Source organism: Pituophis catenifer, unplaced genomic scaffold (assembly GCF_029215685.1).
Source record: "Pituophis catenifer annectens isolate HBS135680 unplaced genomic scaffold, rPitCat1.0.hap2 SCAF_12, whole genome shotgun sequence".
Lineage (NCBI taxonomy): Eukaryota > Metazoa > Chordata > Lepidosauria > Squamata > Colubridae > Pituophis > Pituophis catenifer.
In genome coordinates, this window is record NW_027256892.1 from 1,558,639 (window position 1) to 1,687,500 (window position 128,862).

Genomic DNA, 128,862 nt, shown 5'->3' on the forward strand with positions numbered 1-128,862 from the left:
AAATTGCCAAGGTTGGAGACCCCTTGCCTTAAATGGCTTAATAGTTTTTAAAAGTGTGTGTATGTGTATGTGTGAAGCTTTGTGTGAAAGGGGTTGCCTGGGTGGGACATATCCTAAATCTGCTTTTGCAGCCAGCGAGTCTGTGTCCAGTTTTCTGAGCGGTTGCGATTCTGCAAGTAGAGATGGGAGACGCGATTCACAGCCGCGTGAAAACCCGCTAAACATCCGTGTTCTATTTTTTTTTTAACCCGCGAAGAAACCATCTTCAGTTCTGCCTAGGTTTTTTTCCAATGCTGTTTGGCAACGAAAGGCTGTGTGTTGAGAGAAAAAGTATGTAGCATCAAAAATGCATTTATTAAAAACTACACGGTGGTAGGTTGTTTATTAAAAGTATACAGTATCAAGAAGTTTGTTTAAAAAAGCATACGGCACAAAAAGTACATTTATTTATTGTTAGACTATATCGAATTGCCTTTTGCACAGAAGTTGGTCTAGTGGTTAAAGCACTGGGCTACAAAGCAGGAGGTTGTGAGTTCGAATCCCGCTTTACCCTGGCTAGATGACCTTGGGCTGGTCACTCTCTCTCTCCCAGCCCAGCCCAACTCAACTCAGAGCAGGAGTGAAATCCTACCGGTTCGGACCGGTTTGGGAGAACCGCTAGGGATTATGGGCATCAGTTCGCCGAACTGGTAGTAATTACCCCTCCTTGGCCCCACACATGCCTGGCCGGTCGCCGCTCACCTCTTCCGGCCGCTCGATATTCCACAGAATTCAATGTTAAATGCAGCAGAGAGAATGCTAACTTTTCTCCCTCCATTAACAACGGAGCTGCTGCAGGCTGTCCCTTTAAGGTAGTCCCCAGGAGGGAGGGGGCCGGGAGGGAACCATAAAGGGAGCAGAAGCTCCGTTCTGCATGGAAGGAGAAAAGTTAGCATTCTCTCTGCCACAGGATTCAATGTTAAATGCAGCCGAGAGAATGCTAACTTTTCTCCCTCCATTCACAACAGAGCTGCTGCAGGCTGTCCCTTTAAGGTAGTCCCCAGGAGGGAGGGGGCCAGGAGGGAACCATAAAGGGAGCAGCAGCTCCGTTCTGCATGGAAGGAGAAAAGTTAGCATTCTCTCTGCCACAGAATTCAATGTTAAATGCAGCCGAGAGAATGCTAACTTTTCTCCCTCCATTCACAACGGAGCTGTCCCTTTTAGTCTCTCTCTCTCTCTTTCTATCTCTCTGTCATTTAATAAGGTTATTTGAAGATCTCGTCACTGACCTCTGCCCAAGATATACATGGTTACCTGTAACCATACTATAAATGTTATGAATCTATCAACAAGCCTTGGTAGTACAATAACAGAGCCTTGGTAGTACAGTGGTTTAAAGCACCCTGTTATTAAGACCAGCTGCCTGCAATTACTGCAGGTTCAAATCTCGCCAAGGCTCAAGGTTGACTCAGCCTTCCATCCTTTCTAAGGTAGGTGAAATGAGGACCCAGTTTGTGAGGGCAATAAGCTGACTTTGTATAAATATACAAAAGGATGAAGGCTATTGCTTAGCACATTGTAAGCCGCCCTGAGTCTCCGGAGAAGGACGGCATATAAATCAAATTAAAAAAAAAACAAAAACCAAATATGAGGAATTCAAGAAATGCCGTTTATGTACCAAATATGTCCACCACACCCGCCTGAAAATAAACAAAACAGGTAGCCAATTTCCTACAAGCATATCCTACATTTCTCCATCTAGGTCCCTCTTGTTTGCCAAAATTTGACAACTTAATTGCCACGTCTGATAAGATCTATACCATAGAAACAACTATAAAGATACAACAAACAACCATAGACTCCATTGAAACAAGTTTAGAAGGACGTTTTACATATCTTGGGGGGAAAAAAAAATTACAGCACCTTGGTTAATTTTTTCGTCACTCAATGCATTAAGGCAAACCAGGGTGAAATCCAGCAGGTTCTGACATGTTCTGGAAAACCAGTAGTGGAAATTTTGAGTAGTTCGGAGAACCGGCAAATACCACCTCTGGCTGGCCGCAGAGTGGGGTGGGAATGGGGATTTTGCAATATCCTTTCCCCTAGAGTGGGGTAGGAATGGGGATTTTGTAGTATCCTTCCCCTGGAGTGGGGAGGGAATGGGGATTTTGCAGTATCCTTCCCCTGCCCTGCCCACCAAACCATGCCCACAGAACCGGTAGTAAAAAAATTTGGATTTCACCACTGAGACAAACCCATTCTCAGGAAATAAAGTAATTCAGTCACTTCTAAACTATGCTTCCTCAAAATATCCAGTGCTTCCAGAGGTGGGTTTCAGCAGGTTCTGATCAGTTCTGGAGAACCGGTAGCGGAAATTTTGAGTAGTTTGGAGAAAAGGTAATAAAAATTCTGACTGGCCCCACCCCCTTCTATTCTCTGCCTCCCGAGTCCCAGGTGATTGGGAGGGAATGAGGATTTTGCAGTAACCTTCCCCTGGAGTGGGGTGGGAATGGAGATTTTACAATATCCTTCCCCTGCCACGCCCACCAAGCCACGCCCACCAAGCCACACCACGCCCACCAAGCCACACCCACAGAACCGGTCGTAAAAATATTTGAAACCCACGACTGAGTGTTTCCCATAGTAATTTTTCCACTACTGATTTACTATGAATCTTTTAAGATCAAAAGGAACCAGACGTCCACGTGCTTCTCTTGAAAGTTGAGAGAGCTGATTTGTTGCAGGGGGGAGGGCAAGGGGGGGGGGAAATGAGTTCCTGCCACTTGGCAGACTTCCTTGTTATTCAAAAGATCCAGGAAGCACTTCCTGGAGAGAGAGAGAGAGAGAATACAATGGAATCCTGGGATGCTTCTCAGATTCTCACGTGATTGGGCTGCTCCCCTGCAGGAGATCTGAAGGAAGAATGATTTGAAATGCCTCCACCGAGTTTTCAGTTATCGGCTTTGCTGCTTAGCACGCTGCTTGTATTTTAGGCATTAAGAAGGTTTGTGAGAGTTCAGAAAATAAAGGAGGACATTTGTAACTCAGGGTTGAAATGAGGGCTCCTTGGTGCTCTCTGAGCTTGTTTGTTTTCTCGCAGAGGTTTCCTTATCCAAACTAGGTAACCCAGCTAGCACTGATGATGTTACCTAGTTTGGTAACATCCGGAAATCTAAATTTAGAAATCTAAACATTTAGAAATATCTGCATGAAAACAGGCAAGGAGGGAGAGCACCAAGGACCCCTCATTTCAACCCGGAGCTACAAATATTAGAATAGAATAGAATAGAATAGAATAGAATAGAATAGAATAGAATAGAAGAGAAGAGAAGAGAAGAGAAGAGAAGAGAAGACAAGACAAGACAAGACAAGACAAGACAAGACAAGACAAGACAAGACAAGACAAGACAAGACAAGACAAGACAAGACAAGACAAGACAAGACAAGACAAGACAAGACAAGACAAGACAAGACGGGAAAAAATAGAATAGAATAGAATAGAATAGAATAGAATAGAATAGAATAGAATAGAATAGAATAGAATAGAATAGAAGACAAGACAAGACAAGACAAGACAAGACAAGACAAGACAAGACAAGACAAGACAAGACAAGACAAGACGGGAAAAAATAGAATAGAATAGAATAGAATAGAATAGAATAGAATAGAATAGAATAGAATAGAATAGAATAGAATAGAATAGAAGACAAGACAAGACAAGACAAGACAAGACAAGACAAGACAAGACAAGACAAGACAAGACAAGACAAGACGGGGGGAAAATAGAAGAGAAGAGAAGAGAAGAGAAGAGAAGGCAAGGCAAGGCAAGGCAAGGCAAGAGTAGAGTAGAGTAGAGTAGAGTAGAGTAGAGTAGAGTAGAGTAGAGTAGAGTAGAGTAGAGTAGAATAGAATAGAATAGAAGACAAGACAAGACAAGACAAGACAAGACAAGACAAGACAAGACAAGACAAGACAAGACGGGGGGGAAATAGAAGAGAAGAGAAGAGAAGAGAAGAGAAGAGAAGAGAAGAGAAGAGAAGAGAAGAGAAGAGAAGAGAAGAGAAGAGAAGAGAAGAGAAGGCAAGGCAAGGCAAGGCAAGGCAAGGCAAGAGTAGAGTAGAGTAGAGTAGAGTAGAGTAGAGTAGAGTAGAGTAGAGTAGAGTAGAGTAGAGTAGAGTAGAATAGAATAGAATAGAATAGAATAGAATAGAATTCTTTATTGGCCAAGTGTGATTGGACACACAAGGAATTTGTCTTTGGTGCATAGGCTCTCAGTGTACATAAAAGGAAAGATACATTCCTCAAGAATCCTAAGGTACAACACTTAACGACAGTCATAGGGAAACAATCAATACGATCCTCCCCAGTGCCCAAGCGCACCTTCCAACAGCAAGCATCCAACCTCTCCTTTACCGTCTCCAAAAGGCCACCAAGAATCCCACCCCCCCCACCCCACAATTCTTGCAAAAAACCAGGGCGAAGAAGTTGACCAACTCCGCTTGCCAACTTCCTCTCCCGGGCCCCGGGCTGCCTGCTCCTTGTAGCTGAGCGCGGAGGCTGAACTTCGCCCTCCCGCGCTCGCCTGGCCCTCCCTTCCCGGAGCTGGGCGCGTCAAATCCTCCGAGTAACAGCAGGAGGGGAACCGATCCCGCCCCAGCCAAGCCCCGTCCTTGGGCTGCGCTGGTCCCTGGGGAGTGGGAGATCATGGGGGGTCTCCAAAGCCGGGCCGAGCCGCGCGCCCCTCCTGCGCTTCTTCCTTCTGGGGTTCAGGCTGAGCAGACCCCCCTCGGCAGGTTGGAGGGGGTCCCCCGGTAAGTGAGGGAGGGGCAGCGGGCTTGGTGGTGGTGGGGAAGGGGAGGGTGGCCCATCTCTCCCTCCATCCCTCCGCTCTTGCGGGAAGGAAGTTTGGCAAGGGGGAATGGTCCCCCAGGATGGCACAAACGAAGGCTTGGAGAGGCACAGCTGGCAAGCCCCTATCAAATCTAACCCAAAAGTGCCAAGCGCAATGGGGGTAGTCATTCACCCTGGCATCTGTTTAGGAAGGGGGTGCTTTCTTTTATCCTCCCAAGGGCATCTTATGGGGTGGGGTTTGGGGGCTTGGGTGGTTTTCATGGCTAAGGACTTTTCCCAGGACTGGGGTGGTAGTGGTTGTTGTTGTTGTTATATTATTATTATTATTATTATTATTATTATTATTATTATTATTATTATTATTATTATTATTATTTAATCTTTAGTGAGATTCACAGCCTTTGAGGCTGGTTAATAGCTCAGTAGCTCGAGTCCTAACCAAGGACCTAGGAACTGTTAAGATATTATTATTATTATTATTATTATTATTATTATTATTATTATTATTATTATTATTATTATTATTATTATTATTTAATCTTTAGTGAGATTCACAGCCTTTAAGGCTGGATAATAGCTCAGCAGCTCGAGTCCTAACCAAGGACCTAGGAACTGTTAAGGTATCGTCGGAGGATGTAAGCTGTTCCGAGTAAGGTGGTTTTTTGTAGAGTCAAAATGTTCAAGTCCGGCAAATTTAGGATTTCTAAATAGCGGGGTAGCCCTTTGGGTATTGCTCCGAGGGCTCCAATTACAATCAGGACAACACACTACTATTACTATTACTATTACTACTACTACTACTACTACTACTATTATTATTATTATTATTATTATTATTATTATTATTATTATTATTGTTGTTGTTGTTGTTGTTGGAACTTGTATGCCGCCCTATCTCCAATGGACTCGGGGTGGCTGACAACCATTAAAAGAAAACAAAGAAACCATTAAAACAAAAATCCAGGTTAAAATTAACAAAAATTCAATAAAAACCCAGTTAAAATTCTATTAAAACCCCCATCGGTCCAGGGCGGCCAGGTGAAATAGGGTTTGCCAAGCCTCCTGCACCACTCCCAAAGAAACCATGGTTTGCTTAGCTGTGGTTTATTGGTTGCTTGGGTTTAACTAAGCCAGCTTCTGAAATGGTGAATTCAGTTTGTTACAGCATGCCAAGCAAAAGCTGATATCTTTGTGCTTGGGTGTTGTGTGAAGTTTGGGGTTCAAAACAGTGGTGAAATCCAATTTTTTTTTTTTTACTACCGGTCCTGTGGGCATGGCTTGTTGGGCGTGGCAGGGGAAGGATACTGCAAAATCCCCATTCCCTCCCCACTCCTGGGGGAAGGATACTGCAAAATCTCCATTCCCAGCCCACTCCAGGGGAAGGATATTGCAAAATCCCCATTCCCACCCCACTCCAGGGGAAGGATATTGCAAAATCTCCATTCCCATCCCACTCTGGGGCCAGCCAGAGGTGGCATTTGCCGGTTCTCCGAACTGCTCAAAATTTCCGCTAACCGGTTCTCCAGAACCTGTCACACAATCTGTTGGATTTCACCTGTGGTTCAAAACTTGCAACATCTTGTACATCTGGACTGATTGTAGTTTGCCCTGTTCAGCCTGGCTTTGGATCCTTGCTCCAGACAGGAGCTCAGCTGCAAATTTAACTGTTTGCTACAAATTTAACTGTTGGGTACCTGGGGGGAAAAACCCTACAGAGATCTCTGGGGCTTAAAATCATGTTAGTTAAACTTAAATTGCCAGGGCAGCTTTCTCAATCTACACATGTTTTTTAGCACCCTTTGCAACCCAGTGATTGTAAAATTGTTCCGCTCTTATTAGCTTTTGTGACACTTTTTTGCACTTATTTTGCGTATTCTGGGGCATTAGGACTTGTGTCCCCACAAACAGAGAACACAGAATCTGGTGGGGGCTTTTTGGAAGAAATTGCAGATCTATTCAGGTCTGCTTGGGATGGGGGTTGGACTAGATGACCTCTACAAGGTCCCTTCCAACTCTGTTAATCTGTAAATATGAATTCCAGTGCTATTTATTTTCTGGAAAGAGTCCTGTGGACTTTAACCTTTGAAATTTGACTTGTGATCCTGCAAGCGTCTGATAAATTTGGTGAGGCGTAAACCGACATAAAAGCGCTAAGCTTCCGCATTCTCCAGCTTATGACTTCTATGGCATTTTAATTATGGATGGCCTATACGCTTGAAACTTTATTTTTGTATTTGAACCAAATGCAAATGTGTGTTGATATAGATGCCTGTTGTGTTGCATCTCGTGATGTGAATGCAAATTATGTTGATGTACATTCATGGACGCATAGAAATAAACTACATTTACATGCCATTCCAAAGAGACAGTAAACAAACAAAGAGGGAAACAAAAACACCAGAACAAATCTTTTTTCAAAAACCAACACCCATATAAGCAGAGATTAGCACCAGCCAAACATTCAAGCAGAACCCACATCAAGGAATTACCAAGGGAAAAAAACCACACTCCCACCAACACTGGTAGGACAATCCCTTATACAGTATAAAAATAGAGAGTAAACCCCACATTCACTCACACTGATGATCTTACCTAGTTGGGTAATGAAATGCCTGCAAGCAATCAACTCAAAGAGCACCAAGATTATATAGAACTCTTTTTTCACTTCAATGGGTTTCTTAGAACAGTAGAAATTATTGCATTTTAACCCTAGTTAATGTTTACGTTGATGTCATGGTTGAACCTGGCAAGGGAATTCATATGATCCTGCAGCTCACCTCAAATTTCGTCTTGCTTTTAAGATCATGGCTAAAGCATGTGTGGGTGTGCTTAGCACTTGGATGGGAAACCAGCAAGGAGAAAACAAAAGCAATATTTCCATATTGTAATAATTCACAATTATTCTTCCCTATTATTGCACTGGGGATGCGGTGGCTCAATGGCTAAGACGCTAAGCTTGTCGATCGAAAGGTCGGCAGTTCAGCGGTTCGAATCCCTAGTGCCGCGTAACGGGGTGAGCTCCCGTTATTTGTCCCAGCTTCTGCCAACCTAGCAGTTTGAAAGCACGTAAAAAATGCAAGTAGAAAAATAGGAACCACCTTTGGTGGGAAGGGAACAGCGTTCCGTGCGCCTTTGGCGTTGAGTCATGCCGGCCACATGACCACAGAGACGTCTTCGGACAGCGCTGGCTCTTCGGCTTTGAAACGGAGATGAGCACCGCCCCCTAGAGTCGGGAACGACTAGCACATATGTGCGAGGGGGAACTTTTACCTTTACCTTATTATTGTACTGGACATGACAATAAAATCTCCCGGAGTCTTCATTTAAGATAATCCTGGTTTTGCTCTTTATAAAAAATCTTTAGATGTTGCTAAGATAAAACAAGGCATGAATATTGTAGATTCTAGCCTTCCATTTTCCTGCAGAGGGCAATTATACACAAAATAGCCCACATTGTGAAAAACAGAAGTCCTCTATGCGCGAACAATGACACGTCACCTTAATGTCCTCTGACACATGTTGACAGCTGTCTTTTTGAGTCATCTTGATTGAGTCACCTTAACCCAACTGTTTGTTTCCACCTTGGAGATGGAGCTGAGGCCGCTGTTAATTTTATTACAGGGCAACTAAAATCCTGTCCTGACATCTTCAGCTATAAAACAAAAATACACAACTTGGTTCCCGAAAGCCTTAAGTGTAGTCCGTAGAGTTATTGTCAAATTAAAAGTGATGAAAAGGGGAGTGTGTTAAACACATGACTGCAGGGTAAATGTACATGGTAGTCGTTGTTATCCTGTGAGTTAGTCTTGACTCCTGATGAACAAACCCTTGCAACATTTTTTCTCGGCAACATTTTTCAGAAGTGGTTTCCGTTGGCTTCTTTTTAGACCTGAGAAACTTGTGGTCTCTTGAGTTCTAGACCAGGGCCTATAACCAGTGGTGAAATCTGAACCGGTTTACTATCGGTTCGCTGGCTGCACATACGCAGTGCGCACCACGCACCAAATGTGAAGTGCGCACACGCAGTGCACACCAAAAGGAGGCATGTGGTAAGTAGAACAGCGCGTGATGGGGGTTCAGCCGAAGAGGTTGTAAACAAAATGCTTTTAAAAGGCTCTGACGATCCCAGCTGAGCCGCGCGATCATCAGAGGCTTTTTAATTTACTTTTAAAAGCATTTTTTCTACAACGAGGTTGTAGAAAAAATGCTTTTAAAAGTAAAAAAAAAAGCCTCTGATGATCGCGCGGCTCAGCTGGGCATGGGTGGGGGGGGCAAGGATTTTTGCTACTGGTTCTCCGAACCACCGGCCTCCATCGCTACCAAATCAAGCGATCCGATCCGAACTGGGAGCATTTCACCCCTACCTATAACAGTCAGAGGTGGGATTCAGCCAGTTTGTACCATTTCGGGTGAACCAGATGTTAATTTTATGTCCGGTTCAGCGGACCAGTAGTTCCGATGACTGACTGGCCTATTTCCTGCCTCTAGGGAGCTTCTGGAACCCGGGGAGGTGGAAAACGGGCCTCCCAGAGGCCCGTGGAGTGTGAAAATGGGCCTATTTCCAGGCTCCAGAGAGCCTCCGGAGCCTGGGGAGGTTGAAAATGAGCCCTCCACAGCCTGTTTTTTGCTCCCAGGAGGCTGCAGTGGGGGCCTACTAAGCCCAAAACAGGGTGCGGGGATGTGTGTGGCACCCCCGCTCCCCCGTGGCCCGTTTTTGCTCCCAGGGGGGTGCAGGAGGCCGACTACTGCCTGTCACAGTCCCTAGCCATGCCTACCATGGCCATGCCCACCAAGCTGGTCATTAGAGACTCTTCCCATCCTGCTTACAATCTTTTTGGACTGTTAGAACTTGGACCACACGTTTTCTGAATAGTTTTTATCCCAGAGCTATAATTGCACTCAACAATGAACTAAAGGGCCACCATCAGTGAGCTGTTGGACAGCATTACTTGGTCTGTTGTGTGGATGTTTGGGTGGTTGAGGGGTGGGGAATTTGTGGTGGGTGGGAGTGTGTTGGGGGATTGTTATGTGTGTTGGGCCTGGTCTTTGGGTGTTAAGTGAATTTCGTTGTATGGGTATATTGTGTATATATGTACAATGACAATAAAATTATACTTATACTTACTTATTAGGGCAGAGAACCGGTTGTTTATTTGAATCCTACCACTGCTAGCAGTGTTCCTCAACCTTGGCAGTTTGAAGATGTGTCTTCAAGCTGCCAAAATTGAGAAAACACTGCATTATATTAAGCTAGCGCTTACATTAAGTTTAGTTGACATAACACTTAAATGCGAATGATGCTGGTTTTGTTCCAGCATGACATTCTGGAGCGGGGTAGTAAAACGTGAAGCAGCAGTTGCTAGAAACATTGAAAGGTATCATAGCTTTGGATGTCCTCATGCTAGCTTTAGAAGGATTAAGGGTGACTCTGATGGAGGTCCTTATTTTCCTTGTGGTTTCCTTTTCTGAACTTTCATATGGTAGACCTGGGGAAAATGTCTGCTTAAAACCTTGGAGCTATTATAAAAGTGAAGGTAAAGGTTCCCCCTCGGACATATGTGCTAGTCGTTCCCAACTCTAGGGGGCGGTGCTCATCTCCGTTTCAAAGCCAAAGAGCCAGCGCTGTCCGAAGACGTCTCCGTGGTCATGTGGCAGCAAGACTCAATGCCAAAGGCGCACAGAATGCTGTTCCCTTCCCACCAAAGGTGGTCCCTATTTTTCTACTTGCATTTTTTATGTGCTTTCAAATTGCTAGGTTGGCAGAAGCTGGGATAAGTAACGGGAGCTCACCCTGTTACGCGGCACTAGGGATTCGAACCGTTGAACTGCCGACCTTTTTTTTTTTTTTTTAATTTGATTTATATGCCGCCCTTTTCCGGAGACTCAGGGCGGCTTACAATGCGTTAAGCAATAGCCTTCATACTTTTGTATATTTTATACAAAGTCAGCTTATTGCCCCCACAAACTGGGTCCTCATTTCACCTACCTTAGAAAGGATGGAAGGCTGAGTCAACCTTGAGCCTTGGAGAGATTCGAACCAGCAGAAATTGCAGGCAGCTGGTCTTAATAACAGGGTGCTTTAGACCACTGTACTACCAAGGCTCTTTCGATCGACAAGCTCAGCGTCTTAAGCCACTGAGCCACCTTTTTATTATAAAAAGCTACTATAGATAAGCCCATATGTTTCTTTCATGGAAGGCAAGCAGATCCTTGAGGAAGGAAATGTATAGCTGTGAAATTCCAATCCTGACCTTCACAGTCATTTATAGTCTGAGATTTGAAGCCCACGTAATTGCAGAACTCATAGACATTACGCCAATGTAGCAGTTGAGTTCACACATCACATTAAATCCTATTTTGGTTTGGGCACCCATCCCAAAAAGCCATCCAGGTTGTAAGTCAAACCCTGATTTACAACCATTGGTTTAGGACTTAGCAACAGCAATAGCACTTAGACTTATATACCACTTCACAGTGTTTTATAGCCCTATCTAAAGCAATTTACAGAGTCAGCCTATTGCCCGCAACAGTCTGGGTCCTCATTTTACCCACCTCGGAAGGATGGAAGGCTGAGTCAACCTTGAGCTGGTCAGGATCGAACTGCTGGCAGTCGGCAGAGTTTAGCCTGCGATACTCCATTCTAACCACTGTGCCACAACGACTTACAACTGTTCCTTGCGCTTACAACCATCACAGCATTCCTACGATCGTGTGATTTGGGTGCTTGGTTACCAGCATGAATTTATGACATTTGAAGCTTCCCTGGGATCACCATTTGCAACCTTCTCAGTTGGCTTCCAACAAGCAAAGTCAACGAGGGAAGCCAAATTTACTTAACAACCACAGTTCACTTCACGGCAGGGATTCGTTTTAACAACCATGGCAAAAAAAAAAAATGGTCATAACGTTGGGTGTGAGTCACTTAACAACCAGCTTGCTTAGCCAGCAAAATTCTGGTCTCAATTCTAGTCGTAACCTGAGGACTTCCTGTAGTTTGCTTCACCATGGCTTATTGTCTAAAAGACTATTTATGAGCTGTGGTGGCGCAGTGGTTAGAATGCAGTACTGCAGGCTATTTCTGCTGACTGCCAGCTGCCAGGAATTTGGCAGTTCGAATCTCACCGGCTCAAGGTTGACTCAGCCTTCCATCCTTCCAAGATCGGTAAAACAAGGATCCAGATTGTTGGGGACAATATGCTGACTCTGTAAACTACTTTAGAGAGGGCTGTAAAGCACTGTGAAGTGGTATATAAGTTTAAATGTTATTGCTGTTGGTATTCACTGGATTTGAATATGCCAAATCACATATAATGGCTTATTAAGGACAATGGTTGAGATTGTACATCACTTTAGCTGCATTATGACTTGGGAAAACCTGTGGATCCAGTTATTGGGTGAGTGAGTCTCTGTGGCTTGAAAAGTATGGCTTATGACAGCATAATGTGAGAATGTGGATGATGGCAATTAGTTCAACAAATTATGATTTAAACAAAACGTGATGTTCTGATGTGTGAGCCTAGATATTCTCATTTTAACTCGCACGTAGGCTTAAATGAAAAGGCTTAGTTTCTGTGCTGGGGGACCATGTCCTATAGCCGTGATGGAGAACCTATGGCATGCGTATGTTGTGGCCCGCCAGCGGCCTGTGCGGATCGTGGCTGATCCCAATGAAGAGGAGGCTGGTGTGGGGTCGTGCCAGCAGCCTGCACAGCCAGCGCTCACGTCGGACAGCGAGGAGGCTGAAGAGGATGTGGTGCCAGAGGCAGAGACTCAGCCAGGGCCTCCAGAACCTCCAGAGGTTCCTTCCAGTGGAGAGAGCAAAGTGGAGGAGCCTCTCCTCAATGCTCGAGCACGCAAGGCTGCCAAAAGGCAGGAGTGGCTACTCAGGAGGAAGAGGTCTCTTCGAGAGTAGGGCTTGAGGATAATTGGCCACTCCCTTAGCCTATTTAAGTTGCACGCAGTTAGTAATTTCTTGCTGGAAACAACGTGTAATTATTACAGAGCATTTTGGAGAGTGAGTGTCTTATCGTATCTTGTTTTCTGGGCTGGTTGCCAACCTTTGCCGGACTTTGTTTATTCTTGGTACGTTATAACTTTGATAAGGACTGTTGGTGTGTGTCAATATCCTCGGAAATCCGCAGCTGGGGCAGAACAGCGTGCCAGAGGTGGCACACAGCGCTCTCTCTGATGGCACATGAGCCATCACCCCAGTTCAGCTCCACTGCACATGCGTGCCCGCCTCCCGCCGGCCAGCTGGTCTTCAGGTCTCTGCCGCACATGTGTGGGGGGAAGGCATGTGCGGGGGGGGAATTGCATGCATGGAGGAGGGGCACATATGGGGGGCTACATGTGCATGCGCATGGGGTGGGGGGTGTGCGGAGGGGAGCGTGCACATGCACGGGGGTGCATTGCTTTGGGGGGCATTCAGGCAGGGGCAAATGCAAACATGCATGCATGCTTTGGGCACTCGGTCCGGGAAAGGTTAGCTATCACTGTCCTATAGGTTTCGGAACTACAACTCCCATCATAACTGACCATTGCCGCTACAGGGTTTAGAAGAAGTAATATTTCATGGGTGATAAATTACCAGTACTTAGTATAAATAATATTATGCAAAGTAATCTGCTGTTGAAAGGCCATTTCTCACGCGCTTTCGTCACCTTCTTTAAAAAGTAAGAATGCCCTCCAGTCTAGCTTTATCCATGCAGATTTCTTGGCAGCGTTGCAGATTTTCCATTCCCTTCTTCTTTTTGACTTTCCAAAGACTATTTCAGGGGGGTCTCCCAACATGGCGACTTTAAGACTTGTGGATTTCAACTATGTAATGCCAGTAAATCAGTCTTAAAAATTCTTCTTTTCTAAACTGGGTGCCCTCTCACCTACAGCTGTGATGGGCAATAGGTTGGGAATTATGGAAGTTGTAATCTGCTAATTTGGAATGTTCCTGGTAAGGAAGGGTAACAATATCACCTCCAGCTTTCCTCTGCAAGGAGAATATTGGATGGCATTGGGCTCTTAGAAGAATATAGGTAGTCCTTGATGCAGTGGAGGCCAAAATTTCAGTTGTTAAGTAAAACAGTTGTTAGATGAGTTTTGCCCCATTTGGCAACTTTTTTGGCCCAGCTGTTATGATCCAATTTTTTTTTATTACTGGTTCTGTGGGCATGGCTTGGTGGGTGTGGTGTGGCTTGGTGGGCATGGCAGGGGAAGGATACTGCAAAATCTCCATTCCCACCCCACTCCAGGGGAAGGATACTGCAAAATCCCCATTCCCTCCCGACTTCTGGGAGAAGGATATTGCAAAATCTCCATTCCCACCCCACTCCAGGGGAAGGATACTGCAAAATCCCCATTCCCTCCCGACTTCTGGGAGAAGGATATTGCAAAATCTCCATTCCCACCCTACTCTGGGGCCAGCCAGAGGTGGTATTTGTTGACTCTCTGAACTACTCAACATTTCCGCTACCGATTGTCCGAACTGCTCAAAATTTCCGCTACTGGTTCTACAGAACCTGTCAGAACCTGCTGGATTTCACCCCCCCCCCCCGTCCTTAAGTCTCATTCCTCAGGTGTACCTGGTGAAGATGGGCTGGGCACTCTCCTCCCGAGTAGCCTGCTCAGTCTGTGCTGATCACACCTTCTCTGTGCTCTCCGATCCCTTGGATCAAGAGGGGGGGGATTTCTTGCTCCTCGTCTGAGCTCAGTCTCTCAAGTTAATCCTGCCTCTCTTCCTCCTTGCCTGCAGGCATTACTAATTCCGAAAAGCCTTGCCTGGACCGACTCTGCCCTTCCCCAGTTTCCTCCAAGGCCAACGGAGCTGCCCTCTCAGTCGCCCTCAGTTCTTGTTCCAGCTCATCTTCTCCCCACAGATTCAGACTCCGATGGGGGCATTGACAAAAAGATTGGGCAGGATCTGGCTTTCAAAACAAAGTGACAGGAAGCAAAACCCTGTTTCTACTCTTCCCGCAGTGTTGCCTTGAAAAGAAAAAACAAACAAACACTGAAATGCAACAATTCCTCATCGACATAAAGTAGCAACCGAGGAATCTACACTATTTGTAATTTGCTCCAGGATCTCTTTCCATAGAAGCAGGATGCCTCCCCTCCCGCCCCCGTACACACAATTTCACCGAAACTTTGCATAACCAGCACTTCCCACAGCTGCTAAAATGAAGTGGTTTTTAACAGATGAACAGAGTTGGAAGGGACCTTATAGGTCATCTAGTCTGACCCCCTGCTTAAGCAGGAAACTCTACACAATTTCTGACAAATGGCAGTCCAATCTTTTCTTAAAAGTCTCCAGGGATGAAGCTTCCACAACTTCCGAAGGCAACTTCTGTTCCATGGGTTGATTGTTCTCCCTGTCAGAAAATTTTATTTCCAGACTGAATCTCTCCTGGTTCAGTTTCCATCCATTATTCCTTGTCTGGTCTTCAGGTGCCTTGGAAAATAGCTTGACCCCCTCCTCTCCGTGGCAGCCCCTCAAATATTGGAAGACTGCTATCATGTCTCTCCTGGTCCTTCTCTTCCCTAGACTAGCCATGCCCAGTTCCTGCAACCGTTTTTCATATGTTTTAGCCTCCAGTTCCCTAATCATCTTGGTTGCTCTTCTCTGCACTCTTTCTAGAGTCTCAACATCTTTTTTACAGTGTGGTGACCAAAACTGGATGCAGTACTCTAGGTGTGGCCTTACTAAGGCTGTATAGAACGGTATTAGTACCTCCCTTGATCTTGATTGTATCCCTCTGTTAATGCAATTTAGGATTGCATTGGCTTTTTTGACTGCTGCCACACACTGCTGGCTCATATTTAGCTGGTTGTCCACTAAGACTCCAAGATCCCTTTCACAGTTACTGCTATTAAGCCTGGTTTCACCCAGTCTATATGTGTACTTTTGGTTTTTCTTACCTAAGCGTAGGACTTTATTTCTCTCTACATTGAATTGGTAGTATTGAATTGAATAGAAGAATTGAGAGCCTTGATAGTACAGTAGTTTAATGCACCCTGTTATTAACACAGCTGCCTGCAATTTCTGCTGGTTCGAATCTCTCCAAGGCTCAAGATTGACTCAGCCTTCCATCCTTTCTAAGGTAGGTGAAATGAGGATCCAGTTTGTGGGGGCAATAAGCTGACTTTGTATAAATATACAAAAGTATGAAGGCTATTGCTTAATGCATTGTAAGCCGCCCTGAGTCTCCGGAGAAGGGCGGCATATAAATCAAATTTTAAAAAAAAATTAAAAAAAATTGAAGAATAGGTAGAACTGAAGTGGTAACTGAGGCATCTTTGGACCTTACAGAAAGATGGTTGCCAAGATTACAAGCTTGAATCGGGATGGATCCACTTTAACAAGTCCTTTCTGTTCTTTCCATGCAAATCCTTGTTAGAATTCCTATTTGCACTCTTTTGCTAAACGTCAGCAAAGCGAAAACCATTTCTGTAGATAGGAGGTAGCTGGGTGCATTCCTTCCTACTCTTTTTTTTTTTTAAATTATTAAATATTTTTTTAAAAATAAACAAAAGGAAAGCTTTAACACTTTTTCTGTTTCAACAATTTCGCATCCGACAAAAATGTCATAGTTATACATTTTTCCCCTCCCTTATTTCTACTATATCAAGTATATATATACTTCTAAACTTTGTTTATTTACATATATACATAACAATACCCATGGACCCACTTTCATTTCTACAATTTTTGTTTCCTCATGTTAACCATTATACTTCAACTCCTATTTCTACCGTTATTTAATTTTTCCCTCCCTTTTATCTCTCTCCCCCAACCATTCATACCATTTCTCCCACACTAAGTGTCAGCGTCCCAGCACTGACATATATAAGGAGAGGAGAAGCCTGAACTTTTGCCTACTTAATTCCTTTGAAGATTCTGTCTCCTCGGAGATGGGAGTGGGGAGACATTCCTGTGATCTGACGAAGAAGGGATGAGGAAAGTGGCTTGGAAGATAGCCAATGAGAAACAGAGAATTGGGGATTGGAAAGGGAGGGATTGGGGGGTAAAGGTCAGTACTGACCGCGAAAGAGCCAGGATCAGATCGCTATGCTCAATAAAGAAGAAAATTTCCTCAAAGATCGGCAGTTTGGAAATTCATTTATTTTGAGATAGCATTGAAACCTGACACTAAGTAATATTCTGTTTCCTCTTTTTCCTGTTTCTCCTTCCTACTCTTTTTATGCCTTTGATTGGATCACATCCTGCCTTTCACAAAACAGATGCCTCCGCTTGGTCCTTTGTTTCTAGCCTTCCTCCTTGGCTGTCTCCTGGCAACCAGACCATGATTTCAGAGCAAAAGAAAGTTCCATTTCCTTTAAATCAGTGTCTTTACAATCTACAATCTAGTCTTGGAATGTGCTGGAATTTCTAGCATGTATACACTATTGAAAAAGCGACGTCTACGCTGGTTGGGGCATGTCGTGAGAATGGCCGATGCTCGGATTCCGAAAGATCTCCTGTATGGAGAATTAGTGCCGGGAAAGCGCCTCAGAGGGAGACCACAGCTGCGATATAAGGATATCTGCAAGAGGGACCTTAAGGGAATGGACATTAACATTAAAGGTGATCACCTTTAAAGCGCTCCATGGCTTAGGGCCAGGGTACTTACGGGACCGCCTTGTGCCACCAATAGCCTCCCACCGGCCAGTTCGCTCCCACAGAGAGGGCCTCCTCAGGGTGCCGTCAGCCAGACAATGCCGGCTGGCGACCCCCAGGAGGAGAGCCTTCTCTGTGGTGGCACCTACCCTCTGGAACAATCTACCCCCAGAGATACGAGTGATCCCCGACCTCCGGACTTTTCGTCGGGCCCTAAAAACTTATTTTTTTTCAGTTAGCCGGTCTGTCTTGATTTTATGGTTGGTTTTAAAATTCGATACGGATTTTAAATTGACAAGTTTTAAATTACGGGCCAAGTTTATTTAATTATTTTAAATCTATTTTTATCTGTAACGTTATGTATAAATGTTTTTATTTTGGCTGTTCACCGCCCTGAGTCCGAAAGGAGAAGGGCGGTATAGAAGTTTGATAGCACAGTGGTCTACGCACCCTGTTATTAACACAGCTGCCTGAAATTTCTGCTGGTTCGAATCTCTCCAAGGCTCAAGGTTGACTCAGCCTTCCATCCTTTCTAAGGTAGGTGAAATGAGGACCCAGTTTGTGGGGGAAATAAGCTGACTTTGTATAAAATATACAAAAGTATGAAGGCTATTGCTTAACGCATTGTAAGCCGCCCTGAGTCTCCGGAGAAGGGCGGCATATAAATCAAATTAAAAAAAAAAAAATTAATTAACAACTGGGAAACCTTGACCTCTGATCGTTCAGCTTGGAGGCTAAAGACGCAGCATGTCCTTCTCCAATTCGAAGAGACACTTGTTCGGCAGGCTGAGGCAAAATTCAGTCCAGGAACCGGTGAAATCTGGGGGGTGGGCAGGGGACAGGATATATCTGCCCTCCGTGTGGAAGGGATGGCCACTCTCCAATTGGCCTTTTTAGTCACACCAGATGCTGTTTTAGGACCTCTTTCCAGAGCACGATCCCATCGTCTCTCGAGACTGAAGGATGCCAATGTAAACAATCTAGAGATCTTTAAGTAGGATGTGGCTATCTAAGCAATAGACTTTGAAAACCAGGCAGCTAAAACATCAGAAGGGCCATTTTTGAACCGATCTGTGATTTAGAGTTTAATTGTTTCTGGTGTGATTAAGGGGAAAAAAAACCTTTGGGACACATAAGCTGTTCATCCTTGATATCAGAAGGCAAATTCACTAAGAAAACCCCTTGTTTGTTTTCGTACTTTGGTCCATCGAGGACCAAGTACTCAGGTGCCATTTATCCTCTGGACTAACCTGTGTCCTCCTAACAGAGCTGATGACATCTTTGCCAATTCTGGCATGAAAGTTAGCAGCCAGAAGGTTTTCTGATTTTTGGTAGTTATTTGTGCGGCTCTTTGCAAAAGAACTTGCAGGAAGGACACAGGTAATACCTCAAGCTGGCACAGGGGTATCAAACTCGAGACCCGGCTTGTGGGGTGCTTAGATGTGGCATGTGGGATCACCCTAGAAACATCAAAGGACCAGCCTGCGATGCCTCTGCCACCAAAAATGGAGCTTCGGCTGCGGTGAAGAGCCGTAGTAGCACAATGGTTAAAATGCAGTACTGCAAGTTACTTCTGCTTACTACCGGCTGCCAGCAGTTCAGCAATTTGGGTCTCACCAGCTCAAGGTTGACTCAGCCTTCCATCCTTCCAAGGTCGGTAAAATGAGGACCCAGATAGTTTAAATTTGTTTAAATTTTAAATTTGTTTAAATTTCTATACCGCCCTTCTCCAAATAGGACTCAGGGCGGTGCACAGCCTAAGTAAAAACAAAGCATACAAAATTTAAAAAACAGTAATAAAATAATTAGATATTCTGGCCGTAAATTAAAACAACCCAATTTAAAACCAATTTAAAATTTAGCTCAAGCCAGCCCAGCTAGTTGAAATAAATAAGTTTTCAGGGCCCGCCGAAAAATCCGGAGGTCTGTTATTATACGTAACTCCGGGGGAAGGTTATTCCAGAGGGTGGGCGCCGTCACAGAGAAGGCTCTCCCCCTGGGGGTCGCCAGCCGACATTGTCTGGCGGACGGCACCCTGAGGAGGCCCACTCTGTGCGAGCGTACTGGCCGGTGGGAGGCTATTGGTGGCAGTAGGCGGTCTCGTAAGTACCCCGGCCCTGAGCCATGGAGCGCTTTAAAGGTGGTCACCAACACCTTGAAGCGCACCCGGAAGACCACCGGGAGCCAGTGCAGCTCGCGCAGGAGAGGTGTCACATGGGAGCGCCTCGTCGCCCCCATAATCCCCCGCGCGGCCGCATTCTGGACCAGCTGGAGCCTCCGGGTGCACCCCAGGGGGAGCCCCATGTAGAGAGCGTTGCAGTAGTCCAGGCGGGAAGTGACTAGTGCCTGAGTGACTGTGCGTAGAGAGTCCCGATCTAGAAAGGGGCGCAACTGGCGTATCAGGCGAACCTGATAAAAAGCCCCCCTGGCCACGGCCGTCAAATGGTCTTCTAAAGACAGCCGTGCGTCCAGGAGGACGCCCAAGTTGCGAGCCCTCTCCGTGGGGGCGAGTGATTCGCCCCCAATAGCCAGCGATGGCGTCAGCTGGCTATATCGGGACGCTGGAAGCCACAGCCACTCGGTCTTGGAGGGGTTGAGTCGGAGCCTGTTTCTCCCCATCCAGGCCCGCACGGCCTCCAGGCACTGGGACATCACTTCAAGGGCATCGTTGGGGTGGCCTGGAGTGGAGATGTACAGCTGGGTGTCATCAGCGTACTGATGGAACTCCACCCCGAAGCCACGGATGATCTCACCCAGCGGCTTTACATAAATGTTGAACAGAAGGGGCGAGAGGACCGACCCTTGTGGCACCCCACAAGCAAGGTGCCTCGGGGTCGACCGCTGCCCCCCCGTCAACACAGATTGCGACCGGTCAGAGAGGTAGGAGGAGAACCACCGCAGAACGGTGCCCCCCACCCCCAACCCCGCCAACCGGTGCAACATGATACCATGGTCGATGGTATCAAAAGCCGCTGAGAGGTCTAACAGGACCAGGATAGAGGAGCAACCCCTATCCCGAGCCCTCCAGAGATCATCCACCAACGCGACCAATGCCGTTTCCGTGCTGTGCCCAGGTCGGAAGCCGGACTGGAGCGGGTCTAGATAGACAGTTTCATCCAGGTACCGGGGAAGCTGTTGTGCTACCACACTCTCAACAACCTTCGCAACAAAGCGAAGGTTGGAGACTGGACGATAGTTAGCCAAAACAGCCGGATCCAGAGAGGGCTTCTTGAGGAGGGGCCTCACAACCGCTTCTTTCAAAGCGGCCGGCAGGACCCCCTCACTCAAAGAAGCGTTAACAATCTTCTGGAGCCAGCCTCGTGTCACCTCCCGGGAAGCCAGTACCAACCAGGAGGGACACGGGTCCAATAAACATGTGGTCGCATTCAGCCGTCCCAGGACCCTGTCCATGTCCTCGGGAGCCACAGGATCGAACTCCCCCCAGATAACACTCTCAAGACCTGCCTCAGTCATCCCGTCCGGACATACCCAGTCAGAGGCCAGCCCTTCCCGAATCTGAGCGATTTTGTCATACAGATACTGCACAAAGTCCTCAGCTCGGCCCTGCAAGGGGTCATCCCGCGCTTCCAGATGGAGGAGGGAGCGGGTCACCCTAAACAGGGCGGCCGGGCGATTATCTGATGACGCGATAAGAGCGGCAAAATAGCTAGATTTCGCCGCTTTTATTGCCACTAGGTAGGTCTTAATATGAGACCTCACCAGTGTTCGGTCGGATTCGGAGCGGCTGGTCCTCCAACTACTCTCCAGGCGTCTTTTCCGGCGCTTCATCTCCCTAAGCTCCTCGGAGAACCAAGGAGCTAGGTGAGTTCGGTGCCGGGTCAGAGGCCGCAAAGGCACGACACGGTCCAAGGCCCCGGCAGCCGCACTATTCCAGGCGGCCACCAGGTCCTCAGCCGAGTCGTGAGCCAGAGTCTCAGGAAATGGCCCAAGCTCCATCTGGAACCTATCAGGGTCCATCAGGCGCCTGGGGCGGAACCACCTGGTCGGTCCCGCCTCCCTGTGGCGGGGTGCAGCGGTTAGAAAGTCCAGTCAAAGGAGCGAGTGGTCAGACCATGACAAGGGTTCGATGACTATATCCCCTGTATCAAGGCCACTCGACCACTGACCAGAGACAAAAACTAAGTCCAGAGTGTGTCCACCCATGTGAGTGGGGTCATGAATTAACTGAGTAAGGTCCATGGCCGTCATGGAAGCCATGAACTCCCGAGCCACCTCAGACGTTTCGCCGACAGATGGCAGGTTGAAATCCCCCATGACTAGAAGTCTGGGGGTACCAACCGCCACCTCAGCTATGACGTTGAGCAGCTCAAGCAGGGCCGTTGCCACGCGGCAGGGAGCCAGGTACGTGATCAACAAGCCCATCTGTACTCCACGACCCCATCTCACAAAAAGGGACTCACATCCGGCTATCTGTGGAACAGTGGTCTCCCTCGGATCAAGACTTTCCTTTATAATAACCGCCACCCCCCCCCACCCCTGCCCTGAGCTCTCGGCTGATGGAATGCTCGGAAACCTGGTGGGCACATATCCACGAGGGGAACCCCCCCCTCATGGCCCAACCAGGTCTCCGTAATACCTGCCAGGTCCGCTCCCCCCTCCTGAATAAGATCGCAAATGAGGGGGGCTTTATTTACCACGGACCTGGCATTGCACGACAGCAGCCGAAGGCTCGGGCCCTGAGAGTCTGAACAGCCTGGGATACGAGAAGGGCTATGGGGACCGGGGCGCGCCACCGCTCGAAGATAGCGAGTGCGCGCCCCCACCACATGATACGGCCCCCTGCTCCCGCCATATCTGCCCCTCCCAGTTGATATGCTGACTCTGCAAACCACTTAGAGAGGGCTATAAAACACTGTGAAGCGATATATAATAAGTGCTATTGCTATTACGACAGCCTCCTGCAGCGCTCTGCTAGCGAAAACAGAGCTTGGGAAGGCAGCGCTCCGCTCCTGCTGGTAGAGCGCTGCAGGAGGCCATCGCAGCTGAAAACAGAGCTCGGGACTGTGGGGTACCGGTGCCCTGGGAGCTTGAGGGTTGGGCTGGGTGTTTGCCCTCCGCTGCCTAGGGCTCTCGACAGCCTGCGTCGCCATCCGGGAGTCCTCCGCGTGCCCTGAGAAGGATGGGGAGGCTCCTCTGGAGTAGTGGTCTCCAACCTTGGCAACTTTAAGACTTGTGGACTTCAATTCCCAGAATTCCTCAGCCATCAAAGCTGGCTGAGGAATTCTGGGAGTTGAAGTCCACAAGTCTTAAAGTTGCCAAGGTTGGAGTCCCCTGCTCTGGAGGACAAGGGTTTGGCACTCTCCCTGGTCTTGCCTTCCTCCGCTGGAGACAATGGATCCCCCCAGCCCCACCCAGGCCATCACAGGCCCCCCTGACACGAGTGACGTCGAGCTGGCCATGCCCACCCGGCCCCCAGCCCCGAGGTCAAACACAACCCTGATGTGGCCCTCCGTGAAATCGAGTTTGAAACCCCTGAGCTAGCAGGAATAAAATCTCTCACCTGTTTAGGGGGAAATACCAGCCAACGGGGATGCACAGTGCAAACGTCTTCCTATTTAATAAATTGTCAGGACTACTGAGCCTTGTGCATTGTCACTTGGACCATTCTTGGATCATTAGTACTACATCTTGAAAAATCCTTGATGGTAACGGAATTGCTTGATTCCTTGCCACATCAGGGCCTCTTCCTCCTCCAGGTTTCTTAGCAACGGTCAAAAATGTTATGTAACCAAGGTTACAGCAAACCACCCTTCAAAAAAATTAAAAAAAAAAACCCTGCCTGTGCGATATTCCTGCCAGCGGAGGTACGTCAGGGCTGCAGATGCTTAAAAGTCTGATTCTTTAAGGTTCAAGGTTTTGCAGTGTGGCTCCTGGCTTTGGCAAGGAGACCGTGTTCCTCTCTGGCATCCTTTCGTTTGGAAAAGCTGCCTCAAAGCTCCCTCTACTGCGAGACGTGCTTAGTGTAGAATTTGTTTTATTTTCTTTGTATTCCCACTTTATTGTTTTTATAAATACTGTATTTTACGGACTGTTAAGATGCACTTTTTTGTCTCCCAAAAGGGGGTGAAAATGTCTGTGCATTTTATAGACCGAATATTGTCAAAGCTCTGCCAACCCGCTGGCCATTTTTTGGCCTCTGCACGCACCGTTTTCAGGGCTTTTTTCGGGCCTTTTTTGGGGGGCTGTTTCGGGCCTTTTTTCAGCCTGTTTTTGAGGCTTTTTTCAGCCTGTTTTCGAGGCTTTTTTTGGCTCATTTTTTCTGAAAAAAGGGCTGAAAAAAGCCTTGAAAACAGGCCGAAAAAAGCCTTGAAAATGGGCTTAAAAAGCTGAAAAAATAGGCCGAAAAAAGCCTCAGAAACGGGCCAAAAAAGCTCCAAAAACAGACTGTGAGTTCAAGTTCTGCCTTAGCCCTGAAAGCTATGTGGGTGACCTTGGGCCAATTCCGCTCTCTAACCCCAACCCACCTCACAAGGTTGTTGTTCTGAGGAAAATAAGTAGAGAAAGGTGTATTGGATATGTTCGCTGCCTTGAGTTACCATATTTTTCGGACTATAAGACACAACTAAATTTAGAAGAGGAAAACAGCAAAAAAAAAAAAAAAGGTTTTGGCCTTCATGTGTCCCATTTTTGGGTCTTTTTCCAGGTCTTTTCCAGCCTTTTTCTGGCCTGTTTTCAGGGCTTGTTACAAACTTGGCAACTTCAACATGAGTGGACTTCCGTTTCCAGAATTCCCAACTAAATGGATCCAAAATCTTAGAATTGCCCTAAATTAATCCATAAACGTGGGACACGATGGCTCAATGGCTAAGACGCTGAGCTTGTCAGTCAGGTGGTCAGCAGTTCAGCGGTTCGAATCCCGAGTGCCATGTAACGGGGTGAGCTCCCGTTACTTGTCCCAGCTTCTGCCAAACTAGCAGTTCGAAAGCAGGTAAAAAATGCAAGTAGAAAAATCGGGACCACCTTTGGTGGGAAGGTAACAGTGTTCCATGCTCCTTTGGTGTTGAGTCATGCCAGCCACATGACCACGGAGATGTCTTCGGACAGCGCTGGCTCTTCGGCTTTGAAACGGAGATGAGCACCGTCCCCTAGAGTTGGGAACGAGTAGCACATATGTCCGAGGGGAACTTTTACCTTTTTAAGGAACCCACAGATATAAACATAGAATCATGTGAGAATGATGAATTTGTGTTGTTGCTGGAATCTAAACCATTTTAAATTAAAAACTGTCAATGGTTGTTGAACTGTTGAGGACCCAGTTTGTGGGGACAATAAGCTGACTTTGTATAAATATACAAAAGTATGAAGGCTATTGCTTAACACATTGTAAGCCGCCCTGAGTCTCCGGAGGAGGACGGCATATAAATCAAATTAAAAACAAAAAAAAAACAAAAAAAACCCCTGCTATTTCTCCTTGCAAAGCACAGTTATATATTTGAACACGCAAGGCAAAAGAAGTGTTTCTAATTTGTGTCCTCTCTTAAAAAGCAATCCCAGCAGATGTTTCTTCCCCAATCTGGACACCCACCAGAGGTATGGACTTCATTGCCCAGAATCCTTCATTCTGCCTAGGGAATTCTGGGAGTTGAGGTTCTCCTCACGGGATAGCCCTTTATTTTTTTTGGTGTTCTTTACTTCAGCATCTGCATCACAAGTACAATTTCAAGAACTTATCACCGTCTCTGATACTACCACAAAAGATCTTTTCTTCCCATATCTCACCTCTTATCTCTTAAAAACTTCAGAAGTGCACTTTGACCCATTCCAGTTAAGTCACCAAGAGATCAACTGCAGGCTTTGCAAATACACAGTTATTTCCCAGTGAAGACATTTGGGGCAATGTTTTTCAGGCTTGGCAGCTTGAAGATGTGTGGGCTTCAACTCCCAGAATTCTGGAAGTCGAAGACCACATATCTTCAAGTGACTAATAACTGACAGATTGGATGCCAAATTGTGATTTTAATACAGGTTTTATCCAGGGGTGGGCTTGGATTTCATTTTAGCAAGGGGCTCTCTGCCTGGTTGGTGGGTGGGTGTGGCCTGTTTGGCTTCCTGCACCACGGTGGGGGGCGTTTTTGCCCTCCCCAGGCTCCGAAGGCTTTTCTCGAGCCTCCGGGAGGGCAAAAACAGCCTCCCCAGGCTCTGGAGGCCCTCTGGAGGCCAGAATCTTCCGGTAGGCCCATTTTTTGCCCTCCCTGAGCCTCTGCGCCCTGCGCTTACCTGACTCCTGGGAGGGGAGGGGCAGGGTGGGCGGAGCCAGTCAGGAGTGGGATTTGGGGGTTCTCCGAACTGCACAGAATCTTAGCTAGAGGTTCTCCCGAACTCCTGCGAACCCCCAGCGGCCCACCCCGATTTTATCTGTTATTTATTATTCTATAATTTTTAATTGGATATTCCTTGGGTGTTTCTAACTTTTTTTTCTGGTCTCTGGTCTTTGACTGTAATAAACTTACTTGACTGAGAATGCCAATTCTTTTTGGAGAACAAAGTCCAATGAATGAGATTCAAATAGTACAGATATGATCCGTCCAACAATTTCCACATGGAAAAAAGAAAGCAAGACAATAGCATCTCTGTATATTCATAAAATGTGCATTTGTTACAATTAGTCATCAGAAGTGCTGAAGTTTCTTTTCCCCATCAAAGAGATTTCTGTTTCTCTGACGTATTAGAATGACTTTCTAAAAAAAAAAAAAATCTCAGTAGTGTTTGTTTGTTTTTTAGCTTATTTTATCAATAAAGGTAGAGCAAGGTACTTTCTAGTACAGGGGTCTCCAACCTTGGCAACCTTAAGACTTGTGGACTTCAACTCCCAGAATTTCTCAACCAGCTAGGAAGTCCACAAGTCTTAAAGTTGCCAAGGTTGGAGACCCCTGTTCTAGTACATATTTTTGAAGGTTCTCTGAGATCTGCACTTCCAATTCTGAGAAGTCCTATAAGAGAACTTTCCCTGTCAAGCCAGTGATGCATCACCCTTGGCCATTTCATGTAGGACAGGGGTGTCAAACTGGCAGTCCATGGGCCGGATGTGTCACACGCAGGCCATGTCCACCCTGGGTCTGCAAAGGCAAAAAAGCTCACAAAACGTCACATGACACAATCGAGTTTGACAACTGTGATGTAGGAGAAGAGCTGGGGATTGAGTTAAGTGCATCATCAGCTTGGGGTCATTGCGTTCCCACAAGAACTCCAAAGTCCAACTCCTCCTGAATTCCATTGACTCTTATCTGGTGCCAATTTAATTCTGGACCTTAGTTGACCAGATTCTGTGTATCAGCTTGAGCCATCAATCTTTGAATTGCAGCGATGGTCTTGATTCTTTGAACCTGACACTTCACTTCTAAAAAACTCACCCTTCACCCATAAGAACTCCCAAGTTCTCCTTTGAAAGCTCGTTTTCTTTTATCAAGTGGAGACAGAAAAAGTACAGATTTTTTTCAGCATAGTTTGAGAGATTTCTTGCCTCACTTTCCAGAACGCTGCCTACATCTTATCTAACAGTTCCCGTTGATCACGAGTCACTCCCTGTCTTTTATTCTTTGTTCTTGCTAAATAATTTTTTTCTTGTTGGTCCTTTGCATTGCTCCTGGCAAAGACTCATTTCAATACTAATGTGATCTGATTGTTGTGACCGATGCCCTAGTGATTACCAAACAGTCCTGAACAAACTTATTTTATTAAAACAGCTGAGAATGAATTCATTCTCAGCTTAGTCCAAAACAAATTCTTCATAACCAGTCCATCGGCCTTATCACCAACTTTTAATGTCTTTGGCAACCTGCCAAAGGCTTTTCTTGGCAAAACCCCCACAAAGTTCAAGAGACGCTGACAAGAAGCACTGGAATCAATGTTGCTTTTCTACAAAGAACCCAACTGCTCATTACTGCTCTTTTAAGCCTTATGGGAGTGGCCAATCATCTCCTGGCCTTACTCCTGAGTCGTCCTTTTTGCTTCAGCTGCTCTTTCCTTCTGGCACCTCTGCTGTGCCTCTGGAGGCTCTGGAGTCCGTGCATCGCTCCCAGATGGCCCTGGCCCCATCTCTGCCTCTGACGCAGAACCCTTGTCCGAGCCTTCCCCAAACTCCAGGACTGGCCCATGTTCCTCCCCAGCCTCCTCACTGTCCGACTCGGCTGCCAGCTCCGTAGGCTGCTGGCGGACCACAACACTAATGTGATCTGATATAATAACAAAGGCCTCTGAACTCCTTTGTCTTCACATTCCAAACTGTTCAGTTGAATAGCATGCAGTAATAATATTCAGAAGTTGATTGAAATCAAGATACGCTCTAAATATAGCAGTAATTGCTATGCATACTGATGCTAATGAATCCTGTGGATTCTGTTATAGAATTTGTCTTTTTTTTTTTTTGAAAAAAAAAATGTAAATGAATTTTCAAAGCCCTACTGGTTAATAGGAGAAGAATGTAAAGTGGATTATCCAATAAAAATTTAAGTCTCACAGTGGGAGTTGGGATAGAGGTAGAATTTATAAAGAAAGGATACACAGAAGAAAGTTTCCCTTGGTTGTGGATAAAAAACCTCTTTAGTTTGATTGTACACAATGAGATTTTTTCTTCTGAAAGCAAGATTGCCTTATTTGAATGTTTTAATATTCTACGAAGACTCTACATCAACGTTTCTCAACCTTGGTCCTTTTATATGGACTTCAACTCCCAGAATTCCCTAGCCAACATGCTTTCAGGGAGTTGAAGTTTTTTATGTATTTTGTTTAATATCTACTCTGAGTCAATTTTCAATGAAGCATTGGAAAACACTGGTCTCAAAGTAAATGGTGTTCAGATCAACAATTTAGGATATGCTGATGATACAGTTCTGCTTGCCAGTAAGCATGAAGACCTTCAGCTCCTCATCAACAAAATTGGACAATTTTGGACAAAACTCAGCAGCACTTTTTCATGCGGCTGTTAACAAAAATAAGATTGCTAACATGATCGCCAACAACCGATGACGGATATGGCACAAGAAGAAGAAGAAGAATGTATCTTGAGAAGGCCAAGTTCTTCTAGTCCAACTCTCTGCTCAAGGCAGGAGACCTTACATTATCTAGGTCAAATGGTTGTCCAATCTCTTCTTGAAGACCTCCAGTGATGGAGCACCCACACTGCAGGAGGCAAGCTATTTCATTGAGTAATTATACTCACTGTCAGAAAATTTATCCATATTTCTCGGCTGGATCTCTCTTTAACAAGATTCCAGCCCTTATTTCTTTCCCTGCTCTCTGGTGTCCTAGAGCAGCGGACCACAACACGAACAAAGTGAATTCATGGAAGGCCAGACGTGTGCTCAGCGAACTGGTATCCTGTTTCCCTGAAAATAAGACCCAACCAGAAAATAAGTCCTAGGATGATTTTTCAGGATGCTCGTAATATTTTGCCTATCCCAAAAATAAGCCCCAGTTAAGATCATCAGCCAGAAAGACACAATTAGTATCATATTTCCCCAATAATAAGACATAATCAGAAAATAATCCCTAATCAGGGGTGAAATCTAGCAGGTTCTGACAGGTTCTGGAGAACCGGTAGCGGAAATTTTGAGTAGTTCAAAGAACCGGCAAATACCACCTCTGGCTGGCCCCAGAGTGGGGTGGGAATGGGGATTTTGCAGTATCCTTCTCCTGGAGTGGGGAAGGAATGGAGATTTTGCAGTATCCTTCCCCTGCCACACCCACCAAGCCACGCCCACAGAACCAGTAGTAAAAAAATTTGGATTTCACCACTGGCCCTAATACATCTTTTGGAGCAAAAAATAATATAAGACCCAGTCTTATTTTCAGGGAAACACGGTAGTAAGATAATCCAAAATCCACCGCTACATGGACCAGTCCTCAGACCGGGCATTTGGGACCCCTGTCCTAGAGAATGTCAATTCCCTCTTCTCTGTGACATCCCATCACGTACTGGAAGACAGTGATCATATCCCCACTAAACCTTCTCTTCGATAGGCTAGACATACCTGCGGTTTAGCTTCCAGACCTCTAATCATCATTTTTGTTCTTCTCTGGACACTTTCTAGAGCCTCAGCATCTTTTTTGTATTGTGCTGACCAGAACTAAACACAGTATTCCAAGTGTGAATGTTAAGATACCTTCCTGCATGGAGAGAATAATAATGTTCTGACCTGAAAACGACAAACCCTCTGTAGTTAAATTGATGATTCCTTTATTAAGAGCGCCAGCAGCCCCAGCAAAATTTAATTTAATTTAATTTAATTTAATTTCCAATTTATATACCGCCCTTCTCCCTGAGGACTCAGGGTGGTGTACAGCCAAGATAAGAACATAGCATACAAATATTAAAAACAGTTAAAAATATATATAAATTTGGCCCGAAAGTTAAGAAGTCACAAACTGATTAAAAAAAAGTTTCTCACTGCAGGTTAACAAGTCTGTCCAGCAGGAAGATGAATAGTTGTCTGCCACATCTATTCATCTCCACCCCTGCCTTTTATCCCCACTCCCCAGAGTTAAGGTGGGGCTTTGCTAGCAGTGGTGGCTCTTCCGTCCCAAGGACCGGCCCATAGATTTCCACTGCTCTCCTCTCCTCTGCCTTCTGCTCATCCGTGCGTCAGACACTGGAGCCAGCTGTTCCTCCTCTTCCTCATCAGCCACCTCCAGACCTGGGGGCTGTTGACTCTCCATCTGAGGGCTGACGGACGGCCCAGGCTCCACCTCTGTCTCTCTCTCATTGCCAGCTCCATTCCTTCTTCCCCCTCGCAGCTGTCAAGTTGCCTTAATGCTGACCCTGACTCCCACATTATCTCATTTGATTCAGCTGCTGGAGGGGCCGGTGGCCGACAGGCCACAACAAGTACACAACAAAGGTTCTTCCCTTTTCCTACAACCTGGATTGTAGGAAGCCAGAAATATTTTTCAGAGTTGCTTGGAAGGGCAGAAAGGCTTTCCTTCCTGAAATCCCTCAGGAGTATAGATTCTCACTTCCCACAGCAGCAGGAAACCCATGTCCTGTTTTCTTGTGGAGTGCTAGCTAAACAGCTGGCCGGCAGGGAAAAAAACACCTCAGCTGTGTTTCCTATGAACCACAACCAAAATTTGCCTGCAGCTTTCCTTGGACTTCTTAGATAGTGCCTTGTGGCCTTCCTGTAGCTGAAATATTTCAGTAGCTTCTCATATTTGAAGTCATTCCAACATAGCTCTTTGAAATAGGCCAATATCATTATCCCAGAGGCAAGTTTGGTTGAACAAACGCCGTATCTAAAATAATTAATCTTGTTATTGCCAGCACTTAATTTTGAACGGACACTATTTATTCTGGTGGGAGGGAGCAGCCCCTCTAAAAGAAAAGATTTATTCTTCAGAGTAAATATACTCTTCAGAGGTTGTAGAAAAAATGCTTTCAAAAGGCTCTGACGATCCCAGCTGAGTTGCCTTATCTGCAGAGGCTTTTTTTCTTTGAAATGCCTCTGCTGATCAGGCAACTCAGCTTGGATCGTCAGAGGCATTTCAAAGAAAAAAAAGCCTCTGCCGATCAGGCAACTCAGCTGGGATCGTTAGAGCCTTTTGAAAGCATTTTTTTACAACCTCTTCACCAAAGAGGTTGTAGAAAAAATGGTTTTAAAAGTAAAAAAAAAATGGCCACGCCCACCCAGTCACATTACCCCACCACCACCAAGCCACGCCCACAGAACCAGTAGTAACAAATTTTAGATTTCACCACTGCTTTAAAGTGTTTGTACATTTAATTCAGAGCTGCGTGGTTTTTCAGTGCCCTGATAGTGTTACCTAGTTTGGTAATGAAACGTCTGGGGGGAAAAAAACCCTCACCAAGGACACTACAGTTCAACCTTGAGGTATAAATATTCTCTTTTATCGGGACATTAATTCCCCAGCTAGGTTCTAGTGCTAGAACAACCTGATGCTGTTTTATCTAAATATTAACCTTACTAGCCTCAGGGCTCAATGAAGTCAGATGCTTTGCTCTGCATTTCTCGTAGAATTCCCCGAAACTTCGCAGCGGATATAGTGGTGCAGAAGAGGGGGGGGGGGAAATGGTTTCAATACAGGCTGTTCTTTCTTGCAGACATTACCTGCATTTGTCCAAAAGGAAGATGATTCTAAATTTAAAATGATCCCCTCTCCTGCAAAAGAAAGATTCCAGGGGAAAAAAAAAACTTTGTCTCATTACCATATTCAGGAAACGGGTAGTGTTCAACTTATGTCCACACTGGGACTAGAATTTCTGTTGCTAAGCAAGCTAACGGAGTCATCCCCAATTATATGCCCCCCTTTCTTTTTGCCACGGTTGTTAAATAAATCCCCATAGTTGTTAAATGAATCATGCGGTTACTAAGTGAATCCAGCTACCCCCATTAACTTTGCTTGTTAAAAACCAGGTGAAAATGTCTCAAATGGGGATCACATGATCCCAGGAGGCTTCCATTGTAGTAATTGCACGCTGTTTTCCAAGCACCTGCCTTTTGATCACGTTGACTGCGGGAATGCTCCAATGGTCATAAGTGCGAGGACCGATCATAAGTTACTTTTTTCAGTGCCGCTGCGATTTTTGAACAGTCGCTAAGCGAATGGTTGTAAGTCGAGGACTGCCTAGAGACCTAAAGATGGACCTCCTGTTTTAATGCTAAATTATTTTTAAGAAAAACAATTCCTGCGTTTGGTAAATGCAACATGTCAGCTTGATAGTGTCTGTGTATCCTTGTTAGTCCGTTTGATAAATCTGTTGTTTTAATTTCATTTGGCCGGAGATTTTTTTTTGCAAGCCACCTCAAAACTTGCCTCAACGTTCATCGCTCTCCAGAAAAATCTGCCTTGTGTTTTTATTAATAACGGTCCATTTAATTCCTTTTTTTTTTTTTTTGGCTTGGGTGGATTTGTTGTCCTGCTTCTGCTCTCAAATCAAGCTGTGTGCCAGAGCGGTAGGAATATTTCAGCTGCATTTTCATGCAGCTAAAGGACAGCTAAAGAGCTGTCCTTCATCCTTTGCACTGCAGAAGAAAGAACATCCATGTTCCCTCTGAATGTCCGGTTCGAATCTTTTATATCAGGCATCACTTTTCTCTTGGCACAAAATGCTGGATCCTCTTTAAGTAGCGGGTCCTCATAGCGGGGTTTGGGAAAGCAAGGACAACCTTGGCTGAAAGACCCAGAGAGTTTTGGCTCCTAAACCTTCCTGCCAAGCATCGCTCTTGGTAGAAAGACCTTGCTTTGTTCAGAGGAAATCCCTTTTTTTAAAAAAAATTTTTTTTAATTTGATTTATATGCCGCCCTTCTCCGGAGACTCAGGGCGGCTTACAATGCGTTAAGCAATAGCCTTCATACTTTTGTATATTTTATACAAAGTCAGCTTATTGCCCCCACAAACTGGGTCCTCATTTCACCTACCTTAGTAAGGATGGAAGGCTGAGTCAACCTTGAGCCTTGGAGAGATTCGAACCAGCAGAAATTGCAGGCAGCTGTGTTAATAACAGGGTGCGTAGTCCACTGTACTATCAAGGCACTGTACTATCATGGCCTTGTCAGCCATCCCAACTTTGTCAGAAAAGAAAGATTCTTGGAAACATTGTTAATAAAAGTACACTCTGCTAAAGCCAAGCAGTTACACAGAAGCAAAGACGGATCTGAGCTTTTCGTGCTCAAAGTATGTGGTTAACTTTCCCCCCTATTTCCCCCTTGGTTAGCTCTAACCATCCAATTATATTCAAATGAATTGTTTTGGCAACAGTCCCTGGCTTGGCAGGGCTGGATGGTTCTGCATTCCACAGTGTGACCTTGGCACCTCCCACAGAAAGGCACAGAAAGTACTTTTTTTTTTTTTTTAATTTGATTTATATGCCGCCCTTCTCTGGAGACTCAGGGCGGCTTACAATGCGTTAATTTTTGATTCTCCTCATGCTAACACCCCCTTATATCCCACCCCACAATCCCCTCCTCCCTTGTGAATGGCAGATGGGCAGCAAGCGAAGCCTGGCGTAGCAGGATGGCAGTCCCGGCAGTCTTCAGCACAGAACGGGCAGTACTTTAACGGGGTAGAGGTGGCACAGTGGTTAGAGTGCAGTACTGCAAGCTACTTCAGCTGACTGCTAGCTGCAGTTTGACAGTTCGAATCTCACCAGGCTCAAGGTTGACTCAGCCTTCCACTCTTCCGAGGTGGGTAAAACAAGGACCCAGATTGTTGGGGGCAAGAGGCTGACTCTGTAAACCACTTAGAGAGGGCTGTAAAAGCACTACGAAGCGGTATGTAAGTGCTAAGTAGAGCGGTGTTTCCCAACCTTGGCAACTTTAAGACATGTGGACTTCAATATATCTGGCTAGGGAATTCTGGGAGTCGGGGTCCACAAGACTTAAAATTTTCAAGATTGTGAAAACCTGAGGTAAATAGAGAAGCAAGTTTTCAAGTTTCATTTGCTTTATAGCAATAGAACTTAGCAATAGCACTTATATACTGCTTCATAGTGCTTTACAGCACTCTCTAAATCACTGGTGTCAAACTCGCAGTGTCACGTTACCATCGCATGACGTTTCATGATGTCTTCCCCATTCGCGGAGCTGGGGTGGGTGTGGCCTACATGTGACGCATCTGGCCTGCGGGCTGCCAGTTTGAAATCCCTGCTCTAAATGGTTTACAGAGTCAGCCTATTGCCCCCTGACAATCGGAGTCCTCATTTAACCGACCTCGGAAGGATGGAAGGCTGAGTCAACCTTGAGCCAGTCAGGATCGAACTTCCTGGCTGTGGGCAGAGTTAGCCTGCAATATTGCATTCTAACCACTGTGCCACCAGAAAGAAGAATGAGAAAGGGAATAAGAGAGGGAGGGAGGGAGGAAGGAAGGATAGCAATAGCCCTTAGACTTATATACCGCTTCACAGTGTTTTACAGCCCTCTCTAAGCAGTTTACAGAGTCAGCCTATTGCCCCCCAACAATCTGGGTCCTCATTTTACCCACCTCGGAAGGATGGACTGCTGAGTCAACCTTGAGTCAGTCAGGATTGAACTGCTGGCAGTCGGCAGAATTAGCCTGCAATGCTGCATTCTAACCACTGGATCATGGCGGCTCCTTTGTAGTCCGTTTTGTCACTTCCCGTCAACTGATCTTGCTAGGCGTAAAGCTCTGAACATTGGAATGCAACCAGGGTGGATAAAAATCAATGTTTGTTTTTTTTAAATCAAAAAAATCAGATTTTTTTGATTTAAATCAGATTTTTTTTTATTTAAATCAGATTTTTTTGATTTAAATCAAATTTATTTTAATAAACTTTTGGGGTAAAAATCTATCGTAAGATAGTTTTCTATTTAAGATACATAAATAATTTAGTTTATTCAGCATGAAACGGAGCTTAGTGATGTAGCATGAGGCTGTATATTCTGCAACACTGGGACTATCGGTGAGTCAACAGCGGGTCAAAGGAGTAGCAGAGGTGACAGTTGCTCTTTAAAAATTATGCTTTAAATCGAGTTGATTTAAATCAAGCCTTTTTACTAGTGATTTAAATCATGATTTAAATTGTGATTTAAATCAAATCCACCCTGAATGCAACGAAGCCAAGAGAGCCTCAGGTCCACCAAGTTCAGTTTAGAAGGATAGCCTTCAAGGGACACAAAAAAACTTAAACAATACAACAACAACAACCCCCTTTGCTCCAGAGATATGTAGCTTACCCAAGACATTTGAGCCCCACCAACAATCTTGATGCCTCTCGATAGAACGGATCATGTGCCCGGAGCCCTTGTGGTTATCTTATCCATCAGTGTGTCCTGTTAGGAAACCACATCCTGCCAGCATAGAATCAAATGAGGGTTTGTGAACTAGATCAGGGGTCTCCAACCTTGGCAACTTTAAGCCTAGAGGACTTTAACTCCCAGAATTCCCCAGCCAGCTGGCTGGGGAATTCTGGGAGTTAAAGTCTGCCAGGCTTAAAGTTGCCAAGGTTGGAGACCACTGAACTACACTGAATTCAGCTCATGAAGTTGAATTGTGAGTTTTTAAGCTGTTGGTAGTGAGTGTGTTCTTTGCATCCGCTTCGCTACTCAAGGTGGCTGAAGTGCGCGGTGTGATGTCAGAAGGAAGTGACACAACGGAAGTAGCAACCGAACTAAATATACAGAAAAATCAAGCGTTTCCAAAGCAGCTCTTGATGGGTTGGAAAGGCAGTTTCTATTCAGTTGCTGCTTTCTGCGTCGGCCAAGAACCATGATTTTAAAAAAGGCAGTTTCCAAGTGGCCAGATTTTGCACAACTGCTGCACCTCCAGAGATGATTGATGACGCCTCCTGTTTGAGGGAACCTACCCACAACTTTAAAAAAAAAGAATATATATATATATATATATATATATATATATATATATATATATATATGATTCGAACCTGCAGTAATTGCAGGCAGCTGGTCTTAATAACCAGCTTAATAACAGGGTGCCTTAGACCACTGTACTACCAAGGCTCTTTTACTTCCCTGCGACTTTTACTACTTGAGCTATTGCCCAAATCCAGGCAGATTTCAAGCCCACCAGAGCGTTTCTATAAAGGGCATTTCGCCACCCATCCCTAAGACGACAGCAACTTCATTCGTCTGGGGCAGGGGTCACCAATCTTTCGGACTGCAGGGACCACTAAATTCATGATTTTAAATCCCGTGCACCATTAATGTAGGGTAGGGTAGGGTAGGGTAGGGTAGAGGTGAGTAGAGTAGAGTAGAGTAGGGCAGAATAGAATAGAATAGAATAGAATAGAATAGAATAGAATAGAATAGAATAGAATAGAATAGAATAGAATAGAATAGAATAGAATAGAATAATAGAGTAGAGTAGAATAGAATAGAATAGAATAAAATAGAATAATAAAACAGAATAATAGGATAGAATAGAGTAGAATAGAATAATAGAGTAGAGTAGAGTAGAGTAGAGTAGAGTAGAGTAGAGTAGAACAGAGTAGAGTAGAGTAGAGTAGAGTAGAGTAGAATAGAATAGAATAGAATAGAATAGAATAGAATAGAATAGAATAGAATAGAATAGAATAGAATAGAATAGAATAGAATTTTATTGGCCAAGTGTGATTGAACATACAAGGAATTTGTCTTTGGTGCATATGCTCTCAGTGTACATAAAAGAAAAGATACGTTCATCAAGAATCATAAGGTACAACACTTAATGATAGTCATAGGGTACAAATAAGCAATCAAATCATATTAGGAAGCAATCAATATCAATCGTAAGGATACCATATGAATTTTTTAAAAAAGATAAATAGTATTTAGCTGCAATATAAAAAAAAATGCAAATATTTTTTCTGAGAACCACCAAAATTTTCTCAAGGGCCACCATTGATCCAGGGACCACCGATTGGTGACGGCTGGTGTGGGGCATCCTTTGTAGGGGTTGCTGTACTTCGGCGAGGGAGGGGTGGGGAAAGGATGCGTTTTAAGCCTGCGCCTGAATGTAACGTGTGAAGGGGTTGACTCAGCCTTCCATCCTTTCAAGGTTGACTCAGCCTTCCATCCTTTCTAAAGTAGGTAAAATGAGGACCCAGATTATGGGGGCAATAAACTGACTTTGTATAAATATACAAAAGGATGAAGGCTATTGCTTAAGGCATTGTAAGCCGCCCTGAGTCTCCGGAGAAGGGCGGCATATAAATAAAAAAGGGGGGGGCTTCGTGCACCAGAACTCGGGGTACCCACTCTGCCTGCAGTTCCCCTCTCCTCCTCCTCGTCAGCCCTTAATTCGGGTTTACTCCAAAAAGGAGCTGCGTTTGGTGGGGAAGAGAGGGGGGGGTTTAAACCTACTCGCAAGGCAGCAAAACGCGAAAAGGAAGCGCGCACGCCTTGCGCAATCAGCCCGGAGGAGCCGCGAACGTGGGAACGGAGTGACCGGGCGGGGACGATCTCCTCCTCCTCCTCTTCTTCCTCCTCCTCTTCTCCATCCCCCTCCCCACGCCTTTAACCAGGCAAGCCAACCGGAGTTCCCTCCACCACCACCCGTGGGAGGGGTGATTTGCGTGTCCGGGGGCAGAGCGAGCTGAGAGCAACCTACCGGCGCGCCTCCGAGGAGAGGCAGCAAGTGAAGCTCCGAGGGAGAAAGCAGCAGCAGCAGCAGCGGCGGCGGCCAGGCGAGGCAAGACAAGGCAAGGCAAGGCGGGGCAGAGGAAGGCGGGGAGAGAAGCGATGGCTCACGGCTGACCGCATCCGCGCCGGCTCGGCTCCGAATAGCTCGCTTGCTCGCTCGCCCACCCGCCCGCCCGCCCGGCCTCTCCATCTTGGAAGCGCTTCCCCCCCGATGGCGTTCAGCACCTCCTGGCAGCTGCTCTCGCCCGTCCAGTGGGCCAAGTGGACCTGGTCGGCCGTGCGAGGCGGAGGACCCCCGGACCCCGAGCGGGATGCCTTGGACGCCGACGGGGAGAGGGGCCCGGCCGAGGAAGAAGAGGAGGAGGAGGAGGAGGAGGAAGACAACACGGCGGCGCAGGCGGAGACCAAGTCGCTGAGTCTCAGGCAAGTCGGAGCAGCTGTCCTTTGGGGGTGGGGGGGGGTCTTTTCACACGTTCCGCCAAGGCAGACACGTGTCAGTCGAGAGGGGGGGTCGCTGGATGGGGCTGGGGACGCTTTGCAAGCGGAGAGGCGCTGCCCTTTGGGGGGGGGTCTTTTCACACGTTCCGCCAAGGCAGACACGAGTCGGGCTCGCGTGTCAGTCGAGGGGGGGGTCGCTGGATGGGGCTGGGGACGCTTTGCAAGCGGAGAGGCGCTGCCCTTGGGGGTGGGTCTTTTCACACGTTCCGCCAAGGCAGACACGAGTCGGGCTCGCGTGTCAGTCGAGGGGGGGGTCGCTGGATGGGGCTGGGGACGCTTTGCAAGCGGAGAGGCGCTGCCCTTGGGGGGGTCTTTTCACACGTTCCGCCAAGGCAGACACGAGTCGGGCTCGCGTGTCAGTCGAGAGGGGGAGTCGCTGGATGGGGCTGGGGACGCTTTGCAAGCGGAGAGGCGCTGCCCTTGGGGGGGTGTCTTTTCACACGTTCCGCCAAGGCAGACACGAGTCAGACTCGCGTGTCAGTCGAGAGCGGGGGTTGCTGGATGGGGCTGGGGACGCTTTGCAAGCGGAGAGGCGGGTTTTGCACCTCCGGGCTGCACCTGGGGATTTTTTTGGGGGGGTGGGTGGGTTCCTCGGTGCCAAACCCCTCTTTTTCAGCGGGAGAGGGGTTCACTTTACGCGTCCGGTAAAACAGAAAAAAAAAACAACTGTGAACAACCGACTGGCAAGCGGATTCACACGCGTGGGGCAAATGACACGCGTGTCTGGGCGTCTCGCCTCTTGTCTCATTCCAGGGGGAGATGGGGAGAGGCCGTTTGGCCTGCCTGGCTTTTTCTAACGCTAGCCGTTGTTGTGGGTGTACAACAGGCTAAACCACCAATGGTGGTTTAATAAGCCATCAGGATGGGGGAAACCCCAAAAGAAGCAAGTCACGATTATGGCGCAATAAGGGTGGCCTGTTCCTCCCCGAATGCTGTCTGTGTTTGCTTTCGCTTAGCCGCTAATCGTGATTTAGGGGTTGGCCGTTTCCAGCTTTAGCCGCTAATCATGATTTATGGGTTGGCCATTGGTTCAGGGACTGCCTTTATTTTAACTCTTGCCACATCTGGATATCGGCCTCCAAGCCTTGTTGGGGCCGTGAATGTGTCACCAAATGACACATTCATTTGCTGGGATTGAAGCGCATCAGGGTTACCAAATGTGGCTCTGGGCATCCCCCAAATATTTTATTTATTTATTTATTTATTTATTTATTGGTTCGATTTATATGCCGCCCTTCTCCGGAGACTCAGGGCGGCTTACAATGCGTTAAGCAATAGCCTTCATCCTTTTGTATATACCTGCTTAGTAGGGCTTTCGGCCCCCCATAAGTGGTGTTCTTTTTTATACAAAGTCAGCTTATTGCCCCCACAATCTGGGTCCTCATCCTGGGACCCTCCTACAGCCTTGACATTTTCCTGGTCTGTTTTATCTTGAGGTTCAGTTGCTGACTCAAGAGGCCGAAGCCACAGTGGGACTTGCTGTCTCTTTCAGAGGGTGGTGGGTGTTTCCCCTCAACCTTCCTTGCCCTAATCAGAACAGCTGCCTCGGCAGTTCTAGATGATGGGACACAAACACACACTATACACACACATTGGTGCATCCAGGCTGCCACGTAATCTCCGAAACGGCTTTAATTGAGTCCAGAAGTAAATTCTAGAGAGAAGTGACTGTTTGTCTCCCGTGTGCCCTCTGCTCCTACGATCTGCCAATGGGTCGGAGCCAAACTTTTTGCCTTTTCGACATCGTCGTTTTGGGGATGAGGGGTGTGACCCAGAGAGTTGATTCCTCGATCCGTCATTAACCATCTCTGGTCATCTAGAACACGATGCAATTAGCGTCAAGAGCAGGGGTGAAATGCTTCCGGTTCGGACCAGATTGCCCGATCTGGTAGCGATGGCCGCGGGTGGTTCAGAGAACTGGTAGCAAATATCCCTGCCCCTCCCCGCCATGCCCAGCTGAGCCGCGCAATCATCAGGCTTTTTTTAATTTTTAAAAACATTTTTTCTATAACCTCCTCGGCCAAAAAAAAATGCTTTTAAAAGTAAAAAAAAAAGCCTCTGCCGATCAGGCAACTCAGCTGGGATTGCCAGAGGCTTTTAAAAGCATTTTTTTTTTACAAAATTTTTTTTGTAAATGAGCATAGGAGCCCCATACTAATCTGTGTATGTTAACCCTTCAATGCGCCTTGTATCATATAAATACAGCAACTGGTATGGCTTACTAGTATTGTTGTGTTTTTCAAGATTCGTGTATTGTTCAAATGTTTATCAGGTTGATTCATTGTTGCTGCACAGCCTGCACCGATTTTGTTGGAAGTGCCAATAAAATAAATATGTGTTTAATTTTAGCGACCATTTACATTTTTATTCCTGTGAGTAGTTGTCATAGGGGACCCAGTACACTGCTTTGCCCAGGGCCCATAATGCTGTTAAGACAGCCCTGGCTTAGTTAATGTCCATTGGAATAGCGTGTTCATGCGTAACTAGATCCTGAGAGATGGAAAGCTGAATGCAGAGTCGAATCAAATGTGGGTTGTTTTTTTTTGAGGGGGGGGTGGATTTATTTATCTTATAGCCAGAGGTGGGTTTCAGCAGGTTCTGACCAGTTCTGGAGAACCGGTAGCGGAAATTTTGAGTAGTTCGGAGAACCGGTAGTAAAAATTCTGAGTGGCCCCGCCCCCATCTATTCTCTGCCTCCCAAGTCCCAGCTGATTGGGAGGAAATGGGGATTTTGCAGTAACCTTCCCCTGGAGTGGGGAGGGAATGGAGATTTTACAGTATCCTTCCCCTGCCACGCCCACCAAGCCACACCCACCAAGCCACACCCACAGAACCCGTAGTAAAAGTTTTTGAAACCGACCACTGCTTATAGCTCAGTGGGATCTTCTAGGACTCCTGATAGCTAGCAAATATAATATACTATATAGAATGTCCACAGTAGATATTATAAGTAAAATATAAGTTCAAAACCGAAACCCCAAACCAGCGTCAAAATGAAACCCAGATGGCAAGCGCTCATAGTATCACTATAGTGGTGAAGAACTCCATCTTCGGCATCTTTCCAAATAAATACATTTTTTTTTTTTTAGGGTGGCATTTTGATCTCGGCTGTACGGTTATTTCAAAGAGCAGATTTTGTCCCAGAGAAGAAGCAACCTCCTTGTTTTGACCTCCTAGCTTTTTGGAAGTGACTAGTGACTCTGACTAGGTGGCTCAGTGGCTAAGACGCTGAGTTTGTCGGTCAGAAAGGTCGGCAGTTCGGCGGTTTGAATCCCTAGTACAGGTCTCCTGCGTGAGCAGAGGGTTGGACTAGATGTCCTCTAAGGTCCCTTCCAACTCCGTTACTGTTACTTTTACTCCTATAAGTGGGATACGTCTGATAGTTTCTCCTGGGACAATTAAATTGGTTGTCTTGATTCAAGTAAAAAGGTAAAGGCAGGGTGGATAAAAATCAATGATTTTTTTTAAAAAAATCAAAAAAATCAGATTTTTTTTATTTAAATCGGATTTTTTGATATAAATCAGATTTTTTTGATTTTTATCGAATTTATTTTAATAAAAAACTTTTGGGGTAAAAATCTATCATAAGATAGTTTTCTATTTAAGATACATAAATAATTTAGTTTATTCAGCATGAAATGGAGCTTAGTTATGTAGCGTGAGGCTGTATATTCTGCAACACTGGGACTATCGGTGAGTCAACAGTGGGTCAAAGGAGTAGCAGAGATGACAGTTGCTCTTTAAAAATTATGATTTAAATCGAGTTGATTTAAATAAAGTCTTTTTACTAGTGATTTAAATCATGATTTAAATTGTGATTTAAATCAACTTGATTTAAATCAAATCCACCCTGGGTAAAAGTAAAAGTTCCCCTTGCACATACATGCTAATCGTTCCCAACTCTAGGGAGCGGTGCTCATCTCCATTTCAAAGCCGAAGAGCCAGCGCTGTCCGAAGACGTCTCCGTGGTCATGTGGCCGGCATGACTTAATGCCAAAGGCGCACGGAACGCTGTTACCTTCCCACCAAAGGTGGTCCCTATTTTTCTACTTGCATTTTTTACCTGCTTTCGAACTGCTAGGTTGACAGAAGCTGGGACAAGTAACGGGAGCTCACCCCATTACGCGGCACTAGGGATTTGAACCGCTGAACTGCCGACCTTTCAATCAACAAGCTCAGTGTCTTAACCACTGAGCCACCGCCTCCCTCTTTGATTCAAGTAGAAGAATGTGATTCTGTGTATAGCTCAGTGCCAAGTCCGACTGGGCTGTAATGGTTCATAGCGGCCTTTTGAACGGCACCTGGGAATTAATTAGAAGCCAGTGGAATGTGCTTCTGGTGAGCTATTATAAATGAAGTTCACGGCCTCCAGTAGCATCCACAGGGAGGACGATGGTTAATAATGGGATGAAGCATGCACTGGAGGTGGGGGGGATTTAATTGCTTTTTGCTGCTCTGGTCCTGAGAAAATTAGCTTTCTGAAGGAGCCAAAAGAACAACCACAGCGAAGGAAATACACAGCTGTGAATGCTGCTACAATTCTGCTGTTCAAACAGGCAAAATACAAAAAGCCACAAATTTGCTCACACCCTTTAACTGATTAACAGAGTTGGAAGGGACCTTGGAGGTCATCTAGTCCAACCCCCTGCCCAAGCAGGAGACCCTACACCGTTTCTGACAGGTGGCAGTCCAGTCTCTTCTTGAAAGCTTCCAAGGATGAAGCTCCCACAACTTCTGAAGGCAACTTCTGTTCCATGGGTTGATTGTTCTCACGGTCAAAAAATTTCTCCTTATTTCCAGGTTGAATCTCTCCTTGATCAGTTTCCATCCATTATTCCTTGTCTGGCCTTCGGATGCTTTGGAGAATAGCTTGATCCCCACTTCTCTGTGGCAGCCCCTCAAATATTGGAAGACTGCTATCATGTCTCCCCTGGTCCTTCACTGGTCTTTTATTTTTTTATTTTTTTTGCTTTTAAAAACAAACTTTATTCAATATAAAAAGATAAAAAATTATACAAAACGTTCTTAGCTCTAAAAAAGAAAATACAATTCTAAATTACATATATACTAAAACTAATAAACAGGATTATCTCTCTCTAATATTTAAACATATGAATATATATACATACATTAACCTTAATTTCTTAATGACGGTGTATATTTGTTACCTTTAATTTCTTACTGTATTTGACTTTAGTGGTCTTTTTAAAAAAATAGATGAAACTCAATTGAAATGACTAAACATTGTTTAAATTTGTAAACCGGCCAAATACTCTCTGTTCAAAGAAAATACATTGTATGTTTGTATGTGTGTTTGTCTAAAAAAATTAAAAAAAACTTTTTATATATATAAAAAAATATTGGAAAACTGCTATCATGTGTCCCCTGGTCCTTCTCTTCACTAGGCTAGCCATGCCCAGTTCCTGCAACTGTTCTTCTTATGTTTTAGCCTCCAGTCCCCTCATCATCTCTGTTGCTTAGATTGCTCTTGGTTATTCCTTGTTTTCCAACACAGAGCCCATGAGAAACCATGTGCCTGATATTTCTCTTGTTTCCAACCTGCCCGCATTTGGATTTGTTAGATTATTTAAAATAAAAACCAATAGAAAGACGCATGCATATTCTGGAGCAAAGCACCCACCTTCAGCATTATCTGAATTTCCTACAAGTGCCAATGAACCCATGTTAATACCGTGTTTTCCCGAAAATATTTTTTTTGAACCCTGAAATAAGTGTTTGGCCTTATTTTCGGGGAGGTCTTTATTATTTTCGGGTGCATGGAGCAAGATGGGGCTCCTCTTGTAGTCTTACCTGATTTCCAGTTCTGCGTTTAAATATTTTCGGGGAGGGGTTATTTTTGGGGGGGAGGCTTATTTTAGCGCATGCGCTCAAAAGCCCGATTGGGTTTATTATCAGGGGGTGTCTTATTTTCAGGGAAACAGGGTATCTCAGGGGCATATTTAAAGTTGGGTCACTCCAGTTCAGTGCTCTGTTTGAAAGGGTGCCCAGGCGGGGAAAAAAGGGACAGGTATGTTAAGGTGATAGCTAATACCTGAAAGGCAGTGTCATTGGAGGAAGGCATTACAGGGTATCCACAACTATGCAATCAAACCTTTTTTATATGCATCACAAGTATGGGTGCATTTTATTTTTTGAAACCCCTCTTGCAAAAAACGGTTCTTGATAACAAGCTTGAAAAGTTGTTTGATTGGTTGAAGGAAATAATGTTGTTTTTTTCTTCCCTCTCCTCTCCTTCCTCCCTTGGCAGTTCGGATTCAGAAGGCAATTTTGGGACTCCAGAGGCAGAGACGCCAATCCACTCCTTGGGGAAAGAATTGGAAGAGCTGGATCTGGAACTGGAAGTCGGGCCCCAAGGTAAAGCCACTGCTGAGGCTTACTTTTCCTTCCTTCGTTGAAAATGCACAGTGCATCCTGTTTCTCTTGCTAGTACTTTTGTGTGTGTGTGTGTGTGTGTGGCTCATCATTTGGCTCTGTGCATGGTCTAATAGGGACGAAGCTGTGTGTTCATCATATTTTAGCACAACCTTCTGGTAATTCGAGCGGTGCATAGATCGGGGTGGGGGTGGGGGGGGGGTTCCTATCATATTTTGCTGTGGATGTGCTCCACGAAAGAAAGCTAGGTAACCAGATGGACTTAGGTTCAGGGAATGTCCTTGCAGAAGTGTGAAATGCCGTTGGAGGCGGAGTAAGTCCAGTTCGCTGAAAATTGCAGTTTCTATTAATAATAAAAACAAGAAAGCAAATTGCTCGCCCTTCAGAGCTAGAAACCTTTGATAAACAGACCGTAGCTTTTTACGAAGCTTGGAACCTCAAGTGTTTATTATGTTATGTTGGATTTTCAGATTCCAGATCAATGGCGGTTTGAGTTGTGTTTATATATTTAGGCGTTTGGGTTCTCCCTTCTATAGCAGGAGTTGCCAACCTTGGCAACTTTAAGCCTGGCGGACTTCAACTCCCAGAATTCCCCAGCCAGCTTTATTCCTAGGGAAGCTTCGGGGTGCACACAGATGTTATTCCTCTGGGTCAGTGGTGAAATCTAAAATTTGTTACTACTGGTTCTGTGGGCATGGCTTGGTGGGGGAGTAATGTGACTGGGTGGGTGTGGCCAATTTTTTTTTTTTTACTTTTAAAACCATTTTTTCTACAACCTCTTCGGCGAAGAGGTTGTAAAAAAAGGCTTTCAAAAGGCTCTGACGATCCCAGCTGAGTTGCTGGGATCGTCAGCTGGGATCGTCAGAGGCATTTAAAAGAAAAATAGGGCTTTTTTTTTCTTTTAAATGCCTCTGACGATCCCAGCTGAGTTTTAAAAAAGCCTCTGCCGATCAGGCAACTCATCTTGGATCGTCAGAGGCATTTAAAAGAAAAAAAGGTTTTTTTTTCTTTTAAATGCCTCTGACGATCCCAGCTGAGTTTTTTAAAAAGCCTCTGCCGATCAGGCAACTCAGCTTGGATCGTCAGAGGCATTTAAAAGAAAAAAAGGGCTTTTTTCTTTTAAATGCCTCTGACGATCCCAGCTGAGTTTTTTAAAAAGCCTCTGCCGATCAGGCAACTCAGCTTGGATCGTCAGAGGCATTTAAAAGAAAAAAAAAGGGTTTTTTCTTTTAAAAGCCTTTGACGATCCCAGCTGAGCCCCGCAATCATCAGAGGCTTTTTTTTTTTAGTTTTAAAAGCATTTTTTCGGCCGAAGAGGTTGTAGAAAAAATGCTTTTAAAAGTAAAAAAAAGAGCCTCTGATTATTGTGCAGCTCAGCTGGGCATGGGGGGGTGGGCAGGAATTTTTGCTACCGGTTCTCCGAACCACCCACCTCCATCGCTACCGGATCGGGCGATCCGGTCCGAGCCGGGAGCATTTCACCCCCTGCTCTGGGTGTATATATGTGTGAAGATCAGAAAAACGGAGCTAGGAAAGACTGACATTCCTTTGCATTCTGCCGACAAAGTCGCCCTTCGTTTCGATGCAGGTCACGTGCGGTAGACTGGTTTTCATTGGGATAAACACACCTCGCACAGTCTAGGCGAGCTGGGGAGAGAGGATTGTGCGTGTCTCGAACGTGACAGCTCCCTTTGTCATTGTGGAGGAAGCGGATCTTTGCGGCTTTTTGCGCTTAAGCAAAACAACCAGGCGGTTCTGGGGAGATCTTTATTTAGCTCCTACAGTTGCTGCAGGAGGGTTACAACATCCAGGCCCTTGCCGGGGGTTCCAGTATCGCCCTTCTACAATTTGCATCTTATGGAATTCTCCTTTCGCGCCCCTAAATCCTCCTCTCTCCCCCTCCCCTCCTCCGTCCTCTTGCCTTTGTAAGCGTGAAATTTGTATTACAAAGAGAAAAACAGCGGGGATCTCACTGCTGAATTTGAGGCTCTGCAGAGCTATAAATTAAGACTGTGGCGTTGAAAAAAAAAATTCTGGCAGAATCAAAGGGCAAACCATTTCCCTATTTTATTTTATTATTATTTTTTGCCACTACAAGATGCAGTAAACCTCTGTATTTTGTAAAAGGGAAAGGAGGGGGGTGCTTCCCCTTTTTTTAATGTGTGCCTGGCCATCTCCTGATCAGTCTTCTGAAAAGATCAAGGGCATTATGAGTGCAAAATCCTGCCATGTGAATCCGTCACAGTCTAAGGGACTGAACAAAAGCTTTGCAATGCAAGTAGCAAAGATTAAGAAGAAGCTTGCCAAACAATTCAGATTAGAGCTGGAAGGGACCTTGGAGGTCTTCTAGTCCAGCGATCACCAACTGGTGGTCCGTGGACCACTGGTGGTCCGCGAGAAAATCTTGGTGGCCCGCAGAAAAATTATTTGCATTTTTTATATTGCACTAAATCAGGGGTCCTTAAACTACGGCCCCTGGGACGGATACGTGCAATGAACGTTTGTGTCGCTGCAGAGAGTCTCCCCCTTTGAGGTCTTTGTATGTGGGTCGGAGTATACATAAAAGATACGTTCATCAAGAATCATAAGGTACAGCACTTAATGATAGTCATAGGGAAACAGTCAATTTAAATCTTAAGGATACCAGCAACAAGGTTACAGTCATACAGTCATAAGTGGGAAGAGATGGGTGATAGGAACAATGAGAAGATTATTAGTAGTGCAGACTTAGTGAATAGTTTGACAGTGTTGAGGGAATTCTTTGTTTAGCAGAGCGATGGCGTTCGGGAAAAAAACGTCCTTGTGTCTAGTTGTTCTGGTGTGCAGTGCCCTATAGCGTTGTTTTGAGGATAGGAGTTGAAACAATTTACGTCCAGGATGCGAGGGATCTGTAAATATTTTTACAGCCCTCGTTTTGACTCGTGCAGTAGACAGGTCCTCAGTGGAAGATGTAGGGGAAAAATAGCTTTCAGCTTGGAGGTGTTCAATTAATTATTTTTTTTATATATAATTGGCATCCTTCATGCTGTAGCTTGCAATCTTCCACATTTCTAGCAGCTGCTTCTTGGAAAAGCTGTTTATTTTCTGTTATCTGATGCCTGCAGAATTCTATGGCACGCCTGGGATTGATTCTCCGCAGCGTTCATTTTTCCTGGAAAAACAGCCATTTCTTAAAAACAATACAGGTAGTCCTCAACATACAACAATTCATTTAGTGACCGAAGGTACAGTGGCACTGAAAAAAAAGTGACTTATGACAATTTTTCACGCTTACGACCATTGTGATATCGCCGTGGCCACAGGATCAAAATTCAGAGGCTTGGCAACCGACTCATATTTATGACGGTTGCAGTGTCCCGGGGTCACATGATCCCCTTTTGCGACCTCCTGAGGAGCAAAGTCAAGGGGGAAGCCAGACTCACTGAACAACCGTGCTGCTAGCTGAACATCTGTACGGATTCACTTAACAACTGCGGCAAGGAAGGTCGTAAAATGGGGCGAAACTCACTTAACAAATGTCTCGCTTAGCAACGGAAATTTGGGGCTTCAGGAGGCTGTGAGTTCGATCCTAGGTAGAGGCAAATATTTCTCTCTCGGGACGCAATGAGAATATATCTGCTGAACAAAACTCCGCCTTGGCAACAGGAAAGGCATCCGGCCAATAAACACTCAGCTGCGTTCCGGACTCCACCCCGCAAGTGGTCGTTAAAAGAAGATGAGTTGTGGTCGTAAGTCGAGGACTACCTTGTCCTTAAAATCCTGGGAATGCAGCACTTTTCCTGGAGTGCCTCAATTGCATTCTTGCTTTGGGGATAAAACTTTAGGTGGCTCATGCTGAGAGAAAGCAGTTTTAATGGGTGATTTAATCTGGCTCTTGCTTGAAATTCTAATGGTGAGGCTTTGAGCCTGAGGAAGAGGCTGATCAGTGAAGGCAGCCCCAGGAAAGGCTCTTTTTCTGCTTCATTTTCATCTCAGCAGGCGGTTTGAGGCTAAAAAGAAGGGACAAAGTGCTGACACTGTCAGAAGGGACGGGAGCTTCCCGAATCTGCCCTTTATTTTGCAAGACAGTTCATTCAGGAATAACCCAAAAGGTGCTTTTTTCTCAAGGGGCAGCTGGACTTTCTTGCTTTTTTCTTTTGAAGAGGTTTCACTTCTCATCCAAGAAGCTTCTTCAGCTCAGACCGGATGGTGGGGAATGGAAGGATTTATATTCCTTGAAGACAGCTGGACAATTGCATCCTTTTAGACAGACACGGACTTTAGAGGATAATTAGAATTGCAGAAAAAACAATGGCTACCAACCTGCCTTCCATGGAGGACCTGTATACTGCACGAGTCAAAAAGAGGGCTGGGAAAAGATTTACAGACCCCTCGTATCCTGGATGTAAATTGTTTCAACTCCTAACCTCAAAATGATACTATAGAGCACTGCACACCAGTGCACACAAGAGCCTTGGTGGCGCAGCAGACTAAAGCGCTGTTAAGTAACACCAGCTGCCTGCAATTACTGCAAGTTCAAATCTCACCAGGCTCAAGGTTGATTCAGCCTTCCATCCTTTCGAGGTAGGTAAAATGAGGACCCGGTTTGTGGGGGCAATAAGCTGACTTTGTATAAAAAAAGAACACCGTTTGTGGCGGCCCGAAAGCCCTACTAAACAGGTATATACAAAAGTATGAAGGCTATTGCTAAACGCATTGTAAGCCACCCTGAGTCTCCGGAAAAGGGCGGCATATAAATCGAACCAATAGATAGATAGATAGATAGATAGATAGATAGATAGATAGATAGATAGATAGATAGATAGATTAATAATAATAATAATAATAATAATAATAATAATAATAATAATAATAATAATAAACAAACAAACAAACTAGACGCAAGAACAGTTTTTCCCCGAACGCCATCACTCTGCTAAACAAATAATTCCCTCAACACTGTCAAACTATTTACTAAGTCTGCACTACTATTAATCTTCTCATCGTTCCCACCACCCATCTCCTCCCACTTAGGACTGTATGACTGTAATTTAGTTGCTGGTATCCTTACGATTTATATTGGTATTGTTTCCTGATTGCTTATTTGTACCCTATGACTATCATTAAGTGTTGTACCTTATGATTCTTGATGAACTTATCTTTTCTTTTATGTACACTGAGAGCGTATGCACCAAAGACAAATTCCTTGTGTGTCCAATCACACTTGGCCAATAAAGAATTGAATTCTATTCTATTCTATTCTATTCTATTCTATTCTATTCTATTCTATTCTATTCTACTTTACTTTTACTTTTTACTTTTTACTTTTTACTTTTTACTTTTTACTTTTTACTTTTTACTTTTTACTTTTTACTTTTTACTTTTTACTTTTTACTTTTTACTTTTATTTGATTTGTATACTTTTCAGGCATATAATAGATGGGTCTAGTATTCTTAAAATTTTAGACAAAATCCATCAAATGTACCTTTGAAGACATTCAATGGAGGCCTCTTCTAACTCTTTCATGATCACTTGATGTTTAAAAATAAACTTCTGCAAATGGAGCTTCGGTTTAGCTTTGGAACACTTTGGAGTGGCTTTCTGGTGAGTCAGATTTGGTTGTCTCTAAGTCAATTCGGCCTATAGTTTGCCTCAACCAACAGAAGCTTTCCAGAAAGTTCTGCTCTCAAACGGTGCTATTCCAGCTTCTCTCTCACTCTCAGAATTTTCAAGGCAGAATATTTACAGGAAAAGCAGATGATTGTTTTTAACAATTTGGCACTTCCTCTGTAGTCTGTTTTGTTTTCGTTTTTGGCTTCTAAGGCACATGACCATATGAACAGGCTCCTCCTGTTCCTTTTCCTCTCTGCTGTCTGCCTCTGGAGCTCCGGAGTCCGTACATCGCTCCCAGATGGCCCTGGCCCCATCTCTGCCACCGACGCAGAGCCCTTGTCTGGGCCTTCCCCTGACTCCAGGACTGGCCCATTGTCCTCCCCAGCCTCCTCACTGTCCGACTACGCTGCCAGGTCCGCAGGCTGCTGGCGGAAAACTACATGTACGGGGGCCATGGGAGGGGCAGGGGGGTACACATGCACGGGGGGCAGGGTGTGTGTGTGTGGGGCTGTGTGCACATGGGGGATAGGGTGTGTGCGGGGGGCACACATGCGGGACCACATGCGCAGGGGCCATGCATGCATTGCATTTTGGGGGTTTGCTCACGCGCATGCCTGCGCATTCGCCCATGCCCGCGCTTTGGGCACTCGGTCTGGAAAAGCTTAGCCATCACTGCTGTAGGCTGTAGCATCTTCTTTGACCGCAGGAGGTGAACTAAGTGTGCTGCCAATAATGATGTGGGCTCCTCTCCAAATTCTTTCTCTCTCTCTCTCTCTCTCTCCTCCCCCAATTGTCCCTGCTCAGAAAAATGATGCCAAGGCAATTTGCTTGCACCGTGTAAGCAATTTTGGCTAGGTTGATTCACACTATTGCAGCAAGTCTGGGAAAGTCATAGATTGGACGATAGATCTGCAGAGGAAGCCAGGAGGCTGAACAGAAATGATTCCAAGTGCCGAAGACTCGCTCGGTTTTTTTCCCCTCAACGTTTGGCAGCTGCAACCACCTGCTTGAATTTCGAATTTCTTGGCAACTGCGGGAGAAATAGCCATTTATTTAAAAGAGGCCAAACGAGATCCGTATTTGTTTCGCTCATTCGATGCTGATGGCTCATTCCAAGGGGAGGCTTACGTGGGAGAACTTTCTGGTGGCTTATTTCTCATTATCATGCCCAGGATGATAAAGGTGGGTTTCAGCAGGTTCTGACCCGTTCTGGAGAACCGGTAGCGGAAATTTTGAGTAGTTCGGAGACTGGTAGTAAACCAGTAGTAAACCAGTAGTAAAAATTCTGACTGGCCCCACCCCCATCTATTCTCTGCCTCCCAAGTCCCAGCTGATTGAGAGGAAATGGGGATTTTGCAGTATCCTCCCCCTAGAGTGGGTTGGGAATGGAGATTTTACAGTATCCTTCCCCTGCCACGCCCACCAAGCCACACCCACAGAACCGGTAGTAAAAAAAATTTGAAACCCACCACTGCCTGGATACCAAAACGTCTTGGCTTTATCCTGGGTTCTGCATGTATACAGATACAACATGGTAAGTCGGTAAACAAGAGGCACAGCTATGAAGATTAGTGAGCAAACGCCACCAATGGAACCAGCACCTACTGAAGTTTGGAAAAAGTAACTTTGAGTTTGGAAGTCAAAGTGCAAAGAACAACTATTAAGATGATTAAAGGCCTGGAGACTAAAACATATGAAGAACAGTTGCAGGAATTGGGTATGGCTAGTCTAGAGAAAAGAAGGACTAGGGATGACATGATAGCAGTGTTCCAGTATTTGAGGGGCTGCCACAAAGAAGAGGGGGTCAATTATTTTTCAAAGCACCAGAAGGCAGGACAAGAAACAAGGGATGGAAACTAATCAAGGAGAGAAGCAACCTGGAATTAAGGAAAAACTTCCTAACAGTGACAACAATTAACCAGTGGAACGTGTTGCCTTCAGAAGTTGTGGGTGCTTCATCGCTGGAGGTTTTTAAGAAGAGACGGTCTGAAATGATATAGGGACACCTGCTTGAGCAGGAGGTTGGATTAAGAGACCTCCAAGGTTTCTATCAGCTCTATTCTGATTGATTGAAGTTCAGTTCAGTTCTAAACAAACTTGCTCAGTTCCCAGAAAGCAAAGGATTTGTCTGCATTTCGTGCAGACAAAAACACACCATTTTATGCGAGTTGCCTGCTGCCAATGAGCTGAAACGCTACAGAAGCACTAACTAGGACATGCTTTCATCGAACGAATACCTCTCGCTGGTTAGGTTTTCTCGAAGTTTATTTGATTGCAAGCCAAGCAGAGCCACGTAAAAGTAAGGTGGGTGAGGTGGCTGTAAAACAAAATAGACAAATAAAACAAGAGAAAATGCCACTCCGTAGGGATTTGATAAATTGCTTCTGAATCTGTTAAGGATATTCTTGGCTCATAACCGATGTTATGGGTTATTGAGCAGAGTACCCCTTGAGTATGCACATGAAAACAGCTGAGAGTGTTTATGAATAATCACAGTTAACATACAGACACACTGAGTTGTGGTAGTCTTTTACTTTTAGGAAAAAGTAAAGCAAAGTCCAATAACAATCCAGGTCATACACAGATAAGGCGATAGTTAAAATATCAATCCAGGGATATTCCAAGTACAAAGTCTTCTTACCAGTTGTTGTAGTCATTACACAATAAAACAGTTCTTGAGTTTCAAACAGAAACAAGTTCAATATTAAAACATTCAATAAATAATAGAAAGCAACAAGTAGCAATGATCAAACAGTGGTCATGCAGAGAGAACAGGTAGAGAGTAAGCAGATAAAATGGTGTAGTGTTCACAAGCCATGATTTAGGCTTCCCCTTAAGTACATTGGCTACAGAGCTTAGCCAATCAGGATACAGGATGATGCAATACAGTCTTAAAGCAATATACCTTTTGACTGCAAACATATATTGATAGTTTATATATTGCCTGACCAACTAGTTAGACAATTTATTGATTTATTTATTTGGCAGTATTTATATGTAGAATAGCAATTTCCTAACAGCCATTTCCTTTAAAGAACATTTCCTACCAGCCATTTAAAGAGTGGCATGTCCCTTTGATTTTTAAAACCTTTTTCATGGATTAGTTATGCAATTTGAATGCAGCTGATTCTGATGCTGAATGCAAGAAGGATGTTCGGCCATTAAAAAGAATAATCTTGATATGGTTCCATAAACACTTAACTAAGAATTTTTCCAGAGGTGGGTTTTACTATCCAGTTGCTCAGACTTGCTTACAGATGACCAGGGACTTTTGCAAAAGACATCAAGGGAGGAATTGTGAAAACTCATCTATTTTCACTATCAGGGATGATTCTCAGCCTGGTCATCACTTCTTTACCCTCCTACCATCGGGAAGGAGATATAGAAGTATAGTCAGCCGCACAAACAGGCTGAAGGACAGTTTTTATCCATGGGCTGCCAGACTCCTGAATGAGAAATAACATCATAACTACGTAGTATGATGGACTGCAGGGCCGGCGCAATGTGTAACGTGTTCACAGTAGTGCAATAGGACTGGGTGTTTTGTTAATATGATTTATTGGGTTAGGGATTTTCTGTCTTCACTGTGAGTTGTATTGTGTTAGGGGGTGTGTGCACTGAGGGAGCTCAACCAATCTCATTGTACATATGTTGTGCCCTGACAATAAAGATTTGAATTGAATCTTCCTTTCTCAAACATTCATTGGGGGTGGGTGGGAAGCAACTGATGTGGGAAAAGGCAGAAGGTTTAGAAATGAACAGGAATTATTTTCTGGATTATTATCATTCAGAGTATGGTGAGAACGCAGCAGAAAAGAAGTAAACATATACACACAATCCACATAATTATATACTGTACAAAATTTCTACAGATTATGGCAGTGGCCTCATAATTGTATATCCAGATTCAGCTATACCGGCATTGCTTCATGCAAATCATCTAGGGAACCAGAGACAAAGAAAAGTGCATAAAATCAAATTTTCCAGATTGAAATAATTCCATAGGTATGGTGGGAACTGATCGTGAGATGCTAATGTATACTGGAGTAGCAGAAGTGGACAACCGAGGTGATTTCTACTTTTTAATAACCAATTTGCAATGGTTTTCATACATTTCCATGTGTACATTCACAATCTATTCTCTGCACATAACATTCAATTCATTGCCATCATGCCTGCTGGTCTCTCTCTTGGTAGCTACCAGCCTTCCTACCTCGCTATGTTTTTAAGATTACTTTTATTTATTTTTTTACAAGCTCTGCTAAGTGGCGAAAAAGCATTCTTTTTATTTCTAAGAATGGCCCCGTAGGTGTCCTTAAAAATCATAATAGTGAATGCCCGCAGACTAGTTCTTTATGTTTGAATTTGCTCCTCTGTTTTGAACAAAAGAAAGAGCGATACCAACCATCCAGAAGAGCCGACTCTGTTGAAAGTTGGATGATCTGAAATGCTATACAATGCCAACTTTTCCTATTCGGAGGGAGAAAATCTCTTTTTCTGCCTTCCTTTGTTTTTGGCGTGAATGCAAATCCATTATTCTGTATCAGATGACTAGTAGAATTGACGTTGGTGCAGTAACAGTTCTGAATTTGTCTGTTCTCAGTAGAACACCATTCAATACTTCCAGACTGACTTTTATGGACAGATTGAAACAGAAGGTGGATGACACTGTATTAATGCAACATTAGATGAAATGCATGTTGTTGCTAGTTTGCAAAGTAGTGTCCGACCCATTGCGACCCCATGGACAATGTTCCTCCAGGCCTTCCTGTCCTCTACCATCCTCTGGAATCCATTTAATCTCACGCCGACTGCTTCAGTGACTCCATCCAGCCACCTCATTCTGTCATCCCCTTCTTCTTTTGCCCTCCATAGTTCCCAGCATTAGGCTCTTCTCCAGGGAGTCCTTCCTTCTCATTAGGTGGCCAAAGTATTTGAGTTTCATCTTCAGGATCTGGCCTTCTAAAGAGCAGTCAGGGTTGATCTCCACTAGGACTGACCAGTTGGATCACCTTGCAGTCCAAGGGACTCGCAGGAGTCTTCTCCAGCACCAGAGTTCAAAGGCCTCCATTCTTTGGCGCTCAGCCTTCCTTATGGTCCAGCTTTCACAGCCAGACATTGCAACTGGGAAAACCATGCATTAGATAAAAGCAAATAATATGGACACTTGTTTTGGTGTGCAAGGCAAGGATTAAGGGTGAAGCCATTATGATGGGTCTACACGCATGAACCAGCTATTAGATTTTGGGAAGGAAGAACAGTATAGGTAGTCCTCTTATGGCCACAATTGAGCCTAGAATTTCTGTTGCTAAGCGAGACATTTATTAAGTGAGTTTTGCCCCATTCTGTGACCTTTCTTGCCACATTTGTGAAGCAAAACACTGCAGTTGTGGAGTTAGTAACACGGTTGTTAAGTGAAACCAGCTTTCTCATTGATTTTGCTCGTCCGGTCACAAACAGGGATCACGTGACCCTGGGACATTGCAGCCGTCATAAATAGAGTCAGTTGCCAAGCGTCTGAAGTTTGTTCACATGTCTGTAGGGAATGCTGCAATAAGTGTGAAAATGGCCAGAAGTCTCTCTTTGTCCAGGGCTGTCATAACATTGAATAGTCACGAATGAATTGTTGTCAGTCGAGGTTTACATTTGTTTTTATTCCAAAATCTTTTGTTGCCTGCAGGAGTGGGATTAAGGAAACCTCGCACGAAATATTTCTGCTTTATTGCTGTGTCATGAACAAGTTTTTCTGGTCTTTCAAAAGCTAAATGCCAGAATATTTCAGGAATGGCCCCTCCTCCTCTTGCTCCTTGCTGATTCCCTGTAGAAGATCTCTCCTTCTCTCTCTCTCTCTCTGGGGAAGAGAGGGTTATAAGACTGCATGGGAATTTAAAGTATGCAGCCAACTCCCTGCCTTTCTGAGTCTGCTGTCCTAGGAGGTGGTTTTTTTTTTTCCTCTTCCTTTTTTCTAATAAAGGAGATGAAGTTTTTGGAGGTTGGCAAAGCCAGGCATGAATAGGTCCTCAAACAATAACAGGGCAACTTTTTAGGACAGATCTGGGATGCTGAACATACGTTGCAGATAATTCCAGACAATAATTTATCCATCCAGTCCTCCCGTCTGGACTATTGTAACTCTCTCTACATGGGGCTCCCCTTGAGGAGCACCCAGAGGCTCCAACTGGCGCAGAGTGTGGCCGCGCGGGTGGTGATGGGAGCGACATGGCGCTCCCATGTAACACCTCTCCTGCGCGAGCTATACTGGCTCCCGGTGGTCTTCCGAGTGCGCTTCAAGGTTTTGGTTATCACCTTTAGAGCGCTCCATGGCTTAGGACCTGGTTATCTACGGGACCGCCTGCTACCACCAATAGCCTCCCACCAACCAGTACGCTCCCATAGAGAGGGGCTCCTCCGGGTGCCGTCGGCCAAACAATGTCGACTGGCAGCCCCCAGGGGGAGAGCCTTCTCTGTGGGGGCACCTACTATCTGGAACGAGCTCCCCCCGGAGATACGGAGGATCCCGGATCTGTGTACCTTCCGTTGCACGCTCAAGACTTTCCTATTTCATCAAGCCAGCCTGACCTAAGTCTTTCCCCTTTTAAATGGAAATTTTAAATCTGGTTTTAAATTATTGGGGTTTTAAATTTGTTCAGCCAAATTATTTAATTCGTTTTAATCTATTTTAAATTTTGTATTTATATGTTTTATTTTATGGCTGTTCACCACCCTGAGTCCTTCGGGAGTAGGGCAGTATACAAATTCAATAAAATAAAAATAAAATAAAATAAAATAAATACTGGACATGCCCATTTCCAAATGCTGTCACAGCATTTCAGTGCACTGGATGGTAAGCCAGCGTGGTGTTCTTGGTTGTGATTTTTTTTCTAGCCCCCCCCCAAAGGATCTTTTCTGCCCTCCTTCTTTTTTTCAAAAAAATATATTTTTTTTAATTTTTACTATATAAAGAAAGAGCAACAGTTTCAATGTCTATATAAACAGTGTGTTGTCTGGTTACAGTTAGTTTGAGCGATAGTCATCATCATCATGTTCATTAGTAGTGATCATATAATAACATTATTTTCTCAACATAACAATAATAAATTGTTAATACTAAATCATATTAATAATAAACATATAATAAATCCTTATGGTAAAATTAATCCTTCTCTTATAATTTCTTTTTTAAAATAATTTTTATTAAACAGTTTTTTTAAAAAAAAAACAAAGAAAGACATTTTTACAATTTTCTTCTTTTCAACATTTTTGCATCAGTAAACATTTCTTACGTATCCATTTTTCTCCCTTACTTCAATTTACCATGGATACATATGATTTGATTCTAATATTGATTTACATACATAAAGATAACAATGTACTCAATTTCAATCATACATTCTGTGTCCATTCCATTTCCACTTGTTTGTTACTACATTTCAACTCCTATATCTTCCTCATTTACTCTTTCCTTGCCCTTTATCCCTCTCCTCTAACCATTCATACCATATCATATAGTATTCTGTTTCCTCCTTTTCTTGTACTTCTTTTTTTTTTTTTAATTTGATTTATATGCCGCCCTTCTCCGGAGACTCAGGGCGGCTTACAATGCGTTAAGCAATAGCCTTCATTCTTTTGTATATTTATACAAAGTCAGCTTATTGCCCCCACAAACTGGGTCCTCATTTCACCTACCTTAGAAAGGATGGAAGGCTGAGTCAACCTTGAGCCTTGGAGAGATTCGAACCAGCAGAAATTGCAGGCAGCTGTGTTAATAACAGGGTGCGTATACCACTGCACTATCCAGGCTCTTTTGTGAGCTTGTCCATCTCTGTGCACTTTTCTAATCAGATTTCCTTCCGTTGGTGTATTATTATTTTTCCAATTTTGTGCATATATTTATTTATTTATTTATATTTAAATTTATATACCGCCCTTCTCCCGAAAGACTCAGGGTGGTGAGCAGCCAAAGGTAAAAAACATAAAAATACAAAAATTTAAAAGCAATTTAAAATATATTAAACAATTTGGCCCAACAATTTAAATACCCCCATTTAAAATTAAAATTAAACAGTTAGAAAAGTTAGGCCAGCCTGGCTTGTTGAAATAAAAAAGTCTTGAGGGCCCGATGGAAAGTACGTAGATCCGGAATCATCCGTATCTCCGGGGGGAGCTCGTTCCAGAGGGCAGGTGCTCCCACAGAGAAAGCTCTCCCCCTGGGGGCCGCCAGTTGACATTGTTTGACCGACGGCACCCCGAGGATTATTATTAAATAATAATATATTATTCTTGCCGCTGTTGTAATATGTATAATTAAATATTGTATTTATTTATTTATTTATTTTGGTCATATATCCCTGGAAGTATTCCTAACAAAAATATTTCTGGCTTCATCTCTATATGTTGTATGGTTATCTCTTCTAAATATATTCTTACTTTACTCCAATATTGTTTTATCTTGGGGCACATCCACCACATAGATAAAATTTTCTTATAAATGTTCTGATTTCTGTTTCTGTTATTTAACCATTGATAAAACGAATCCCATGTTTCAAAATATTCTGTATTATCTTCCTTCTCTTTAATTTCAAGTGTTTAATCTATCCACTTCTGCACATTCTAGTATTTTTTTTTATTATCTTCTCATCTGTAGAGATCTCCACACCTTTCCAATGTTGTGCAATATAAGGAAAAAGTACACAACCACGACTCTACAATCTCTGTCTACCTACAGATTTTGTAGGTTTTCCATTTGTGGAGCATCTTTTGAGCCTCTAGAGAGGCTCCTCATGAATGGTTTAATAGTCTTTCATACTAGAGAAGTTAGAAGTACATCGTGGAACTGGATGGTGGGTTTTTCCATATCTACAATTCTGTTTCTGTTATTTCTTTCACCTTCTAACTACCGGGTGGTATCCTCTCGGCAGCTATGGACATAAGAGTGGTGCGCAGAGGAATAAAAGTAAAGATAAAGGTTCCCCTCGCAGATATGTGCTAGTCGTTCCTGACTCTAGGGGGCGGTGCTCATCTCCGTTTCAAAGCCGAAAAGCCAGCGCTGTCTGAAGACATCTCCGTGGTCATGTGGCCAGCATGACTAAACGCCAAAGGCGCCCGGAACGCTGTTCCCTTCCCACCAAAGGTGATCCCTATTTTTCTACTTGCATTTTTTACGTGCTTTCGAATTCCTAGGTTGGCAGAAGCTGGGACAAGTAACGGGAGCTTACCCCGTTACGCGGCGCTGGGGATTCGAACCGCTGAACTGCCGACCTTTCTGATCGAGAAGCTCAGCGTCTTAGCCACTGTGCCACCACATCCCTTTTTGCGCAGAGGAATACTTTCACATAAGGGTGATGTTATAGGACATTATTGCACCAGGCTGGAAAGCGAAAGACTGTGAGTTCTAGTCTTGCTTTAGCCATGAAAGTCAGCTGAGTAACCTTGGCTCATGTCATTCTCTCTCAGCCCAACCCTACTCCCAGAGTTGTTGTGTTGGAGAGCATAATAGGAGGAAGATGTGCTGGGCATGTCCACCACCTTGAGTTAATTGTCAAAAAAGGCAGGATATAAATAAATAAGGCATCTTTTGAAATGAGAATGAAACTAGATGTTGATTGTTTACAGGCTGGGATCTGCAGAAGAAGAGCAGGCAGAACCGGTGGGGTGGAGTTAAACATGTCATCAGTTTAGAGTCCTTGCATTGCCACAAGAGACCCAAACCCAGCCTCCCTTGAATTCCGTTGACCCTCACCTAGCGCTAATTTTGTGCTGACTGTTAGTTGGCCAGATTCTTGTGTGTAGGCTTCAATAAATCATTTATGCTGCAACCTGCACGAATGGGTCTGATTCTTTGCCTCTGATGTCAGCTTCACTTTTCACTCAATGAAGAACCATCTTAGAAACTACAAAGTTAGATGGGCCAGGGAGTGTGGAAGGCCTTGAGGAGATGCCCTTGAAGATATTGGTGTGTACAGACTGTGTAGTTTCTCTTGCACTTAGTAGAACTATAATTCTGCTGCTAACAGTTGTCCTTTCTCCAGTTTTACTCAAGGGATCCTGTTTTGCCTTACCCCATCAAAACAGGAAGAGAAATATGGCAAGAGTGTGCTAGTTTTCCCAAGATGAGCTTCACAGCTGCCATTTCAATGGCATGTTGGAGATATATCTCCAAAGGGATGGGTGAAGTAAGATGGAAAGTACATGGGATTGGATTCCATTACTATTTAAATTGCATTAAAATGATTCTAGTGAAGAGAAGGACCAGGGGAGACATGATAGCAGTCTTCCAATATTTGAGGGGCTGCCACAGAGAGGAAGGGATCAAGCTATTTTCCAAAGCCCCCGAAGGCCAGACAAGGAATAATGGATGGAAACGGATCAAGGAGAGATTCAACCTAGAAATAAAGGAGAAATTTTCTGACGGTGAGAGCAATCAACCCATGGAACAAAAGTTGCCTTCAGAAGTTGTGGGAGCTTCATCCCTGGAAGCTTTCAAGAAGAGGCTGGACTGCCATTTGTCAGAAATGGTGAGGATCTCCTGCTTGGGCGGGGAAGTTGGACTAAATGACCTACAGGGTCCCTTCAAATTGTCAATCTGTTAAATCTGCAAGATTGTAGCTAGGATGGCTCCCATCCATGTTTGTGTGCTGTCTAATCATGGCACAGTTTGCTAGGAACCTCTGAAGACCTTTGGGAGCTCCATCCCAGAGTTGGTGCGTGGAACCTGGAGGCGCGACGATCCCGTTGTGGACCCTTGCAATAGTCATGCTGCAGGGTACCTCGCTAAAATGGGTTACGTAACTACTTTTCATTTGTGAGACGAGATGGTTGGAGTTGCTCGGCCTTTGGGTGTTGCCAAGGGCCTGTCAGCTTGCCCTTGACAGATTTATTTGGGCACCTGCTTGGATGCTACACGCCCCGGGAGAGGAATGGAAGAGGCAGAACAGCTTGCTGGGGTTGACAGGTGTTTTCCTGTAGCTCTGAAAGGGGCTCAGCATTCCAGAACTTTGACACACCCTTCATAATCACACAGGAGATCTTCTTTACCTCCTCGCCCCAGCCTTAAATCTAAAAATAAATTAAAAAAAAAAGCTTGGGAAAAAATAGTGAGGATTGGAAGCGGTCCAAGCAGGTTCTAAAAACAGGCCGTAATCCAGAAGTTGTCATGCTTTCCTTGGTGCAGGAAACCACTCCTTTGTGGTCACAATAGCATAAAAGCTGATCCATCTTAAACATAGTATGTATGGAGTACGGGTCCCCAACCTTTCGGACTCCAGGGACCACTAAATTCATCATTTTAAATCCCACGGACTACTAATATGATCTGCCTCATGACTGGCTGGGTGGGCGTGGCTAGGTGGTCATGTGACTGGGTGGGCGTGGCCAACTCAATGTCACTCACGTCAAGGGGTCCCTTGCCAGCCTCTACTCGCCCCTCCCCTCCCAGCCACTCCTCGCCTCCCCGCCCGGGCTCCTTGGGGGCCCAACAGGAAGCAGTTGTTGGAGCCAAGCAGTCACCACAAGAAAGAGTTGGCACAACAGTTGTTCAAATTGGAGCTGGCTGAGAAGGAGACTCAGCAGAAGCACCTCACTGAGGACTAGGAGCATAGGCTTTCCAAGCAGAGGGAAGACCTGCGGGAGTGCAAGGCCAGGTACCAGCACTTGGAGGCTCAGCTGGCTGAGATGGTCAGAGAATTCCAGGCCATGATGCAGTCCCACTGGAACAAAGCCCTCCGACTCTTTGCCACCAGTAGCACTTCCCTCCAGCCTTCCCCAAAGCCCCACACCAGGAGGCTGAAGCAGAACCCAAGTCGGAATTTCTTCCCCCTCTGACTGACACAAAAAGACCCCGAAGGGGGAGACTCTCTGCAGCAACACAAACGTTCATTGCACGTATCTGTCCCAGGGGCCGTAGTTTGAGGACCCCCAATTTAGTGCAACATAAAAAAACGCAAATAATTTTTCTGTGGACCACCAAAAGTTTCTCACGGACCACCAGTGGTCCATGGAGAACCAGTTGGTGACCGCTGGTATGGAGTCTTCAACACCCCCCCCCCAAAAAAAAAGGTTTTTATCAGAAGTTTTGAACTACTACTTTATTTTAGGAATTCTGGCTCAGAATTCTTTCATCTGGTACCTTCAAGGTAGGATGGACTTTGACTGTCATACAACAATTCATATTTTCACCAGGTTGAAGAATTGCTTCTGTAGATACTTTGGAAGAGCTCCATTGGCTGTACTAATATGCTCACACACGTTTTTTAAACCCAAATCTGAGAAACCAAACTCATCTTCTTTTCCCTGATAGCAAATTAAAATTAAATATGAGTTGAAAGCGAGGTTAAGGGAAACGCTGTAGCAAATGAAGGTGAACTTCAAAAGGAAAACATTGTTTTTAATGGTTGATTTTAAAATGTAATTTAAAAAAAAAAAATCTGCAGTGAAACATTGAACTGGTTTTCCTTGACGCAATCCAGAACATTTCATAACATTTCAATGTTATGAAAGTTGAACTTGTGTGTTTAAGCATCTATTTCTTAACATCCTGCTATGCAGAGATAATTGAAACAAGGAGAGTTCAAGATTTGACTTGCTGCAATATTATTGGGATTAAAGAAAGCACTTAAAACCCGGTTATCTCAACAGGTTTTTGAGAGGGATTTTCCTTGCATCAGAATATATATAATTATATGGGATTATGATTCCTTGACATAGGAATAGAGTATTTTATGATGAATATCATTTATTGTTGGCTATTTTTGCTGTTTTAATTTTGTTTACGTACTATAATAAGTTGCTCAGTGCTGATTGACAATTCGAAAAGCACGTAAGAATTAAGTTTTTACTTGATAAAACTTTTTAATAATAATAAAAAAAAGAATCAAGTTTTTATCCGACACAGTTTCTTCACCACACCAGTTTTCACGAGACTCCTTAGATGATATGCTATAGTCTCACTTTCGGACTTTTTGTGTTCATATGAGTTTGTGCACCTTGTGTAGGAGGGAAATCACTGCCTCACACAAGACAGAGGAGAAGCATAGATTCAGTAAAGGGATGATGTAAAATCTTTGTGACATTTTGATTGAATGTGGATAGGATTGGGACTATCTGTGTAGCATTTTTGGATTCAGATGGAAAAAGGCGTGGAAAACATCTTAAAATCCAGAAAGCTTTTCTAGAGATCGCTCTGCAGCCCCATAGGGCAGCAGAGAATCCATAGAACATAGAATATTAAGAGTTGGAAGGAACCTTGGAGGTCTTCTGGTCCAGCCCTCTACTCAAGCAGAATACCCTAGACCAAGGGTCTCCAACCTTGGCAACTTTAAGACTTGTGGACTTCCAACTCCCAGAATTCCTGGAATTATGGGAGTTGAAGTCCACAAGTCTTAAAGTTACCAAGGTTGGAGACCTCTGCCCTAGACCTGGGATGTCAAACTTGATTTCATTGAGGGCTGCATCAGGATTGTGTTGATGTCAGCACTTCAAGCTGCATTTCCTCTAGTGCTGACATAAGAAGGAGAAGCGGAGGCGTCTGGAAAGGGACGTTTGACTTTTCACCTACTTATTTTCCCTGGAGATAATATCCCCTAGGAGATGGGATGGGAGGGGGGAAATTCCTTTGAGCTGTAGGAGTAGATTAGGGGTAGAGTGACTTGGAAGATGGCCAATGAGTGCAGGGGAGTGGGGAACGGAAAGGGAGGGTTTTGGGTCTGGAAGTCAGTGTTGGCTACGATGGAGTCGGATTTAGAATGTCGTGCTTAATAAATGGGAGTTTTTTTTCATCAAAGACTTTGTTTGAAATGCAATTTATTTGAGACCTCGAAACCTGACAGTTTAATCTCAGGGGGAGGCAGGGAGAGCGTGGACAGGGGGGTTGTGGACAACATGACGTCACTCATGTCAGAGGCGCCTGTGGTAGCTCAAGTGCTCTGCCAGCGAAAACAGATTCCCAAGCTCCATTTTCAGCTGCGACAGCCTCCTACAACCCTCTGCCAGCAAAAACGGAGCTCGGGGGGGGGGCATTTGTGGCCCTCCCGAACTCTGTTTTCAGCTGGGATGGCATCCTGCAACACTCTTCCAGTGAAAATAGAGCTCGCGAGGGCCGCGCGCAGCCCTCCTGAGCTCCATTTTTGCTGGCAGAGGCACCACGGGCTAGTCCTTTGCTGTTTCCCAGGGCAGCAGATCTATAAATTCTGAAGGCAAGGCATTCTACTGGTTAATTGTTCTCACGGTTAGGAACTTTCTCGTAGTTTTAGGTTGCTTCTCTCTTTGATTTGTTTCTATCCATTTATCTCGTTCTGCCTTCAGGTGCTTTGTAAAATAGTTTGACCCCCTCTTCTTTGTGGCAGCTCCTCATATATTGGAAGACTGCTATCATGTCTCCCCTAGTCCTTCTTTTCATTAAACTAGACATACCCAGTTCCTGCAATCGTTCTTCGTATGTTTTAGCCTCAAGCCCCCAAATCCAGGAAGATTGGCTTGGTTTAAAGAACTGTCGAGAGGAGCGATGCGAATTTTCCACTTGTCTAGAACTACATTTCCCCCTGTAAATCTGAAGCATGTGTCAGCCCTGGGATTTAATGTATGGAATTTTCTGGGAACGAGGATCACTGTTTCTAAAATATTGCAGAACAGGAGCAGAGATTTTTGTAGTAACAAATAAGTGTGATTTGCATCTTCTCCAATAAACTATGGATCAATTAAAAAAAAAAAATCAAAGTCAGTAGGAAAACCCCACCTTACACATTGCTAAATGAGGGCCAATAGATGGGGATGGGGAAGAAATGGAGGTAGTGACAGATTTTATTTTCCTGGGTTCCAAGATCACCGCAAATGGGGACTGCAGCCAAGAAATTAAAAGACGCTTGCTCCTGGGGAGGAAAGCTATGGCAAATCTAGACAGCTTACTAAAAAGCAGAGACATCACCCTGCCAACAAAAGTGCGTATAGTCAAGGCTACGGTTTTCCCAGTTGCAATGTACGGCTGTGAAAGTTGGACCATAAGGAAGGCTGAGCGCCAAAGAATGGAGGCCTTTGAACTCTGGTGCAGGAGAAGACTCCTGCGAGTCCCTTGGACTACAAGGCGATCCAACCAGTCAGTCCTAGAGGAGATCAACCCTGACTGCTCTTGAGAAGGCCAGATCCTGAAGATGAGACTCAAATACTTTGGCCACCTAATGAGAAGGAAGGACTCCCTGGAGAAGAGCCTACTGCTGGGAACGATGGAGGGCAAAAGAAGAAGGGGATGGCAGAGAAGGAGGTGGCTGGATGGAGTCACTGAAGCAGTCGGTGTGAGCTTAAATGGACTCCAGGGGATGGTAGAGGACAGGAAGGCCTAGAGGAAAGTTGTCCATGGGGTTGCGATGGGTCGGACACAACTTTGCAACTAACAACAACAAATGAGGGCCAAAGTACAGATAGTCCTTGACTTATAACCATTTGCTTAGCATCTGTTCGAGGTTACAGCGGCACTGGAAAAAGTGACTTATGACTAATCCTTGAATTTATGACCTTCGCACAATCCCCATGGTCACGGGATCAAAATTTGGGTAGTTGGGAGCCGCCATGTATTTATGAGTGTTGCAGGATCCCAGGATCATGCATGATCACCGTTCGTAACCTTCCTAAGCTGGCTTCCGACAAGCAACGTTAATGGGGGAAGCTGCATTCGGTTAATGACTGCAATGATTATTTAGCAACCACAAATGATTCGCTTAACAACCATGGCCAAAAGGGTCATAAAATCAGACGCAATTCACTGAACAACCACTTTGCTTAGCAATGGAAATTATGGTCCCAGTTGTTGGGACCATAAATCAAAGGAACATCTGTATCCATATGGTATCCTTGTTTCTAAAATTGTATACTCTAACCCCGTGATGGCAAACCTATGGCACGTGTGCCACAGGTGGCACGTGGAGCCATATCGGTGGGCACGCGAGTGTTGCCCTAGCTCAGCTGATTTTGGGGCCTTCTGGGCCTACCGGAAGTCAGGAAACAGGCTTTTTCTGGCCTCCGGGGTGTGTGTGTGTGGAGAAGGCCGTTTTCGCTCTCCTCAGGTTCCTAGAAAGGCTCTGGAGCCTTTCTGGAGAGCAAAGAATGGGCCTTCCAGTCCCACTGGAAGTTGGCAAACGGGCCGTTCCCGGCCTCCGGAAGGCCTCCCGGGGAATGGGGAAGGCTGTTTTCGCCCTCCCCAGGTTCCAAGAAAGCCTCTGGAGCCTGGGGATGGCGAAAAAACGGGCCTACTGGGCCCACCATACCATCACGTGTCAAAAGCGGGGGGAGCGCAGGGGTGTCACGCATACATGCACGGGGGGGGCGCACTGAATTATGTGTGTGGGTATGCGTGGGCACGACCACCCCCACTCCCCTCCACTTTTGGCACACGACGGCCAAAAGGTTAGCCATCACTGCTCTAACCCTTTTGTCATTGCAGTAAACTTTGAATCTTTGGGGATGTCACTAACTTGGATATGAGGCACTGCAAGAGCTTGGCAGTTGGTTACGAGACTATTGTTCTGTCTCACAGATCATTCTAGATTTTTGCTCTAAATTCTGTTTCCATCCTCTCTGAGAATTGTAAGGCAGGGCGGTTTTATTTTTCCACGTCTGTGAGATCTCAGCCAACGATCAACAAGGAAGAAATAAGTTCTCAACATGCCATTCGGGAGCTAAGTGCGATCTTCGGGATGAGGTAAAAGAGTATCTAGAAAGGTGTGGATATAAGGAGATTATTGTAAGTTAGAAAAACGCACTTTCTAAGATGGCACCTTTCTAAGATGGCACCTTTCTATCTGAACTGTACTACTTTGACTTCCACGATTTAATGCCTCTCTTATAAAAGACTAATAATTCTTCATAATAATAACCATCTCTTTTTTTTAATGAAAGTTTTTTATTTTTTTCAAACACACATACAAACAAACAAACAATGCATTTTTTTCTGAACAGAGTATTGGCCGAGTCACAGTTTGTACCGCTTTTCGTTTCTCAAACACCATTTTATATATTTCACTTCTCGCCATAGAATTCTTTCTCTCTTTTTATTTTATTTTCCTTCTATTTCTTCAAATATATAAACAATATTATCATTCGCCCTAATCTGTAATCTTAATCATTTTTTCTTTTTCCACTCCTCTCTTTACTTTTTTCAAATTGAAACCCTTTAAATTGAAATCAATCATTTTTCTAAAATCTAAAGCTAACTCTAAATTATCTTATTCAAATATTCTCCCATTACTCCCTTTTCACAATACAATATAATTTCAGATATTTTCCCTATATTCCATCATTCCAATCATATTTAGTATTCAGCAGTTTTACAATTATCCCTTTTTTCCATTTCTTTTTTTATCAGTTTCCACATATTTTCCCTAGATTCCATTATTCCAATTATGAATCTTAATTTTCATACACTTACATATATAATTCATTTCCTTCCCTCTCTTCCATTTCTATTTTTCCAATTTAACCATAATATAATTTCAAATATTTTCCCTAAATTCCATTATTCCAATTATAAATATTTAATATTCACACAATTATACATATATAGCCCATTTCCTTCCCTCGTCTCCATTTCTTTTTCGATCAGATTAACCAAATAATACAATACTACAATTTACTTAAGTATATAAACCCAATTTTCCATTCCTTTTTTTTTTTAATTATTCCATCTCTTGAGGGACATAGAAAATCTGCAGAATCAAGAAGCAGATAGGGCTGGTATCTTTCTCTCTGGCTTGCTAATTTTCTTAGTAGATGGATTTATATACCGTATTTTTTGGAGTATAAAACGCACCTTTCCCCCCCCTAAAAGGGGGTGGAAATTTAGGTGCGTCTTATACACTGAATGTAGCCCTGCCTCGCAGCAGTTACCTCCTTGCAAACAAACAGCAAGAAAAAACTGCTCCTTTCAGCTTCAGCACAGCCTAATTAACACAAGTTGATTTGGATCGGCCTCCCGACTCTCAGCTGTTTTGCTCTCAGCTGTTTTGCGGGGGGGGGGCTCTGCTGCTTGCTGCAAGGAGGTAAATTGCTGGAGCAGATTTTTTTTTTCCTTGTGCTAATCAAGCTATGCTGAAAACAAAAATGAAAGTAAAGCAGGCTATTTGCTGTTTGCTGCAACAAGGCAAAATTGCTCAGAGGCAGAGGGAAATTTCTTTTTCTTCTTTTCCTCACCAAAAAAGGTAGGTGCGTCTTATACTCCGAAAAATACAGTAATCTTTTCTACAGTCCCAACTACACGAATTTTCTCTATATTTTAAAGCGTGACAACAAAATTACGGATTGCTGCATCTCCAGTTCAGAGTTGGATGAAAAGGGATTCTGCGTCAGAGGCCGGAATTTAAAGAGGAGCCTTGTTTGAAAACTGGTGCTCCAGACTGTGGAAAAAGCATAACTGACCTGATATGAAAATTAGTGGGTTTTAATGTTACCTGCCAGGATTGGCACCTTAAGTGGCATCTGCCAAGAAATCCTGTTTAAATGGGGCAGAGGATCTTCCCCTGAATGTGACTGCTGTGCTCCTCGTCAGACATTGGATCATATATAGTGGCTAGCTGCTATGTGAGAATTGATATAGGAGGAAATGCAAATTTTCTCCAGCTATCAAATACTATGCTTAATTAGATAAATGTCCTAGATATTAAATGTCTATGGAGATTTTCTGTCATCCAGGTCATGGTTGTCCCAAAGGTGCTTTTTCAAAAGGCAACTGGACTTCGTTTTTCCTTGAAGATGTTTCGCTTCTCATCCAAGAAGCTTCTTCAGTTCTTGGATGAAGAAACTTCTTTAAAATTGAAGATGCTTCTTGGATGAGAAGTGTAACGTCTTTAAGGAAAAACAAAGTCCAGTTTCCCTTTGAAAAAAGTACTTTTGGGTCTAGATATTAATATACAGAACACTTATTTCTTTCTTATGAACCAACATATTTTAAAATGTAATTGTTGTGGTCCGCCAGCAGCCTGCGGAGCTGGCAGCGGAGTCGGACAGTGAGGAGGCTGGGGAGGACAATGGGCCAGTCCTGGAGTCAGGGGAAGGCCCAGACAAGGGCTCTGCGTCGGAGGCAGAGAGAAGGGACCAGGGCCATCTGGGAGTGATGCACGGACTCCGGAGTCTCCAGAGGCGGATAGCAGAGAGGTAGAGGAACAGGAGGAGTCTGTTCCTAGAGCATGCATACGCAGAGCTGCCAGAAGGCAAGAGCAGCTAAAGCAAAAAGGACGACTCGGGAGTAAGGCCAGGAGATGATTGGCCCCTCCCATAAATCTTAAAAGAGCAGCAAAGGCTCTTGGGCTCTTTGTAGGAAAGCAACATTGCTACATTTATTTCTTGTCAGCATCTCTTGTTTCTGAACTTCGTGGGACTTTGCCAAGAAAAGCCTTTGGCAGGGTGCCAAAGAAGACAGATGTTTGTGATAAGGCCAAAGGACTTTTTCTGAAGGACTTGTTTTGGAATTAATTTGGACTAAGCTGAGAATGAAGTAATTCTCAGCTGTTCTAATAAAATATGTTTGTTTAAGGACTGATTGTGTCTGGTAATAACTACTTGGGCCTAGGTCACAACAATAATGTTTAACTTAATATATTCTTGAATCTCTTACACCTTACACAGTTAACCACACATCTCCATCTTATGTGTAAGTTATTATGATGTGTTCTTTCCATACTGCTGCTATCCATGTATTATATATCATATGCCAAATAAATAAATACTATTAATCTGATTTTTTTCCTATAGGAAACATGTTCTGTATTCACCTCTCTGTTTCTCTCTCCTCCATGCAGCGTCTCTGGAAGACCAATTTGTCTCCAAAGTGTTGGAGGAGACATCAGCTCCTGCAGAAGATGAATTACAGACTGACCCTGCAATCGTGCAGGCCAGTGACCCGTTTATATCAAAAGCCCACCTTGGAATTGAGCAGGGTTCGTCCGTGTCTTCTTCTGCATTAGAGGCTACGGAGGAAAATACGGTTCCAGCGAGGCTCAATCCAGATCACACTTCGGGCCCGCTATCCCAAGAGGAGCAAAGGGACATTTTGAAGGAAAGCCGAGAGATTCCCATTCAAGAACCTTCAGAAGTCAAGCCAAGTGTTGAGAACATTGCTAGCAGCAAGAGCAAGCTCCCGAGGGCGAAACCAATCGCTCTTCAAAAGAAAATGGGGGGAGAGAACTCTGAGAGTGAAGTGGCCACGGAAAGCCCCCCTATTCCCAAAGCTACCTACCGCTTTGATCCGGAAGAATACAATGAGACCGTGAACCCATTTACGATGGGAGGCTCCAAATGTTCAAACTCGCCCCCTGCATCTCAACCAGGTGCTGATCTTCCCAATAGTGACCCCAAACATCCCAGCTCGGCAGGAGCTGGAGATTGCAAGACCCGGGCCATGAAACTAGAGTTCGATTTTGCCGAAGGAGCGGAAAACGCCGAGCCCAAGAAGCTTCCGGCAAGAAAAATGGGAAAGAGGCCTAGCAGTAAGTTGTCTCCTAAGAGACAAAGAGGACCGACCACCCGGCCTGTTGTAGGTCCCGAGGATGGAGAGAAGATGATAGCTCCTGAGGCATTGGTGGCGCCTCTATCCAAGGTTACCCACGCGCTGGACACCAGCCAGTGGGATGATCCCGCCTTTAACCCCTTTGTGGGCAGCTCCTCTTTGCAGGATTCTCCGACACTCACAAAACGTTCGTATCATTTGGACGTGGGTGACCCTTTCAAGCCGAGGAGCAAGACCTTGTCCAGCGTAGGAGCTGATTCTTGTCCTTCCGCGGAGAACAGCCTCAACGAGATCTTGGAATCGCAAGCCCGAGAGGCCACGGGGGATGATTTGAAGACAAGCTTGGCCCCACAGAGCTCCAGATCACGGCTGATAACGTGAGTGACGGGGGGGTCTCAGCAGGGGAGGAAAGAGGGATGTCTGAAGCTGATGAAGTTCTAAGGAGGATTCTATGTCCTCCAGGCTGCCAGGAACTCAACCGTTGCAACCTATGGGGCTTGCTCTGAGTTTAAGATTATTATTGTGCACATGGCCAAAGTCACATGTGGGGCAACAGCCTTGCCCACTTTGTGCCCTTGGGATCCATCCCCTGCTAGATACTGTATATGTGTATTCCCCAATCAACAGGTGTCAGCAGCCGGCAGTCAGTAGAAGCAGCCTGCAGTACTGTACTCTAACCACTGCGCCACTACACCTCTACTTTTTTTTTCCTCCAACGTAACTTCCTTTTTCTTCATTTTGCACACATTAATCATCTAAAACCCAGGTGGCAAACTTGCAATAACTGAATTTCACGTTGCCTTGGTCTCAGTGTATAAATCACACTCAAATCAAATTTGGTAGTATTCAAACCTGCACCAATTGAGACCTATCTATATGCAGGTTTGAAAAGATATGGTTCATCTTCATCCTGAGATGCTGACCTTTTTTTTAACTCTTCCTGTCTGGGAGAGAAAGCAGTAAAAACCTGGAAGAGTTTTATTACTTTTGTCACCCACACTTCATATATTTTATTTATCCAAATTATTTGCCCCCCCCATCTCATTTAATTTAATTTAATTTAATTTCCAATTTATATACCGCCCTTCTCCCTGAGGACTCAGGGCGGTGTACAGCCAAGATAAAAAACATAGAATACAAATATTAAAACATTTAAAAATATATATAAATTTTGGCCCGAAAGTTAAAAAATCACAGACTGATTAAAAGAATTTAAAAATTTCTTCTTAAGCCAACCCGGCTTGCTGGAAAAGAAGGGTTTTCAGGGAACGACGGAAGGCACTGAGGTCATGGATTCTCCTTATCTCTGGGGGCAACTGATTCCAGAGGGTGGGAGCCCCCACAGAGAAGGCCCTCCCCCTGGGGGCCACCAGCCTACATTGTTTGGCTGATGGCACCCTGAGGAGGCCCTCTCTGTGGGAGCGCACGGGTCGATGGGAGGTCGTCGGTAGCAGCAGGCGGTCTCGAAGATAGCTAGGCCCTATGCCCTATGCCATGGAGCGCTTTAAAGGTGATAACCAACACCTTGAAGCGCACCCGGAAGACCACCGGGAGCCAGTGCAGCTCATGGTTCAAGGCGACTCTGAGCAGTTTACACCAAGATAAAACACACAAACACCCAGTGGTGGGATACAACTGGTGTAACAACCAGTTCGCTGAGCGTGCGTGCAGTGCGTTTGAAAACAGCTCTAAAACTTACCTTCTATTGCAGCCGTGGTGAGTAAAACAGCTGATGTGCGGCAATCAGCTGGGTTTCAAGCAAAGGAAATATAGGTCAGTATAGTGCAGGGCCCAGCTGATCATTGGAGCGAACCAGTTTGCTCTCAGCTGATCGTCGGAGGTACTGGTTCGCCCAAACCAATCCGAACCGGCTGAATCCCACCCCTGCAAACACCCAACAGTTATAAATATAAAAACAGATTAAATTTGCAAAAATCAAAACAAACTAAAAAGGAAAGGTTCGAAGGGGACAGATGGAGGTGTCTTTTCTGTTGGTGCACCAGCTACTTCCAGCCACAACGTCTCCTTCAGGGCCCCATGCCAGCTTTTAAAAACTTTCCCGAAGATTAAAAGAGAGAGGGTGGATCTTACCTCTCGTGGTAAGATGTTCCAAAGAGCAGATGCTGAGGCAGAAAAGTCTGTTCCAGAATTTAATGTTCTCCTGGATCCCACCTGCCGAAATTCCTTGGCTGATGGGAATTGCAGTACACCCCCTGTGTCAGCATGAGTGGGGCGGGCCAATCCTGCTTTCTTGGTGTCTTGTCTTAAAGTCAACAGAAATGTTACTGTCCCCTGAGGTGTGGCCCATTCGTTGCCATCTCCCTTAATGCCCGCCAAGTCAGGAGGTGTTCTGTCTCCGTACCCCACACGCACCCCCACAGACGGCCCGGAGTTAATAAGCCACACGACAAAACTCTTTGAAGATAAAGCTGGCAGCAACCCAGTGGCTAGCTGCCAATTCAGACTTTACTCACACAAAACAAAGATTAGACTGCAAGCATTCCGATAAAACAGGCAGAGTGTCAACAATACAAGGATTAATCCAAATGCAGTCCGATAAAGCAGGCAAAGTCCAGTAACGCAGAGATCATGGAGTATTTCCAGTTTTTGCTTGTCACAAACTGAACCGGCCACCACACCCACATTTATACCCTGTGGGGTGTGGTCCAGTGACTCAGCTAATCTCTGGCACGCCTTCCCCTCTGCTGTGCACGCTTCTCCCTGCGCCTCTGTCGGGGGTCCAGCCAGCACTTATCTCCTTCGTCGCTGTCCACCTGTGGCTGCGGGGACGTGCTTGGCTCTGAGCCTATCGTTTCGCCTTCGGTGTCCTCCGGAGGCATTGCCAGAGAGGAGGGTCCTGGAGAGGGAGGCCGTGCCAGCTCCTCTCCCTCACTCTCAGAGTCTGCATCTGTCGATAGCCCAAACTCAGGCAACAGAGCCACAACAGGAGGACAATTTGTGTAGCTGCCTCCAAAGCTATTTCAAGTTCTAACAAAAGTATAACTTGCCAAGGATTTCCATCTCGGTCGTAGCTCATTAGTGTAGTCATGCATCGGTGGGAAAGCAGGATGAGCCGCAGCCTCATTGCGTGTGCAAAATACATGTGAAACAGAAAAAGCACTGTGACATTTTAGGGAGAAGTTCTTTTCACAAAGGATTTGCAGACTGAATCAGCCAACCTTCCTAAGATGGCCTCTTCTGCTCCATTGAGATTTTGTGGGCATAACATGAGGCTTAATGAGACAGGTCACCAAGCCAGATGATTAATGGTCATCTGGATTTTTGCAGCTCCACTTTATTAACCCTATCTGTTAAGGATATTGTTGTTATGTTACCAACCAGCAGAGTGTAGAGCACAGAGAAACGTTGCTGAGAGTAATGAATAAGAGATGTGCAAACTGGTTTATCAAAAGTTTACTTTATAGGGAAAAAGCAATCACATAGTCTTTAAATGATAGTCTTTAAATGAGGACCCAGTTGTGGGGGCAATAAGCTGACTTTGTATAAATATACAAAAGAATGAAGGCTATTGCTTAGCGCATTGTAAGCCGCCCTGAATCTCCGGAGAAGGGCGGCATATAAATCAAATAAAAAAAAAAATCAATCCAAGTCTTTGCCAGTTAAATCAGTCCAGTGATACAAAAATCTTCTTACCATACAAACAGTAGTTGGTTAGAATAACAAGTTCACTCTGGTAACAAACCACGATGGTAGCAGATCCATCCACCGATGATAGCACAATGGTAGCAACTCCACACACAATGGTAGCATATCATCAACTCAATACGTTACAGTACTTTTCTTAAATACATTTACAACCAGTGATTATCTAATTACAGCATGACTCAGCATTACAATGAATCAGCAGTAAAACTTCAAAGTCACATAATACATATTCATATTAAAGTCACAGAACACATATATTGCCTGGACAACTTGTTAGGCTCAAACCATATCCTAACACTATCTATGAAAGATACAAAGTCAATGTGTTCCCAGATTCTGGATTGATCTGGATAGAGATATGATGCCATCGACTTCTTGGTATTAAAAAGCTTTTGAACAGGAAATCAGCAAGGTACCCCATGGAAGATAAGCAGGTTGGAACTGTAATTCTTAAAGGTGCTAATAAATATTCGGCAGAAATCCAGAAGTGGGGGGAATGGTTAATAAGCAACAGGGAATTGTTGAGGTCCTTTGGAAAGGAGCAAATACTAGCCTGACACATTTGTAAGATGTGACATCACATTAACATCTGAAAGGTCATGAGAAGGTCTAAGGAGTTGCATCACTGATCCAGTAGGAAACCTGTAATGCTCCGAGCATGGCTAAACTACAGTTCCCAACGTCCCTACTTATTGATTATGCTGTCTGGAATTGATGGATAGTTCAGAAAACCTGGAAGGTTTCAGCTTGCTTTCACCTGACCCACATTGGCTGTTGCTTTCCAGGGATAAGAGTTTATGGATACAATTGGGTATCTGCTACATATAGACTACGGAAAGCCGTACGACTTGGCCCATCTCCTGCCTCTATAATTGAAACTCTATGCCCCCAGCTGCTAAGCCTGATTCTAAGATTTGGATCAATTATGCAGATTACACTACATTCAGTTTTGCATGCTTGCAATTTAGGGGTTGCTAATCAGCTTGTAAGGGACGCGGTGGCTCAGTGGCTAAGACGCTGAGCATGTCGATCGAAAGGTTGGCAGTTCAGCAGTTCGAATCCCTAGTGCCGCGTAACGGGGTGAGCTCCCGTTACTTGTCCCAGCTTAAATGCGAACCTAGCAGTTCGAAAGCACGTAAAAAATGCAAGTAGAAAAATAGGGACCACCTTTGGTGGGAAGGTAACAGCGTTCTGTGCGCCTTTGGCGTTGAGTCATGCCGGCCACATGACCACAGAGACGTCTTCGGATAGCGCTGGCTCTTCGGCTTTGAAACGGAAATGAGCAGAGATGAGCACTGTTCATCGACTAGCACATATGTGCAAGGGGAACCTTTACCTTTAAATAAGCTTGTGGGTCCAGGTACCATACCAAATCCTAAAATTTCCAGTCAGCTAGCCCTGGCAGGCTCCTTCGTCCCCATTTCTAGTTTCTGAGACCTTATCAACCTTTGATCCAAGAGTTTCACAAGCCATTAACAAGTGGCTTTGTGCGATTTACAATGAAAGCTGAGACTCTTCAGAGATTTTAATTCCATCTGATGTTCATGCAGAAACTGCGACATTTAGATACGGTTCTTATAATAAACCCTGACACTTCTTTTGAGGTCTCCTCTTACTCCTAAATATGTCAAGTTCTACAGCTTTTTCTAGCTTACTGGTCCTTTTCGGAGGATATCTTGCATTTATTCAGTAGGAAATATATATATATATGGATCTTTCATGTATATTTTCTCCTTCCCTTCCATTTTTCTCCTTCTGCTGTCTTTCTTGTCTGTTTATTTTCTGGTGCCTCAGGACTACAGAACAAGTGAAATTTCTCTGTTTTCTGTTGTAAGTACTCTTCTCTCCCCCTCCTTTTCTTTTCTTTTCATTTTATTCCTTTTCTGGAAGGTTTTGGGAGTTCTCTCTGTTTCTCCTTCTCTGGTTTTCTCTCTGTTGCATGTTGCTTTTTTTTTTTCCCCTCCTGCCTTTTTTTTAAAAAAAAAAAAAACGAGTGTGTTGTCCTTGGCCTCCATTTAAAAGGCACAATTTTATCTGGCAGCTTTGCTTCCCAGCGGAACAAGGAGGGAGAGATGATGACTCTGCTTGCTGTTGATGGCATTTGCGATCTTTGATAGCAGTAATAACATTTGATTTGATTTGATCTGATTTGATCCGCTGTGGATGGCATGCTTATTTGCAGTGGATGTCTGTGCCTGCAAAACGATCCCGGCTTGTGGTGTGTCCTTGCAAGTCTCCCAAATGAGGGTTCATCTCTGGTAACCCAATTTCAGATGGCTGTCAAGAAAATTATATGGATGCGTCCGTGAGATCAAGCTCAGTTGACAAAAAGAATTTGCAGTAGCTGTTTCAGAATGGGTGGTAAGAAGAATAGAATTAGAATTTTAGAATAGAATTAGTAATAGAATAAATTAGAATAGAATTAGTATTAGAATAAATTAGAATTAGAATAGAATTAGAATAGAATTAGAATTAGAATTAATTAGAATTAGGATAGAATTAGTATTAGAATAAATTAGAATTAGAATTAGAATTAATTAGAATTAGAATAAATTAGAATTAGAATAGAATTAGAATTAATTAGAATTAGAATAAAATTAGTATTAGAATAAATTAGAATAGAATTAGTATTAGGATAAATTAGTAATAGAATAAGAATTAGCATTAATTAGAATTAGGATAGAATTAGTATTAGAATAAATTAGAATTAGAATAAAATTAGTAATAGAATAGAATTAGAATAGAATTAGTATTAAGATAAATTAGTAATAGAATAGAATTAGAATTAGAATGAACTAGAATTAGAATAAAATTATTAGAATAAAAGTAAGAATAGAATAGAATAGAATAGAATAGAATAGAATAGAATAGAATAGAATAGAATAGAAAAGAAAAAGAGAGGAGGAGAGGAGAAGAGGAGAGGAGAGGAGAAGAGAAGAGAAGAAGAAGAGAAGAAAAGAAAACAGGAAATAGAATAGGAAATAGAATGGAATGGAATAGGACACAACAGAACAGAAAATATTTTTTTATTGGACACACAAGGAATTTGTCTCTGGTGCATAAGCTCTCAACGTACAAAAACACACAAAAAAGTGATGGGTCATAGATCATAAATCATAGTTACAATCTTCAACCATAAAGATACAAAACGACAAGTGATAAATCATAAGACACCAATAGGAGAAGATAGTAGGAAAGATGAGAAGGATAATAGCAATAAAGCCTACTACATGGGTAAAATAGCACTGAGACGGTGCTGTGGGAATTAGGTGTTCAGCAGAGGGATGGAACAGGGGGGAACAAACTATCTTTCCACCTAGTTGTTACCGCATGCAATGCACTATACGGTTGTCCTGAGGGTAGAAGTTGAGACAGTTTATGTCCAGATGTGAGGGGTCTGTAGCAGGGGTAGTGTTGACTTACCTTCACTACCGGTTCGCAAATGGGAGTGTGCGCGCTCTTGCGTGCCACCTCCACACATCCACAGAACCACAATAAAAAGGCTTTTCTAGAGTCACTGCTCTACCTGTTTCTGCTTTGGTTTCAGTAGTGGGGTTCAAATCCCGGCGCTACCAGTTCACTATCAGTAGCACGCAGGTGTGCGCATGGCGTTTCGGCGCATGCTCAGAGCGTTTTTGATGACGTCTGGGTGGGTGGGCGGAGCTTCCCACCGCCGCTACCAATTCACCCGAACCGGGAGGAACTAATAGAAACCCACCACTGTCTGGCTTGTCTCCCAAGAGAGGAATGAGGAAATTCAGCTTGGGGTTCTCGTGTTTGATTGAGAGCTGGCCAGAGCTGGTTAAAAAGACGGGCAGCTGTCTAAATGTTTTAAATAAATAAATCAAGCTGGTTGGCTTAATGTACTTGTGTTGTGCTTTTTTTTTTTTTAGAGCCAGGATTAAAAACTGCCTTTTGGGCTTCTTGCTTTTATAGCATCTCGTTGCATCAGGGCAGGGCAAGGGGAGGGCTGCTGCTGCTCTTGAAATTGAAAATGCAGGGCTGGTGAGAAAAAGTAGCCTCTGCAAATTGTGACGACTGAAATGAGAACAATGCTGTGGGATTAAATGGGAACTGTGTATGTTGTGGGGGAGGGATTGCTAAATTAAAAGACCTCTCTCTCTCTCTCTCTCTCTCTCTCTCTCTCTCTCACTCTCTCTCTCTCTCTCTCTCTCTCTCTCTCTCTCACTCTCTCACTCTCTCTCTCTATATATATATATATATCTTTCTCTCTTTCCATCCCTCTCTCTCTCTCTGTTTCTCTTTCTCTCTTTCCCTCCCTCTCTCTCGCTCTCTGTTTCTCTCGCTCTTTGTTTTTCCCTCTTTCAGTTTCTCTCTTTTTCTGTTTCTCTTTCTTTCTTTCTCTTTCTTTCTTTCTCTTTCTTTTTCTCTTTCTCTTTTTTCTTTCTCTATCACTCTTTCACTCTCTTTTTCTTTCTGTCTCTCTCTCCCTCTTTCTCTCTCTCTCTCTTTCTCTTTTTTCTCTCTTTTTTCTCTCTTTCACTCTTTTTCTTCCTCTCTTTATCTTTCTTTCTCTCTCTCCCCCTCTCTCTTTCTTTCTGTTTTTCTTTTTTCTCTCTATCTCTTTTTTCTTTCTCTTTCACTCTTTCACTCTCTTCCTCTCTCTCTCTTTCTTTCTCTCTTTCCATCCCTCTCTCTCTCTCTCTCTGTTTCTCTTTCTCTCTTTCCCTCCCTCTCTCTCTCTCTCTCTGTTTCTCTCGCTCTTTGTTTCTCTCTCTTTCAGTTTCTCTCTTTTTCTGTTTCTCTTTCTTTCTTTCTCTTTTTCTTTTTCTCTTTCTATCTCTCTTTTTTCTTTCTCTTTCACTCTTTCACTCTCTTTTTCTTTCTTTCTCTCCCTCTTTCTTTCTTTCTCTCTTTCTCTCTCTTTTTCTCTTTTTTCTCTCTTTCACTCTTTTTCTTCCTCTCTTTATCTTTCTTTCTCTCTCCCCCCCTCTCTCTTTCTTTCTCTGTTTTTCTTTTTTCTCTCTATCTCTTTTTTCTTTCTTTTTCACTCTCTTCCTCTCTTTCTCTTTCTTTCTCTCTTTCCCTCTCTCTCTCTGTTTCTCTTTCTCTCTTTCCCTCCCTCTCTCTCTCTGTTTCTCTCACTCTTTGTTTCTCCCTCTTTCAGTTTCTCTCTTTTTCTGTTTCTCTTTCCTTCTCTTTCTTTCTCTTTCTCTTTTTCTCTTTCTATCGCTTTTTTCTTTCTCTTTCACTCTTTCACTCTCTTTTTCTTTCTTTCTCTTTCTCCCTCTTTCTTTCTTTCTTTCTCTCTCTCTGTTTCTCTCTCTCTCTTTTTCTCTTTTTTCTATCTTTTTTCTTTCTCTTTCATTCTTTTTCTTCCTCTCTTTTTCTTTCTTTCTCTCTCTCCCCCCTTTCTTTCTTTCTCTGTTTTTCTTTTTTCTCTCTATCTCTTTTTCTTTCTCTTTCACTCTCTTCCTCTCTTTTTCTTTCTTTCTCTCTCTCCCACTCTCTGTTTCACTCTTTTTCTCTTTCTCCCTTTCTCTTTTTCTCTCTCTCTCTTTCTTTCTCTCTCTGTTTCTCTCTTTCTGTTTCTCTCTGTTTCTCTCTCTCTCTCTCTCTCTCTCTCTCTCTCTCTCTCTCTCTTTTAAAATAAGTGGGCTGTCTTAGGTTTTCTGAGAACGTGGCAATAGAAGCAAACACATTTGCCTTAATTTTCCTTTTGGCGACGCATGTCTGGATGCACGCGTGTGTAAAATCATCCTAAACTCCAGGTTGTTATTTTTTTGGGTTTAGACTTTGCCATGTAAGCAAGAATTCCAGTTCCATGCCTGCTTTGCCCCCTGCTTTTTAATTAAGTTAACCATCATTTTGTTGCTTAGAGGCATTATCGGAGGGAAACCAGGAACTTGTTTCTCTTTAAAGACCCTCGAAATGTGTGGCCGAAGGATCAACTCTTGTTGTGGCAGTTTATTCACCGCTTCGTCTTAATTGGCTGCTTCTCCCGTGGAGTCCGGAGCACATTTGCTTGCAAAAGGATTCCCATTCAGCTCAAAGGGGGGTGTGATGGCTTTACTAGTTAGTCTAGGATGCAGTGCTTGGATTGCAAGGAATCACACAAGCGATTAATCCTTAAGGGCCCCTTTGCAGATGGAATTGTGATTACAAGGTCGTTTTGCTTGCACTCTGTACCTGCACAGGCTGCGTTCCTTAGATGACCGTAGTAAGTAAGTAAGTAAGTACTACTTACTTACTATAGATGACCATAACCCAAACCAGCGCAGGCTATCGGGATAAAAGCTAGCCAGCAGCTAAAGGCTTCATTTTGCTTTTAACTACTTTCATCCCTGCCAATTAATTTGATGGGAGATGAAGGATGGCAACTGGAATAATTGTTCTATTTATTCAGAGTTTGCTGGTCTTTGATCTGCAGTGGCAGTGGGGAAGAAAGGGCTGGAGGCAGGCTGAGTCTTGCAAATCTTAGTACTTTTCTTTGTTTAGGTGAAAGAGATGGAATAATTGGACTACGCCAGTCCGGAGCTTTGGCAAATTGTGAATTTGGAAGATGTGGGCACAGGCTCAAAATGGCTGCTGGGATAGTCCGTTGACAACAGGGCTGTTGTAAGGGAATACAACCAGTTGCAAACCATCAACTTATCACAGGTGGTCCTCGGCTTACGGCCACAATTGAAAAGCCCAACATTTCTGTTGCTAAGTGAGACCTTTGTTAAGTGACTTTTTGCTCCATTTTACCACCGTTGTTAAGTGAATCACTGCCGTTGTTAGGTTAGCAACACGGTTGTTAAATGAATCTGGCTGTCCCATTGACTTGGCTTGTCAGAAGGTTAAAAAAAAAAAGGGATCGCATGTCCCTAGGACACTGTAACCGTCATAAATATGAGTCAGATGCCAACCGTCTGAATTTTGATCAAATGATCTTGGGGATACTAATTTTAATCAGTGGAACAACCTGCCACCAGAAGTTGTGAATGCTCCAACACTGGAAGTTTTTAAGAAGATGCTGGATAACCATTTGTCTGAAGTGGTGTAAGGTGTCCTGCCTGGGCAGGGGGTTGGACTAGATGACCTCCAAGGTCCCTTCCAACTCTGTTATTCTATTCTATTCTAGTTGTAAGTGTAAAAAAAACGGTCATAAGTCACCTTTTTCAATACTCTTGCAACTTTGGTCATTAAATAAAGTGTTGTAATTCGAGGAATATTTATAGTTTGCTAACTGCCACCCATTCTAGATCCCTCTCCTGTAGGATCCATCAACCCGTCTGGCATTTAGTAGGAAAATAGATAGTGCAGGGAACAAAAATGATTCCCCTTTTCTGCCTAAACATGTATTTGTCCACTGGGGATGGACAGTGTCGTTCTTCTTTTAAACCTAGGTGGGCTGTGTCCCAAACAGGGGAAAGTCTGTTTAGTTTGAACCACCATTTAGGAACAAAACTGTGGTATATAAATCACGGCTTGATCTTTCCAAAATCCTTATTTTAAAATAGGGGCAGGTCAGTGGTGAATTTCGAATTTTTTTTACTACCGGTTCTCTGGACGTGGCGTGGTGTGGCTTGGTGGGCGTGGCAGGGGAAGGATACTGTAAAATCTCCATTCCCACCCCACACCAGGGGAAGGATACTGAGAAATCTCCACTCCCTCTCCAATCCAGGGGAAGGTTACTGCAAAATCCCCATTTCCTCCCGATCAGCTGGGACTTGGGAGGCAGAGAATAGATGGGGGCGGGGCCAGTCAGAATTTTTACTAACCGGTTCTCCGAACTACTCAAAATTTCCGCTACCGGTTCTCCAGAATTGGTCAGAACCTGCTGAAACCCCACCTCTGGGACAGGTTGAAGCATATGGTGATTAGTTTGAAACAGGAAGCAGATGTTTTGGTTCTTCTTTTCAAGAGGGGATGAAGGAAGAATCTGGCTTAGTGTTGCACCCAAGTGGGTTCCCTCTTCACGTTTATCCTGAACGTACATTCATTCTTCTTTCAAAAATGAGAATTGTGCATGTCTCTATTCAACACTTGCACCCACATCTATTCTGTGTGGCAAATTCTGGGTCTGGATCATCTCTATCGGCGTTGTGTCTTTTGCCTTGTAGAGCTTGCTCAAAAGCAGTGGTGAAATCTAAAATTTGTTACTACTGGTTCTGTGGGCGTGGCTTGGTGGCGGGGGGGGTGTAATGTGACTGGGTGGGCATGGCCAATTTATTTATTTTTTTACTTTTAAAACCATTTTTTCTACAACCTCTTCGGTGAAGAGGTTGTTAAAAAATACTTTCAAAAGACTCTGACGATCCCAGCTGAGTTGCCTGATCGGCAGAGGCTTTTTTAAAAAGCCTCTGCCGATCAGGCAACTCAGCTGGGATCGTCAGAGGCATTTAAAAGAAAAAAAAGGGTTTTTTTCTTTTAAATGCCTCTGACGATCCAAGTGAGTTTTTAAAAAAGCCTCTGCCGATCAGGCAACTCAGCTGGGATCGTCAGAGGCATTTAAAAGAAGAAAAGGGTTTTTTTCTTTTAAATGCCTCTGACGATCCCAGCTGAGCCATGGGATCATCAGAGGCTTTTTTTTTTTTTTTTTACATTTAAAAGCATTTTTTCGGCTGAAGAGGTTGTAGAAAAAAATGCTCTTAAAAGGAAAAAAAAAGGCTCTGATGATTACGCGGCTCAGCTGGGCATGGGGGGGGAAACGCAGGGATTTTTGCTACCAGTTCTCTGAACCACCCGCCTCCATCGCTACCGAATCGGGCAATCCGGTCCGAACCGGGAGCATTTCACCCCTGCTCAAAAAGCCTTGTTGGTTATTTCAGGTCAAGAAATAACATTCAGGAAACATTGGGGGGGGGGGAATGGCTGGTGACTTTCCTTCTTTGCTGAATGTCAGCAAATTCAGGATTTGCCCTTTGTTTTGCTTTGGTTCCTCCCTCTCTGGCTGTGTATGTGTGTGTCTCTTCTCCCTTGCTTGCTCTCCTCTTTCCATGGGAAAACCAGAAAATCTGACCCTAACCACTATACCCGTTCTTTTTTTTTTTTTTTACAGGAGTGGCTGCAAAGTGAGGAAGTATGAAACTCATTCCATGGCGCTGGATGGTTGCTCTCAGGTAAAGAGTTGGTTGCCCTTGTCTCAGAGGCGAAGAACCAATGGTGGCTGGTTGTGGGTATGGTGGTTGGGGACGTGGCCATGATGGGTGTGACACGGAATGGAACTCGTGTCGGGGGCACTTGTGGTACTAAGGCAGGTGTCAACTTGCAAAGCTTTCAAGTTGCCATGAGCAGGAGGGAGGGAGAACTGATAGAGCTGATTGATTTCCCTAACTGAAGTGCATTCCATACATTCTTCCTGACCGCAATCAGAAGGAGGGTGTTAGGTTTCACAGCCGGCTAAAGTGGTTAATTGGAGAATGTGATTTATGACATGGCTAGAGAGGAGGGGAGAGACAGGGTCATAGGGGAACGCAAATCTACGCAGGATCAGTCCTAACGGCATCCGAGTATTGCCGGAATGTTGCTCCTAATAAACGAATATATTTCCTTTGAAGTTTGGATCATGGCTCATGAATTAATTAGAGCATCTTTCGGAAACTTGACAGAAGGACTTCCCCGAGTGAGACCCTCCCTCACTCTCATTATAACCCACCCTTCCTTCCTTCCTTCCTTCCTTCCTTCCTTCCTTCCTTCCTTCCTTCCTTCCTTCCTTCCTTCCTCCCTCCCTCCCTCCCTCCCTCCCTCCCTCCCTCCCTTCCTTCCTTCCTTTTTCCTTCCTTGCTCTCTTCCCATCTTTGTCTTTCCTTTTTCCCTTTCTCCTTTCCTGTCCCTTCTTGCATGCGGAAATGCAAAAGGGGAGAGATTTCTCCTTTTGTTTTGTTTTCAGTTTGTTTTGCTAGCCCTCTTTTGCCAGTCAAAACGGAAACTCCTTTTTCACTGTCAGAGGCATCGCAGGGCAGTCCTTGGCTGTTTCCAGGCCAGCCCCATGGACCAGATCTAAGCACCCCTTGGGCCGGTTCCGGCCCCCAGGCCTTGAGGGTGACACCCCTGGTCTATGTTATTAGGTTCTTATTAACTTACAGAATAGAATAACAGAGTTGGAAGGGACCTTGGAGGTCTGCTAGTCCAACCCCCTGCTTAGGCAGGAAACCCTAAACAACTCCAGACAAGAGCCTGGTGGCACAGCAGACTAATAGCCTGTTATTAACATTCAGCTGCCTGCAATTACTGCAAGTTCAAATCTCCCCAGGCTCAAGGTTGACTCAGCCTTCCATCCTTTCTAAGGTAGGTAAATTGAGGACCCAGTTTGTGGGGGCAATAAGCTGACTTTGTATAAATATAAAAAAGTATGAAGGCTATTGCTTAACGCATTGTAAGCCGCCCTGAGTCTCCGGAGAAGGGCGGCATATAAATCAAATTAAAAAAAACAAACCAGGGGTCCCCAACCTTTCGGACCTCAGGGACCACTAAATTCATAATTTTAAATCCCGCAGACCACTAATATGATCTGCCTAATGACTGGCTGGATGGGCGTGGCTAGGTGATCATGTGACTAGGTGGGTGTGGCCAGCTCCTCGCCTCCCCGCCCGGGCTCCTTAGGGCCCCAACAGGAAGCAGTTGTTGGAGCTAAGCAGCCACCATGAGAAAGAGTTGGCAAAACAGTTCAAATTGGATCTGACCAAGAAGGAGGCTCAGCAGAAGTACCTCACTGAGGACTAGGAGCATAGGCTTTCCAAACAGAGGGAAGACCTGCGGGAGTGCAAGGCCAGGTACCGGCGCCTGGAGGCTCAGCAGGCTGAGATGGTCAGCCAGTTCCAGGCCATGATGCTGTCCCACTGGAACAAGACCCTCCAGCTCTTCGCCACCAGCGGTACTTCGCCCAAAGCCCCACACCAGGAGGCTGAAACAGACCCCAAGTCGGAATTTCTGCCCCCCCTCCGACCCACACAAAAAGACCTCAAAGGGGGAGACTCTCTGCAGCAACATAAACGTTCATTGCACGTATCCATCCCAGGGGCCATAGTTTGAGGACCTCCTGATTTAGTGCAATGTTAAAAATGGAAATAATTGTTCTGCGGACCACCAAAATTTCCTCGTGGACCATGGACCCCCAGTTGGTGACCGCTGATCCAACCTCTTCTTTAAAACTTCCAGTGTTGGAGCATTGAAAACATCTGAAGCACTGATTCATTGTTCTCACTGTCAGGAAATTTCTCGTTAGTTCTAGGTTGCTTCTCTCCTCGATGAGTTTCCACCCGTTGCTTCTTGTCCTGCCTTCAGGGGCTTTGGAGAATAGCTTGACTCCCTCTTCTTTGGGGCAACCCCTGAGATATTGGAACACTGCTGTCATTGTGGTGGGTATATAGTTCAGATTTGATCATTCTCAGTTTAACCGCCTTCGACTTTATGTAGAGTGAAGAGGAGGCAGCTCTTATTTCCAAAATCCCAGATCTTCCCAGTCGAGACGGGCATGCTACCGATGAAGAGAAGTTGGCTTCCACCGGTCAGAAGCCAGCTGAGTTGGAGGTAAAAGGTGAGCCCGAGGAAGAACTGGAGTATTTTGAGTGTTCCAATGTGACGGTGTCTACCATAAATCATACGTTTTCATCCCCGGTAGAAGGTACGGAAGCTCCTCTCATTATTTTATCTCTCTCTCTCTCTTGCTTTAATAATGTAGTTTTTCCTCTTTATCTGCCTTCCAGTCTTGCTGAGCCATGACTCCCATTGCTGGTAGCAGAATCATTAGCTGTCAGCAAGAAAAGGCTGCAAATTCTAGTCCAACACATCTGGAGGACAGATGCTGCAGGAGGCTACTGTATTTCAATAATGGTTGCATTCTGGGAAGGGTATCAGTTGCTGAGTGATTATTTTTTTTTCCTGAGTCATCATATGCCTTTTTTAATAAAACAAATGTACAAGTTGGATTTACTAAATGGGTTTATTTCCAATACCTCTGAGTGGGTATAGGTCAGTGGTGAAATCCAAATTTACTACCGGTTCTGTGGGCATGGCAGGGGAAGGATACTGCAAAATCCCCATTCCCTCCCCACTCCTGGGGGAAGGATACTGCAAAATCCCCATTCTCTCCCCACTCCAGGGGAAGGATATTGCAAAATCTCCATTCCTACCCCACTCCAGGGGAAGGATATTGCAAAATCTCCATTCTCTCTCCACTCCAGGGGAAGGATATTGCAAAATCTCCATTCCCACCCCACTCCAGGGGAAGGATACTGCAAAATCCCCATTCCCTCCCCACTCCAGGGGAAGGATACTGCAAAATCCTCATTCCCTCCCCACTCCTGGGGGAAGGATACTGCAAAATCCCCATTCCCTCCCCACTCCAGGGGAAGGATATTGCAAAATCTCCATTCCCACCCCACTCCAGAGGAAGGATACTGCAAAATCCTCATTCCCTCCCCATTCCAGGGGAAGGATACTGCAAAATCCCCATTCCCTCCCCACTCCAGGGGAAGGATACTGCAAAATCCCCATTCCCTCCCCACTCCAGGGGAAAGATACTACAAAATCCCCATTCCCTCCCCACTCCTGGGGGAAGGATACTGCAAGCAGGGGAAGGATACTGCAAAATCTCCATTCCCTCCCCACTCCAAGGGAAGTATATTGCAAAATCCCCATTCTCTCCCCACTCCAGGGGAAGGATACTGCAAAATCTCCATTCCCACCCCACTCTGGGGCCAGTCAGAGGTGGTATTTGCCAGTTCTCTGAACTACTCAAAATTTCTGCTACCGGTTCTCCAGAACTTGTCAGAACCTACTGGATTTCACCCCTGGGATAGATTCCCCCATTGTGAGATATTGGCATTTCAGCATCAGTCATATACACCTTTTTGAGATCTGGAAAACCTGCATCAATATGAATATAGCTGTAAGACCTATAAAAGAGACCCAAAGATGCTTTTTCTCAAGAGGCAGATGGACTTTCTTGTCATTCTTTGAAGACGTTTCTCTTCTCATCCAAGAAGCTTCTTCGGCTCTGACTGGATGGTGGAGAAAGGGAAGATTTATACTCCTTGCAGACAGCTGGTTAAAAAGAATGCAAATGGCCAGCTGCCTGCAAGGAACATAAATCCTCCCTTTCTTCACCAACCAGTCAGAGCCGAAGAAGCATCTTGGATGAGAAGAGAAACATCTTCAAAGAATGACAAGAAAGTCTATCTGCCTCTTGGAAAAAGCACCTTTGGGACAACCATGACCTGGATGACGGAGAAACTCCATCGACACCGATAAAAGAGACTTCAAAAATGAGTCAAGGAGAGTTTAATATTTAATTTTTCTCAGCTTTATTTCTGATTAAAGGTAAAGGCAAAAGTTCCCCTCGCACATGTGTCCTAGTCGTTCCCGACTCTAGGGGGCGGTGCTCATCTCCGTTTCAAAGCCGAAGAGCCAGCGCTGTCCGAAGACGTCTCCGTGGTCATGTGGCCGGCATGACTCAATGCTAAAGGCGCACGGAACGCTGTTCCTTTCCCACCAAAGGTGGTCCCTATTTTTCTACTTGCATTTTTTACCTGCTTTCGAACTGCTAGGTTGGCAGAGGCTGGGACAAATAACGGGAGCTCACCCCGTTACGCGGCACTAGGGATTCGAACCGCCGAACTGCCGACCTTTCTGATCGACAAGCTCAGCGTCATAGCCACAGAGCCGCCGCATCCCCCGATTTCTGATTGTCTCCCCCCAAATCCCCGCAGCCTTTATCTGAGCATTCCCAAGAGAAGGCAGTCAGTCTAGAGCAGTGATGGCTAAGCTTTTTGCCATCACATGCCAGGAAGGGGGAGGGCAGGGGAGGTTCGCACGCACACGTGCCCATACCCATAATTCTATTTGCCCCTCGCATGCGTGCGTGACCACCCCTCCTCGCTCCCCGCCCTCCCCCCTCCACTCTTGGCATGTGATGGCCCGTTTTTCTTTCTCACCTGGCTCCAGATCCTTTCTATGCATCTGGGGAGGGCAAAAACAGCCTTCCCCACCTCCTTGGAGGCCCTCCGGAGGCCCGAAACGGCCCATTTCCCAACTTCCAGTTGGACAGGAAGTGATGTTTTTTGCTGTCCCCAGCCTCCAGAGACTCCCGGAGCTAAGCTGGCGTGCCAGGCGACATGGCTCCACGTGCCACCTGTGGCACGCGTGCCATAGGTTCGCCATCACGGGTCTAGAGAGACAGTTGTAAATAGGTTAGCAATGAAGAAATAACTGTGATTATCCCCCAAGTATCATTCTGGTCCCTTGCGCCTGACACAAATGCAGGCATGCAGCTTTTGGCAGAAACGCACTCCCATTTCCTCCTTTTCATGCAGGGCAGGCTGGGTGATGGCTGGTGGCCGCAGGAACAATGTTGAGAGCCTGTTGTGTGTACTTTCACAAAAGTGTTTGTTTGGGAAGCTGAAAGAGCCCGAAGCAGCCGGAGACAAACAGACTAGCTACTGTTCTTCCGAAGTAGGGCTCACAAAGAGAGGAACAGGAGTTGTTAAGTAGATTTGGGGGAGAGTAGTATAGTAACAAGTGAGTACAAGCCTTTTGAGTACAGTAGTAGCCAAAATTGTGGAAACCTTTTGGGAAAAATGTATTTTCTAAGACTAGTGTCAGGTTTCGGTGCTATCTTAAATAAACTTCATTCTCGAACGTAAGGTCTCTGATGAATCTTTTCTTTATTTAAGAATAGAAACAACATCATCCCTGAACTCTTTGTGCAGCCAAAACTGGCACCTCCTTCCAAACCCCTCCTTTCCGTTCTTCAACCCCAATGTCTCATTGGCCATCATGCAGATCCATCTCTCCGTCCCAAGCACTTTCTATTCACAGGAATTCCCCCCTCCCTCTATCACCCAGGTAACGCTATCTACTAAGGAGCAGGAAACTAGGTAAAAGTTCATGTCAGCATTAAAGCAAAGCTTCTCCCTCTCTCATTCATGTCAGCGCTGGAGGAGATCATAAATTGGAACGCTGACAACTAGCTAATAACACCACTTTTTTTGGAGTAGTACCCTAAAATTATACAGTATATCAATGGAAAGATAATTTAATCAAGAATATAATGCAATAACTTTTATGAAGGATTTGCTATTAGAATAGCAGTTACAGTATAAAGAAGAAAAGTGAAACACATAGAAAAAACAAGATATTCAAAAATGATCACCATGTCAGTTAATACTTCGTTGGGTAACCTTTAGCATGAATTACAGCCTTACAACGTCTTCCCATGGAGCGAACCAAGTCTTTTAGTTCTGCAGCTGTTATAATGTGAAAGCAAGATTGAATGCTGGCTTCTATTAACTGGGTTTAATTGCTGGGTCGCTTCTGACTTACAAAGTTTCTTGAGTTGGCTCCATAGATTTTTCAATTGGGTGAAGGTCTGGGCTATTCCAAGGCCATTCCAGCAGTGGAATAGGATTATCTTGAAACTCCAAAAAAATAGTGGTGTTATTAGCCATGAAACCTCAAAAATATACTTTTCCCAAAAGGTTTCCACAATTTTGGCCACTACTATACTTGTGGGTGTGATGCCCAGAAGTCACCTGGGGGGTTGTGTTGGCTCTCTGGGATTTTGGAGCCCACTAACCTGGATAAAAAATATGGGGGTATGTGGTGTGTTAGTCGTAAGTGCGAGTACGGGTCATAAGTTCCTTTTTCCAAGGCTGTTTGTAACCTTTTGGAACATGAGAACGTTTTGCATTGTATTGGAATATCACCTGTTTTTTGTTCAGAATTCAGCAGTTCAGTTCAAAGCCTGGGATAATCCCCACTCCTCTTCCCCCGTTTGTTTCACATCTCTAAGGAATGGTCAACATTGTGGGCCGAGCTTCCTTGGAAGTAAAAGACTTCTGAAAAAAAGGAGATCAATCAAAGATAACAGAGGGAACATTCTTTGGCTGCTTCCCGGCAGCTTCCCATCTTGCATTTCAAAGGGTGCATTCCCCGTGTTTGTCCAGCTGATAAGAATAAAAGGAGTTATGTGGGGCAGCTCTGCTCAGTCAACCTTGCCTAGGGTGAGGCTGGCATTCTTGTCAATCAAGGGGAGCAAACAGCTGCTGAGGACAAAAATCGGCAGGGTGGGGCACCTCGGCTGATGGAGCAGCTGGGAGAACGGACAACATGACAGTGAGTTTTCCTGTAGGAACAGTCTGGCAGGATGGCACTCGGTTGTGCCAAGGGGTGATGAGGAGGCTCATTTTCAATCTTTCCTCTCTTTTTTTTCTCTACATGTGAAATTTGCAGAAAACCTGATTCACATTCATATTGAGCTGTTGTTATTGTTGCTTGAAGCACCAACATCAAACAGTGGTGTCGTGCTGTTTTTTTGTCCCATCAGTTGTGATTTATTTATTTATTTTATTTTATTATTCATATTGCTATGCCGCCCACTCTCCGAGGACTCTGGGCGGCTTACACCAAAGACAGTATACTTAATAGCATATTGCCCCCCAACAATCTGGGTCCTCATTTTACCCACCTCGGAAGGATGGAAGGCTGAGTCAACCTTGAGCTGGTGAGATTTGATCCGCTGATCTGCTGAACTAGCAGTCAGCTGAAGTAGCTGCAGTGCTGCACTCTAACCACTGCGCCACCTCGGCTCATAATGATAATGATAATGATCTGTTTAGATCAGGGATGTCAAACTCGATTTCATTGAGGGGGGGGGGTCAGAGTGAGCATGACCAGGGTGGGCGTGGCCAGCTCGACGTCACTCATGTTGAGGGCGCTTGTGGCGGCCTGAGCGCTCCATCAGTGAAAACGGGCCCCCAAGCTCTGTTTTCGGCTGCGACGGCCTCCTGCAACCCTCTGCCAGTGAAAATGGAGCTCTGTTTTTGCTGGCAGGGGCACCGTGTACCAGTCTTTCGCTGTTTCCAGGGTGGCCCCACAGGCCAGATCGAAACACCCCTCAGGCCGGATCCGGCCCCTGGGCCTTGAGTTTGACACCCCTGGTCTAGATAGGTTTTCTGGGTATACCTCTGTAGCGGGGATGTCTCTTAGGTCTCAGAATTTGGATCATTTTTATTAAGGATATTGTTGTGTTACCAACCAGCAGAGTGTAGAACACAGAGAAACGTTGCTGAGAGCAATGAATAAGAGATGTGCAAACTGGTTTATCAAAAGTTTACTTTATAGTGAAAAAAACAATCTCATAGTCTTTAAACAATCCAAGTCTTTGCCAGTTAAATCAGTCCAGTGATACAAAAATGTTCTTACTATACAAACAGTAGTTGGTTAGAATAACAAGTTCACTCTGGTAACAAACCACGATGGTAGCAGATCCATCCACCGATGATAGCACAATGGTAGCAACTCCACACACAATGGTAGCTATCATCAACTGAATACATTACGGTACCTTTCTTAAATACGTTTACAACTAGTGATTATCTAATTACAGCATGACTCAGCATTACAATGAATCAGCAGTAAAACTTTAAAGTCACACAATACATATTCATGTTAAAGTCACAGAACACATATATTGCCTGGACAACCTGTTAGGCTCAAACCATATCCTAACAATTTTATTGTTTGTTTGTTTGTTTAATTATTCATTTGTCAACAAGTACAAGGAGACAAGTAACAGTATAGACATAGACATGGATGCATGAAAAAAAATTGGCACAAATAAAAGGAAATAAATAAGCAAAACATAGCCATAAACACATAGAATGATTACATATTAATGGGGACAGTAGGACAGGGACAGTAGGCACGCTAGTGTGCTTATGCACACCCACTTAGGGACCTCTTAAGAAACATGAAAGGTCCACGGTAGACAGTTTAAGATAAAAGTTGTGGGGGTTAGAGAGACTAACAACAGGATCAGGTAGAGTGTTCCAGACATTTACTACTCTATTCCAGAAGTCATATTTCCTACAATCAAGATTAGAGCGTATTACATTGAGTTGGAATCTATTGATAGCTCTTGTATTATTACGGTTGAAATTAAAGTACTCATTTACAGGTAGAACATTTTGGTCAATAATCTTATTAACTAAGCATAGGTCGGAACGTAGACGGCGTAGTTCGAGGCTATCCAGGCCTAAAATTTCAAGCTTGGTGGGATAGGGGGTTTTATTTCAAGCAGAGGATTTGAGTATTCTTCTAGTAAAATATCTCTGGACCGTCTCTAATGGATTGATGTCTGAAATACAGTGATTTTCTACTGTCTCCCACCTGCATCTCATGGTTTAAGAAGATTCTGCCCAAAACTATACTGATTGTCACTTTAGGGCATCCTGGTCTTCATTTAGTGAAAATCCTCCTTGAGTTTCATATTCCTCTCTTTCAAGTACTGTCATAGAGTTGCGTGTTGCATGCCTCTTTCTTAATCCAGTTATTTCACCAGGAAGAACCTTGTTGTCATAATGTATAATCGCCTCATGTCCTTTGATTGTAGGCTCCGAGAAAGAATCTTTGTGCAGACTGGAAGAGAAGAATAACTCCAGTGATATCTCAGTAAGCGCAAGTATTGTTCTTACCCCTCCGTGTCCAAAATCGTGGACCACTCTTTCTGCTAAAATTCCATGCCGAAGATCTATTTTTACTATTACCTTACTACTAACTTACTATCTTTGCATGGAACAGAAGAATATATTGTAGTTAAAATCATTGCCTTCACCTTAAAATCAAATATGTTGTGGTAATGGTGTAAATCGGGGTGAAATGCTACCGGTTCAGACCGGTTCTCCTGAACCGGTAGTAAAATTGCTACCAGTTCCGGTGAACCGGTATTTTCGATGATCAGCTGGGCAATGAATGGCTGTGCCACGTGATTTAGATTAACTAGAATCGTCGGATTTTCTGCTTTCTAGCTAATCTAAATCACGTGGCACAGCGAATTCCCTCCCCCCTCACTATTCTACTTACCTTTGCAGACTTGGAAGGCTTCAAAATGTTCATTTTTAGCACTGCGCAGGCGCACACTCAGTAGCAGACTTACAGAACTGGATTTCACCACTGGTGTAAATTACGTAGTTATATTAGCTGTATCATGTTCGTCCTTATGAAAATGGATGTAGATCACAACAGACTTTGATCTGCTGCGTGCCAAGTCGGTGGAGAACAGTCGAGTTCTGGAAAACTGAAGAGTTCCCTATATAATAAAATTATAATATCATAGTAAAATGATACCAATGCAGTATTTTGCAAAAAAATAAAATAAATGAGAGCAGAAAGTTGGAACTCTTTTCAGAGGGGTATTAATTACATCCAATATCCCTAAAATGTTTAAAAACCAAAGGTGCTTTCATTTGCAAAATACTAACAAGGCTCGAGATACGAACTAAAATAAAGAGAAAATGTACTACCTTTACAGAGACCTCTGCTGACAGCTGAGCTGCGCTGCAGCTAGAATAGAATAGAATAGTTTATTAGCTGATTCCTACCTCTGGAAAGCAGCATGGAGCAAAATTGATCTCAGAATAGTAGCGTCATTATTACTCTGATCCCAATATTGCTTCTTTTGTCCCAGCCCATTTCTCCAAATACAAAAAAAAGATATTGAGACTCTAGAAAAAGCGCACAGAAGAGCAAGAATGATGATTAGGGGACTCGAAATTAAAACATACTGTATGAAGAATGGTTGAAGGAATTGGGTATGTCTAATTCGATGAAAAGAAGGATCAGGGGAGACATGATAGCAATGTTCCAATATCTCAGGGGCTGCCACAAAAAAGAGGGAGTCAAGCTATTCTCCAAAGCACCTGAGGGCAGGACAAGAAGCAATGGGTGGAAACTAATCAAGGAGAGAAGCAACTTAGAACTAAGGAGAAATTTCCTGACAGTTAGAACAATTAACCAGTGGAACAACTTGCCACCAGAAGTTGTGAATGCTCCAACACTGGAAGTTTTTAAGAAGATGTTGGATAACCATTTGTCTGAAGTGGTGTAGGGTTTTCTGCCTAAGCTGTGGGTTGGACTAGAAGACCTCCAAGGTCCCTTCCAACTCTTGTTATTTATTTATTTATTTATTTATTTATTTTTATTTTATTTGTCAAGAACGTATTTGGTAATAAGTATAAGCATGGATTGGATACATAAAATAGGTACAAATAGAAGAAACATTAGGACAAGGACGGTAGGCTTTTATTTTGTATTATGTATAAATGGTCAGTGAGGTGTACAGTGTTTATTTTACGTGCTATTTGAGAATCATTTGAAAAAAAAACAGAATTTTATTTTTGCACATAATATAATTTGCACATAAAGTGATATTTTCCATTCGTTTCACAAAAGAGCAACAATCCTTTCCCAGTCCCAGTCCCAGTCTTGGCTACCCTTCCTGATATTTATCCTGCACGAAGATTCAGATCCTGAATTTGTTCAGATCCAGAATTCTAAATTTGGAATTAACTAATTCGTTTACTTTATTGCCATTGCACCTCGTACAACGAAATTAAATTCAGTGTACATCATACATGAGAAAACTATAAAAATAAGACAAAAAAACACACTTCCGTCACATTCTATACAATTGGATTGAAAACCCCTGATGCTGCATTAATATTGCACTATACAGTAGAATTCAATATAGTTACTGCTCTGGGATAACTATGTTACATATATATCTGTTGTTAGTTATGAAGTCGTGTCCGACCCATCGCGACCCCATGGACAATGTTCCTCCAGGCCTTCCTGTCCTCTATCATCCTCTGGAGTCCATTTAAGCTCACGCTGACTGCTTCAGTGACTCCATCCAGCCACCTCCTTTTCTGCTGTCCCCTTCTTCTTTTGCCCTCAATCGTTCCCAGCATTAGGCTCTTCTCCAGTGTGTCCTTCCTTCTCATCAGGTGGCCAAAGCATTTGAGTTTCGTCTTCAGGATCTGGCCTTCTAGAGAGCAGTCAGGGTTGATCTCCTCTAGGACTGACCGGTTGGATCGCCTTGCAGTCCAAGGGACTCTCAGGAGTCTTCTCCAGCACCAGAATTCAAAGGCCTCCATTCTTTGGCGCTCAGCCTTTCTTATGGTCCAACTTTCACAGCCATACATTGCAACTGGGAAAACGTGACCATACGCACTTTTGTTGGCAGGATGATTTCTCTGCTTTTTAGTTTGCTGTCTAACTTTGCCATAGTTTTCCTCCCCAGGAGCAAGCGTCTTTTAATTTATACATATATACATATATATACATATATGCCACCTGCAAAAAAAACCAACCAATAGATAGATCAATACTGAGTGTTAGATTTGCCCTAGTGGCAAATTTGGACCAACCCAACACAATATTCAAAACTGCTGAGGTTTTTATTTTGGGTTCCCGGTTTGGGCATCACTAATTCAGGTAGGACCTGTGAGGTTAATTCACATACAGTCAAAAAACAACATGATAGCAGTTACCAGTTACCAAAAGAGAAGACAGGTAAAAATCAAATATCTTGCATGAAAGAAAAGTCCATTCTTCCCCATTGCATACCTCAGGCGAGGGGAAAAACAGGCACAACAATTTGAGCATTGACTGCACTATCAATAAGACTCCTACCAGATATACACAGTTAGTAGAAGTCTTTCGTATGGTCACATAGCTTTTCTACAGTAAAACACTTTGATGGAAATTTCTTGGGTAGATCTGTTTAACTCAGAGGTGTCAAATTCAAGGCCTGCAGGCCGCACCTGGCCCGCGGGCTGGATCAGGTCTGCGGGGGTGCTTAAAACTGGCCCGCGGGCCCGGCCGGGAAATATCAAAGGACTGGCCCACAGTGCCTCTGCCGGCCAAAACGGGCCACGCAGAGGCCTCGCAAGGTCCCCATTGAGCCCGTTTTTGGCCTCCCCGGCCTCTAGCAGCACTCTGCTGGCCCAAAACTGGCAAAGTGCTGCAGGAGGCTGTCCAGGCCGAAAATGGGGTGCAGGGGGCCCACGCACGCCCCCACTGCATCCCGTTTTGGCTGGCAGGGTGCTGTAGGAGGCGTCCGTCTCATCTCGCTCCCACTCTCTTCCCGTCGGCCCGCAGAGGAGAACTACAATGCTGATCCGACCCTCGAAGAAATCCAGTTTGACACCCCTGGTTTAACTGGTGGTCTGGCAGGAGAAGCCAGGTGGAAATTAGAAAGGGCTGATTGTATTCTGACTCTGTCTTTCTTTCCGCAGAGTAATCTTGAACTATGTTCTATGGAAAAGGCTCCTGGGAGTGCACCAGGCAACACGAAAGGAGGGGCGGAAAGTCCCCTGGATGCCATTTGCCTCAGTGAATCTGATAAGACAGCAGTTCTGACTCTGATCAGAGAAGAGGTAACAGCCGGATGATTTGATGTTTGAAATTTGGGAGCTCTTCTCTAGATTGTGCGAAGGTTTTAAGAGGCGCTTGGTCAACAGGCATTGGGACAAGCAAAGTGCTCCCTTTTTAGAAAGGAAAAACTTTGTATTTTTCAGAGACTAACAAGGCTTTTTTGAAGGTGGTCCCACACATTCTGGGTCCATCTATGAATGCATAGCATCCTTGCTCTGCTTCACTGGCCAAAGAATCACAAGTGGCCTTTAATTTGCAGGTTGGGACAAAAATGGAAATGGGTTTCACCTAATCGATTTCAATCAGCTCATTAAATATTGTTAAATTATTCCTGGTGACTTTAATGACTCAGCTTTTTGGAGGGTATCTGTCAGGCATTAATTTAATTTAATTTAATTTAATTATTTAATTTAATTTAATTATTTAATTTAATTTAATTTAATTTAATTTAATTTAATTTAATTTAATTTAATTTAATTTAATTTAATTTAATTTAATTTAATTTAATTTAATTTAATTTAATTTAATTTAATTTAATTTAATTAATTTAATTAATTTAATTTAATTTATATGCCGCCCCTCTCCGAAGACTCAGGGCGGAGTCCTGAAGAATCGGGACCAGTTAAGCTGATTTATTGCTTGTCGATCGAAAGGTCGGCAGTTCAGCGGTTCGAATCCCTAGTGCCGTGTAACGGGGTGAGCTCCTGTTACTTGTCCCAGCTTCTGCCAACCTAGCAGTTCGAAAGCACGTAAAAAATGCAAGTGGAAAAATAGGGACCACCTTTGGTGGGAAGGGAACAGCGTTCCATGCGCCTTTGGCGTTGAGTCTTGCTGCCACATGACCACAGAGACGTCTTTAGACAGCACTGGCTCTTCGGCTTTGAAACGGAGATGAGCACCGCCCCCTAGAGTCAGGAACGACTAGCACATATGTGCAAGGGGAACATTTACCTTATAACACAAGAATCTAGTCAACGGTCAGCACTAAATCAGCCCTGGACTTGGATCGCTTGTGAGAACATAATGACTCCAGGCTGATTCCTCTCTTGACCCCACCTCTGTCTCTGCCATTCCTTCTCCTACAGTATCAAAGGCTGGAAAGGAGAATTGCATGCAGCCTTAGGACTTGGAATTGGAGTATATTTGGCTGAGAATAGGAGCTCCTTGGATTAGCAAGTCATCCATAATTTTTGAATTGTTTTGAGCTGACAAATATTTTTCGGAACATTGCCAGAATTCTCAGGATTGGGGGAGATAATACTTCTTATAAATATTCTAGAAACTTGACATCCTTCCCTACCCCGCCCTATAGAATGAGGATTTTCTATCTCCCTGTTTCTGTTGTGGTCCGCCAGCAGTCCTGGAGTCTGGGGAAGGCTCGGACGAGGGCTCTGCGTCAGAGGCAGAGAAAGGGCCATCTGGGAGGTACGTGCTGCCTCCAGAACCTCCACAGTCGGACCTCAGCGAGGCAGAGGAACAGGGGGAGCCTGTTCCCAGTGCGCGCATGCGCAGAGCTGCCAGAAGGCAAGAACAGTTAAAACAAAAGGGACGACTCGGAAGTAGGGCTTGGAGATGATTGACTCCTCCCATAAGACTTAAAAGAGGAGCAAAGGCATATGGGCCTTTGCAGGAAGCAGCGTTTGTTCATTCAGCTTAAAACCTGAAGCTCTGTTTGATTCTGCACTCCATGTGGTTTTGCCAATTAGATCTTTGGCAGCGTGTCAAGGGAGATAAGGACTTCTCCTCCTGAAGGACTTCTCCCAAAGGACTCTTTATAACTAATTGGGACTCCTCCGTGAATGAACAGAATTCACAGCTGTTGCAATAAAAGAGGTTTTTGGGACTACTCGTGTGTTTTACTGACTCAGGAAGCCTAGGTCAAAACAGTTTCTTTATTTCAGACTTCCTGTTTCACTTTTATTTTTTTATTTATTTATTATCAAATTGATAGACCGCCCTTCTCCCGAAGGACTCAGGGCGGTATACAGCCACAGTAAAAAACATAAATACAAACATTAAAAGCAATTTAAAAAGATATATATAAATTTGGCCCCAAAGTTAAAAAACAATAACAAAACATATTAAAAACATTTAAAAAGCATTAAGCCAGCCCGGCTTGCTGAAAAAGGAAGGTCTTCAGGGCACGGCGGAACAATCAGGGAGAAGTCCTCCTTAAAACAGGGGCCAAAATTCAGTTCTATCCTTGAGGACTGAAGGCTGATGTCAAAATGAGCCAAAGATATCAAAACTATTAGCAGTTTGATATTAATGGAGCCTATCAGTTAGCTTCTAGTTTTAGCTGAGATGACTTACAAATGTGCTGATACTTTTAATTAAGAAATGTCCTCTGCAGGGGTGAAATCCAGCAGGTTCTGACAGGTTCTGGAGAATGAGTAGCGGAAATTTTGAGTAGTTCGGAGAACCGGCAAAATCACCTCTGGCTGGTCCCAGAGTGGGGTGGGAATGTAGATTTTGCAATATCCTTCCCCCGGGAGTAGAGAGGGAATGGGGATTTTGCAGTATCCTTCCCCCTGGAGTGGGGTGGAAATGTAGATTTTGCAGTATCCTTCCCCCAGGAGTGGGGTGGGAATGTAGATTTTTTTTTTTAATTTGATTTATATGCCGCCCTTCTCCGGAGACTCATGGCAGCTTACAATGTGCTCAGCAATAGCCTTCATCCTTTTGTATATTTATACAAAGTCAGCTTATTGCCCCCACAACTGGGTCCTCAATTTACCTACCTTAGAAAGGATGGAGGGCTGAGTCAACCTTGAGCCTTGGCGAGATTCGAACCTGCAGTAATTGCAGGCATCTGGTCTTAATAACCAGCTTAATAACAGGGTGCCTTAGACCACTGTACTACCAAGGCTCTTTGCAGTATCCTTCCCCTGCCACGCCCACCAAGCCACGCCCACAGAACCGGTAGTAAAAAAATTTGGATTTCACCACTGGTCCTCTGGTAACCAGAGGAGACATCTTATCATCTGGCAGACCTTCCCTAAACAGGTGTGTCTGCCCATAACTTACATCATATCTAGATTTTCTGTAAAGATTTTTTAAAAATGGTAGCCTGGCATTTTTTTTTTTTTTTGCAAAGAATGCATCTCTTAAGAACGTCCAACTAAACATCAGGCAGAATCCACAGGTGTATTTGCAGGTGACAGAACTGAAATAACACAGCATCACTGCAGCATAGTGTGGTATTTCCTCCTTCCTCCACCTCTCCTCCCAATAGTTTCACCACAGTTTCTTTCAGCGGTGAGAGGGCTGCCTTCTCAAAACTAATAGTTGCATTTTGTATTCATATTTTTTTTTTTAGATTATATCTAAGGAAATTGAAGCCAACGAGTGGAAGAGAAAATATGAAGGAAGTCGACAGGAAGTTTTGGAAATGAGGTAAAACAACTCAGCTTGTTTTACAGAAACAACCATAATTCCATATAGTTTCAGATTGTTTACAAGTGTGCAGCCACAGATCACCCTGGAAACCTCGTGTAGATTGGAAGACAGATTTATTAACTGAGTTAATAGAGACTATTCACCATATTAAGAGCTGCGGTGCCACAGTGGTTACAGTGCAGTACTGCAGGCTACAAATGCTGACAGCCTGGTCAAAACTTTCTAGTATTCTGAACTGCCATGTCCAGTCATTTAATACCAGGGTGAAATAGCTTGCCTAAGTGGGAATGTACTGGAAAAAATGGCTAGAAAGGATAGAATATCAAATGCATTTGGGTTTATAGGAGGAGAAAATTAATGGCATTTCTGTGACTGATATCTTTACTTCTGTTTCCTCCTTAGGAAGATTGTGGCTGAATATGAGAAGACAATTGCACAGATGATAGGTAAGCCACTGATCAATGCCAGGTATTCACTTGCAAATTACTGGAAAGAACAAATAAAGAGGCCAACATGTTCCAGTTCATGCCAGCCTGCGAACGTTCAACCCAATAGTAGTTTTTAGAGTTTCTTCTTGTGCTTGTAGAGTGTCTTCTCTAGTTTCCATAATGTGCAGAAAGAGAGAGTTCAGGAACTTTTTATATTTGTGATTCCTTGGCTGTAGATTCTGTAGGTGGACTATAAATAGAAGACAGAGCCAAGAGTAACAAATAGAATAAGGATAAGGATAAGGATAAGGATAAGGATAAGGATAGGATAGGATAGGATAGGATAGGATAGGATAGGATAGGATAGGATAGGATAGGATAGGATAGGATAGGATTCTTAGAATAGAATAGAATAGAATAGAATAGAATAGAATAGAATAGAATAGAATAGAATAGAATAGAATAGAATAGAATAGAACAACAGAGTTGGAAGGGACCTTGGAGGTCTCCTAGTCCAACCCCCTGCTTAGGCAGAAAACCCTACACCACTTCAGACAAATGGTTATCCAATCTCTTCTTAAAAACTTCCAGTGTTGGAGCATTCACAACTTCTGGAGGCAAGTTGTTCCACTGATTAGTTGTTCTAACTGTCAAGAAATTTCTTCTTTGTTCTAGATTGCCTCACTCTTTGATTCATTTCCACCCATTGCTTCTTATCCTGCCTTCCGGTGCTTTGGAGAATAGCTTGACTCCCTCTTCTTTTTAAGATGCACGGACTTCAACTCCCACAATTCCCCAGCCAGCAAATGATGGGGTGGAGAAAAACAATCTGCTCCAATCAAAGATAGAGGGTTTTTTTTCCCCCTTAAGTATCATTTAAGAACCTTGCCTATGATTTTGAGCGCATGACTCAAACCGCATATTACCAGCTTTTCAGGTGGTATGTTCTTGGATTGCTCATATTTGCAATAGAAAACATATCCTGTGCTCTGTCAGTCTGTTACTAGTAATACAGGTGAAGTACTAAACGTAGAGTCCAAAGAGATCCCGTCGTTTGGACAGATGTTTTTGAGGAACTCCATTAAAAATTGCTTAATGCATTGTAAGCCGCCCTGAGTCTCTGGAGAAGGGCGGTATATAAAAATAAATATTTTTTTTTAAAAAAACTTATCTTTATCCACTGCTCTTTATATGTTCCTCTCAGATTGTGGAATTAAAGTGGAAGAAATTCCTAGCTTGCGGCTGGGCAACCTGTACCTCCAGCATCACAATTGCACCAAATGGGGCTGAATATTTTGCATCCTTTTCTCCTGTGTGTGTGTATGTGTGTGTGTTAGTTAATGGACAAAACCAGGAGATAGATGATAGATAGATAGATAGATAGATAGATAGATAGATAGATAGATAGATAGATTGATCTTTGGTTATTCGGGTTTTCTCCTATGTAAAATTGGAGGTGTCTTGGCAACATTTTGACGAAGTCTCATTCGTCATCTTCAGGCTGGTGTCTTTGGCTTCGTGCTTCTAGGAGCAATGTGTGTGATCGCAGCTGTTTCTTCCTTTTAACTGCCAGTGGGGGTGTGAACTGATTGGGTGGGAGCTTGGCTGTATATATATATATTCTGTTTTGAGAGTGGTTTGAGGGTGGAGCAGCGTGGTGGCCTAATGGCGGAAATGCTCCACTCCTACCTGGAAGATCGAGAGTTCAATTCTAGGTAGTGGCAGATATTTCTCTCTTAGGGCACAAAGAAAAAAAAATATCTACTGCAAACTCCGCATGGTGTCAGGAAGGGTATCCGGCTAGTAAACACTCCACTCCATCCATCCACCCCTGACTCTACCTCAAATTAAGGGATTACAGGGTTGTTAAAAGGGAGGAGGTAAAACCCTTCTCTTTTCCAGCACAGCCACCAGATGTGATGGATTTCCCCTTCCAGAATTCTCAGCAATGGCCATATACTGTAGAACTACAAATGGGAAGTCGAAGTTCACACCCTTGGAGAATACCTCCGTTTTGTAAGGAGGGAAATAGAATAGGGAAATAGGGAAATAGAAATAAAAACATTGATTCTACCCCTTCTAGTGGCATCACGTTCCCTGCAACCCATAAAGGAAAACACCTCCTGCAGATGACCAAGATTGCCGTCTTCTGCTCTACTTGGTGTCTCTTGGCTAAAGGCCTGTTGAAGCAGAGTTACCATTCCCCTTTGCCTTTGAATTCACAGAGGACGAGCAGAGAAGTAACATGACGTCCCAGAAGAGTCTCCAGCAGCTGACGATGGAGAAGGAGCAAGCCTTGTCTGACCTGAATTCGGTGGAGAGATCCCTGTCCGATCTGTTCAGGAGATATGAGAACCTCAAAGGAGTCCTGGAAGGTTTCAAGAAGGTCCTTTCTTTATTTGAAAAAAAGTCTCTTTTTTTCCTTACGGGTTTTCCTTCACGGAAGACCAGGGACGCACAATTTAAAGCCCCCCACGCACTCTTCTAAACCCCCAGTCCAAAATATTGTTTTTGAAATGACAAAAATATGGGGAGTAGTCGCATTAGGCGTTCTTGATTAATTTAATTGAATTTGAACTAAGTTTTAATTGCAGGAGGTTAAATGGGTTTTGTACCAATCCCCTTCCTGTTTTATCCTGGTCTTTATATACCTTCTGGAGACTGTCCTTATGAACACTGCTGTCTAAAGTTATCAAGCTGATGGAGAGGAATTGTGGCTCAGTGCTAAAAAGTTAGCTTTCCATCGTTGCTTCTTCTGCTGGATCAACCAGGTGATGGGCAATGAGAGACAACTCTACCACAGAACTTCTATCTATTAGGACAGTGTTGGCGAATCTTTTCAGCATCCAGTGCCGAAACGGGAGTGCTCGTGCACACAACCAAAAGAGCAGCTGCCCCGGTGCACATGCGCGCACCAGGAAGATGATTTTCCGGTTTCCAGCGCACGCATGTGCACCGGCCAGCTGGTCTTCGCACGAGCATGCGTGCCAAAAACTGGAAGCCCGGGTGGCCAGTGCACATGCACGCTCCAGAAACCGGAAGATCACCTTCCCAGCACGTACATGCCAGTTGTGGGTTGCTACCGGTTCTCCCCGGTTCGGGAGAGCCGGTAGTGGAAATCTTGATATGAGAGCAAACCGGTGGGTGTGGCATGGTGGGTGTGGCAGGGGAAGGATACTGTAAAATCTCCATTCCCACCCTACTCCAAGGAAAGGATACTGTAAAATCTCCATTCCCACCCTACTCCAAGGGAAGGATACTGTAAAATCTCCATTCCCACCCCACTCCTAGGAAAGGATATTGTAAAATCTCCATTCCCTCCCCACTCCAGTGGAACAGTACTGTAAAATCTCCATTCCCTCCCCACTCCAAGGGAAGGATACTGTAAAATCTCCATTCCCTCCCCACTCCAAGGGAAGGATACTGTAAAATCTCCATTCCCTCCCCACTCCAGGGGAACGATACTGCAAAATCTCCATTTCCTCCTGATCAGCTGGGACTCAGGAGGCAGAGAATAGGTGGGGCTGGGGCCAGTCAGAATTTTTACTACCGGTTCTCTGAATTACTCAAAAATTTCCGCTGCCGGTTCTCCAGAACTGGTCAGAACCTGCTGAAACCCACCACTGGATTTTCTGTTTCCTGAATTGAAGGTTGAAGGTCTTGAAGTAGAACTTGCAAGGGGCAATTCTGTCCCAACTCCAGAATGTGATTTGATGGCTTTTTGTAGTGGGTGAACCTAAACACTGTGGTTTCTAAGCCACACTTCCAAAGGTGGGTTTCACATATTTTTACCACCGGTTCGCCACGCGAGCACACGCTCGCTTCGTGTGCGCACGCGCCTTCCACACCGGCGCCCAGCCTTCCGCGAATTCACTTGCTTGTGTGCACACCTTCCGCGCATGCGCCCAGCCTCGAAAATGTAGCTAAATAGGATGGCGTAGAGCCAGAAAGGGTGAGTAGGCCTAACCGTGGTCGCCGCTACCAATTCGCCCGAACCAGACCGAACCTGCTGAATACCATCACTGCACGTTTCATAGCCAAGTTGAGCTTTTCTTTTGTTTTTTCTTCCAGAATGAAGAGGCCTTGAAGAAGTGTGCTCAGGATTATCTCAACCGAGTCAAGCAAGAGGAGCAGCGCTATCAGGCCTTGAAAATCCATGCGGAGGAGAAATTAGACAAGTAAGGCCAATAAAGGCACTTTCCCTGTAATTGAATGCCTCATACAAAAAAAAAAGGAGCTGTGGCATAGCACGGATGACATTACCTAGCTGGGTAAAGAAACGTTTGCAAGAAAATGAGCAAGTTCAGAGAGCACCAAGGAGCCCTCATGTCAACCCTGAGCTATATAGGGTAGGGTAGGGTAGGGTGGAGTGGAGTGGAGTGGAGTGGAGTGGAGTGGAGTGGAATGGAATGGAATGGAATGGAGTGGAATGGAATGGAATGGAATGGAATGGAATGGAATGGAATAGAATAGAATAGAATAGAATAGAATAGAATAGAATAGAATAGAATAGAATAGAATAGAATTCTTTATTAGCCACGTGTGATTGGACACACAAGGAATTTGTCTTTGGTGCATAGGCTCTTAGTGTACATAAAAAGAAAAGATACATTCGTCAAGAATCATAAGGTACAACACTTAATGATAGTCATTGGGAAACAGTCAATATAAATATTAAGGCTACCAGCAACAAGCTTACAGTCATACAGTCATAAGTGGGAGGAGATGGGTGATAGGAATGATGAGAAGATTAATAGTAGTGCAGACTTAGTAACTAGTTTGACAGTGTTGAGGGAATTATTTGTTTAGCAGAGTGATGGCATTTGGGAAAAAACTGTATTCTTATATACTAAGTAAAGACTAATATATACTAAAACAAAGAATAGAATAGAATAGAATAGAATAGAATAGAATAGAATAGAATAGAATAGAATAGAATAGAATAGAATAGAATAGAATAGAATAGAATAGAATAGAATAGAATAGAATTCTTTATTAGCCAAGTGTGATTGGACACACAAGGAATTTGTCTTTGGTGCATTTGCTCTCAGTGTACATAAAAGATAAGATACATTCATCAAGAATCATAAGGTACAACACTTAATGATAGTCCTAGGGAAACAATATCAATATAAATCGTAAGGATACCAGCAACAAGGTTACAGTCATACAGTCATAAGTGGGAGGAGATGGGTGATAGGAACGATGAGAAGATTAATAGTAGTGCAGACTTAGTGAATAGTTTGACAGTGTTGATGGAATTATTTGTTTAGCAGAGCAATGGCGTTCAGGAAAAAACTGTCCTTGTGTCTAGTTGTTCTGGTGTGCAGTGCTCTATAGCGTCATTTTGAGGGTAGGAGTTATGTCCAATATGCGAGGGGTCTGTAGATATTTTCCCAGCCCGCTTTTTGACTCCGACTCTATTCTCCTTTATTAGTAATTTCAGGTTTGCATGCTTTCCCCTTAATTCCTCTCCCATGACCCAAAGAAGGCCAATGGCTTGATGTTACATGTGAACTGGGGATGGGATACAAGTAATCCTTGACTTAAGACCATAATTGGAATCAGAACTTCTGTTGCTGTCCTTAAGTGAGTCGCACCCAATTTTACAACCTTTTTTACTGTGGTCAGTAAATGAATCTGACTTCCCCCATTGACTTTGCTTGTTGGAAGCCAACTGGTAAGGTCATAAATGGTGATCAGGTGATTCTCAGGATGCTGCAGTTGTTGTAAGTCCATACTGGTTGCCAAGTGCCCAAATTTTAGTCACTTGACCATGGAAACACTGCAACAATTGTAAGCATGAGAACCAGTTTTAAGTCACTTTTTTCAACACTGTTGTAACTTCAAACATTTCCAAACAAATGGTCATAAATTGAGGATTTCCTGTACCATGGCACCTTGGTACTTATCATTAATTGATTTCAGGAGGCACGATGAGTACCAAAAACAATGAGTATCAAACAAATTTTCCCATAAGGAATAATGCACCAACTCACAAAGCAGCCGACACAAATTCTAGCTTGTGCATTGAGTACCAAACAAACAATGAATGCCAAGACAAAAATGTTAATATCAAAATATGTTGAGTACCAAATTCAAGGAATTTCAAAGCAGTTGAGTACTAAGGTACCACTGCATTCAACAACAACAACAACAACAATAATAATAATAATAATAATAACAACAACAACAACTTTATTGTCATTGTATGTGTATACACACTATACCCATACAACTCAATTCACTTAACACCCAAAGACCAGGTCCAACACACATAACAATTCCCAAACACACTCCCACCCACCACAAATTCCCCGCCCCTAAACCACCCAAACATCCACACAACAGACCAAGTAATGCTGTCCAACAGCTCACAGATGGTGGCCCTTTAGTTCCTTGTTGAGTGCAATGATAGCTCTGGGATAAAAACTATTCAGAAAACGTGGCGTCCGAGTTTTAATTGTTTTGTATCTTCTGGCGGAAGGCAACAGTCCAAAAAGATTGTAAGCAGGATGGGAAGAGTCTCTGAGAATGTTATGCAACTTCCTCAAACAGCGAGATTCAAAGATGTCGTCCAGGGCTGGTAGCTGGTCCCCGATGTATTTTGGGCAGTTTTAATAATTCTCTGTAGAGCTTTTCTGTCAGCTAAATTACGGAATTTATTTTTATACCCATTCTCTCTCTGTGTGTGTGTGTGTGTCTCTGTCTCTTTCTTTTTTGTACTCCCGTGCCCCTTCTTCTTTGTTCCAGAGCCAATGAAGAAATTGCTCAGGTCCGTACTAAGGCCAAAGCTGAGAGTGCAGCTCTCCATGCCGGACTTCGAAAAGAACAAATGAAAGTCGAATCTCTTGAAAGGACCCTCCAGCAGAAGGTGATTTTTCCCCATCCCTGTTTTGACCTAGGCCCAAGTAGTTATTACCAGACACAATCAGTCTTAAACATATTTTATTAGAACAGCTTAGAATTATTTCATTCTCAGTTTAGTCCAAATTAAGTCCAAAACAAATTCTTCATAAACAGTCCTTCAGCCTTATCACCAACCTTTGTCTTCTTTGACACCCTGCCAAAGGCTTTTCTTGGCAAAAGTTCAGAAGAAAAAAACGCTGACAAGAAACAAATGTAGCAACGTTGCTTTCCTACAAAGATCCCAAGAGCTGTTGCTGCTCTTTTAAGCCTTCTGGGAGGGGCCAATCATCTCCTGGCCTTACTCCCAAGTTGTCCTTTTTGCTTTAGCTGCTCTTGCCTTCTGGCAGCTCTTCACATGCATGCACTAGGAACAGGCTCCTCCTGTTCCTCTGCCTCTTTGCTATCTGCCTCTGGAGGCTCCAGAGTCCGTGCATCGCTCCCAGATGGCCCTGGCCCCATCTCTGCCTCCAATGCAGAGCCCTCGTCTGGGCTTTCCCCAGACTCCAGGACTGGCCCATGGTCCTCCCCAGCCTCCTCACTGTCTGACTCTGCTGCCAGCTCCGCAGGCTGCTGGTGGACCACAACAATCCCTTTTTATCCCTTTCACTTGCTTATCCCGCTAGAGAAGATTGTCTGAAATTCACTCTACGTTTCTCCTGGAATTGAGTGAAAACAGATTAACAGAGTTGGAAGGGACCTTGTAGGTCATCTAGTCCAACCCCCTCCCCAAACAGGAGACCCTACACCATTTCTGACAAATCTCCAATCCAATCTCTTCTTGAAAGCCTCCAATGATGAAGCTCCCACAACTTCCGAAGGCAACTTCTGTTCCGATAACTATTGTAGTTCAGAACATTTAGCCTTGACGGGACAGGACCACCTCACACACACCTAAAAGGGTTGAATCGCTTACATTTTCCCTTGTTGTTAGCTTTTGTGTATGTGCATGTGCATTGTTGTGTCCGTTAAACAAATTGACGCTCAAAAGAGGGAGATTTCCATTGCTTCCCGGCAGATTCCCATGAAGAAACTCAATGGGGAAGCCAGCAGGAAGTCGAAAGTTGTTCCTGCTTTCACTGAATCTGAATCAGAATCAGAAACACTGCTTTTTTGGCTACCCTCGATCAGTCAATTTCTCTATTTAGCTAAGGAAACATCTCTGAAACAATGACCTAAGGAGGCATAGGTTATCATTATTTACTTAAAGATTAAGAAACTTGCCCTATCACTTACTGAGGAATGTAGTTGCATTCATTTGAAACTTTAGATGGGAGCTGCTTTAGTTTCTAAATCACTGCTGGGTTGCTGGATTTTTCATCTACACTTCCTGTTTTAATGTATCACATGAATACCGTATTATTTGGAGTATAAGATGCACCTTAGTTTTTGGGGAGGAAAATAGGGGGGCGGGAATTCTGCCTACCAGGTATTCATCTGGCTAGTCGCAGCACATTAGTTCGCTCGCTGGTTTTGTGGTTGGAGCTGTGCTTCTAAAACACAGCTGATTGTCAGAGGGAGCAGCAATTAGAAAAGCAGGCAAAGCACGGAAGATCACTGCACTCGCGTTGGGCTGAAAAACAGCTTCAAAAGCACAGCTGATCCTTGGAGGGCGCTCCAGTGACTAAAGCAGGCAAAGCGCGGAAGGGGTAAGAGAAGGCAGCAGCTGTTCCGGGTAGCCATTTTGGGCACCGCGTGGGGTTACATTCGGATTATAAGACACACCCAAATTTTCAGCCTCTTTTAGGAGGGGAAAAAAGTGCGTCTTATACTCCAAAAAATACGGTAAATACAGAGCAACGACAAGCCGTCTTTCAACTGCAACCAACCTACATCAGTGCACAGTTTTACTAACGGCAGCAAAAAGAGGCATTTGAAAAAGTCATATTCCTGGAACTGAGCTGCAGAAGTCACACAACCGTCTGCCTAAAGGAAGGCTTTAGAGAAAATATTTATATCAAACAGAAATGAAATTTAAATTCAAAAACAGGAGATTGTTCTCATCCTGACAGCTATGTCAATTCATACTGAAGACTGAACTCCATTTATTATTATTATTATTATTTTTGCAAATTAGACTAACCCCTCTCCCCACTCCACCACCCAATTCTCAAAGGGGAGGGCAGGGACTGGACCATCATAGATTTTTATAACAGTAACAGAGTTGGAAGGTATCTTGGAGGTCATCTAGTCCAACCCCTTGCTCAGGCAAGAGACCTGTACTAGGCATTCGAACTGCCGACCTTTCTGATTGACAAGCTCAGCGTCTTAGCCACTGAGCCACCTTGCCAGGCTTTATGTTACAAGGTTCTTCTTTCTGTCTCATTCAAAGGTGATGGCAGGTTGAAGAACCAGTTCCGAGCTTTGAGAACACTCCCACCATGTAGAATAGCGCTAACCTTCGGACGTGTATAATCTGGTTGCATTTCGTACACGAAGGAGAACTCTAACATCAGGAGAATGGGTTGGGGATGTCCGTGCATTATAGGGAGGTTACTAATTTTGCAGCATCAAAGAGCCACGGTGGGGCAGTGGTTAGACTGCAGTACCGCAGGCTACTTCTCCTGATCACCGGCTGCCAGCTGTTTGGCAGATCAAATCTCACCAGGCTCAAGGTTGACTCAGCCTTCCATCCTTCCGAGGTGGGTAAAATGAGGACCCAGATTGTTGGGGGCAAGAGGCTGACTCTGTAAACCGCTTAGAGAGGGCTGTAAAGCACTGTGAAGCGGTATATAAGTCTATAAGTGTTATTGCTATCCTGTTTCCCTGAAAATAAGACCTCCCCGGATAATAAGCCCAATCGGGCTTTTGAGCGCATGTGCTAAAATAAGCTCCCCTCCAAAAATACGCCCTCTCCAAAAATATTTAACTGCATGCACAGCAGTTAAATATTCCCTCCACTTCCTCTGGTTAGGGTTAGGGTTAGGAAGACAGAGCTGGAAATCAGGTAAGATGGCAAGAGCCTTGGTAGTACAGTGGTCTAAAGCACCCTGTTATTAAGACCAGCTGCCTGCAATTACTGCAGGTTCGAATCTCGCCAGGCTCAAGGTCGACTCAGCCTTCCATCCTTTCTAAAGTAGGTAAATTGAGGACCCAGTTTGTGGGGGCAATAAGCTGACTTTGTATAAATATACAAAAGGATGAAGCCTATTGCTTAACGCATTGTAAGCCGCCCTGAGTCTCTGGAGAAGGGCGGCATATAAATCAAATTTTAAAAAAAGAGGAGCCCCATCTTGCTCCATGCACCTCAAAATAATAAGACCTCCTCGAAAATAAGGCCAAGAGCTTATTTCGGGGTTCAAAAAAATATAAGGCAGGATCTTATTTTCAGGGAAACACAGTATTATCAGAGAAAATTGTGGGTAATCAGCATTTCACTTCTGGGCTTTATTTAACCATTCATTTTATTTTCCAGAACCAGGAAATTGAAGAGTTGACCAAGATCTGTGATGAGCTGATTGCCAAGTTAGGAAAGACCGATTGATGACGTTCTTATCATCTGGAGCACCATTCTCGGGTTTTCTCCCTGCTGTCCGTCTGTTATCTTCCAGCAAGCATCTTGCCTTATTTTTTTTTGTCCCAGAAATAATCTTTTTCCCGTTTCACGGCAGCAAGAAAAAATCACATGCTTCTGTATCAAAGGTCTGCCATCTGCAAGAGGAGCGATGATTGCCCTGTTCGTACTCATTTCCTGCCCTTGTAGACCTCTCTTGCCTATTGAGTATTTTGCAAGCTCTCCTGACTGCATGAAGCCAATGAATAGAAGCAGGGACACGCGTTAGAGATGGCGATATCTTTACACGAAAGGGTTTCTGCACTTGGGTTGAGGCTTTGGCCCACAGAAGCTGCTGTATCAGTGCCTCAAGGACAGCTACTTATGGAGAGAGCAGGTTTTTTTTGCAGATGCTTCAATCTGAAGGCCAGAAATGCAGCTTAATCGAATACATGTTCCCCTGCATGCACTAATACCATACCGGCAAGGACACAAGTGGAGTACGACGGCCTCTAAAAGCACAAGGGGGCAATCACAAGGCAGGTGCCACTGTTCGTCAAGGGAAAATGCCCAGATGAAAATGGATTGGCATTCCTGGGAGCGTGGCGTCGTTGCAAATTTTTAGTCCGCTATGGAGAAGAAGGAACTCGTCAACGGCAAGGAGCTTGAAGGCCCCTTGATTCTACAAAAGCGTTGTGAGCTTTTGTAGATCTGAAAATACGGGCCACGAGAAATCCATAAGCCCTAAAGGCAGCCTTCATAGCCCTGCGGGGCCACAAGATGTGAGGATTTTGAGTTTAGCGGTTATCCCAGATGTGGTGCCGCCAGCTTTGGGTGTTTGGGATGCTGGAATCTGCCAATCGGAAAAGCACTTGGGACGGGGAAATTAATATAAGGTGCCATAAGTCTCTTAAAGAGGTATAGCCAGCTGGATTGGGATTTGTCTTAATGCAGGGGTCTCTAACCTTGGGCAGCTTTAAGCTGGCTGAGGAATTCTGGGAGTTGAAGCCCACAAGTCTTAAAAGTTGCCAAGGTTGGAGGCCCCTGTCTTAATGCACTTTAAGGCGATAGCACGAGTGTAGTAGTCCACAACTCACCCGAAGAAAACACGCACAGAGTAAACTTGAGCGAAGAAGAGCAACTGTTAGAAATCCCTAAATACACACACACAAACACACACAGAGATCAACACACAGACACAGCACGAACACCCGCCAACCATTCCTTGCGCTAGCAGTTTTTCTCTGTCCAGACAAAGGGCAAGGAATAGGAACACGATGGAGAGCAACTGAAGAAATACAAGTCCAACCTCTTTGTGCCAACTGCTGATGACTAAACTCCTTCCCGAGCCTCCCCAAGGTTCCCTGAGAATTTGATACCATTTCAAAATCTAAAATGATTTGCAAAGAACATCCCCCCACTCCTCTCAGTTGAGGTCATTAAAATGGAGATCTGTCCAGGAACTGCAATTGCCCTGCAAGTTTTACGATGACCACAAACGTTTTATCAACTGGGTTCTTGCCTTCAGGCTTGAGATCTTTTCACGTTCTTCGTTTTTTTGGTGGAAGCCACAGTGACAAGTGCATTAAGGAACTCACAAAATCGATACTCAAATAGGCCCCGAGTTGTCCCAGTCCAGATGTTGGAGCCATCAATCCCAGGATTGCAATACATCTGCAAGGTGCTGTTCGGGAATGGCTGGTGTGAACATTTTGTTGTTTCACGTTGGTGTTGGCTTCTTACATACTCTGGCTGTATCAAGTAAACAATGGAATTTTTTTTTCTCTGCGGGTTCAAAGGTGACCAGATGCTGAAATTCGTAGCACACAGATCCTCCATCCAAATTCTGCATGGAGTTTTGCTGTAGAAAGGGAGTTCCAGAGATCAGCCCATTTGTGGGTTGTTGTCTTAGTCACAAGCCACACTAGGGAGCTATTCAAAGCCGGGGAGAAGAGCTCCATTTCTGGGGTCTTACCAAAACGGTCCATATCTCCATCTTGCAACTCCCAAACATGTTGCGAGAGCTTCGGGCTACCTTTGCCCAGCTGTTACTCTTCCCTAGTGTTGTGTGACAATTTCCACAATTTCTATTACTGGCTGGAAATATTTGGAATTGTATTCCAGCACATCTACAGAGCACCCAGTAAGAAGCTTCTAGTCTTCAGAGATAAAGAATGAAATACATTTGACCAATAATATAAACCCCTCTATTTCTGAAGAAGTGGTGCCATTTTGAGTAGGAACTCCACTTTCAAGCTTGCCCAAAACCTTTCTCTCCTACGATGTCTCATGAGGTTATCTTTCCACTGAAACTCACTCTCTGCCCTTTGCCACATCATTGGTCCACTGAGATGCTATCATTGAACAGAGCTGAGATACCATCAAAGGTTTATGCCAGGCCAAATTCCTTGGATCCAGAGCTCTTGGGCTCACGGCATCTGGTGGAAAATCACGCTACGGAGTGTTATGGAATCTGGCGCTACCGGGGACAGCATGGGCTTAAACTGCATATCGGATCTGGATCTAGGAGCTTTTGTTGGCGTCGCCAAGCAATAGATTCTGGCCTGTGGAATAGCATTTGGAAGAGCTCTTTTGCGCTAATTTTGGGAAGGCCTGTTTTTCAGTGTCGATAAAACGATGATCTGGCAAGTGATCATTGTTTTATGGTGTTGCTCGCTTTATAGCAGCTGTATTAGCGGCCTCCTTCAGCTGAGTCAGGGATGGAGATCTTGTGGCCTTCAAGAGCTTCAATGGAGTTGGCATCAACCCCAACTGGTCTGGGAACTGCATGCACTTCTTGGCTGCAGTTTGTCCACCTTTGACTAAAGGAAAGGAGGAAGTAGAAAACGCACAGTTTGTCCTGCAAGCAAAATCCTGTGTCTTCTTCCAGAGCTCTGTGGTTTTAACGCCATCCTCCAGCTGTTGGCTGGATGTCCAGTGGTTGCACTTTTGTCTCTGGTGTGTTTTGTGCAGGGGGGGGGCATGTGTCTTCACATGCACACTGTGCCAAATGCTCTCTTGTTTTGTGCCTCAAGCATGCCACTAAAAAGGGTGGGTAAAGAAGATTCCTAAGGAATGATATTATTAACTATAATATGGTTATTATAGTTTGTTCGGATATGAAAATTGCGTGTGCGTGCATGGGGTGTGTATGTGTATAATATATATATATATATATAATGATATAGTTCTATATAGTGCTGGGGTGTGGGTGTGTGATTGGAGTCTGTAGAACTGTTGCACCTCATATAGCATTGTGTGCTACTCGAAATGCTACTCGGACTGGGTGCTAATTCTGTCAAATCCCCTCCGTCTACAGCCGTACCTTCCACCAATCTATAACGTTTCCAAAACCGTTTGAAAGAAGAGCCCTCGGTTTGATCGCTCGTCCCACGTAGGTGTCCCACACGATCACTTCTCAGCCAGAAAGAAGCTGCAGGGTTTGTGCAAGCGAACACCCAATTCGTCCCATAATCGTTCACCTTGACTGGAGTCACCCCACCTTACCCTGTTCTTGTTTTTGAGCTGTCTCAAAACACCTTTAAAGAGCTTCGGCCACTTAAAAGCACACAGCTGCAGCCCCGTAACTTGCAAGAGAGATTATAGGTTTAAGATTATCTCCTCAGTGAAAGTGCTAATAGAAGAGGTTGCTTATGTCTACCTGGAACTCTAAACTTCAGATGTGAAAGGGCGAAGTTTTGATGGCTTGTTTTTGCCAACTTGGCTTCTTCTATGTATCTTGGGACTCCCAGAATTACACAGCCTTCTAAAGCAGGGATCTCCAACCTCGGCAACTTTAAGACTTGTGGACTTCAACTCCCAGAGTTCCTCAACCTGAGGAACTCTGGGAGTTGAAGTCCACAAGTCTTAAAGTTGCCAAGGTTGGAGACCCCTGTTCTAAGCCTTCTAAGTTTTGCAGCCCAGCATTTCTGAAGGGTTGTTGGTATTAACCGAAGGCAAGTGTTAAAATCTGTTTCTACATGGAAAAGAATTTGCGGAAGGTAGAACGTTCCCCAAAATAATCCACCATAAATCTACAGGGCAGGTGGTATCACAAGGATATGTGAGTCAATGACATTACCGAGTCAGTCATATATCAAGGATCAACCCTAGTTTAGGGAAGAAGAAGAAGAAGAAAAACAGAAACAAATTCCATGTATTATTTCTTGACAGCTGATTATGGTTAGGGGATCCACTTTAATTTCACAGATCACAGTGAATTGAGGTCTACTTCTTTCTGGCTCTAAGCATCTCTTCCTTTCTCTCCTTTTTCTTGCAATCCCCTTTTGCACAAAGGAGTTTGCCTACCCCTATGAAGCAAGTGACTGCTATCCGCCTGGGTAAAGACGCTGAGTGCGTAACCTGTGCCCAAAGATTTCTTTGGTTTCCATATTATCTAGCAAAAAGCTCTCTTGTGTCTGGTCTAAGGCACCCTGCAAACTTTCATGGAGGGAGGTGGGAGGCCCTTTGTACAGAAGGCATACCTGACTTGCCAGCTTTACATATTTGATACATAAATATATATATACAGTATATGATAATATCCCTTTTCTAAGTCAAGTAAATATTTGTAAGAGTTATACTCCCGCCAATAAGATAAATTGATTGTTAATATATTTTTCCCCATCCTCCCCACTGCCTGAATAAAACCAATGTTCTTTCAACTCGGCTACGATATATAATTTGTCTGTTGTTTATTTCTAATCCAGACAGACATCTACGAATGGAATGGAATGGAATGGAATGGAATGGAATGGAATAGAATAGAATAGAATAGAATGGAATGGAATGGAATGGAATGGAATGGAATGGAATGGAATGGAATGGAATGGAATGGAATGGAATGGAATGGAATAGAATAGAATAATGGAATAGAATAGAATAGAATAGAATAGAATAGAATAGAATAGAATAGAATAGAATAGAATAGAATAATGGAATGGAATGGAATAATAGAATAGAATAATGGAATAGAATAATGGAATAGAATAGAATAGAATGGAATGGAATAATAGAATAGAATAGAATGGAATAGAAGAATGGAATGGAATAGAAGAATAGAATAGAATAGAATAATGGAATGGAATAATGGAATGGAATAGAATAGAATAGAATAATGGAATAGAATAGAATAGAATAATGGAATAGAATAGAATAATGGAATGGAATAGGAGAATAGAATAGAATAATGGAATGGAATAAAATAGAATTAGAATAGAATAGAATAGAATAATGGAATGGAATAATGGAATGGAATAGAATAGAATTAGAATAATGGAATAGAATAGAATAGAATAGAATAATGGAATTGAATTGGATTGAATTGAATTCTTTATTGGCCAAGTGTGATTGGACATACAAGGAATTTGTCTTTGGTGCATATGCTCTCAGTGTACATAAAAGAAAAGATATATTCGTCAACACTGAATGATAGTCATAGGGTACAAATAAGCAATCAAATCATATTAGGAAACAGTCAATATAAACCGTAAGGATACCAGCAACAAGGTTACAATCATAAGTGGGAGGAGATGGGTGATAGGAACGATGAGAAGATTAATAGTAGTGCAGATTTTGATACCGGTATATAACTAACTTAAAACTGTATGCAAAAGCATAACAACAACATCTACATGAAACAAGCTTAAAACATTATAGTCACCTCTCCGCAAGGTTGAATGCGTACTTAAAATTGATGTGTGGCTGCTTAAAGTGCATATGGCAGACGCAGAAATGCCAATATCCTTTTGAGTTAAGTGCTTGCATTTATAAATCTTTCTACTCTTGCTTTTGGAATTCTTTTCCCCACTCTTCCTTGCAGAACCTCTTCTGCTCAAAAATATCCTGGGATCTCCTTTTGTACATTTTATTGTTGATGTTAATGTTCAAATCCGGGAACTATGAAGAGTATTTCAAAAGAATCCTGACTTCCTATTAATAGGCTCCATCTGTAGATGTCTTTGTAAAGGAGAAGATCTTTTGTGATCCTGGGCAGGTCTCTTGTACTATGCCAAAATGGATTCGGCTCTTATGTTTTCTAAACCATGATTTATGACTGAGGGCAGTGATGGTGAACCTTTTCGGCACCGAGTGGCCAAACCGGAACATGCATGCATGTGTGCTTGCTGGAGCACCAGAAACCTGAGGACCAGCTGGCTGGCATGTACATGTCTGTTTTTTGGCCATTTGAGGCCATTTTCTGGCTGTTTTGGGGCCATTTTCAGGCTGCTTTTTGGGCCGAAAATGGCCTGAAAATGGCCCAATGTTTTGGGGCTGCTTTCTGGTGCTCCGGCACCCCCGAAAACCAGCTGCCTGGCGCTGGAAACCAGAAGAGAAGCTGGCGATGGCACACATGCCCACAGAGAGAGCTATGTGTGCCACCTCTGGCACGCGTGCCATATGTTCACCATCACAGACTTAGGGTGTTACCCAAGCCCAATCACCTTTCTAGTCGCCATTAAGCATTGAAAGAGCCGAGGTGGCGCAGTGGTTAGAGCGCAGCACTGCAGCTACTTCAGCTGACTGCTAGTTCAGCAGATCAGCGGATCAAATCTCACCGGCTCAAGGTTGACTCAGCCTTCCATCCTTCCGAGGTGGGTCAAATGAGGACCCAGATTGTTTGGGGGGCAATATGCTATTTAGTATACTGTCTTTGGTGTAAGCCGCCCAGAGTCCTCGGAGAGTGGGCGGCATAGAAATACGAATAATAAATAAATAAATGATGAACGAAACCCCCTCCCCCATTTAAACATTAAGAATAATGACCAGAGTATGGCATTCTCCATTTAAAATCGAAGGATGAATTTTTAAGCGGCATAAGTTTTAAGGACTGCAAATGATACAAGATCTGCGCAAAACTTAACTCTCCGTCTCTGCTGATTCTTGAAATTCTTGAAAGAGCCTTGGTAGTACAGTGGTCTAAGGCACCCTGTTATTAAGCTGGTTATTAAGACCAGCTGCCTGCAATTACTGCAGGTTCGAATCTCGCCAAGGCTCAAGGTCGACTCAGCCTTCCATCCTTTCTAAGGTAGGTGAAATGAGGACCCAGTTTGTGGGGGCAATAAGCTGACTTTGTATAAATATACAAAAGGATGAAAGCTATTGCTTAGCGCATTGTAAGCCGCCCTGAGTCTCCGGAGAAGGGCGGCATATAAATCAAATTAAAAAAAATAATTCAATCCCTTTGGGTAGAGGTCTTGTTCCACAATTCTATACTTGTTGGACACTAAAAATGGTAAACATGGCAAGAAACTTATCAGCCAAATACAGGTAAGTCCTTGATTTACAACCATTCATTTAGTGACCGAAGATACAAAACGGCACTGAAAAAAAGCGAGTTAATGACCGCCTTTCCAACGACCATTGCAGCCTCCCCATTGGTCACATGATCAAAATCCGGGCCCTTGGCCACTGTCAGGGATTTATGACCATTGCACTGCCCTGGAGTCGTGCAACCTCCATTCGTAACCTTCCCAACTCACTTCCGAAGGGGGGGAAGTAAAATTCACCGAGCAACCATATGATCCACTTAATAACGGTAGCAAAAAAAGATTGTAAAACGGGACGACGACCACTGCCTTCCATAGCAATGGACATGTTGGGACTTGACGGCAATCGTAAGTCGAGGATTACCTTGTACCGCATCTTCGGGATAAAAAGACACGTCGTGCCAAGGAAAACATTTTGCCCGTCTAAAGAAATTCAGAACGTTTATTATTATGAAGCTCTCTGCCATGTTCGCTTCTCCCTGGGGATGTTAACCTCCTCCCTCCATAACTCGGCGTAAGCCAAGTATAAATTTGCAGATGCCAATCATCTCTGGCGGCTCTTTTCAAGGAAAGGGACAGACCAACAGGGAGTCAGCTGAGCAACCACATGAGGTCTCTCTCTAGTCGAGAAAGAACAGGCAAGCACATTCCACAGGGCAGGGGAAACGATACGGAAACCAGACCTGGCTGTCAGGCTCCAATCCTTGGAGCCTTGGTAGTACAGTGGTCTAAAGCACCCTGTTATTAAGACCAGCTGCCTGCAATTACTGCAGGTTCGAATCTCGCCAGGCTCAAGGTTGACTCAGCCTTCCATCCTTTCTAAGGCAGGTAAATTGAGGACCCAGTTTGTGGGGGCAATAAGCTGACTTTGTATAAATATACAAAAGGATGAAGGCTATTGCTTAACACACTGTAAGCTGCCCTGAGTCTCCGGCATATAAATCAAATTTTTTAAAAAAATCCCATCTCTCTTTGTAGGATAAAGAGATGCCATCAGTTTGTTAATCTCTCAGCAGCAAAACCCAGGCAGAAGGATGTCATTATCCAGGTCCCATTTATGGTTATTTATATAAAACAGGGAGTCTGGTGCCATTTTCCAATTCACACATTTTATTAAAAGTTGTTGTACAGCCTGCAGCCTGGAGAAAATGTTGCCAGATGACCCCGAGGCTACCAACTCCATAGGCTGGACACAGCTCTCCTATACAGCATTCCCAATATTTTGCAAGATTTCAAGACTACTCTGGCTTTGAAAGATTACTAGGTAGGGAGGCTAATAGAAATATACTGTGGGGTCATGGTCAGGATAGTACTTAAGACTTAGATACCGCTTCACAGGGTTTTTACAGCCCTCTCTAAGCGGTTTACAGAGTCAGCCAATTGCCCCCAACAACTTGGGTCCTCATTTTACCAACCTCGGAAGGATGGAAGGCTGAATCAACCTTGAGCCAGTCAGGATCGAACTTCCTGGCTGTGGGCAGAGTTAGCCTGCAATACAGCACTTTAACAACTGCATCAACACGGATTCCTTCCTTCCTTCCTCCTTGTTTTCCTTATTTCCTTCTTTCTCCTTCCTTCCTTCCTTCCTTCCTTCCTTTCCTTCCTTCCTTCCTTCCTTCCTTCCTTCCTTCCTTCCTTCCTTCCTTCCTAGCACTTAGATTTATATGCCACTTCACAGTGTTTTACTCTAAGCAGTTTACAGAGTCAGCCTCTTGCCCCCAACACTCTGACTCCTCATTTTACCGACCTCAAAAGAATGGAAGGCTGAGTCAACCTTGAGCCGGGTGAGATTCAAACTGTTGACAGTCAGCAGAACTAGCCTGCAATACTGCATTCTAACCACTGCGCCACCACAGCTCTTGTTGAAGTGTTCGATTTAGGGTACCGTGGAGACCCATCTAGCATTCCTCTCAGGAGGAATGGGCTGAGTTGCCTCTGGACTGCACCCTCTCTCTCATCCGGATCTACCTCCTTACTTCCTACCATCCCTTCTCCATTTTTCTTGTCCCATTTCCAACCCCAACATGGTTCTAGGTCAGGAGTCAGCAACCTGCAGCTCTGGAGCCACATGTGGCTCTTTCACCTCTCTGCTGCAGCTCCCTGTCACTCAAAATATGCGTCACAACCACCAATGTGCGACACCCTCCAGCATGCAATTTATTGAGCTTTTCAACCCCCGGTAGGCCAACCATTGATAAATCCAAAAAAAGAAAAAGTTTCAGAAGAAAACAACATTTAATTCATATGGCTTAGGACCTGGTTATCTATGGGACCGCCTGCTACCACCAATAGCCTCCCACCGGCCAGTACGCTCCCATAGAGAGGGGCTCCTCCGGATGCCGTCGGTTAAACAATGTCGACTGGCAGCCTCTAGGGGGAGAGCCTTCTCTGTGGGGGCACCTACGATCTGGAATGAGCTCCCCCCCCGGAGATACGGAGGATCCCGGATCTGCGCGCCTTCTGTCGCGCGCTTAAGACTTTTTTATTTCATCAAGCTGGCCTGGCCTAAATCTTCTCCCCTTTTTAAATGTAAATTTTAATTTGTTTTTAAATTATGGGGTATTTTAAATTTGTTCAGCCAAATTATTTAATTCGTTTTTATTCTATTTTAAATTTTTGTATTTATGTGTTTTATCCTGTGGCTGTTCACCGCCCTGAGTCCTTCGGGAGTAGGGCGGTATAGAAATTTAATATATAAATAAATAAATAAAATAAATATAAATTTTATTAATTAAATTAAAATTAAATTTACATATGCCAGTTTTGTGGCTGCTCGAGAAATAGTCAGAAGGGTTTTGTGGCTCCCGGTGTTTTCTTTTGGGTGGGAAACAGGTCGAAATGGCTCTTTTGAGTGCAGACCCCTCCTCTAGGGGGCGACACGTAAAATGAGCAATAAAGCTCAGAGAAGCAGCAAGTGACATCATAGGACATCACGTCAAATAATGTCCATTATGTTAATGTGCATCATAACACCCTGGCCTAGATGATCTGATACCAATGGCCTGTTCCTCAAACCCACACTGATAATGAGCCACGACCAAGGACCAGAAGCCAGACCGCAGCTGCATCATTAGCCACTTTAAACCCCTCCAATCCATACATGAAGCAGACTGACACCCACCATGAAGAGCTCGCACGGCCACAAACACGAAGCCAAACAACAACAACGCAGCTCACCAGCTCAAATCCCCCTGCAACTCAGACTAAGCTGAGCACAACCAAGCCCCCACCCAAACAGAACACAACCCCAGCCAATCAGAGCACAGCCAAGCCCCTAACCAATCAGAACACACCTCCACCCAATCAGAACACAGCCAAGTTCCCACCCAATCAGCTCACACCTCCACTAGCAGTTAAAAGGAAGAGACAGCTGCGATCTCACATTGCTCCTGGAAGCACGAAGCCGAGAACACCAGCCTGAAGATGACGAATGAGACTTCGTCGAAACGTCGCCAAGACACTTCCAATTTTACGTGGGAGAAGACCCGAATAACCAAAGACCTACATACAAACACCCGCGAAAACCTGAGAAAACATATATATATATATATATATAATTTGATTTATATGCCGCCCTTCTCCGGAGACTCAGGGCGACTTACAATGCGTTAAGCAATATTATTTTTATAAATAACTCAAGGTGGCAAATATACCTACTACGCCTTTCTCCTGCTCTTCCTCACAAATAACCCTGTGAAGTGACTTGGACTGAGAGCGACTGGCCCAAAGTCACAGACCCACCACCTCCACTGGTGTGCAGTGCTCTATAGCATCGTTTTGATGGTAGGAGTTGAAACAATTTACGTCCAGAATGCGAGGGGGTCTGTAATAGTGGTGGGTTTCAAAAACATTTACTACCGGTTCTGTGGGCGGGGCTTGGTGGGCGGGGCAGGGGAAGGCTACTGCAAAATCTCCATTCCCACTCCACTCCAGGGGAAGGATACTGTAAAATCTCCATTCCCTCCCCAATCCAGGGGAAGGTTACTGCAAAATCCCCATTTCCTCCCGATCAGCTGGGACTCGGGAAGCAGAGAATAGATGAGGGCAGGGCCAGTCAGAATTTTTACTACTGGTTCTCCGAACTACTCAAAATTTCTGCTAACGGTTCTCCAGAACTGGTCAGAACCTGCTGAAACAAATATTTTCACAGCCCTCTTTTTGACTCGTGCATTAGGCAGGTCCTCCATGGAAGGAAGGTTGGTTGTAATTATTTTTCCTGCAGTCATAGCTCGGGGAGAAAAGCTTGACCTAACAGTAAAGTTGATCAGAGCTTACTAGCTAGGGAAAAAAGGAAGGGGACGGGAAATGAGCTACTGAAAGTTCCTCTTTATGGTGAGTGTGTGTTTGTGCGTACACATGCTGTGTTTCAATATTTCACTTTTCTGCATCTGTGCCATGGTTTTGCAAATTTAACAGCTTTCAGTTATGTGGATTCCCAGCACTCTGATTTATATTCTGGCTTTTACTATTATTTTGAACAACTAAAGTGACTATGTTTACAATAAAGTGTCTTTTTTAAAAAAAATAAAATGTTGACTGGGGCCTAAAGAACAATCCTATGTCTTTAAAATACATAGAATATTAAGTTAGTAAGAAATTATGTTGTGGAAATCCATCCACTTAGATCTTTAGAATCATGCTGATAAAAATCACAATGATTCCCTCCTTCCTCCCTCCCTCCCCTTCTTCCTTCAGTCCAACCTGCTGAAAAAAAATCATGATCTTTCCTTTCCTTCCTCCCTCCCTCCCTCCCTTCCCTTCTTCCTTCAGTCCAACCTGCTGAAAAAAATCATGATAATCTTTCCTTTCCTTCCTTCCTCCCTCCCTCCCTTCCCTTCTTCCTTCAGTCCAACCTGCTGAAAAAAAAATCATGATAATCTTTCCTTTCCTTCCTATCTTCCTCCCTCCCTTCCCTTCTTCCTTCAGTCCAAACTGCTGAAAAAAAATCATGATAATCTTTCCTTTCCTTCCTTCCTTCCTTCCTCCCTTCCTTTCTTCCTTCAGTCCAACCTGCTGAAAAAAAATCATGATAATCTTTCCTTTCCTTCCTTCCTTCCTTCCTTCCTCCCTTCCTTTCTTCCTTCCTTCCTTCCTTCCCTTCTTCCTTCAGTCCAACCTGCTGAAAAAAATCATAATAATCTTTCCTTCCTTCCTTCTTTCCTTCCTTCTTTCCTTCCTATCTTCCTCCCTCCCTTCCCTTCTTCCTTCAGTCCAACCTGCTGAAAAAAATCATACTTTCCTTCCTTCCTTCCTTCCTTCCTTCCTTCCTTCCTTCCTTCAGTCCAACCTGCTGAAAAAAATCATGATAATCTTTCCTTTCCTTCCTTCCTTCCTTCCTTCCTTCCTTCCTTCCTTCCTTCCCTTCTTCCTTCAGTCCAACCTGCTGAAAAAAATCATAATAATCTTTCCTTCCTTCCTTCTTTCCTTCCTTCTTTCCTTCCTATCTTCCTCCCTCCCTTCCCTTCTTCCTTCAGTCCAACCTGCTGAAAAAAATCATACTTTCCTTCCTTCCTTCCTTCCTTCCTTCCTTCCTTCCTTCAGTCCAACCTGCTGAAAAAAATCATAATAATCTTTCCTTCCTTCCTTCCTTCCTTCCTTCCTTCCTTCCTTCCTTCCTTCCTTCCTTCCTTCCTTCCTTCCCTACCTCCCTCCTTCCCTTCTTCCTTCAGTCCAACCTGCTGAAAAAAATCATGATACTTTCCTTCCTTCCTTCCTTCCTATCTTCCTCCCTCCCTTCCCTTCTTCCTTCAGTCCAACCTGCTGAAAAAAATGTTAATCTTTCCTTCCTTCCTTCCTTCCTTCCTTCCTATCTTCCTCCCTCCCTTCCCTTCTTCCTTCAGTCCAACCTGCTGAAAAAAATCATAATCTTTCCTTCCTTCCTTCCTTCCTTCCTTCCTTCCTTCCTTCCTTCCTTCCTTCCTTCCTTCCTTCCTCTTTCGGAATTCCAGTCCCACTTCATATCTTCTGGGCATGAATGACTTTGACTTCTGCCTGACCAATTCTGTTAGATCCAAGCCAAAGAGGACTGATGGTTGCATAGCAACTTAGCAAATTGGATCACATGCTCAAGCCACAAAAGAGACTTATGCAAAGATGAGCAGAAAGTGCTGTGTTCAGAAGCATGAATAGTCAAAATCCCCAAACCCGCACAGCCGTCTTTTCTTCTTTTCATATTTTTTTTTTTCAGCCGTCTTCACAGGCAGGCGTTCGATGCGCCGAACTCTGGCACAACGGAAAGGTGGCGAGCGGAGCTTCAAGCGAAGAGGCTGCATGTGGTAAGGAGCAACTAACTTTCCAAGCTCTATAAATAGTTCTGCAGCATAATGTGTGATGTTTGCAAGTAAAAAAAAAAAAAAAATCTTTTTAAATGTAGATCTCAGGCAGTCACAAGATCTGCAAAAGGCAGCCCCCGTCTTTAGATTTTGAAAGTATGGAACATGACGGTTGCTAGGGAGGAAGCAGGAAGTGATTTCTGAAAAAAGGAAAAAAAGAAAGAAAGAAAAGAAATTCAAAAGAGAATCCTAAAGAACTAAAACTTAAGTGAGGAAGCTGCGTCTTCTCCGAAAGGGGAGGGCGGTTCTTTACCAGAAGAAACAAAAGAGGGGAAAAAAGTCCCTGCAAGTTCTGACATTGCAGTTTCACAAACATAAAAGGTTTTTTAGTTCATTTAATAAAACCATGGTTTAATAACCGATTCACTGATGCGTGAATCCAGGCTGAAATTCCGGCGTCCTGAATGGAATCCCTATTTTTTTTTATTTATTTTTTTGATTTGATTTATATGCCGCCCTTCTCCGAAGACTCAGGGCGGCTTACAATGTGCTCAGCAATATTCACTGCCATTAGCTAATACTCAGTCAGCTAAGAAACTCATCTTGAAAGAAAACTAGGATATAAACTAATGTAAACCACCTAAGAACCAGAGATCGGCAGGGAAATAGAGCAGCATCCAAAATAGTTCTTACAACAAGTAGTACTTGCAACTTACGGCCTAAGTTATCTCACCCATGTAGCTTATGATCCATCTATCCTGTCCCAAGATATGCAGGCGTGCATTTCAACGCTGTTGCAAAAAAATAATGAACAACGCAACACAAATGATAAGTTTTCAGAGTGTTGATAATACCAACCTCCACCAACAGCATAATTTCTTCTGTTGGTTGCCTAGGAGTTACTGGGACCGACTGCCAAAATCCAGAGGTACAATAGTTGTCACTCAGGGCTCACATTCTGTACATTTTTGGGTGTGTGTGCAGAGAATGAACTCATTTTTGCAATCTGTCTCTAAAGGCAAAGATTCCAAGAAGCGGGATATATTTTTCATGCATATTTGTTTGCCCTGGAAGTTATCATCCTCCAGCAGGATAAATAGATTTTCCAGGCCTTTTTTCTTCTTAATTTTGCTGAGTCTTCTTGGCATATTGCCCTGTTTAGGATGTGCCATCAGGAAGACAGTCTCCTGCTGGATAGCTTCAGAGGCCAAACTTTGCCTAGGGATGACTCTTCCAGCATCTCAATTCAAAACTAAGTTTGCTAATAGCCACAATGGGTCGAGCTAGCTAGATGCATAATGTTATGCCATTGATTTTGATAAATAAATAATGCCTGGCTAGAAAGCTGTATTGACAAATAAAACTACAGGAAGAGCCTGTAGTACAGTGGACTAAAGCACTGTTATTAACAGATTAACATCTGCTACTTGCAATTACTGCAAGTTCAAATCTCACCAGGCTCAAGGTTGACTCAGCCTTCCATCCTTTCAAAGTTGGGGGAAATGAGGACCCAGATTGTGAGGGCAATAAGCTGACTTTGTATAAATATACAAAAGAATGAAGGCTATTGCTTAACGCATTGTAAGCCGCCCTGAGTCTCCGGAGAAGGGCGGCATATAAATTAAAGCAAAAAACCCCAAAACCAAAAACTGAATGGACCTTAATGTGTTCCAAAAATTTCTCATATATATGTATATATATTGCAATGAGATGGCAATACGTGTGACATCATTGTGACTTGAACTGAATGCCTATGGAATTTATATAATGCCTATTTATTTATATAAATAAATCACACGTATTGCCATCTCATTGCAACAAGTGACATAAATCTCACCGTATACAAGGCACACGGAGACTTTTAATGCTAGGAAGGGTGATTTGCATTGATGGCATAATTCAAACTTAAATAAAACATTAGTTCTTCTACCTTAATACATTTCAAGGGGCGTCTCCATTTTCCTGCCAGCTTTTTAATTTCCTATCGAGTTTACTTACTTAGCTATCTGTCAGATTGCTATTGAAAAGAGATCACCTACTGCCAAAGACCACTACGAATGAGTAGATTCAAGGCACAATCTGCCCAAGATACTTCTGTCACTGTGTAGATTTACAAAGTAGTAAATAAGTAAGCAAGTACATAAATATTGCTTTTAACAGCATAGTCATCCCATTTTTAGATATCCCCACAATGCAAAAGTACCGATAGATTTTAGTTTTTCCAGCAAATACTTCCTGGAAATTCTATGTTAAGAAATATGACGTGTCAGGAAATTCTGGGCAAATTTTCCAAGCATTTATGGGGATAGGAAACTTTCTAAAAGGGAACTTGAACTAGCTCTCTGCAGGCTTAGTCCTACACCCCAATATCGGGACCTCACAGGCTCTTAAGTCAAAAGCAATGTTTACACAACTCCCATCCTATTAAAAAAAAACATTTTACAAGTCACAACAGCTCAGTGAAAATAAAACAAACCTAATTGAGTCTCAGTTTGTTGTCTAAACTGGATCATCTCATTAAGCCTTGGTAGTACAGTGGTCTAAAGCACCCTGTTATTAAGACCAGCTGCCTGCAATTACTGCAGGTTCGAATCTCCCCAGGCTCAAGGTTGACTCAGCCTTCCATCCTTTCTAAGGTAGGTCAATTGAGGATCCAGTTGTGGGGGCAATAAGCTGACTTTGTATAAAATATACAAAAGGATGAAGGCTATTGCTTAGCGCATTGTAAGCCGCCCTGAGTCTCCAGAGAAGGGCGGCATATAAATAAAAAAAAAGCCACGCGCGGGCACTGCATGTTACAGATATAGTCCTCGACTTATAACCATTTGTTTTTGGGACTGTTTAAAGCTCCGATGGCTGAAAAAAAAACCCAACTTAGGCCTGTTTTTCACACTTGCGCCCGGTGATCCCACGGTCAAAATTCAGACGCTTAGCAACTGGCATGAATTTTGTGATGGCTGCAATGTGCTGGGGTCATGTGGGAGAGGAAGTTGTGGGAGCTTCATCGCTCTTTTCAAGAGGATGGACTGCTATTTGTCAGAAATGGTGTAGGGGCAGTGATGGTTAACCTTTTTGGTGCCGAAAGCATGTGCATGCGTGCACGAATGCATTCGCACGTGCCCGAACCCCCAAAATGCAATGTGTGTGCCTCCACATACATGCGCCCCGCCCCACAAATGTGTACATATCCCGCTGTGCCCCATTTTGGCTTCCAGCTTGGTGCAGGAGGTCTTTCAGGCCCAAAACGGGGCATGGGGGATGCGCAAACTTTACTTTTACTTTACTTTTATTTCATTTGTATACCGGCCTTCTCCCGAAGGACTCAGGGCGGTGAACAGCCAACAATAAAATACATACATACAAAATTTTAAAAACAGAAATAAAATCGAATTAAATAATTTGGCCCAGACAGATTAAAACCCCAATCAATTTAAAACAGATTTAAACTTTGAAAATTAAAAGATATTAAAAATATTAAAATATTAAAATTGTTTAAAAAGAGGGAGAAAGTTAGGCCAGGCCCGCCTGGTGAAATAAAAAGGTCTTTAGAGCGCGGCGGAAGGTGCACAGATCCGGGATCCTCCGTATCTCCGGGGGGAGCTCGTTCCAGATAGTAGGTGCCCCCACAGAGAAGGCTCTCCCCCTGGGGGCCGCCAGTCGACATTGTTTGGCCGACGGCACCCGGAGGAGTCCCTCTCTATGAGAGCGTACCGGCCGGTGGGAGGCTATTGGTGGTAGTAGGCGGTCCCGCAAGTACCCAGGTCCTGAGCCATGGAGCGCTTTAAAGGTGGTAACCAAAACCTTGAAGCGCACCCGGAAGACCACCGGGAGCCAGTGCAGCTCGCGCAGGAGGGGTGTTACATGGGAACGCCATGTCGCTCCCATTACCACCCGCGCGGCCGCACTCTGTGCCAGTTGGAGCCTCCGGATGCTCCTCAAGGGGAGCCCCATGTAGAGAGCGTTACAATAGTCCAGGCGGGAGGTGACGAGGGCATGAGTGACTGTGCGTAAGGAGTCCACAAATGCAATGTGAGTGTCCCCGGCATATGCGTCCTACTCCCGCCCCCCCGTGCATGTGCATTAGAGACCCAAAGATAAGCTGGCCGGTGGGAGGCATGCACACATGTGCAGTGGAGCTGGGCTGGGGCAATACTGGCGTACCTGCAGAAAGGGCTCTATGTGCCACCTGTGGCACGCGTGCCATAGGTTCACCATCACGGGTGTAGGGCAGGGGTGAAATGTAAAATTTGTTACTACCAGTTCTGTTGGCGTGGTTTGGGGGGGGGGGTTAAATGTGACTGGATGGGCGTGGCCAACTTTTTTTTTTTTTTAACTTTTCAAAGCATTTTTTCTAATGCTTTGAAAAGCCTCTGCCGATCAGGCAACTCAGCTGGTATCATCAGAGACTTTTCAAAGCATTTTTTTTTACCACCTCTTCGGCCAAAGAGGTTGCAGAAAAAATGCTTTGAAAAGCCTCTGACGATCCCACTTGAGCCTTGCGATCATCAGATTTGAAACAAATCGTGTACCAAAGAAATACAATAGAGTTACAACAAAACTTCAAAAAATATCGTTATATTAAGGTGAGATGTGGAAATATATACTGAGAGATACAAGTTACCGATGTATTTTCTTAAAAAATAAGATATTATGTTTAAGTTTATTTATTTATTTATTTATTTATTTATTTGTTTGTTTGTTTGTTTATTTATTTGTTTATTTATTTATTTATTTATTTATTTTTAAATTTATATACCGCCCTTCTCCCAAAGGACTCAGGGTGGTGAACAGCC

The 128,862-nt window shown here is 44.1% G+C and overlaps 4 protein-coding genes across 4 annotated transcripts in view; all 4 read left to right on the forward strand.

Annotated features, from left to right (window-relative positions):
- The first annotated feature begins 37,718 nt into the window (after window positions 1-37,718).
- On the forward strand, window positions 37,719-50,875 carry LOC139323028 (transforming acidic coiled-coil-containing protein 1-like). Its single transcript, XM_070952215.1, has 3 exons — window positions 37,719-37,930; window positions 44,274-44,380; window positions 50,796-50,875. The coding sequence occupies exons 1-3, from the start codon at window positions 37,719-37,721 to the stop codon at window positions 50,801-50,803; spliced, it is 327 nt and encodes a 108-aa protein (XP_070808316.1). The 3' UTR covers window positions 50,804-50,875.
- A 10,786-nt stretch (window positions 50,876-61,661) lies between these two features.
- LOC139323282 (transforming acidic coiled-coil-containing protein 1-like) lies at window positions 61,662-93,167 on the forward strand. The gene is made up of 6 exons (XM_070952587.1): window positions 61,662-61,788; window positions 69,767-70,850; window positions 83,147-83,207; window positions 85,504-85,711; window positions 92,480-92,538; window positions 93,102-93,167. Exons 1-6 carry the CDS (start codon window positions 61,662-61,664, stop codon window positions 93,165-93,167), a joined length of 1,605 nt encoding a protein of 534 aa, XP_070808688.1.
- On the forward strand, window positions 92,448-114,315 carry LOC139323027 (transforming acidic coiled-coil-containing protein 1-like). Its single transcript, XM_070952214.1, has 8 exons — window positions 92,448-92,538; window positions 96,165-96,305; window positions 99,623-99,699; window positions 100,105-100,148; window positions 102,356-102,516; window positions 104,202-104,308; window positions 106,884-107,004; window positions 110,452-114,315. Exons 2-8 carry the CDS (start codon window positions 96,186-96,188, stop codon window positions 110,518-110,520), a joined length of 699 nt encoding a protein of 232 aa, XP_070808315.1. The 5' UTR covers window positions 92,448-92,538; window positions 96,165-96,185; the 3' UTR covers window positions 110,521-114,315.
- A 9,685-nt stretch (window positions 114,316-124,000) lies between these two features.
- Window positions 124,001-128,862, forward strand: part of PLEKHA2 (pleckstrin homology domain containing A2) — a 110,441-nt gene continuing 105,579 nt past the window's right edge. Inside the window, exon 1 of the mRNA XM_070952467.1 lies at window positions 124,001-124,072. The gene's annotated coding sequence lies outside the window, so the exon portion shown is untranslated. The remainder of the gene's footprint in view (window positions 124,073-128,862) is intronic.

Excerpts from the sequence above, each read along its gene's own strand:
- LOC139323027 (XM_070952214.1), top strand. The coding sequence starts at position 96,186 with ATGGAAAAGGCTCCTGGGAGTGCACCAGGCAACACGAAAGGAGGGGCG. Across the intron at positions 99,700-100,104 it reads CAGGAAGTTTTGGAAATGAG|GAAGATTGTGGCTGAATATG; the intron begins GTAAAACAACTC and ends TTTCCTCCTTAG. Across the intron at positions 107,005-110,451 it reads AAAGGACCCTCCAGCAGAAG|AACCAGGAAATTGAAGAGTT; the intron begins GTGATTTTTCCC and ends TTTATTTTCCAG.
- LOC139323028 (XM_070952215.1), top strand. The coding sequence starts at position 37,719 with ATGGCGTTCAGCACCTCCTGGCAGCTGCTCTCGCCCGTCCAGTGGGCC. Across the intron at positions 37,931-44,273 it reads ACCAAGTCGCTGAGTCTCAG|TTCGGATTCAGAAGGCAATT; the intron begins GCAAGTCGGAGC and ends CTCCCTTGGCAG.
- LOC139323282 (XM_070952587.1), top strand. The coding sequence starts at position 61,662 with ATGGTCAGAGAATTCCAGGCCATGATGCAGTCCCACTGGAACAAAGCC. Across the intron at positions 83,208-85,503 it reads CGCTGGATGGTTGCTCTCAG|AGTGAAGAGGAGGCAGCTCT; the intron begins GTAAAGAGTTGG and ends GACTTTATGTAG. Across the intron at positions 85,712-92,479 it reads GTTTTCATCCCCGGTAGAAG|GCTCCGAGAAAGAATCTTTG; the intron begins GTACGGAAGCTC and ends CTTTGATTGTAG.